Source organism: Mizuhopecten yessoensis, unplaced genomic scaffold, assembly GCF_002113885.1.
Source record: "Mizuhopecten yessoensis strain PY_sf001 unplaced genomic scaffold, ASM211388v2 scaffold11173, whole genome shotgun sequence".
Classification (NCBI taxonomy): Eukaryota; Metazoa; Mollusca; class Bivalvia; order Pectinida; family Pectinidae; genus Mizuhopecten; species Mizuhopecten yessoensis.
This window is the reverse complement of record NW_018408916.1, coordinates 1,741,838-1,886,016: the sequence shown is the minus strand read 5'-3', so window position 1 is coordinate 1,886,016 and position 144,179 is coordinate 1,741,838. Positions and strand designations below refer to the sequence as shown.

Genomic DNA, 144,179 nt, shown 5'->3' with positions numbered 1-144,179 from the left:
TTCACGACCTTCAGGTATTTTCTCGTGGTACAAACTGCGTTATGTTCACGTAATCGTTTCAGTATATGTTATACAATTGCTACGTTTAAGGGAAGGCAGTTTCTTTGTCAACAGATTAAAAAGAGGCTTTTAAAACGTTCTATGACAGTTTCTTGGTATTTAAAAAAAATGATGAAAAAGATGGCTTTCAAAATGTTGAAATATACAATACTTATAACTTTGCATGTAAGCGTAACATGGTTTTTGATGGAGAATGCTTCGAAGATGAAGCCAATTTAAATTTTTCTTACAAATACTCAGTGTTTCAAAATTCATCTACTGCCTTTCCCGTATCTCGTATTACTTTCACTGATATATCTGGGAGTATGAGGGATATCAGGTGTTTGATATTTATGGCTATTTTCACAGCTTTCCCTCTAGTTGTTGTCACTGATGAATTGTGTTAACTTCAAATATTGTTTCCAGGTCAACATCACAAAAGGGAGGTTGTATGGTGATTAATATTGTAAGGGTGAAAAATGATTTAAAGTGGATTTAAACCGATTTGATCTAAATTTCAGTTCCGTTTTCCAATTTAACGTTTAAAGGGAACTATTTGGGAAAGATGATTATTTTCAGGGAGAGAAAAAGAGAGAAAGAGAAAGAGGAGAGCTTTATAAGTATGGGTAGAAATGATATTGCATGTCGTGTTAAGTACTTGCGCATGGTCGAACACAAATATATATGTAATTAGTCCATGGTATTTATAGCATATATACACACATATATATATATATTGTAATCTTGCAGGATATTGATACATAAATTACCTTATGTATTCATCCGGTAGCTAGTACACCCTGTAATGGTTTCATATGAAGTCAAATAAAGTCTGTTTCAGTGATATATTATTAACATATACTCTCAAATTGCTTAAATATTGGTCTACATATTGAGGACATATTTTTAATAGCAATAATTGCAAACCAAATCTCGGTAGACTGGCACATTGCACAAGAATATGAACGTTATTTCGCTGTATTCAACATCTCACAAATGATAGAAGAAACAAGTTTACGGTAAATATGTTTCATGAATTGTGTTTAGTGAAATGACCAGGACCCTTCATGAACAAACATCTAGCTTTGACCAATTAGTTGTACGCTAACTAAAATCTTGACTTGCCCTACGTGTTCCTCCATATCTTCTCACCTTTTGTGATGCTGACTTGACCGACAATTTGTATTTCATTTTACAGTTGTTTTATATGTAGAATTATATTGAAACATACATTTAAATTGTTTTAATTTGCAATAAATGTACATTTTGGAAACATTATAGAAGTATTAGTCAAGCTCTAACAGACATAGCATAGCCATGCTTTAGTTTTTACTAATACAAGCTGTTTGAGTAATGCTTCATTGCTACATTTTACAGAACTTAACATACTTGTAATCCTTCTCGCTGTAAATACGATACTAATATATCAATTTCAATTTCAAAATATGTATTTTATACCACAATTTACGGTAATTATAAAAAAAAAATCATTAATATTAAATTTCTGACTAATTTAAACATGCAATTTCAATGTAACGTGTACAAAATCAAGTATATAATATTCAATTTAGTCATATTGACACAATATCATGCATATTCTTGTATCACTTTCTCTGGTAACGGAACAAAATGTGGAATGTCAATGTTTGGTTTGTTTTATTTATCAGTAATGGTTGAAACCTGTTATCCTTTCCGCCTGTAAACTTACTAATTTATTTTATTATTTTAATTTCAAATTATACAGAACTACTTCCGCGATCCCTGGAATGTATTCGACTTTGTGACGGTCATAGGAAGTATCATTGACGTGCTTGTCAGTGAATTTGGGGTAAGTATCTTGAACGTCAGTATTTGTCAATGTAGTAGAAATGATCGAGAACCACTTTATTGGGAAATGTATTTCTTCTATATAGCATAAACTTCAAGCATATAATTTACTTAAATGAAAGATCCGTTCTGAAAGAAAGATATTGATTTCCTTTCAAATGAAAACTAAATTTTGTGTTATCGAATTAAAACCACCTGTCGTTCAATGATTGTATGTCTAAAACAACTTGGAAATGTGTAGAACCAAGTTTAATCTAGATTTATTTCGGAAGAAAAGGTCACTTAAATCATTGTTGATAATTATTTAGACAATAAATTATGCTAATATCAAACCTACCTGCGTATGAAATACGCAGTTATTGTATTTTTGTAATCTACAGAGTTATTTAGAAATAACCATGTTTCTTAATTGTAGTATTACTTTCAGGAATCGTATCTGATTGTTGAATTATCTGGTACATGTTATGCATACTGTGTCCTTTTTAAAACATAGGATAAGTTTCTTCAAAAGTATATCATGATGTTTTTGTATGTTCATCAGGAATTTTTAGTGTGCATAAAAAACCTATTAATTGTATGACAGAAACGACTTGTATATTTGTGCTGCTTATGCTATTTGTATATGGGTATCACTAGCACGGTGGAGGCATTGTATTACAGACACTCTGTCATTATCATCTACAGACTTCTTAAATATGTATGCTAGTAATCGTAGGAGTTCACATAGAGATGCATTAATCTTTGTCTGATTTGCTGGGTGATATTCTTGAAGCTTTGGGTATTATCTCTTTATTATTGGTGCATTTTACATGCTATTGTCCCTATTTTTCTACTAACTACTAATGTCTACTTACGGAATATAGTCTCTACCGTGCAGACTGTGAAACATTGATTTTTTAACAGCAGTTGACACAGTAATAAAATAAGATGTCAAAACCCACAACTGATAAGCTAGATAAACCAATTAAAGAAAAGAAATTCAAGTGAAAAGAAAATGCATTCTGAGGATTTATATACCTGATAAGTAGTCGTATAAACAAAGTAGATATTTCTTTAACATGCAACTTTATAGATATATACTTAAATGAACATATATAGTGCAAAAAGAAATGAGAAAAAATGAAGAATATTGAAAACATGTCCAGTGTTTATTTGTGAACCAGGGTAATCAGGTGCTATTTTCTGAGTTGGAGGCGATAAACACCGAGGTTAGTAAAGCACATGTAAATACCCGTTAGTAGAAACCTGTTTGTAATCGTGATAATTTATTATAAAAAACGCACTTTCTATCAAAGGTAACGGATCGACAACGAATAACATTAAATGTTCAAATCGAAATAAATAAAGTTTCAATATTTGTATTCTTCAGAGAATGTTAACTGTTAATATTAAATAATCTTATGATTTTCCACTTGTAACATCATTACAAAATAATGTTGCTATGCTTATTTCAAGAAACACACGGATTTTTGTAAAAATCACAAAATAAGCTTTGAGCATAGTCTAAGCTTTGTACTGAACACAGAATGTGTGTTGGTTAGCAGTGGTTTTAAATAGTGCTTTGCCGTTCTGTATTTGAGGTGGTAGACCCAAAGGTTTGTAAGCACACGACCCAGTAATAATCATCGGTCTTGTAGACAAAAAGCACCTGTTTGTAACATCATGTGGTAATTTAAATAAAAGCACGTGTCATCCAAAATTTAGTGATACTTTAGCCCCAAATCACCTCTGACCAATATATGCAATTGTTGTAGTCTAAAAGCACAAATTGTTAAATATTTACTAGAAAAATGACCATAAACGCACCTAGAATCGACAGTTAGCGGTACTGTACCTTATAAACGGTATTTTACCATTAAAAGCACATGTGATCAACAGTTAGCAGCATTTTACAATTAAGCACTTGTGTGTCAACGTTTAGAGGTAGTATACTATAAAATGCACTTGTTGTTAGGTTATTTACGGTAATAACATAAACAGGTTTGTGTTATTTGATTACCGTAAAATAAAAGATTAGACGCCTACTTTAATGGCTTTCTGTTGTTCTGACTTGGAGACGATAATGGCGCAGTTTAGCGCACCAACTCCGGGCTCTGAAAATGAGGTTTGTTTCCAAGTACTACAAATATTAACTCTGTGTAGATCTGGCACCGTGTAACTACCGCAAACCACGTGGAAGCTTTCATCCAGTTTTCACAATTTTTAAAGATTATATTGTCATTTTTTTAATTTAAAGAATTATCTACTTTAGAAGATTATATATTTATATATTAACTATGTGGTGCTTACGCTTATACGTATTTTTTTCTTGTAAATTTGATCTTTGTAAAGTTATTAAAATACAATCACTTTTTTTTTAAATATTTTATTTAAATCAACGTCAAATATTTCACTGAATGAAAGTTTTTCATTCAAATTGCACTCTAGAACCAATATGTATTAATTCACATTTTCTTCTCAGCAAGATTGTAAGATAAAAGATTGTTATCTGCATCTTTCTATTGTATTATCAATATCCAAAAATGCCTATTATATGTGAGAATATATATATATATAAAGATAAACATTTGCCATTAATCCAACATTGGGATGGATGGAAGCTACTCACTGTTCTAGATCCGTAGATGACTATGGAATGAATATTTTTGTTATGTACAGATCCTGTAATTCGCCCAATTGGCAATTTATTACAACCTGTCTGGAAATGGTTTAAAGCGCCTGAATTCAAGCATATTGAATTCAATTAAGCGTGAAGCTTTTATTGTTAGTGTACATGCAATTTAGACGGATTCCAAATAAATATTCGACTTTCTCGTATTCAAATTTGACCTCGAGTCATTTTATGAATTTCTTTGTCTGAAGAACTGTTTGGTAATCAAGACATCTTTAACGGGTTTTGCTGTCCCATTTTTTTGTTTCTTTTCAAGTTATCTATTGCGGTTATCAATTGTACCTTATAGCCTTCACGTCCAAATGAAACTATCGAAATGTTATATATGTATAGTGCTTAAGTGTGATTTTTAATTTGTATTGTATGTGAAAGGTTCTTAAGTGATGTTTGAAAGTTTTGAAGGTAGTAAGCAAGAGAAATTGGAACCACAAAGACCGACTGATTTTCATTATGTTTTTCTAACTTAGATGATTTGTCAATTTGGAAAGGAAAACAAGCTTTGGCGAGTTTTTCTTTTGAATTATGAAAAATAACACATGCAATATATATAAAGACGACAAACAACGATCAAGATATGTGGAATGCCTGTCTACGTACCACAGATTTTACTCTCGAGGGATCGGCATCGTTGTTACAAATCGGTTCGGTTGAGCAGGAATCTGAGGTTTTTCTAATTTTAATAAATTCGCAAAATTTCACATACACAAAATTATGGACTGATTTATTTGATACATTCTGATTTTAAATAATTATGAGTATTGGTAAAACCAACGTCTTGTTAGGTTTATGCATCGTGCTTTACACTACATCGCGGGTAAATGTTCGACAATGTATGCCAATCGTCAAACCACCACCTCATTAGGTCATAAATGTAACCAATTGAAGCGACGGAAGGTGTAAATCAGTTAACGTTTAACCAACACCTATGCTGTTTAAAGAGTGCCCTGGCAATTGCCAAGCAGGACAAATTATGGTAGAAATAATATTATTGAATAGTTCATAATTCACATAACCAGACTGAAATGAAGCAAAAGAAATAGAAATTGCGTAGATCGTTTCGTTTATCATTTAGAACCGGTTGGTCATTTTCAATAATAATACTTTTGAATAAGGCTAAAAAAAAGCGATGATTCATCAGAAAAACCTGACAAAGAAGAACCCATTTATTTGTATAGTAGTTAGAGTAAGATTATGTGGGGGAAAAAACTCCCGATTAGTAGTTTGTGAACTTTGGGTAAATATTCAGGTTATTAATTTCTCACGCCAATTTTTTTTTTTTTTTTTTTTTTTTTTTTTTATAACTTTTTGTCAGCAACGAAACGCAGATATTTCAAATTGAAATTTTAATTAGAATATGTGTGTTGTTGCCCACACAAAATCATAAAATGATGGGAGTTTAAAACCTGTATTATTTAGAACTGAATGTAACAAGACTATACACAATTATTATCAATATTTTAACGGAATCCGTCTAAGTTTCGAGGAAAAGTTTTCTCATATCCTTTAGAATTCAAGGCGAACCATTTCGAACAGGATAAACTGTTGGAAAAGCCCCGTTATTGTAAAACTATTATAATAATAATAAACATTACATACCTTGTATTTGTTTTAGCACAAAGTGCTACAAAGGTATTCAATCCAATATTTGAGAAAACAAATGAAAATGCTAATCCAGTGTTCTGAATAGTCAAACAAATCTTGAAACACAAACTGTAGGGCTAACCAAACCATATTGGGCTTTTTGCAGGATTTTTTATTTCAATAAATGCCAAAATTGACTCAACATGCATTACTTTTTGCCTTTCAATCTGAATGTATAAAGTCACATTTTTCCTTCATACACCGTCACTTTGGTTTGTGCTCTCTAGTGCAATCTGCATGGGTATTGACAAGTTCTACTTTGATTAGGAACTGACAACTTAGTTTATTATTTTGTTTTATTTATTTGATCTAATCTATACATAGACTTTAGAAATGTTCAAAACGTATTTCAATGAATCTGTTTGTCAACAAAATCTACTAGCTGTCTGAATTAAAAGGAATGAAGAATCCTAAATTCCACAGTAGCACTGTGAAGCATGAACATGTATTATACGATCAGATTTTATGGCTTTTCTTGAGATGTCAGGTAAATTGTTTGCGTCAGTTTTGGCAAAGCAGAGAAAAAAAGAGGAAAAAAAGAAGTAAAAAGCATGTTAAGCAGATAACTCACACATAATAACTTTTGTAGCAGGAATATGACACTTTTGTGGATCTCCACTTTTGTATTTTGACATTTCTATTTATGAAAAGAAAATTGATCATAATTTCATTTGGATGGTTTGCTAGAGGAACAAAAATGTACGGGGATTTCCCGGTTCAATTTGTTGATGATCTATGTACAGTTAGGAGACTAGCACTGTTTAGCATAATGCTTCACCCATCCTGCTTTCGCTGTCCTAATTTCATCCATTTTCACATTTAACTATAGTTCCACACATTATTTGAGTTGTATGAATGTCCCTCGGCAGTTATCAACACTCACTTTTTCATTTTGATAATTCCTGCTTCTTACACTTAGTCTCAGCATGCCATAGACAGTTGAAATATCCACATACTTAGCTTGTAGATCTTTTAAAGCGTGGTTGTGATTTTGGGAGGAGCGGAAGGGCTAACATGTTCATTCCATCATGTTATATAATGTTGTGAAGTGCATATAGACAGAAACAAATTCTATCTATAATTCTATTTAGATCATCAGGAAATAATGCGAGATTGATAGCCTTATTACCGTTGCTACTAGCATGCTAGAATAAAGGTTTCAAACAAAATGTTTCAATGTCGATATGAGCAGTCCGATGCTACGTGCTTTACTGCGATAATCTGTGTTTAAATACAGAATGTGATTTAACTAAGAGTATGCGTTCTTAATATATCTATAGTAATAGAACAAATATGCCAAATGTGTATTAACATGAATTAAGCTGGAAAAAAACCTCTTACAGAAGTCTGCACCAGTGAGGACGAATTTCCGTTGAGTTGCCAAACGTCATACGGTGTCCATGCACTGTACTATCGCGCCACACATTTCCGTAAACGCGTAGCACTGTGAATGAATCTTCACTTTGTAGTTTCACACACAAATAGATCTTATCACAATGTTACCATACCTTAGCTGAAGAGAAAAAGAGAATGATAGTTGTATGGTGATATAAAAAGATCACAACTGATTCCTCTATAGAATTGTTGTAACATGATGAGGTATTTGCCTAAAACCTACCTTTTCCCAAAACCGCATGTCACTGTTTCCTAGGCTTTCTATGTGACTTAACCGATTATCTATTTTCTTCGGCATGGTAAATTCAATATTGAAGCAGGCTACTTGTCTTTTCCACACACCTAGAAAACCAGTTTGCCTTGTTAGAAACTAGGTCATTTTTCCTGGAACTGTTGTTTGAATTTTTCCCTTCATACTTATAGTTATGTATTTTTAATGTTTGAATTTTACACTATTTTGTTATTTTTCGTAATAACAAATGTAATCGGTTAATAGATCTAACGATAGCTCTTCACAGCATCATTGCAATTTATCGTAATTTCAAACCAATGTATGTGTATATGCAGCAAGAAAGTTTTGGTAGACTACACAAACAGGTTACCAGTGCCAACTGATAGTGTACATATATCCATCCAATGGGTTCTGTTGTAGGGTCCTTAGCATTCTTGCTGTTTATACAACGATATTTCAATTAAACTGTTTTGATAGATCATAATAATTTTCATTTATTTACTGACAATTAGTAATGCAACCAAATATTATCACCTCATTTTCATACTTGCTGCATAAACGTTTTGATTATTAGGAAATCTTAACAAATTAATGGCGTATCATCAAGGCTTTGCTCTTGTTACTGACTCATCACAAAACATTGACCAAGTTTTATCATCCATTCGTAGAAAACTTAGCATTGAAGAAAATATAAAGAATTGGTTTGAACAAAATAGCTTACAAAAGTGTAAAATGGAACTGAGTATTTGGATAAAATTTGTAATGGTTTTGTATTGCAGTCTTCCTTTAGAAAAAAAATTCAAAGTCTCATTTGTCTTAACATGTGTTTATTATGTGTTGATGTTATGTCTGGTATTCATTGTTGAAAGCAAACTAGCGGCGACCCTTACAGACATCCGTTAGTTCTCATTGTTATGGACAGGAATAAACACTGGAAACTCGAAAATAACCCATTTCTTTAAAGAGTGATTCAAATTAATCGTGTTGTGGAAAAATGAAATACGACACATTGTATTGTGGTATCAATTACATTCAAACGAACTGAAAAGGGTTAAGTTATATTACTTATTGGCGAGCAAAAAGAGTATTAGTTATCTGATCAAATCTGGAAAGAGTTGTCCAGTTTTTACACCTATTTTCATTATTCATGTGAATATGCTCTGTGCAAATGTATCCCTCGCTCTGCTGTGCAGATGATGATGTATAAAATGGAAAGGTCATTGTCAATACACCATTAAAACCATAAGATCAATCAATCGATTTCACTATTACAAGATCAAAGTGTATTGAAATGACATTTGAGGACATTGAACTGTAATTCACGTTAATTGAATAATGAACTTTAAGAGTAATCAGTTTGCATCTATCAATATACGATATAATTCCATTTCGAATACATTAATTGAATAAACAATCTTCGCCATACATCATCTTAGACACAGTGAACATACCTTGACATGCGTTTATAGTGCCAAAGTCAGTTTCAATCTGCATTGCTACTCATGTAAACCTGAAACTGTAAATACAATGTCTATGTATTGTTACATATTTCCTGCTGTTTCCTCTTAATTCCACATATCCTTTTCATATACTTTCTCGCTTTTGCTTACTTCCTCTTTCTGTTTCCTTACCCTGTTCTTACCAGACATGGTGTTTGATACAATCTAAACTTATACCCGCGTCGAACTTTGCAAGTACGCGATCGCAACCGCGTCATTTGCGATGAAAAGACCAACTCGAAAGTATTTTAGTAATGACATTACTTATAGACCATAACTTCAGGTGAACGTTCTACCATGTAGTGCCATTCAAGACTTGCAATTTTGTACCTCCATTTGAACAATTGGTTAATGGTCGAATGCTAAGAAATACCATTCTTTTTGTTATAGCCCAATTAACACATTTGTAATAACGTCATAAAAATATTGCACCAGTATTATATTTCTCACTTTCCTGTTTCAATTTTTCATTATTCTATATATGTCACGAGCAATTAACCTGCACATACAATATCATCGTTAAGGTCTTTTCCACTCCCTACTCTGACTTTATTCCTTCCCGCTTATCACTGGCCTATCCAGCTGCTGCAACATCTACCCTAGGTACTGGTCTCTCACAACTGTTCATTCTGATAGATCTGTATTTAGTCGATCTAATTTCATAAATGTCATTTACTGATCAGCACACAAGTGGATATACTGGGTGTTAACATCGATTGAAATATATTTGCATCATCACCGCCGCGCCAACTAAGCGAGATTATATACTCCTAACGTTCAGTCTTAATGTGCAATTTTATGATGGGGGTGATTTGTTTTGCCGTGAGAACAAAAACAAATATATCTTTCGATCCTCTTATGAAGAATTAGATGATGTGTTGAATTGATTTTAATGTGATGATGCAAACATTATTCATGAAATACTATAATAATTCAGTTATTCAGTTACTGATCATGCGCATAGTCCGTTGATATAGGTTTTTTTTTAATCTGGAGAAAGTATACAGTAGAACTTTGTTAAAAGTTCATATGATTAGATGATTGATTTTAGAATGTAATTTTGTCGGAGTTATATGAACAAAGAAGAATTGCATTAACAGCTTTCACATGTGAGGTGTCATCTTTGATTCCATTCAAGGTAACGATGTTGAATGATTTACAGACTTCCTATCACCGCCATTTATCATGCTATGCATTAATGCTCTTAGATTTGTCTGTACATTCATGTAGATATTCTGTGTTAATAAGCTCTTAGATATGTATGAGGCTTTGGTAATGCATTAGTCACTGCTTTGTTCAAAACCGACATGGCAACAATTAGCATTTTGTTCATAATCGCTATGGTGTCCAAAGACTCGTTTTTTTTTTAAATTAGTAAAATTACGTTAAAATAGTTGTTGTATTTGGAGGATGTTTTTACAACATTAAGTCAGTCGGTTTTGAATGCATCACGTGGCTGATGACGTAGAAATATCAGCATCATTGGAAGGGTTCTGAAAAAATATAGTACAATTTATAAAGACTGGTTGTTTGTTTTTATTCTAGGAGTCGTACGTAGGATTCAACGTGGGAGTGTTTCGACTGTTCCGAGCGGCTCGATTGATCAAGTTATTGAGACAGGGATATACAATACGTCTGCTCTTGTGGACTTTCCTTCAGTCCTTCAAGGTAAATCCTATTCACATTCCAGTAAATTAACGGATGTGCTTGTTTTGTTTGAATAGTTAGCAGTATTGGTGTGTCGATCAATTTTATTATACTGTTTTTTAAATAAGGTAAACCTGCTTTTGTCTGTATTGCAATGATGCATGATAAAATGATTGACACTTCATGTTTAAATTCATGTGGGTGTGTTTTTTTTTTTATAAAATAGAGAGGAATTATGAATAATGTAACACATTTATTTTTATTCTAGGCGTTGCCTTATGTGTGTCTACTGATCCTGATGCTGTTCTTCATCTATGCCATTATTGGAATGCAGGTAAGTAATGACCAATGATTTTTAAACTACGAAATAGTGGCCGAAAGTGTCGCCAAAAAAAAGATGGCATCCACTTGAAACGCCACAAGATGACGTCACGATGCAGTTTCATGAATTGTAGTTTTCGGAGTCATCCGTGATAGCAATTTTGCCGACAGGATTTTACATGTAGTAATTACAGTATTATAAAGACGTACATGTACAACTGTGTGAAGTTTTCACCATCGTGTTTCCGTTCATTTAGTATGTGAACTATTTTTTTTAAAACAAAACCCCAATCTAGACGTGCGGTTGTTTACTTAATCCTGTTACGCTGATAAATGTAACGTCAACATAACACTCTTAATCATTTTCAGGACAAAGAATGTCGTTCTGTTTCATCGTAAAACATGTACATATTTTCAGCTTTATAATCGGTCATGTTTAGGTCACTTATTACAATGTACCTAATCACCTTCCTTAAGATAATTACTTAAAATTAGAACATTCATTTTAGAAGACACAATGAAATTATCCTTTCACTATTTCAGGTTTTTGGGAACATCAAATTAGACTCCAAAACATCTATAACAAGACATAACAACTTCCGTAATTTTGCTCAAGGCCTCATGCTATTGTTCAGGTAAGTTGTGATTTTTACAGTTCCTTTGACAGTTCTGGAAATAAATCTTCATCGATCAATTCTTAACATGCAATACACGCTTTTGAAGTTATTCAATGTACAATTCAACATTGAATTGTTTTGAAAAATATAATGTGAAACATTCAAGAGTGTATGTATATATTTGTTAAAGTAAAATACCATATTGTCAATACTTGCGGCCAAAATTGAAACTCGAAGCTATGGGTTAGTTGAGTGTAGCAAGACATCGTGCGTACGATATGTGCGACCTTGCTGCATTTTCAAAGAATTATACAAACGCCTGTGGAATTTATTTTCAGATGTGCCACTGGGGAAAGTTGGCAGCAGATAATGCTGTCGTGTTTGAGTGGTCAAACATGTGATCCCGAGTCCGGCAGTAAAAAGAAGACGTGTGGCCTGGACTTCGCATACATCTACTTCGTGTCATTCATTTTCTTTTGTTCATTTCTAGTGAGTAAAATCATTTAACTAAATCGTTTAATTTAACCATATTTTGTTTTTCGCGATTTGTCTTTTAATTAGATATTTGCGAGGAGTCTTTTCCCGGCAGGTTTATGAACATCATTTGAGTCTCAATAAATATTTACAACACACACAAAAAATATGCATATGAAATGGAGTATTTGTTTGTTTTGCGAGTTAGGAAGAAAAAATGTGTCTTGCAAAAATACAATATATAAAATACTGGTATATGTTTATGGTATTTTGAATTAAACCATTCAGTATAATACGGTTTTAAAAGTATAATTCATTTAGCCATTTCAAACCTACAAAGTTTCTAGTTTAATTGTGACTTTTAAATATAAAACCAATAGGAGGATTCAGTTTTTGAAATTTGTCAATGGTGTAACTCTCTAACAACGTGCTTCATAACGTTAACGGGTATATTTAGACTTTTCATTCGTTTGTGATTTATGCCTGATCAATTGTAATAAGCTCGTTTAAGAATCCTTGTTTTCCCTCTGCATATAACAATGCTAACCTAGTAAGTTTATAGGTGACAGTCAAATGTTCAGCATTAGTTTAATTGCCCCTCCATCATCTCACCATTAATCAGATCGATTCAAAATGGATCTAAATGGTTTTGATAAACTGTCATTGTTCATATTTTGTAGTGTTTACTGACCATGTTCATTTCAAATACTGTTCAATCGATTGCATCCTTCTTGAAAGTTAGTTGCTTTCAATGTTCGTTGCACGCTATCCTATCTTTGTTTGTAGATGTTAAACTTGTTTGTGGCCGTCATCATGGACAATTTTGACTACCTAACTAGGGACAGCTCCATATTGGGGCCACATCATTTAGACGAGTACTCCCGGGTGTGGGCTGACTACGATCCGGCAGCTACGTACGTATGCCTGTCACGTGGCACGTCGTTTATCTGTTTCTTGATGATTCACAAAATGGACAACCGAATTGTTTGCATGTACTTTTCTCTCAGTCGAAATCAGTTTTTATTTGTCAAACATTGCCTGGGATATTAATACCTTTGCACAAACAAACAAAATAAAAAATAAAAACAAACGAATTCAACCATGAAATACAAAACCATTGCAACGTTTTTTGTTTATATATATATATAAAAAGAGGTTTTACCTCAAAAAGCAGCAGATTATTTTCAAAAGATAAACATAAAGTATTTATGCACCCATGCATAGTGCTTATTATGCCTTAATGTTACTGCATAGGTGAAACAATTGTATGCATTTGGGGTTCGAGTATTATTGAAAGAGTTTATTACGAGGTTTACCTCATATTCCATGTTTTTGTCTTTACCACGTTTATCAACCAAAACGAGATTGAAGTGAAAACGCCAAGAACTGGAACCGGAGATCACATCATGTAACAAGGAAAAATTAACATCTTCTACATAAGCGATTATGCCACAAATGACAAAAATACGAAAAATACATGTATGTATACGAGTCTGATATGATTTCCATTGGGCATATGTGTCAGATTCCCATATATGGTATAATGAAAATCATATTAGAATCTTATTCCCTTTCATATGTGGCATAATTGGTAGTGCATCTATCCATGTTTCGTTTGTTTTAACAGAGGTAGAATACACTATACGGACATGTATGAGATGTTGAAGAACATGGAACCGCCGGTCGGGTTCGGTAAAAAATGTCCAAACAAGTTTGCGTATCGGAAATTGATACGAATGAACATGCCAGTTGCCCAGGACGGAAAGGTCAACTTCACGACGACCCTTTTTGCCCTTATAAGGGAATCTCTTGGGATAAAAATGGCACCAGGTAAAAAGGGAATAAAGTACCTAACGCATAGCCAAATTATTAGAAATAAATAGAAACGATTAGTTTTATATAATGAAGGTAAAAAACCCGGTAGTAAATGTTTGATTTTGTGATAAACTAAATTTTTACCACTGCACGTTTCAAAGGTCCTGCAAATTCAACACGTTGCTTATTCTCGAAATTATCTTTTTATATCATAATTATAAAGGACTACACATTTTACATGGCCTGTTTAATAGTATTGTTTATTTTTGTTTAATAATTATCAAAATACGTTATTTTGTAAAAATTGCACAGGCAAATTCGAAAAATGAGAAAACTACTCATACAGAAAGTGATGGGGGGGGGGGGGGGGACACAAATGACTTAAAAAACATCGATGGTGTGGTGACGATATATTAGAAAGTTTATCGAAAATATTCATGTAGCACAACCAAAAGATGTGTATCTGTGACGTTTCATGTTTTGTTATTTCAACATGTCGTCAATGGTAAAACGGCTAACGTTTTAATTGCTTGGTATTGTAAACAAAATATTGTTAGCAAAGCCGCTAAGTTTGCGCAGGGCGGGATTTCTTTTGTTTTTGGGCGAAACATTTATGTTACGTTGGAGGTATTCTAAATTTCAAGCTCTTACTCAGTAATCATACTATTGAAGAGGCCATGTTGAACTTAAGCAATAATAGAAATTTATACATTCTAATTCGGAACTTTACTTTTTATACTTTTGATCTAATTTAGCATGTTGATTTCTTTAAATATTGAGCACTATTTTGTTACAAATGGGCACTAGGTCGTTTGCACATGAGTTGCGCTCCGATATTTCAGTTGAGCTAATGGACAAGAAGGACGAAGAGATGAGAGACATCGTAAGAAGGTTATGGCCGGTCCAAGCCCGTAAAATGGTCAATCGTCTCGTTCCAGGCAACAATGGTGCGTGCTCCTACGGGCTCATATCAAACACAAATTCGTATGTTGTTAACTGTACAATGGAAAAGTGCCATTTTTTGCTTTATCAGTACAACAATATGTGCGTACATGTATATTGACATTCAAAATGTGCCCTCCAGAAAAGAGTTTGAGTAATGAAAGCATGATAATCAACGCAAAAAACAAATCCGGTTATAGATAATTTTGTAACACATTGTACTTGACCCAAAAATATTGTGTCGGTATTTCGTATTTTTTATTTTTTATTTTGATAAGTATAGTTTATATGACTTTTTTGTATAAATTCATTGGTAGTTAAGTCCCCCTAATGAAGTTGTTTTACAGCGGGTTTTTTTTCTATTCTTTCTTGTTATTTTTCTTCCAAATGGTTTCCAGAGTTTTTCTCTCAGAATGTAACGGCCGGATACTTATGAAATACTTATGAAGCTCAACATGAGCATTGGTGGGCATGTGTAGATGTGTGTAACGTGGTATTATTTTTGATAGGTCATCAAACATGGCCCTGTGCTCTCTGATTGTTTGACACATTTAGGGGTGTGCGCCAAGGTGATACCGACGGTACCTCGTATTATCTTAATTTTGCGCAAACACTGTATGCAAGTTTATTATGTCATAGGGGCAGTTGGGGGACTATGAATATTCCCGTTACAATTAAAATTGTCTCGTTTAATTTTATGACGTTGTTTTTCTTTTCAGATCTAACCTATGGAAAGTTAACAGTCGGGAAAATCTATGTAGGCCTTTTGATATTAGATAATTGGAGGGCTTACAAATCAAGTCAGACCAAGTTTGACAGTATGAAAATGGTAAGTAGGTAAAAGGCACATGATAACATTAAAAATGTTAAAAGGTTGAATTCGGAGAGGAAACGTATTTTGAAAACGACATACACAACAATAATGGTGTTTTATGTTGAACAATCTACTTTTGGTAAAGGCACTTTATTCTGCTTGTCTACTCTACCATAATTCGTTATCAATTTATTAAAAATGCTGTCTTATGGTGGGTTGTTCCTGTTTTTCATCGTGTATTGTACCTTCATCATAACATATCCATCAAGAAATATGATTGACTAGCTCAGTCATAAAAATAATTGAGAGAAATTCTTTGGAACGGCCACAATGGTTGTTTTATTTGAAACGAATAATTGTTAAACATGAATATTATTATATTTATGATGTAGATCTATGAGCCTTTTCACTTGATTTCTCGACTATTGATATTGTAAACGATATGTCAAACATAGTTTTACTAATTTTACATCAATGTACCGACGAATCGTCCCGGGAAAAACCCCGAGACATGTTCCTTTAACTTGAAAATGAAAACATTTCTCTTTTTGCGTCACCTAACGAAAACTTTTCGTTACTTGAGTTTTCTTGTATATTATGATTGTTGAATATGTACGCATAAATTTGACAGCAATAGACTGATGGTTTATTTTTCAAATCCCATTTTCATTCGATGTATTTGTTTTTTCTATGGGACTGTTCGGCGAATTACGCAAAAAAATAAAAATTGTTAGGATGCATCGTCAAACCATAAAACAACTTGAGAAACCAAAATGTGTAAAGTAGATTGAAGGAACTTTGTAAAATTATAGCTCTGATGTAGCAGATGTCATTGGTTAAGCATGCTTTGAAGGTATAATTTGAATATACTTTCATTATGGTCTAAAAATAGCAAGCAAATATTATAATAATAACACCAGTGGTTGGATCATTTCATAGCTGGAGATTTCTCCGAATAGGGAATATTTTGGAGAATAAATATATTCTTACGACATTTCGCATGCTGATGATAGAGGTGTCTTAAATCACAGAAAATGTTCCACTACTCTTCTATACTGTTATACTTAATACAGCTTTTGATTGGTTTTGCTTATATCCGTAAGTCCTGAACATTTCATATGATAAGCATCCTCTCTAGATGACTATTTTGAGATGTGGGTTTGTCCTGGTAAAACGCCTATTATGATGTGTGGGTGTAACCTTTTGAGATGTTGGTTTGACCTTTCTGATTGCAGGAGGATAGTAAGGAAGAGGTTAGTAGCAGTCGTCTCCGACGCAGTCTTCGCTGTGGCAACCACATAGCCAAACTTGACCCAAAAATTGCAGAAACTACTTGCTAATGACTGCACACTTTCCACTTGTCTAGCATGACTTCACTGCACAATTAGTTATGAGTGGCCCCCTATCGTACCATTAACACAGGGAGTTGCTAACGTGCATATCAATATACTATGCATAAAATATGAAATAGCGAAATTATACATACCGTAAGAAAAAACGTAATCAAACAAATCTGAATCTGTTTTCACCGATGTTAAGAACGAGATTATCATTTCCATTTCTTTTAATGGAGCTGCAAGATTTAAAATTACTTAACTCTAATTACTTTTATTTTCAATGACTTACTCTTAAAATATGAGATATTGACATCAAATTGTTCTATTAATTTCAAATAATGGATCATTGATATTCAACACTAGTCACAATCTGCGAATGAAGTATTGATATGCATACTAACTTTATATTATATCATATTCATTAGATATGTTTTTAGTTGCTCCTCTATTTTTCCTTTACGTAAGGTGTTGTGACATTCCATACCGTGAACAAATTAAAGCAATTTTAAAACAGAAGTTGCAATTACATCACATACATCACATCAATACTTACAAATTAAACAAATATTATCGCATCGCTCATTTTTTCAGTATTATAATATTCTGGGGATTTTTTACATGTAAAAAGTACATTTTAATTCAACTTCAACTGACGTTTCTTATTGGTTCGGTTTTGTTGTGATGTCAGTATGATTTAGTTTTATAATGCCTCGCTATTTTCCTATATTTCGGTGTTATTATTTCATTAGATCGTGTGTTTTAGATTTAGATATTTTTAAGCAAAGTGCTACATTTCATTATTACAACAGCTCTTTAAAATGGACAAGATCGGTTTAACAGAAATATTTGCTGCTTGTGAAATTGTAACGTTAAGTAAGACCGTTATGCTTGCTCAATTATTTAATTTTCGTAGTATGGACAATCAACTATTGTCCCAGCGCTACCAGATTTGATATTAAGTTGGTGTTAGAATGAGGAAAAATCATAGTATCGACTTATAACAATTGTATTTTAATCTTTAAGCGACTTATTTCGACAATCATTCCTAGTATACACCAAGTGTAAAGTACCGGCATAATTTGTTTAAAATATTACAGCTTTTCCTTTAATATTAATCCAATGCTTGGCATTATATTGCTCAAGATTGTCCTCAACTTAAAGATATTTTACAAAACAGGGGCCATTTTCACCATAATCCTATATGTTAAAGCAGCTATCATTCCTTACATGTTAAACTTCGCATCGTAATGTTTGTCGCCTCTTCGTATTAAATATTTGTCTGCATGCAACAGCCATTCATATTGAAATATAATTTGATTTATGTATTGATAGTGATACATTATTTTCGTTATCGTATGCATACTCTAGCTGTTCCTGTTTCCGTGGTCTGAACAATCCGATAAAACCATTACTAAAAATATGAAATCTCACTTTGAATTTAAAAACATGCGAAGAAAGGATTTATTTTTATGAAAATATCTTTGTTTAGTCCACGGAACTTGTTGTTTGTAAAGTACTTTAAAGGGAATTTAACCTCATAATCTATTTTTTATTTTCATGTACAAAGGACTTTCCTTTAAATGATGTTTTTAGAAAACATCTATTTTAAACTTAAAATATCTCTTAAGTTTCAATTGAAATGTTTGTATAAGAAATTGCATTAATGTCGTGATCATGGTGCAATATACAAGTTTTGAAAAAGAAAAGGTAAATTCCCTTATAAGTTATCAATATTTGTAATGTGTAATAGTGTGTTCCTCTTAGATTCCTTCTCTACTTTCTTGTCCCTCTCTCTAGTGAAGATCTTCTCCAAATAGTTTTTTTCCTATGTATTTGTTTCTCTTTATTCATCTTTTATTTTTTTTATCATTGCCATGGAAACATCTTATCAACAGTTTGCAGCATCGCAAATTAACTCATTATGAATGTTTGAATTGTTAAATTCAGGATGCATTTTACCAGAACACTCTTGGTGTAGGTGATTTAGGAATGACTTAACGTTAACACTTTATATTAACTTCCTATTCAACCATTATTTGCATAACATGGGTTTGACTTGGGTTGGAATGTTAACTTTTTGCTCACTAATAAGTTAAAAAACTAACATTGGGTCAAAGTAAATGGCTAAATGTCGCGCCTCCGAGACAATACTACCGGACCTATGAGAACCACTATAAGGTACTTATGTTAAATTTGCATTATGTTTTGTTTTCAATTATATTGTTTTATGTATTCATTGTTTCATTCGGGATTACTTATTCTGTTTATGCATTACAAGTGAAACACTCACATGCATGGGGAAAGTTGGTTTTAATATTTACATAATTTGATATTGATTTAAGGAGTATTATAGCGAATTATGTTTAAAACAACAAATTAGCTTGCAAATATGATAGAGAAATAAGTTTTTTTCATTTAGAGCTGTTAATAAGTGTTATAAAAATTTACTTAATTTGAATTTGGTTGCAAATGTAAACTTACTTTATATTTGGTTGCAAATGCAAACAGCCGATTACAAAATCATTATCCGGAATCAAAGGGTTTGATGACATTTGTGTTAAATGACATAGAAAGATGGCTTTGATTTCTAGAGTAGTTCAATTGGTCAGAATGTTCCATAAAGACATGTTTGGTAGAACATGATGGTGATGGTAAGATGATGGGACGGAAAGTAATTGTTATACATATAACAATCCAACACCCACCGACAGCTTTGCTAGACAATAATGTATACAAGATGCTTGATAAAACCGAATTGTCCAACTAATCATTCGGAAGAACCTCTGTGGAAGTAATATAAAGGTTATTTAGTGTAAATGCATATTGAGCAGTGAATTAATTCAGCAAAACTCTGATATCACGCCGTACAGGAAAGTAGATGAAGATCGAGTCCTATCTCTCTTCTCCTTCCTCCTATGTCCTTTCCTGTGGCTGCCTCCGCATCTTTGTGCTTCTTGGTGGAGTAATGTGCCCCTGACGTTGTGTACCGGAGCTAGTCGCTATACGACGACCAACGGTATCTGTATTCGCTTCTTTCTTTATTATCAGTAGCTAGGCCAACCTCGCGTCGCACACCCCCGGTTAATTTATGTCCCTCGTTTTCCAGCGTCACCCGTGCTTTTTCCAGAGACTGATGGGGGTGCTGAGGACGCCGTCGGCTCGGTCAAGCCAAAGTCTGGACCAGGACTCCGACCATTCACCGGACGATGACATGGACGGAGGTCACAGGTAATTACAAGAGTCTGAGGTCAAGGTTCATAGAGGGTGGCCGACTCATCAAGTGTGGTCTTGCGTGAAGAAAAAGAAAGAGTTACTACTACTGACACTGCTACCCTACTACAGCTAATATGATATCAGGTGACATAATTACTGTGCTTTAATTTCCCAAGTTTGGTGTGAAGAAGATCATAATCGAATCATTTTCTACTGATAACTTTTTTACTAGTAATGAAAACAAATAGGTTTTGTTTTATGAATATATTCTCTGATTCATTAATAAAATAAATAATAAATTAATGCTACTAAGCCAAACTGTCAAATTAAAGCATATTTATATTAGTCCTAGCATGTTGTAGTTCCAGTAGACCACACATTTTATCATTTTTCATATTTTTTTTAACTGTTCATGAAATCTACATTTGAATTAGATCACATTGCATGATATGAACCAACATGCATCAAAGCTGAACATAGTTACGCTTGATAAATGTGACACCTAGCATAGAAAATCGGAATGGGAAATGTTAGAAAAACTCTACCCGTTCTTTTAGAAATTAAATCTACACACATTGCAGCCTTGGTATATGAATATCCTAGAACCGACATATATTCCTATCGCTTTGAGGTTAAACACGTACCCCAGGCATGACCCTTTAACCGTCACCTTATCCACATACCCTTTCCAACGTATGCAGGGAATTAGGGATTTCAATGGAATGGGGCTTAAATTTTCATATTCTATCTGCAATTGGTGGCATGGATTTATTGCTACTTTAATGGTAGTTGTATGTCAAATGAAAACTTATGTCTCTGTTAACGGTTGAAATCCATATGAATTTGAGAGGATATCAATTATGCTATTGAATATGAATTAATCACAAAATAACCCCGTATGTTAGTATTATATTAAAAGATATTTAATGGGAAAACATTTCAACACTTTTTGTCGTTTCACACATCAAAGATACGATGCATCCATGATGACAAGGTGCATTTAGGTCAGTTATTTGTAAATGATGAAGCTGTATTATCAGATACAGTTTGTAGCACCTTTATTAATAACAATCATATAGTAATAACCGTCCAAATTCATACATCGGTGACAGGTTTGTTTTATCTATAAAATATTCCGAGTTTTTTTACATATTAAAATATTTCTCTTAAGACCTCACGGTTTCCTCCTTTTCATCTTGTAATGAACATTTAATACAAAACAATAATTTCAACTTTATTCTGTAAGATGTCCACCTTTAATTTTCTCGCATGACCAAGTTTTTATTCTATTCTTCCGTTTATCTTCCTCTCTATCTTTAAATCTATCGAAATTTTTCACAATTCTATCTTTCATGCTGTTTATAGAAATGCAATAGAATATTTTCAAGAAATTGTACTATATATATGAGAATAATATTTTTGTATGAAAAAATATATTCTATTTGATATATAAGTTAATTGCATTTATATACAATACAATAGTATATGAAACAAAACATTTAAAAATGTATCACAAATATGTTTTCACATTGTAAATCACTTTCTTTTCGTAAATAATTGCTTTACCAGCTGTAATTAAGCGACCTGTTCGTAAGTTATTGGATTCGAAACTTAAAACGAACAATAATTAATGTATATTCCTTATTTACTTGTGTATGAATGGATATTGACGATATAATCTAATTCACACTCCTCCTCGAAAATAACTAAATAAAACAAGTGATCTACAGTGAAAATTTAATTCGTTTATTTCACACTATAACTTGATCTAGTAAGTGTAACCGTCTACCAGTATCTAAAGATATATTACATGATATTTGAAATGTCGATTTAAAATGAAAATCGTCACAAGCGTCATCAATCTTGTATGAAATGGAAAGGAATTATATATCATTTCCATCACATGATAATGAAAATTGCGGAAGCATTCTCTCCATTTTATTAGCTAATTTTGTCATAAGGGCATCATTATATTACCTTGAAGTCTGTTTATTATAATTCATGACGTCACATTTTTCATTTCGTTTTTCAATTATACAGAAAATATTTATGACGTGATTGTATTCAGTATATGACACGGTAATCATGTGATATATTATATTTTAATTGTTCTGTAATACATCCGTTACAAGGAGTAATTTTCTGATTGTGAAATTATACATTTATTTATTGATCATCAGGTAAGTAAAATTGTAGCTGTAGAATGTTGAATCTTGTTCCCCCAGCTCTGAATACTATTGATAATCGCAGTGAAAATGTATAAAAAATATTTACTTAATATTTTTAGGTAGAAAACGAGAACTGTGTATAACATATAACACAATTTGAACGTTTTGCAAAGGTTTCTCAATTTGTGTAACTCTCCTTGATGTATATTTTTTAGAAGTCACTTGTAAAAGCATGTTATTTTTCAAAATGTCGTATATATATATTTCTATGTGTCATAAAAGTAGTCTGTGAAGAAACGCGTATTATGTGATGTTTGTAAATTATTGATATATCCACAAAAATTGGATTTATTTGTGAATCATTCATCTGTTCTGATTAGTGGAGAGAACAAATGTTTGTATCCATATGCCCTGTTGGAAGAACGATTATTAGTTCAACAAATTCTAAAAAGCCAGTGCATAATAAACTGGTTAGTAGAAAAGGAGAGAAAAGTACTTGGCATTGGGTAGCAAGCAAAGCCTTTAGTATTTACCGGTATGGGATAGTTAGTTTCAAAGTAAGCAACAGAAGAAACGTGCGACAAAAACGTCTTTAGATGCATTTCAACAAATTAGTCTATCCACTGAATCACGCATTAAGGGGAGATGAAACCCTTGTTTCTGAACAAGTGTTAAGGCAGCCTTGTCTGTAGTGGTGTGTGTCTGGAGATTAAATGATCACCTGTTGATTACCGATCATCTCGCTGTTCACTGTTTCCATTTCTACTTACAGTATTGACAAACACCCTTGGCAACGATCTCTGAGTTTTTTGCGGCGTGGTAGTAAACGGAAAAAAGACCACCAGCAAGGTGATGCGTGCAGTTTGCGGGTAAGATATCAGAGAATATATTCCAGTTGACTGTTTGAATTCCAACTGAACACCTTTTTTCTATAATGACCTGAAATTTAAATATAACATATTCCAGATATTGGCAAACTCCTTTCAAATTAACACTTTATTTACAAATATTATGTAATTAACTACGATGAAAACATATTTTCATCTTCATGAGCTTTTGCACTGTTTAAATGTTTATATAATGTTGTACCTGACCTACTATCCTGGCAGGGCCAAGGGTACCGTCCCGAATACGGTGGGTACGTAAACTCCTCATTCTCGTGCGAGGAGGAAGACGAAAAACTTTCCTCTGTTTCATCGCCTGCTAATGTTAGGGTAGTCATCCCTCACAAGAGAGTTGTATACCTCCGACAGGTACATATTGTTAGGTTTTAGCAAGCTTTTGGTGACGGAACTGCTGGTCAATTGACATTACCGTGAAGAGAATTTGCTTGGTATAAAGTTAACAGCGTAAAGCTTTCAAAATTGATCCTTTAAGCTGTGGTGAACGAATGGTTTGTACATATTGTGCTTATTATTTTTAAATGTTTCATCTATATTTTGGAACTTATTTATTTTGAATTCGTAGAGGTTTGGGACAAAAACTTAATAAATTCAACTTACGGTCTCGGTTTCTGGTTTTTCTCTTCTTTTTTTTGTTACTCTACTGCCTCTTCCTTTTCTGTATCTTCAATATTTATATTCATGATTCAAATTTACCATTGAATGTTGGATCGGCAGCATGGGCATTTTACTATGTGATTGTTGTCACGGTGCTGGTAATACGTTTTTATTTTAAATTAAAAAATATCTCATTAAAAGAAAAATAATTTTGAAGATTTGAAATACTTCGTATATTATAAAACCCGATTTCTGTCCATATAATCATTATTTTGCAGTTCTATGGTGTTGGTATAAACAATAACTATATAAATATTGCGAAGTTATAATGTTGATTTATAACAAAACGATATAAATTGTATTGATTTAGAGGAACACTGTGACAACTTACAGACACAAAGATAACTTACTGGATCACAACTTTATTAAAATGCGTTTTTTAGTGGTACATGTATTTCATTGACATTACCCTTGATAAATATGCATACATGTAGTATGTGATTGGATAAAATTATGCAAATATGATAATATAGTACAACGTATAGCTTGTTGTTTCCTTACAATTTGTCTGTCATTTTTGCCAGTCTATGGAGCGCCAAGACTTTTCCCGAGGTCTGAAGCCTGAACACGCAGGTCACGTATCCATGTCCAGAACGAACTCGGACCAGTCCATCAGGGGCGGGAGTAAATCGCCCTCCCTACCAGGTACACCGGTGTCCCCAAGGTCCCCATTGATGCCACACCGTAGTCCATTTGGATCCCCAGTCGGTAGTCCGTACATGGGTCGCCGATCACCATCGCCTCGAAGAGTGGATTTGGGATTTGCTTCAGCGGTAACGAACATCTGTGAACAAGCTCATAGCATAGCGGAACAGGATCGCAGATCAAAACATTACAGAAATAGGGATTATGAAGGTACATATAAGTTATGATAAATGCTGTTGAATACCTGTTTTAAACATTTTAGTCACCCCTAGGGGAACCCCAGCGGGGACGATTAATTTCGGTTTCAGTCCCAGATTTTGACATCTGTTACTTTTCGCTAAAAATGCTTTCGTGTGTTTGCTTCTGCCGGAATGTACCTGGCGCTAATTGCAAGCTTTTGGATAACTCAACTATCGATTTCCTTTTTAAACAGGATTGGCATAAAATCTAAAGTCGTTCCAAGTTTCACATGGGAATTACATATAACCCAGAGATGTTCCGAGTATGAATCAGGCACCTTTGAGATTCCCGAAGGCTAGACTGTTATATAATAAACTGCTATTGATTGGTTTAGATATTTTATGTCTGACCAACGACTACCGTTGTTGTTCGCGTATAGGGCGCACTTTATTAAGAGGAAAAATGAAGTGCCAAGAAATGTACACGATACTCAAGAACAATCCAGAGCCAGTCCTTGGTCGCGACCATTTATCGTAAATGTTTCGAAGATTTTCGGAAATGTTTTGAAATATGCTCGCAGCAATAAACTACAAAATTTCGTTGAATAACCCCTGATTGCATTGCCAATTTAACTATTACGAAAAGACGCAAGTTTAAGTCATATTATCGATAGAATCGGATAAATAAACTCGAGTAAAGTAGGCCGAACTTTTCAGGACGTGAATTGATAAATACCACGTATGGGGAAACATAACGAAGAATTGCATCGTAATTAGCACTCTGGGGTTAAAATGTCGTTCTTGGTTAATCATGCTGAACTATTCAATCTTGACAGTAGGAATGTGTCAAAACGACATGGGGAAAGTTGCGAAGTTCGCAAGTTGATGTACCGCAAAGAGTCAAGGTCGCGTATTACTATTAACCGGCAGGAATTCACAAGGTTGATATTCATGCGAATTGAACCGATAATGATAAAAGTTAGAGTTTGAAAAATAAATATTAACGTTCTCAAAACAGCCAAATACATACCGATATTTTCTTTTGAAGGGAGAATTGCTGAAATCACAATTGTTTGGTGTTTTGCATGTCTCGCGAATTTGGCTGTTGGCGGTCCTCGTCGGACCTGTTTGAGTGACTGCTTTTAAGCGTCCACACTCTGCCGATATCGATGTCCGATTCAGTCGGATTTGCAGACGATCAGAAAACTACTTGGAAAAGTCTATTTGATAACAACAAAAATGTAGAAGATTTATCCGTATATAAGATTGAATCTTTTCTGAAACTTTTTGTTGTGAAAACATCATCGTTATATTCCAATAACCTGTTTTGTCCATGCCAGGTGACAGTGTCAGCAGATGTCCCCGTACTCGAGGTGACAGTCAACGCTAACGTTATAGTTGCCACATGCTTTCTTATTAATTCCATGTGTTAGCATGGCTTCCTTAACAGCGTGTATGTTCTTACACCTAGTCATTGTTAGACCATTTTGATTGACAGGTGGAAATATATTACGTGTAGCTTGGTCAATGATTTATCTGAAAATGATCATACAGGAGATGGGGTGACTTTCATGTCATTTTGACATATTTCTAGTTAATTATTGCAATAATTGTGCGATTAAGTTGATTATTGCATGGTAGAAATGAATATTATAAAAATCTTTAATTAAAGAAAATACCTGAAATGATAATGATCGTCAACAGTACCCAACGGATTCAAAACCAAAAAATGAAAAGTATATCCTCTGTTCGTTTTGGTTAACAGGTATCCTTTTGGACGAGACCCTTAGTTTGCCGAACTCGCCACAAATGAGGGGGAGAAGTAAAACCCGTCCTCCTCTTACCATGCAGTCAAATGTGATTGGTTCACCAGCACCAAGTCCACAGCCACTACGGAAACGGGATACGACTTTTTACAGATCAACATCGTTAGAAACCAGGTCTAGAAGTCCATCCCCTACTACCACCCCTTCCCAGACTCCTCAGCAGGAGTACTACGGGACTGCCAATTTGACGGACCGGTCCCGTAGTCCAAGTCCTGCTGTCACATCACCACCAAAGAAACCAGGCCGGAAACTTCCATCAATTCCACCCAAGCCTTCTTCTTTGAATCTTGCTCAACCAAAATTAAAAGACAACATGCCACGAGTCATGCCATCGCCCACTATCCCCCAGCCCCCAAAATCCCCTGGAAGCATAAACTTTCCAAAACTTAATAAGTCCCCCACACATGTGCCGAAACAAAATGTCCCCCTGACTTCACGCCCAATTGTTCCGCCTGGACGTATGGGAAGGCCGGAACCTACCAGTCCCACGGAGAGAAATAATTTGAATAAAATCAGTGGTCACTCACGAACTTTGCCATCCCACAGTGGTAGGACTAGTAGTCATGACCCCCATATGGGACACGACCGATCACATGACAGGTCACATGACAGGTCACATGAACGATTACATGACCGATCACATGATCGATCTCATGATCATCGTTACCGAACCAGTAGTCACTCGCCGGATATTAGCCGGAATAGTAATAATGAACAAACCAAATTTTTAGCAAGCCATTTTGACGAGCAGGCCTCACAAAATATAGGTCATGAACATGGCGGCCGCGGAAGACCTAGAAATGCGTCAACATTACCCAACGGATTCAAACCCAAAGGACATAAAAAGAAACCAGAAAAACTAGAAATGAGAAGCGACAGTAATATTCCGCTACGCAATGACTCGGATGATGAGTCAGATTGGTGTTAGCATTCTGTGAAGAATTTTTCTTCTGTCTTTTTTTTTTTGTCTCTCATTATAATAATATATCCACTGCAATGCTCTGAAATAATCCATTCTTAGTCTGTTTTGTTATTGATTGTGATATTGTGATGTTTTTAAAGTTATCAAGATAACTACTGTTATTGGTATCATTGAGCACACGTTTTCATTTTTAGATTTGTTCTAATATATATACTCAGGAATCGTTTTGTTTTCTCTCATTATCAAAAGGTAGTTATCGTAAGATAGAATTTAGTTATACCTTATTTCTATAAAAGAGTTGGCATGTCATTTAAGACCTGCTAAGACAGTTTCAGCCAGATGAGGATGGTAAATAGGCATTTTCTGTCCACCTGTGTTAATTGTTTTAAATTATACATACACTAGATCCTCCTTGTATGTACGACAATCTTATCGTCAAGCAATTTGAAATCTTTTAGTTCCAATCATTTTCATATCTATAGTAATATGTTTGGAATTTTGAATTCGAGTTATGAGTGCGGATTTGTAGTAAGTTTTATTTTAAAATATCATTTGTGTTAAACACTGTATTGTGGTATATTTCAGAGGGTAACGGTGGCATATATTTTGTCTTTTCTTGCCTTACCACGTAGCTTGATTTTCCTTCAGGATCTAGATATATAACTGAAAACTGCGCGATATAACGGATGATAGATTAAAGGTGTATGCTACCTAAATGAGAAATGCATTTCCTTTCCAAAGAGTCCCTTTCTGAGATATTCGTTTAATATCACTTATGAATGGTAATTTATTGATATGTTTTTAAAACATTAAAGAGGTTTATTTGAGACAGCTGTGACCTACAAAAAATCAAATGTTTAATGTGTAAGGTAGCAGAAATTATTCAGCGTACATAGTGTGTTGATCTCCATGTGTTGCCGATAACATTGGCGAACCTATTTAAAATTATTGTTATCTATCTTCATATGATTTATTGTTCAGATGTGATTAATTTGTGGTTTACACTAAATACGTGAAAATGTGATGACTATGTTATCAATATAATATACACTATATACTGGTTTTCTTACCCATAGTGTGAACTCTCCAACACCTTGAATTGGGAGAGTCTAAATACTGTAGTGTGTACGGGCAGGGTGAAAGCCGTCTGTTTTGCTCATCACGTGTTTGAACATATTAGGAATATATATATATATATATATATATATACGTGTCCATAATGTGTAAATATAACCCATTCCTTTAAAATTCAAAGTTTGCATGACCTAGAACATCTATTGTTTTCCTGGAGATTCTTCTTAATGATAAGATTAAATATTCCTTTTATATATAAATAGCATACTTTATTTACATACAGAATATGTTTTGTATGATTGTTATTAATCATTTATGACTCATGATATGAGCTTGATTAATATGTGTGTTTAATGATTGAAAATCGTAACGTTGTGTGCGTTAGAACTTACTGTTTGAACAATGACCGGTTACTTCAGTTATTCCTGATATGCATTTTTACCTCTTCAATCGTAAGTTGGAACGAATGACAGGTGCAAGCGTGTGCTGCTGGTTAGATGGAAGCATGGATGACCGGATGTTCCACCTGTACCCGCACAAATATGTGATGGGTCAATTTATATTGTTATATTTGTAATTCAGTTTGTGCATCCACAAACAATGGGAGTTGAGGAGAGAAAAATCATTCCAATAGTATTGTCATTGTTCACAATCTTGTATCAATGTGTGAAAATATTCAGAGATAACTTCTCTTGATCATATCTATTCTGATTGGTTAAAAACTGTAATGTGATCATCTCAGATTGAGGCTAATTCAAACAAGTGTTTAGTCATGTCGACGAAGTCGATTATTCTTGATCTAAAATTACCCTAACTGGTTTCTATAATGTCTTGAGTACTTACAGAATACTGGAATAAATATATTAAGGTAATTCTTTGGAAATGTTTGTTATAACATATTGATGATATTAAGTTATTTTGTTCATAACAATTCAAATTTCTAAATATATAACTGTTATTAAATGTTGATATTATTTGTTATTGTTTAGAGGTTTAATTGTTCATCATTTCCTCGAATGTTAGCTGATTACCATATTACTTTGGTATTCACAAACAGAACGCTGTTATTGAATATTCATGAGCACAGATAATAACAAAGATACACTTATTATCAATTTTCTGTTTAGATGTGTAAATACTCACTGTTGCTTTGTTCCTGGATCCATCCTTGTGATATAGGACCCCGTATCAATTCAATTTTACGAGTCCTTGTATCCTTGTCATTGATACGGTTCCCTGTATTCATGCTGATGATACGGTTCCCTGTATTCAGGCTGATGATACGGTTCCCTGTATTCAGGCTGATGATACGGTTCCCTGTATTCATGCTAATGATACGGTTCCCTGTATTCATGCTGATGATACGGTTCCCTGTATTCATGCTGATGATACGGATCCCTGTATTCATGCTGATGATACGGTTCCCTGCGTTCATTGTATTTATCATGGAACTTGATGCTACATGTATTCAAATATTTGTTCTCGTTTTGTCTGAGGTGAAATTTGTATAAAATACACCAAATAAATAGGTAGACTGTAGTTAGGCACTTTTAATATAAAACCTGTGAGAGGCTTACCCGACTATAAGTGGTGATTTTGCCTTCAACCGTACCATTGATGAGAAAGACTACCAACCCTTAGCCTTAATAGGCTTGTGGGCACTGTTCTATTATAAGGTGTTGACCCAGTTACCAGTAAGCATTTATGCTACACCATGTAAATAAATCTTGTCGAAGTGCCTGAGGATATCGTTGAGATCAACAAACTCCATCAATGGTCATTTTATTTATGATAGTAACCATCTTTTTACTGTGGAGCTAGGTTATGAATTAGGCAATAGAGAGACTACGGTACGATGCTGTAGTGGTATTGAAACGTTTAGGTATGGTCATTCTCTCCATCCCATTCCTTCATTTAAGTGTACCAGGGACCAAGCGGGGATTATTGCCTAATTCTTATTAAAAATACATTTTTCATATTTTTCTACCAGTCTCATAATGCAGAAACTTTAATGTACGGTAGTTGTAATTGTAGATCCTATTCAGATATCAATATATATATATACATGTGCATTTCTCATCCGTTTTGCTTTATATTTCCTCTCTATGTTCACCTTATTATGTCATGACAAAAAATCTAATTGTAATCATTATTGGTCAAACAGCAAAACATAATGCGATGTTATTGAAGCACTGTGTTCTATAAGTTTTTTTTTATTGATATTTCTATCAGTGTTATGCGTGTTTTTCCCTCAATTATCTCGATAGAACTTTCAGTTTACTAATAGTAGATGTAAAGATTTTACAAGGAACCCGTTTTAGCAAGTTCGTTAAGAAAGAACACATTCCTTTAGATATGTAAACAAGTGAAATAAAATTATGTTTCCTGTCAGAAAAGAAAGGCTTGATATAAGTTTAAACGTCACATAAAACAAAGTTGAAATCTTACGTATTTTTTTCTTTATTATGAAAAAAAATACTAATTCCTCTTTGTGCAGTTGAACAGCCTAAATTCAATCCATTATTTTTACGCTTATTTTCTCTTGTTTTTTCTTCTTCAAAATTTCTATGCAAACATCCGTTTTCATTGGATATTGTGTTTGCCATGTGTAACGTTGTGTTGTTTGGAGGATGACTGGAATGACGTTTTTACAGGTAGAATTGTATATAAAGAATATGACTGGAAGCTAGTAAAATGTGTATCTACATGTGTTGAATTGAATAAGAATACCATAGCACAGGTTGATTTGATGGATGGTTTGTATATTAATTTCTGAGCTATATATATATATATATATGGTGAAAACTGAGTTGTTTGGGGTGTATTAAATGCAAGTGTGTAAATGTCAATGACGTCATCATGCTGTCGCCATCACTACTATAACATACTAGTTTGAAATATCTTATATAAATCATAATTTTCAAATACAGTTTTGATATTTTAGTCAACCACATTTCTATCGCTAGTTATTGAATCCACCATTTTTAAATATCTTTATTTGTTTTTTAGTTTATTGTTCAAAAAATATTTAGAAGGACTAAAAAGTATCAAATTAAAGTCCTGTCATTTGCATTTGAAATGTTTTCTGTACAGTGTCACGTACTTGCATCATTTCACCCGGATAATTTGTTTTATTATAAGTAATTCTCGCTTCCCTTTTTCTTATTCTATTTCCGAATTTAAAGTATACTTGTAAAATCAAGATTATTAGAAAGTTTTCCAACTTCACAATTAAACGCTTTGTCATGGTATGCGATAGGTGGGGACATTATTAAAATCATTATTGGAACTTATATGGAAAGCCCAGATTTAAATTTTACGAAAATATTTTTCGTTTTTATATTTTAATTAATGTACCTTTTTTCTGTGATAAGAGGTGAACTCGGTCATATTTTTTTTATATATTATCAGAAATTATAAGCTGTAGTGTTAAATGCCAAAGATTAAGTAATGCTCAATAGTAGGTGTCCTGTGAAAGATAACTTGAAAATGATACTACCCTCGTTTTAAATTCTTATTATCTACGATAAAATGCCATTGCTATTTAGATTAGAAATAGCTCTGTATAGTATGAATGTTCTGAGTAAGACAAAGACTAAACAACCGATGTAAGATATGTATTAGGTAAAGAATTTTGGTCTCGCATCAGTCGTTTCGAAAGCATCAGTCAAACACCGATTATGGTAAGAACTTGATAGGTTGACACGAAGATTCAAATATTATCTATGGAAGAAATTACTTAACAGTGGTGATTTTCAAGTAGCCCCGTGAATATTGTTATGAAGTAAATAAATTTCAGAAACTAAACGAATACTACTAATAATAGTAAAAATATTAACAATATACAACATTTATATTGCGCCCTATATAATTTGTGAAATTATTCTAAAACGCTTTACAACATATGAATAATAGTATTAGTTATAATTGTGAAACAAAAACAAAGGCTTACAATCACTTTTATACATTTTAAGCAAGCAGATAATCAATACCATGGTACCATATTCTGTTACCATGGTAATAATCAACAATCGTTAAATGATCAAAAATATATTGAAGCTCAAAATTAAGAGACTATCACTTATCTTACATTTTCCAAGCAAGAATGGTTGTATTTAATAAAACAGTGCTCCCCAAATTAGTTCAACGTGGTGCTGTCGAATCGTCAAGAACCAGACTGTAGGAACAAGAGATGATAAGTACCTTATGCCCTTATATGAACTTACATATGTCCCCTACCACCAATTAGCCCTCCATTTTATAAATTTTTAATATTATTATTTTACCTTCCAGCTAATGCCTCCCGTTGCGATGAGAGTGTCGCTAGCACATAAGAAGTAGTACTGCTGCTATTTGTATTATTATGTCATTATATAGCTGTACAACTGGTTTGCTTCATTCTTCCAAAAAGCTGTGATTTGTTTGAGAGTATTTGTGAAACATACGATGTTACCGTAGATATCCTTGAATGTTGATAATCTTAATTATTAATCGGTTCTGATTTTTAAGCGTGATGGACATTTCATTTTAAGGCAATTTTTCGATGATTATCCAAAAGTCAAAGTATTCGATTATTGATGGAAAATATGTATTAAGGTTTTGGAATAATTTATCCATTTCAAAATTCAGGGATATCTGCCATTTATGATATGAAAGCGCCGTTATGATAGTCTACCACATGTGGTCAAGATCAAATAATAATTTACCATATATGGTAATGTGTTATATAAATATATATATATATATATTAATTGGCTGTAGATGTTGTTATGGCAGTAAAAAAATACCATGACTTATATTTGTCCTTTATGATTGTTTTCACGTCATGTTATGTTCAATGTTACCATATATGGTAATATAAACATCGCGGTATATGATAACATTTATTCAAACATTGCCATATATGGTAAAAACGTTGATTCCAGTACTGCTAAATACTGTGGTTATTGAAGTGAACGTTACCGTAATAGCAGTGGTCGCACCATGGTAATCAATCAAATGATTATTTCTATTATTAATATTCAAGATGTTTAGTTGATCTGTTACCTGTAAATAAACATAACTTTTAAAAAAAATCCATGTACAACATTTTTAAATAACTTGTTTTTATTTTTTATTTGATTGCTTCAAACATTCAATTAAAACTTTAAAAAAAATAAAAATAAAAATATACAATATTAAGTAATCCTTGTGTTATTCATTCTATGCTGCGATTGTTTGCAGATTTCTAGTAGTTGATATTTTACCAGCGGTTAAAGAGAGCATGCTGAAATATTTCACATTAAGATCCCCGTTACATTTGTCCATGTTACCTGCACAAAACCTGTTTCACTAATACTAGCATGTCGGTGCTGGTATTCCTTACTGTGTAAAATACACATCTCCGGTTATATAACACTTCCAGTAGGGGGAGTGGGCAATAAGTATATATAATAGGTGTCAAAGTAGTACTTGTCTGTCTCCCACCATCGAGTTGCTACACCCCTTGTACAGTGACGATATGTAATCGGAACTAATTCCACTCATCTCTAATTGATGACCATAGCAGAGACCCAGACTGTTAGACTGTACAATATGTACCATGTACCAGATATATTGGCACAATCAAATTTTGGTTACACTCTTTAACACAACTGTCTTTAGGAATAGTTCTAAGTGTGTAAAATATATGTTTAAAAATGTCTAAAATACAGTTTGTGTTATCAATCTATTCCTTAAACATCAGAGATAAAAGTTTTGGGTTGGAAAGTATACGAAGATTTTGATATTTTAAAAATTTCTTTTATAAAATAAGTACTATTTTAAAAAAAATACAAGCATGTAGCATACTTCCATACTTCTTTTCATTACAAAATATACTTCAAACGTAAGTATGTTTGCTTTTTTTACATGCAGTAACTTAATCATTAAATGAGAACTTTAAAAGACAGCAATACAGTCATTGCAATCAATCTGATTGTGTGAGTGAATATGCAAAGATATTTAAAAGTGCCTGCACATTGTTCAATGTTTACGCTAGTTGATGTTTCTACGTATATATCAAAGTAGATAAATCTGATTTACTGAAAACTGATAGTTATAACATGGATACGCCATAACACAAAATTTCAGTGGAAAAGAAATCAAAGAAAACCTGCAATTATTACTCAGCTTTTTATTTTATTCATATGACACAAGAATTAATACAAGTATGTTTACATGACTGACCATCACATACACTTACAATAAATCATTCACTTTAGCAAATTGCACGCTTTCAACCTCCTATATTCTAACATTAAAAACCTCTAACAAAAAATATCAATTTCATATTTATTTCTTTGCGTTTTCACTCTTCAATTCATTCATTCAATCATTCTTTCTTTTCCACATGTAGCTTGCCGAACCTTCAGTGATGTGGGCTTATGCTGTAGGGTAGCGCCTGTCCATCAACTGTTCCAATTAGCCTATAGATAATAGTCTAGAATGACTGACAGGATTTTGACAAAACTTGGCATGAAGCATTCCTAGCCAAAGTCAAATCAAATTCTTAATTTAAACAATTTTAAAAAAAATTGTTAACAGGTCCAACACAAATTACCCCCGACCTCAGGGGTTGATCATGTACTTACAAGCACACAGGTGCTCAAACACTCCAGACCACTCTTCATTCATTGCAAACCTACACAGTCACTATTTCCCATATGACCAATTAGCTCTGTGCTTTTTTTATTTATACTGACATCACAATAAGTATTTAGACATGTCTTTTGTTGATTTACACATTTGTGGTCATTGACTACCAAAGATTTTGAATAGCATAACAAAATACTGAACAGAAGTTCAGGTCATATGACAGATCAGGGTCTGGTCAGTGACCCAAAATAAGTATATAGGCCTTAGCTTTGCTTTGGTCCATTACACCTTGTTTTGGTGATCGTCCAGTTCATAAAACATCCCAAGGCCATTTGCTCTGTGAGTTATTTGTTATCTATATGATCAAGTTTTCTATATATATTTGTACAATGTGTGTGAGATATTAAATGTACATCAGATATCAAGGCATCCGGTTTGTTCAGTGATAACAAATGAATGACATTTGTGAGCAGGTACATGTACCTGCCAACAAATGTCATTCATTTTTTAATCATTGAACAAACCTAATGCCTTGATATCTGATGTACATTTAATATCTCGCACACATTACAGTGTCAGCTCTTGATATAAAATCTATTGTTCAACAAGATGCCTGGGTGTTAGCAATGACAGAGCGGTCAGTATTCATACAGCACAGGCCTGCTGGCTGAGGTCACTCATGCCCACTCTGATTCTCAAGGTCACGTGTACAACGTAAGCAATTCTTTAACTTATTTAATATCATACAGTTAACCTTGCACGTTACTATAGAATCTAAGGCAGACTTAGCGACAGATCTCCAAGATGTGAAAATCAGCTGACTTGTCAGTTGTACCTGATCAATTTCAGTATCTTCTCATTTGTTTCTTGAATTTTTCAAAGTAAAAATCATCTGTGGCTTTTTCAGCGGTTTTTGACTTGCCATCAGCACCTGTATACAACAAAAAAGTTGACTGGTACAAATTTATTGAAATACATTTATACTGATACAGAATGGTAAGTAAAGTACACTTCTAGTGTGATCTATTTTTAGACAGATTGGATAAATCCAAAATCGAATGAAGGAGGACCATTTTCTTTATATCACTAGCTACCAGACTACTGCTTTCATTTTTTTGAAACTAAAAAAAAAAAAAACATGAAAAAAGTGTGGATTTAATATTTCTTAGATGTTCTGAATGCATGTCATAATAATTTTTAACACAACTTCAACTGATTTATGTAGAAAGTGAAAATTCCTTGTTTATGCATAATATTACTCAAATAATTCTAGAATAAAACCCAAATAAAAATTCTGACTTTTCAATATAACTTAAGAGTTTCACAAAACAAAAAGATGAACGACCCACATGACACAATAACAAATATTGACAGCGTAAAAGCTGCAATAAACAAACCTATTGGAGTCTGTAGCCGCTCCACATCACCGACTCTGACAGGCTCAGGGCGAGGCGCCTCTTCTTTCTTCAGTAGTGGTTTGGTATCCTCTATTTTGACTGAAAACATACACAAACATCACAATAGGTAACAAATATTAGTATTGTGACATCATCAATTTTTGTATAAAAAGGTGCTGTTGGTATGATGTCCTGAATATTTGATGCATTGTAAAAGTGTGACATCATCAGTTTGTGTGTGTGCTATTGTTATGACATCATCAGTTTGTGTGTGTGCTATTGCTATGACATCATCAGTTTGTGTGTGTGCTATTGTTGTGACATCATCAGTTTGTGTGTGTGCTATTGTTATGACATCATCAGTTGCTGGTATCGATCTGTAATGATGCTAATGTCTTACGTGTATGATATCATAAATAGTATATGTCAAGTATTCCTCTGAATAGGCCTGGAGAAGCAAACACACCAGAGGATTGTAATACTCATACATGTTTTTGTTTATTTTATCAACCACTACAAGGACAATTTGAACCTTTTCACTTATATACAGCATGTACAAAACTGTACTAAAACAAGAGTGTTTGCTAGTATTTTCATCAGTATTCAGTGGTATTCTGTTGATATAGACTTCTGTTCTATGAAGTATATCAAGTTTTGCAATATCAAGTTTAGCAATCAAATATATATCATTAAGATCAAATGCATCATTGCCAGAAAAAAATCAAGTTATAAAAAACCCACTTTTTTTTCAATGCTAGAATATACAACATGTAAACAACAAGAAACTTTGACTCCATTAAATGTTGCCAATATATGCTTCCAATTGTTCTATAAAACGAAATTTTTAATTCTACACTTAATAAGCAACATCACATGTACATATCTAAATTTGAGAATGAAGAAATCTTCAAGTATTTTAATATGAATGAGTTTTGCTCTTAATTAGTACAGGAAAAAACAAGGATCTCACTACAAATGTAATTGACTTCATGATAGATCCTAAATCAAGTTAATTAAGAATACTGTGGTAAAACATTGTGATTCCCTCTTCTCCTTTCTTTGTATTCTGAATCTAGCTGATATAGTTCAAATTAGGATCCCTTTTTATTTCTGATTCCTGAGAATCATGATATCACATATTCAAAAACATGGCTCTGTGAAGTAAAATTAAAAAGAAAAGTGATATGTTTTTTTAAATCACTATTACTTGTAGCTGAATACAATGTAATTGAGATATGATTTCATCTGGAAGTAATTTAATATAGCAGTTTTTGTAGTCAAAACAAAATTACCAACTCGCCATTGTACTCGATTATCACAATAGTTTATGTATTATGAAATATGATACAAGCTTATCTAACTGGAAAACTAGAGGCTATCTTTTTCAACAATGACGATACGTACATCTGTTGTGCTGAACAAAGTTGGCAGCCATATTTGTAGGGACAAAATCTGATATCTCCTTTTCTCTCTTCCTCATTCTCTCCGTCAGCAGTTTCTGTTTGGCCTCCTCTGTCGCCTCAATGTTGCTGATCTTGGCCCTGCAAAACAAACAATAAGGAAATTTAAGGCAACTTAAACTATCATCAGAGTAAGAGCCACGGTTTGGATATTATTAAATCATTTAAAATTCATTTTCTACAATGAAAGATTTTTTTTCTATTTCCAGCTAGTAATGATTAATCATTTTAGTTAATTATACATGTACTTTGATAATCGTAGTCTAAGTAAATCATTATTCACATTATTTCATCCCAAAGTTGTGCCTGAAGAATATATCTACACTGACATTACTTCAATATTAATTCATATGTATATATACACACAAACGTGCGATACATTTTCAATGAAACTTATTTTACTAATGCCGAGTTCAATTATTTATATAATGATAGAAGGCGTCTCAGACTCATACATGGAGTGAAAGCTATATTTTAATTGACATTTAGGAGTTATGAAAAACTATTTCAGTTTTCAAATCATTGGCATGTAAAAGAAAAGAACAACTTACAAAATGTATAATGAATATTCAATAGATTGTTTATTTAATACTGGTTTTCCCCCACAATTCTCTAAAAACTGCTATCCATTGCCTATAACTAATATTAATACCAGTATGTTTTTATAGAAAACATGATAAAAATGTGTGTATACTGTGTGTATCACATCAAGCCTAAATTATTTTACTGCCCAACCAACAGTCGAAGCCAAAATATTTTAACATCATCACCCAATCATTTCACAGTAAAATTTGCTATGCAAATTCTTGTGGGATTACTTTTATTGTGGTATCAAAAGAGAACTAGGACAAATCTGTAAAATTTGATTTTTTGATATGAAAACAAAAACAAATTAATCCTATAAGGATTAACACTAATAGACTACAATATCTCATTGATAGACCTGTGAATTGATACTTACTCTATACCCAGGTCCACCTCTGGTATACCTGACAACATCTGGTTGGACAACATGTCTTCTGTCCTTTTCCGACTAGATTCCACTTTCAGATTATCTGGTAGAGCAAACAGTTTATTTTCCGGCTTTTTGGACCTAAAAATTGTTAAAAAAAATGACTTTAGCTGTTAAAAATAGGTTAAACAAAAAAAGAGGCACAATGGGCCTGCATCGCTCACCTGGTATTAATCTCACACTTGTAATCTTAAAAGTGGACTAAAATACAGCTACAGGCAAAATATCAGTGTTTCATTCATAAGAACCTATTAAAAGATTTAAACATATGACACCTGTGACCTTGAATGTCGAACAAGGACATTATAACATTAGGTTGAACAGAGTTTATAGTCTTCCAACCCAGCATGCTTCTGCAAAAATATCATTACCCTGGACCGTTTGGTTATACAGAACAAATCATTTTAAGATTTAAACATATATTGACCACTGTGACCTTGAATATGGGCAAAGGTCATTCACTTGGTAGTCCTTCAACCCAGCATGTTAATGGCCAAATATCATCACCCTTGGCCTTTTGCATATTAAGAAAAAGTCATTCAATGGTTTTAAACATATTTGCGACCCCTGTGACCTTAAAATATATATGTCAAGGTCATTCATTTGAACTTGGTAGTCCTTCGTCCCAGCATGTTACTGGCATTATCCTAGGCCTCTTGGTTATTCAGAAGAAGTTGTTTAAAGGTAGAGAACATATTTGACCCTGTGACCTTGAAAAAAGATGAAGGTCATTCATTTGAACAAACTTTATAGCCCTTCATCCCAGCATGCTACTAGCCAAATATCATCACCCTAGGCCTATTGGTTATTCAGAAGAAGTTGTTTAAATGTTTAAAACATGTTTGCCCTCTGTGACCTTGAATATAACGTGTCAAGGTCATTTATTTGAACAAACTTGGTAGCCCTTTATCCCAGCATATTACTGCCCAAATATCATCACCCTAGGCCTCTTGGTTATTCAGAAAAAGTTGTTTAAAAGTTTTAAACATATTTGACCCCTGTGACCTTGAAAGTGGGTCAAGGTCCTTTATTTGAACAAACTTAGTAGCCCTTCATCCCAGCATGTTACTTGCCTACTATCATCACCCTAGACCTCTTGGTTATTCAGAAGAAATTGTTTACATGTTTTTAACATATTTGACCCCTGTGACCTTGAATATAAGTCAAGCTCAATTATTTGAAAAATCCTGGCAGCCCTTCATCCCAGCATGTAAGTGGCTAAATATTATCACCCTAGGCCTCTTGGTTTTTCAGAAGAAGTTGTTTAAATGTTTTTAACATATTTGGCCCCTGTGACCTTGGATATACATGTAGGTCAAGGTCATTTATTTGAACAAACTTGGTAGCCCTTCATGCCAGCATGTTACTGGCCAAATATCATCACCCTAGACCTTTTGGTTATTCAGAGGAAGTTGTTTAAAAGATTTTAACATATTTGATCCCTGTGACCTTGAATATAAGGCAAGGTCATTTATTTGAACAAACTTGGAAGCCCTTCATCCAAGCATGTTACTGGCCAAATATCATCATCCTAGGCCTCTTGGTTATTTAGAAGAAAATGTTTAAAGATTTTAACATATTTGACCCCTGTGACCTTGAAAATTGATGAAGGTCATTTATTTGAACACACTTGGTAGCCCTTCATCCAAGCATGCTTCTGACCATATATCATCACCCTAGGCCTTTTGGTTACTGAGAAGAAGTTGATGAAAGTAAAAAGTTGACGTTGGACGCCAGACGGAGGCCGGACACCGCACCATGCCATAAGCTCACTTGGCCCTTCGGGCCAGGTGAGCTTATAAAACCAAAGCAAACATAATTTACTAAAATACATCACAAAATTTTATAAATTTGACCAAGACTTCATAAAATTTTCAGAAAAAATGCATTTTTAAATCAGCATGAAGAAATTGATCAGCAATTTTATTGCCATGTATGTCTCAACACACTAGTAGTGTCATCATCAGCACAAACGTTTACAATGAATTACACATCTGCCTGAAAAAAACACCCCATGTTATATATATGGTAACACCCAGGATAGTTTACCAGAGACTGATCTCCTCGCTAGTGTGTACATGTATGTACAGTTTGGTAAACTTCTGATTACCTTACAATGTCTACAGTAGTAGCTTCTGTCTGATGATGAGTGAATCAACCTGAATGTGTTAAATTATTCTGAAATGGAGTAACAAACGATCCTTATATATAAAAGCCTTATCATATATAAGTTATAGAATATGAGTAATCCGTTATAGTAATAAAAGTAAACCCAAAATCCAGCTAGAAACAAAACAGGATACTAATACTACCGGTAATTGTTTTTGTACATTTTGGAACAAAGCTTTCTCTTTTTCTATAAAAGTTAAATGGAAATTTCAGTCATCCAAAAGCCTCAAAATCAAGCCACTTTCGTAAAAATTATTGATACATTTTTTGTATCACAGCTGTAGAATTCTCCACCCTTACAGTCGGACTGATATCACAGCTGTAGAATTCTCCACCCTTACAGTCGGACTGATATCACAGCTGTAGAATTCTCCACCCTCACAGTCAGACTGATATCACAGCTGTAGAATTCACCCTTACAGTCGGACTGATATCACAGCTGTAGAATTCTCCATCCTAACAGTCGGACTGATACCACAGCTGTAGAATTCTCCCCCCTTACAGTCGGACTGATACCACAGCTGTAGAATTCTCCTCCCTCACAGTCGGACTGATATCACAGCTGTAGAATTCTCCACCCTTACAGTCGGACTGATATCACAGCTGTAGAATTCTCCACCCTTACAGTCGGACTGATATCATAGCTGCTGTATCTGTAAACTTACTTGTCAGTGATCTCCTCCTTGTGGTGACCTTTCCTCTTGGACAACTCATCCTCTACATACTTCAACCTAAACAAGAACAATGATACCATATGTTATATTATTTCATAATGTATATTATTGTTTATCCATTTAAAAAATCTTCCACATTTTGTTTTCAATTTATAACTTACCTGTAGCTTAACTATTAAAAACTTCATGAATATCTTGAATACCAGTTGGTCCCCTTTGGTCCCCTTTTTAATGAATACCATAAATACCCTTTGGTCCCCTTTTGAAAGAACACCTTAAATACCCTTTGGTCCCCTTTTGCATTGCAACTACAAAATATTCAATATTCTTTTTATTGTGATATTTTTCACATTCCCCAGACATCATAGATGTCTACATATACCACTCTTGTATTTATTAACCAAATAACATAACCAAGTTTTATCCTATATGTAACAGTATGTTAATATATCATCAAGGGAGCAATGTTAAGGTTGTTTTGAACACAAACAGTAATTGAAAACTTACTTTGCAAGCTTTCGAAAACGTCTGTTTCCTTTGTCAAGCAAAAAGAGTGCAAATGATCGGTGTCTCGACTCCAAGTTGCTGAAAACAACTCACTTAGCGACAATGTGCCAAATCAGTAACGTCAGCTGTCAGAAAATATCGAGATATTTCGCCAAAAAGCACTCTAATACTACAGGCAGTCAGAGGGATGGGTAATATATTTACCTATTCTGTCCCTTTGTGGATGTTAAAACTGTTTGTGTTCATAGCAAACTTAGCATTAATTAGTTATACCAAACAAATGAATATCATCAAGTAACAAAATTTCAAGAAATGAACACTAACATCTCTGTGTCTTCGTCTCGTCGGTTCGTTTCAGCAGCGAACGCAGTACCTATAGATTCACTATCTTCCACTTGTACTGGTCTGTAAGAAAAATACGGGAACATTATTAACACTGTACAAAGAAGTAATTAATTTATCAAATTCTTTAAGAGGAGAGAACTGAAGTGTTAAAGAATGGAACAGATTCTCTTTCCCATCTATTCAATTCATATGAAGTTTAATAACTCATGCTGCTTATACTTAATCTAATATGGTACTAGTATATGTTTTCTTTTCTTACAATTATTTTTCTTTTTGTCTCATGTGGTCACCTATTATTTGAATTACAAATGTTTGCTACTGAGAGGCCCTGTCTTACCTTATTGTTCTGAAGGGCTGTTACATGCTAGATTTATCAAACATATGTAAACAAATGATCATGATATGTCAGAATTTCTTTCTTTTTTGTGGGAGAAGGGGGGAGAATATTATATAAGGTTCTGATACTTTCAAAAAATCTGTCCTTTTTTTAAAATAAAAAGTTACCGCCTAGCTAACATATTGATACAGAGGATACTTGACCTTTCTTCTTGATGAATATACTTATATTCCATGGAAAACTTTAATAAACCTAACTGAAAAATATGTTAAGCATTCATTTCAGGATTTATCAAAGAAATTCCTTTTACAGAAATGTATTACATTTGCCAAGGACACTAGCTGATTATAGCATGTACTGATGTGTCAAAACATTTTGTCAAAGGGGCATCAAATGACTTTGTGTTGAGGGATTCATTAAGGGTGCCACAATCTAAATCAATGAGATATGTTCTTTTTAATTATAATTATTGCCAACATTTTCAAGTGAACAGCTCTGAGAAGTCAGTTTACTGTGAAATTTCTGAAAACTTACTTTTCACGCTAGAAAAAAATCACTTTATTTTAACCGTGAATCTTTTCATTTCGCAGTTTAAAATGTAATGACTACAATAATATATACATGTTTATTGGTGTAGATCTATGTTTGAACATTTAGCAGTAAAACCATGTGTCATCCTCTCAGACTTACTTATATTTTAAAGCCTTCATATCTACAAATCCTCCAGTAGCCATTTTGTATGGGTCATTCTGTAACAGGAAAAAGATAAGAATGATTAACAATATTATAATAAAACACAATCAAAATAACAGGAAACAAAAAATGCAATTGCAAGTACCAATCAAAAGATATCATGATACAGGTGTTTTCCCAGATAAACATAGTTTACAGACAAATAACATTGTCATAGCCATCAAAAGTACATCCAGTATCTAAGTTAACCCTTTCACTCCTATGTAACTTTAGTAGACTCTACCATGCATTCATATGGAGGGGTCCATTATGGTCTACAGTGGCGAAAGGGTTAAGGTATAAGCACATAATAGGTTAAACCTAACGAACATTGTACACAAAGATCCTAGGAGGGCTGAACCTCAACAATAAACACAGATATAACACTTGTGACGTACACAATGCTGGATAATGTATATAGTTGTTTTTAAATTACTTGAGGCTTCAATTTTGGGGTTGTACCCAATCAGAATTACTTCGCAGGGATTAAATTTGGTGCAACATTGCCAGGAAAAAATATTGCAGTTGCGATGGTACTTGGTGTTTATCTTATATGTACATTTTGCACTGCAACCAATTATATGAACATTAATTACCAGCAGAAATGAATTTCATTTGAGTATGAAAGCAAAACCTCTCCAGATGTAAACATGTGATTTACTTTTGACATCATGGATTAACCTTGTTCAATAGAGAGTCTTGTCACTTCGCTTCGGATAACATGGAGAATGCCCCTAGGTCAAACACTTAAGGTGGCTCCACACTTTCGCAATTAACCAGCAAAATTCGTTGAAACTTTCATATAATGGTTATGCAACTATGTAGAGGTAATTTTATGAAAATCTAAACATTCCGATAGTTTGAGGAATTTTTTGGAAAAAATACCAAAAAATTGAATTTTCGCCACTTTTAATATTTTCCGGTTTTTTTTGTGTGTGGCATTGTTCGGAACAATAAAAACAATAAAAAAATGAAAAGAAGCATTTATAATTAATCCTACAAATATTTTATTTATCGCAAAATATGTAACACATGTTACACAAAGTGTTTTTTATTGAATTTGAACGGATAAAAGTGATTATCTACAAGCTAAAAGCAAACAGGACACACAGATCTATACATATAGAGTGGGAAATTGAACAAAATATACACAATGGCTTTATAATTAATTTATTTTACATTTTACAATCACTTTGATCCGGGTGAGAGTTATCTTCCTTGAAAAAAATCGGAACTTTTTGCAGAGGGATGACATTTACACAATGACAGTTGTCTCTGTTTACATATAACAAATGATGGAAATAAATCAAAAATATGATATCAAAATTATCAATTTATTGTTCTTTAATGGAACCAAATTACCCTCAGTCATGTACACTTTGGACATCATTCCACAGTCCGCTAACTCACGGTATATTTATAATTACATGTCAGGTACATATGTGACCAGAGGCTATCGCATGGTATGCCGTTCTCACGTGCCCTCACACATGCATTTCATAGGTATCTTGATATTTTACAAAACATTATTTTCACAGAGTAAGTAGACTACATTTGTAAACACGATTTAATCGACAGAGCGAAACTCCCTCAGCTTATGAACTCGTGTAAGCACGTGATATGCACATATGAGGTTGGTACGTCCGCATTCCATGTGTTTCCTATATGACCTTCTTGAGGTCGTCTGGTCTCATGTCACTGTCTTCCCGTGAGTCTGTTTATGTCAATGAATTGGAAAGCTTTATTCCTGAAGTACGTGTGATTATACATTTCCCGGTAAAATCTCGATATCGGGTGTTGACATATCATCGGCACGCACGTGTACTATTGTTTACCAGGGGCCTGTTCGTTTATGCGGAACAACCGGTTTGACCGTTTATAAATGTAACAATTCCGGGTATAAATCCTGGCGGACCTACAAATGTGTATGCAAGACTTGCAAGGCTTTCTCAATGCTCGCCCGAAAGCAGCATCAGATAGCTAGGTCCTACCTTATTTAATAAACGAACAACAGTGGTCCGATCGGTTTGACCGTTTAAACGCAAACGGCCCAGGTGTTATTATTATTTGCACTACGATATTGAATACCCGATACGCAAAACGGAAATGACGACACGGTGTACATGCACATTTCGATCAAGATAATTGAGTCCGAGCTGTACTTTTTCCAGAAGTACGTCACGAAAATGGACGCTGATGACGATGTGTCGAGCCACCTTAAATGACTACAATTAATTATTGGCGTCAATTTAATTTAACCCTTTCACCCCTATGTAACTTTAGTAGACTCTCTACCATGCATTGATATGGATGAGTCCATTATGGTTTACAGTGGTGAAAGGGTTCCGCCAATGTCGTTGAAAGGACGGCCCATAAATAAAACGCAGTAAATAAATAAATTATTTAAGAACAAATAGATAAAACTAAACAATTGTTCTATAGTAAAAATGTAAAAATATGGATTGAAGGGCATTTTTTAATTTTCATGTCGGTATGAACGCAAATCAGTTGTAACCGATTTGCGTTCATACCAGCATGAAAATTTTAAAAAACACCGTTCAATCCATATATGGAATTTATTCTTAACATGTTTTATCAAAATAAAGTAAAATATGATAAAGAAGATTGTAAATCATGGTATTAATAATCACTTGGTATTTATTTTCATGCTATATATATTCGGTAACTGGGAATACAGATGTATAGCGAAATTAAATACCTGCAAATATTATCAACTATACGTATACAACTTACACATTATTCACAGAAAGATGCTCCAAATAACACAAATGTGTATACATAAAATTCAGATAAATGGTCTCCTGAAATCAGTCAATCAAGCAAATGCACTTCACACATATGAGATGTGAATTACTACCACATTACTATGTAGGTGTACATTGTAGACGATTGCAAGAATTCTGGTTAAATGGTCTAAAATATATATAAAAAAAAACTTCAAAGTAATAATCAGGCTTTTGAATCTGAAGTTTTCACTTGAAGTCAGTATTTTTGTAAAAATACAGCAAAGGATCATCCTTCAGTGGTGATCAAGACTTTGAAATGATTTTGAAATCATTCTTAGAGGCTGCAGAAAAATGAGTTGCCAACACACTAGAAATGAATTTGTTGAAAGACAAACTTGATAAGACAATGTGACAGATGTAAATTTCTGAAAGCTTTAGATAATGTCACCTACATCTTTAGGGGTTTGTTTGGTGGCGAGTTCCTTTCCCACTAACAGTGTTTCTGCGCTCACACCATTAGGCCTTGTTCTCATCTTCTGTATCTCCTTTAAATCTTGCATTTTTAACCTGCAATATTTAGAAAGGAATATCAAGGAACAATATCATTTACTGAAAGCAGCACAGACTGATATTTATGGTTGCCGGTTCGGGCCACATTATAAATATCATTTTCTCGCTGCCTCATCTAAAGTCAACACCGTCATATTCTTGTTTCACGTCGTCTTGGTTTCGTGCTATTACTCCCTCGTTGCTATACTGTTCTCGCATAAGGAAGTTAGTCTGCACATGCGTGATGAAGATTGTATGATGATAGGCCAGGTGTTGATACCCCAGCATTTAACCCCAGAAAAAACAACATACATAATACATCAATTACATCTGTAATTGTTCAGTTATTAATATCATTTTGGTTTGTGACAAAGGACTTGTTTTGAAACCAACCAAGTGCAAGTGGGAAGCTAGTTTAAGTGGACTACAATAACTAGTACATTTCAATAACCCAGCTGTATTATGTATACACATTTATGTTATTTGGAGGATCTGTCTGTGACGAAATTGAATTAAACCCCATTAACAACCCATACCTTGACATGTTGACAAGACTTTACAGAGATAGAAGTGATATCATTTACTATTTAATATCAGTAAGTTGAATACTCGGATAGTCATGCATGAAGGATCTTGTGTGTGACTGTCTATGCGTGTACATGTATGTGAATGTGGAGAAACAGCGGAGGGGGTACTAATATTGGATATCACTACACTTAGCTGGGTACTTTATCTAGATGTTATATCATTCTTCCTATTTGTAGTCTATCGACACATGGACATATTTACCCGACATCATCTTCGTTGTTAGAATCGTCGTCGCCACTTGATGAATGTCGACGTTTTCTAATTGTCTTAGCTCGAACTTTTTTGAACTCCGCCATACTTGTTTATGTTCTGAAATCGGGATCAGTTCTGTCCTTTATTGAACGCCATTTCAACAAAGCGTCTAAGCTACGCTGAACGAAATATATATAAGGGGGAGATAACCGCGTTATCCTTGCATCTAAACCGGGAATTGTTGATTATGAATTAAAAAACAACTTTACACTAATAAAACAAGAACTTTAAATATACTTCATTTCGATTACAAAAATATCACACTTCTCAAGTTATATATTAAAATGTCTGTATTTAGAGATGCTACCGTTTTTTTGTTTTCACTTTCAATTATTTTCTATTTTATTGGAGAAAAAAAGAGAGGTTTGATCCATTGTTTGATTTCCTATAAGATGCTGACTGACCTTCACGGGAACAGTTGAGTACTTCGTATTCTCCTTATCACCGTGGAATTAATTATATCTTTATGATGAACCGATTAAAAATTAAATTCGTTTATCTTAATTAATGCTTAACCCTTAAGCTTTCACCACTGTACTCTGTAGACTATAATATGGAGATCATCCCAATAAATGCATGGAAGTTTAAGAGTCCACTAAAGTTACCTAGGGGTGAAAGGGTTAATATTTAGATGAATGAAAAACTTATGTGTGGTCCTCCGATACGTGTTCAATTAACAGTATTTAGTTTTCTATTTATGTATTTGTGTTAGTGGTAAACTTATATCAAAATCATTACCCTTACAAATCATCCCGGTCATAAACATTTGTCAACAAAAGTCTCTTACAAACATATGACTCTGAAGATACAAAGCCATGGAAATAGCTTTATCCAGACGTATATCAGCTGTGCACCAAGCGTTGTGCGTCATTTGTTATATTAAAACCTATAAAGACACAAGGACTAAAAAAATGACAATTAAGAAATTGTAACTATTTCAAATGTGTAGTCAAGAAATCATTTGTTTCTGAATGGACGAGAAGTTGGAGCCAGATTATATATCACTATGGACTCGACAATTCAGATGAACATATATGTAGCTAAGATAAAGTTTGGGAGACTTATTTTTATACCACGATTTTTGTTTATGTTTTTTTTCCATGCGTAGATTGCAATTGGTATGGATTTTTTTGGCCACAGCGGTCTCTGATTGTTCGAAATTAAGATATTGCGTGGTTTTGCTCAGTCAGCGTTTGAACTGTATAGCAAATATTATGCGAAACAAATACCATTTATACAGTTCATGTACAACCTCTGATTTGGGAGAGAGAGAGAGAGAAAAAAGTATACAATTATAGCCTTTGACTGAGGTCGATACCTGGATTTGTCAACCCGAGAAAAGATATATTAACCGAGGACGCAGTCCGAGATCAATATATTTCGACCGAAGTTAAAGGCTACACTTGTTTTATTATTTTTAAAAACAGTAATGTAAGCAATCTGAAAAAAAACACAACAAAAAGGTACGGAAGTGGGACGAAGCGTTCGTTTTGAGACAAGTCATAATTCTATTTTTAGAAACACACAGTCCTTCAACAAAAATTACGCACTCCAAGTCAAAATCGGTTTATTAAATATCATATGTAACAAATAGACAAATCAGAATGAGAAGAGACATGCTTCTATACGTGCATGCAGTTGCTTGTATGGCAGCCACACCTCTGTAATGCGGCAACAAAATGTCAACACAAGCACGTGCACAGTAGCCGTCACGGATTACTGGTGATGACACCGTCAGTACGATCACGACGTCTTTGTTACAGTGAATGCCACCGTTACGGTGATGACATCGCTATAGAATGACATGGCAGTATTTCATTTCAGTTAATTTATTTCATACAATAATTGATACCAACACAGTACTTTGACTCGACAGAGTTGTTCAAAATGATATTATTGATTTACATGTAAAAAGTATCACAAGATGAATCAAATTGTATGCGGAGAAGTGGGGAGATAACCAACCAACATTACCCCTTTTCTGATAAAGAAGGAATATGGATTTGTTTTTTTATCATCATCATTTTTTAACTCGATTTTTCCGAACCATAAACACCAGCATTTAATTTTTTAACAGCCTCAGATAAAAGTCATTCTCTTACTCCCCTCGACAGTAAAGATTAAGTACTTGATTGAATGTGCGTCTATCCGCTCGAAGAAAATTTCTACTATGTAGCCTTCCCGAGCCCCACCGTCAACCCATCTTTGTCATACCGAATAGCATTGCATCACTCTTACGGCTGCTTGTATCACGGTTTGAATAAAACCACTTTAGCAATTAGAATTGATTTTACTACATGACCATAAAAATAGAAAAACAACTATAAAAGATGGAAAATGGAAAACTGAACAGGATGTTTCTGGTAATCCTTTGCTAATTATTGCCACAATAATCAATATGATCGTACATACCTATCAACTTTATTGCTTTTTTATGTACACATATAAAAAAAGACAAACTTTGATAATTGCATTTGAGTCATCGTTTAAGGCCTGGTTTTCAACTATGTGTCGTTAGTAGGGCATACTCCCGACGATTTAGTCACTGTATGTATCGGAAGGAGACACCATGACATCAATAGCAGAGTGAGTTTTTTAAGTCATTGCATGTACATTTTGTAGTTGTTTCAGGGTGTACATGTATTACTAAATTTGGTTTGTTTGTGCATTTAGTATTTGTACCGGACTGGACTTGAAAGCTTGCCAGTCACATACTCTCCAATTGATACATATATAAAACTCGCGAATAAAATGTTATTTGTTACTGTACACGTTTTACATTTCATTATATTACAGTGAGGACTCGTATAAGTTGTAGAAAACTGATTTCCTAATGCCTTGTTATTATTATATCAATGAATAGCATCATGACGCCGATACCTCGATTGTTATACTGTTACAAGTATTCCGTGTCATAAATCATTTTATTATACCTTCTGTTAAAATCTCGTAATCTGATTGGTTGAGAAAGATGTGAACATTTTCAATGTTACTTGCTCGTTTTACAAAGATAAAGAAGACAGGGTGACATTCCAAAAAATATCACATGCGCCAAACGTATGCGTGCACGGTTCGTCCAAGTGCCAGGGTGGTATTCCAAAAATTGTTACATGCGCCGAATGTTTGCGCCCCTGGTTCATCCCAGTGAAAACTTTTCTGAAACGTTTGTCGACTTTTAAAAACGGAGAAGTGGTGAAACACCTAAACATGACACTCGGTATAATAAAATAAAAAAAAAAATCACATTCATGGTTCGCCGAGGTCAACAATGCTTTCCGAGGGGTGAAAATATGCAATATCGCCCTCTCATGAATGTGATATTTATATAATACCAGGGGTTAGTAGGTGGTACTGGAAAGGACAGACAGACAGACAGACAGACATTGTTCTTTTATGTCCCAAATTAAAACATTACACAAAGGGTATTAAAGTCTTATTCTAGAATGGAAGGACATGTTAGATGACTCAAGTCTATTGTTTGGGAGATTATAAAGGTAAGAGTTTCTTGAATTGTGTTGGGAGATGTTCTGATACATCAGGAGGGATTAGAGTGTTGAGATAATTAGGAGTAAGCTAAAGGTTGTTATGAATCTTATAGAATAGTTTTCGACGGGATCTCCGCTGAGATAAAGATTCCTATCCTGTTTCGGAAAGTATAGCTTGTGTGCTAGTGTAGGAAGGTAAACCAGTGACAATACGTCCAGCCTCCAGTTGTAACTTTATGTAGTGTTAATCGGTTACGATTATATTTTAATTTACGGAGGATACCCAAATGTTTACAAGCTTTTTACATATACTTTCAATATGACCCTTATAAAGTATAAACAACAACGGAATTGAAGCCGAGTTTGTCATTAGGTCTAACTATTGTTTGTCACGTATACATGCAATATCCTTTGAAGCTGCAGCAGTTATCTTGTTACAATGTATCAGGAAGCCTGCTACCGCGATGGTGGCGTATGTATGAGGTTTCTGAATTTGAAGGTTATACCGTGATAACCATATCAACCTTCAGTGTGGGAACCGCCAATCAGAACACAGCTAGCAGCATCCTATCAGCGGTAGCATACACAATTATACCATGAACGATTCCCCAATTAGAAGTAACTTTCAAAGAAAGCAACTGAAGTTAAAACTGTTGTGTTGGTAAACTTCTCAACCTAATGCCAATGTTACGAGAGCTTTGATTAAACTTCAGTGTTTGGTACCATTTCTGTGAGTTCAGGTTAAAACAGCATTATATACCAAATAACATCGATTATGTCGATGATGTTTCTAAAACATAATTATATTATGATATTACCTGTATTATTTACTCTGTATCTGGGTTTCAATTAAAAACCAAGTACATATTAATGTAATTAGAAAAATTAGAAACTGATTACACAATAAACAATGAAGTAATCTATTAAAAAAAAAAATAAAAAAAAAAAAGTTTCACTCTAGCGTTCCTACATGGGAGGTCACTCTTGAGATGTGTCTCCATTTGTCAGGAAGTAAAAATACTGTTAATTCTTTCTCATTGACTCCCCAGAAATACATAGCTACCACAGGGAGACTGCAGCTTGTTCCGAGACCTTCCCCCGAGATCATGTAGCTATCACATGGAGGAATACCGTGATTTTAATTTCCCTATAATATGTAACTATAACAATGGGTTGTAGGATCGATTCTGATCGCCCCTATCAAACTAAAGAACGGCACTGAAAGATAACACGGAAATTTCATTACACACATATTCATTCGATGCAGAATTAACCTAGAAACATTCAAGAGCCGTTTACGTGTAGTTTTCTAACTAAGCAGCTTAATCGGGGATATTTTAATGAGTAACGTCCGAAACGGACCACATTGAGGAGAAAAAATAGGATTGTCGTATATGGCTTTGGGAATCAATCTCTCGGCTTTACACAGAGCTAAAATAATTTCTAACAGAAAATGTTTGCCGTTTCTACGACAGTTTGAATTTGAAAATGTATATTTTCGTTCCTGGAGGAGCTACCTGGATACCCGTAGCAAGACTGAAAAATGCAACTTTGCACTGGAAAGTTGTTTAACCTTGCAGGGCTATAGCGTTGAAAATAATTTCTGAAAAGAAAAGTATACATTGAGGAAATTTTACGAAAATATGATAAAGATAATCTAACTTGTGACAATGCAACGGGACCAGGCCGGGACCACCCTGGAGCCTCGCTCATCACGCTGACCTCTAACCAACATAGCTACCCTGTCAACAGGCGCGTAGCTACCATGTAAGCCAATAAGCCCGGGCTTGCACATGCTTTTGACAAGTATAGGTTTCCATGACGTTATTTTTTCTTGCTGATACTATAGAGTGGAGTTTAAGTTTTGAATATATAGTATACATATGTAATTCCTCAGATATGATACAGTGTTGATACTGTGCCTTTGCGCCAGGCGTGAGTTTCTCAATTTACTCAATCGAGCAGTTTAAGCCGCCTGGAACTGTCCATTAATTCAATGGACATTTCTAAACTTCATACATTTTTGTACTAACTATCAGGGGCGTAGCTACCATGTAAGCCAATAAGACCGGGCTTGCACATGCTTTTGCCAAGTATAGGTTTCCATGACGTTATTTTTTCTTGCTGATACTATAAAGTGGAGGTTAAGTTTTGAATATATAGTATACATATGTAATTCCTCAGATATGTTACAGTGTTGATAGTTATTACAAAAATGTATGAAGTTTAGAAATGTCCATTGCATTGATGGACAGTTACAGGCAGAACTAAACTGCTCGATTGAGTAAATTGAGAAACTCACGCCTGGCACAAAGGCACAGTGGACACAGACAATCAATGGTTTTTTTTTATGAAAATATCAATTTGGGGCACGTTCGGCCCCTTTTGCCGGGGCACATTCGGCCACCCCGAATGCAACTGTTATTGTGCCAAGTGACGTCACTATTGATAACGTCACCCAATTGACCACAAAAATAATATTTTTACGTCGCAAAAATTAAGTATTTTTTTATTTGTATTCACTGATTTGTTCTGGACTTATTTTCCAACAGAATTGAATGAAATTCCATACACTTATTAGTAAATTGTCTTCTCTATCCTTCATGCCATACTTGCGCTGGTAGGGGCCGGATTTACCTCAGGGCGGGGCTCGTCCGGTCCCCAACGCTCTCGATCTAAAAAGTCCAATAATTCCCAAAATATGGTCTTGTTTACGATTTGGTTATTAGTTTATGAAAGACAATACATTTCTTTTCTAAATGACATATATAATTATGCGTTTCAACAGTACAGTACATGCCTTCCATAACGTCTTGAAAAAAGAAAAGGGTCCGTGTTTGCCCCGGTCCCCCTACACATGTGTGTAGGGGAGACCGGGGCAAGTCCGGCCCCTTTTTTAAAACTAGGTTTACAACATATCATTATCTCAGACATCAGGACGTGGGAAATTGCTCCTGAGACGTTCTAGAAAACAAAATCTTCATGGGGGAGACCCCCAGACCCCCCTTACGGGAGGTGGAAGCCCCACTCCCGTACCCTCCCCCTGCTCGCGCTACGCGCTTCGGGGGGGGGGGGGGGGGGGGGCTGCCTTCGGCAACCCCATGTCGGGGCTTACACATGGTAAAGGGGCTAGCTACGCGCCTGGTCCATGGTAGTATCGTGGATCAGTCGTGCTACAAACCAGGAACACCCTGGACCTTCGCTCACCACACTGGCCTCTAACCAACATATACCGGACCCTCGCTCACCACACTGGCATCTAACCAACATACATGTAGCTACCCTGTCGATGGTAGTATCGTGGATCAATCGTGCTACAAACCAGGACCACCCTGGACCCTCGCTCATCACACTGGTCTCTAACCAACATACATGTAGCTACCCTGTCAATGGTAGTATCGTGGATCAATCGTGCTACAAACCAGGACCACCCTGGACCCTCGCTCATCACACTGGCCTCTAACCAACATAGCTGCCCTGTCAATGGTAGTATCGTGGATCAGTCGTGCTACAAACCAGGACCACCCTGGACCCTCTCTCATCACACTGACCTCTAACCAACATATACCGGACCCACGCTCACCACACTGGTCTCTTACCAACATAGCTACCCTGTCAATGGTAGTATCGTGGATCAATCGTGCTACAACATTACTCAAAGTTAAGGGGTGATGTCTGTATGTGCGTTAAAATACAGTGGAACTCTCTTGTGTTTTACCTCCAGTGGGACAGGGATACTTAAGTGCATTGATTTTTTTTTATTCTTTTTTTTTGGCGATAGGTTCCTCGCTTACTACATTTCCGGAATACGTATCACACGCTCACTTTCCCACAAACTTTAAACTAATCCAGCATCTGTAGCCTATTGAGTGTCACAACAATCCGTCATTCTGTCAGTCGGACCATAAAACAACCGCGGAGGGGTAGTGTTAACTAGATTCCACACCTGCAGGTATTCTCTTTCTACTTCCAGCTCGCGACTCCTTGCATCATTTTGTTACTCAACATTCCAAATATTTTTTCTAGATTAACTGATATATTAGCAGTAACAGAGTGTGTTAATTTCAAAATGCTATTTTCTTTTATATCACATTATATTAAGATTAACTTCTGACACATCATCAAAAACACATAATTTTTCCCATAGTGATTTATGTCTGATATTCGACGCTAATATAATATATTTTTTATACAACATTATTAAGTAGTTAGATTACAAGGTATGCATCAATGAAATAAAGCCTTTTCGAATATATTTTCATACATTCATTCGATTTCTGCCTAATCAAAAATTCTGCTGTGTCATTGTTTAGGTAAAATACACGTTGTGTGATTGGTTGTTAGAATACACGTTGTGTGATTGGTTGTTAGAATACACGTTGCGTGATTGGTTGGTACAATACACGTTGTGTGATTGGTTGGTAAAATACACGTTGTGTGATTGGTTGGTACAATACACGCTGTGTGATTGGTTGGTAAAATACACGTTGTGTGATTGGTTGTTTAAATACACGTTGTGTCATTGATTGGTAAAATACACATTGTGTGATTGGTTGTTAAAATACACGTTATGTGATTGGTTGGTAAAATACACTTTATGTGATTGGTTGGTAAAATACACGTTGTGTGATTGGTTGGTACAATACACGTTATGTGATTGGTTGGTAAAATACACATTGTTCGATTGGTTGGTACAATACAGGTTGTGTGATTGGTTGGTACAATACACGTTATGTGATTAGTTGGTAAAATACACGTTGTGTCATTGGTTATTAAAATACACGTTATGTGATTGGTTGGTAAAATACACGTTGTGTGATTGTTTGGTACAATACACGTTGTGTGATTGGTTGGTACAATACACGTTGTTTGATTGGTTGTTAGAATACACGTTGTGTGATTGGTTGTTAGAATACACGTTGCGTGATTGGTTGGTACAATACACGCTGTGTGATTGGTTGGTACAATACACGTTGTGTGATTGGTTGGTAAAATACACGTTGTGTGATTGGTTGGTACAATACACGGTGTGTGATTGGTTGTTACAATGCACGTTGTGTGATTGGTTGGTACAATACACGGTGTGCGATTGGTTGTTACAATACACGTTGTGTGATTGGTTGGTAAAATAAACGTTGTTTGATTGGTTGGTAAAATACACGTTGTGTGATTGGTTGGTGCAATACACGTTGTTTGATTGGTTGGTAAAATACACGTTGTGTGATTGGTTGGGACAATACACGTTGTTTGATTGGTTGTTAGAATACACGTTGTGTGATTGGGTGTTAGAATACACGTTGCGTGATTGGTTGGTACAATACACATTATGTGATTGGTTGGGAAAATTACACGTTGTGTGATAGGTTGGTACAATACACGTTGTGTGATTGGCTGGTACAATACACGTTGTGTGATTGGTTAGGTAAATTAGTTGTTAGAATACACGTTGCGTGATTGGTTGGTACAATACACATTATGTGATTGGTTAGGTAAATTACACGTTGTGTGATAGGTTGGTACAATACACGTTGTGTGATTGGCTGGTACAATACACGTTGTGTGATTGGTTAGGTAAATTACACGTTAGGTGATTGGTTGGTACAATACATGTTGTGTGATTGGTTGGTACAATACACGTTGTGTCATTGGTTGGTACAATACACGTTGTGTGATTGGTTAGGTAAATTACACGTTAGGTGATTGTTTGGTACAATACACGTTGTGTGATTGGTTGTTACAATACACGTTGTGGGATTGGTTGGTACAATACACGTTGTGGGATTGGTTGGTACAATACACGTTGTGGGATTGGTTGGTACAATACACGTTGTGTGATTGGTTGATACAATACACGGTGTGTGATTGGTTGGTACAATACACGTTGTGTGTTTGGTTGGTACAATACACGTTGTTTGATTGGTTGGTACAATACACGTTGTTTGATTGGTTGGTACAATACACGTTGTTTGATTGGTTGGTACAATACACGTTGTGTGATTGGTTGTTACAATACACGTTGTGGGATTGGTTGGTACAATACACGTTGTGTGATTGGTTTGTACAATACACGTTGTGTGATTGGTTGGTACAAAACACGTTGTGTGATTGGTTGGTACAATACACGTTATGTGATAAAATACACGTTGTGTCATTGGTTATTAAAATACACGTTATGTGATTGGTTGGTAAAATACACTTTATGCGATTGGTTGGTAAAATACACGTTGTGTGATTGGTTGGGACAATACACGTTGTGTGATTGGTTAGGTAAATTACACGTTAGGTGATTGGTTGGTACAATACACGTTGTGCGATTGGTTGGTACAATACACGTTGTGTGATTGGTTGATACAATACACGGTGTGTGATTGGTTGGTACAATACACGTTGTGTCATTGGTTGGTACAATACACGTTGTGCCATTAGTTGTTAAAATACACGTTTTGTCATTGGTTGGTAAAATACACATTATGTGATTGGTTGTTAAAATACACGTTATAATACACGGTGTGTGATTGGTTGTTACAATGCACGTTGTGTGATTGGTTGGTACAATACACGTTATGTGATTGGTTGGTAAAATACACGCTGTGTGATTGTTTGGTACAATACACGTTGTGTGATTGGTTGTTACAATACACGTTGTGTGATTGGTTGGTACAATACACGTTGTGGGATTGGTTGGTACAATACACGTTGTGTGATTGGTTGTTACAATACACATATAATGATTGGTTGGTACAATACACATTATGTGATTGGTTGGTAAAATACACGTTGTGTGATTGGTTGGTGCAATACACGGTGTGTGATTGGTTGGTACAATACACGTTGTGTGTTTGGTTGGTACAATACACGTTGTTTGATTGGTTGGTACAATACACGTTGTGTGATTGGTTGTGAAAATACACGTTGTGTGATTGGTTGGTACAATACACGTTATGTGATTGGTTGGTACAATACACATTATGTGATTGGTTAGTTAAATTACACGTTGTGTGATAGGTTGGTACAATACAAGTTGTGTGATTGGTTGGTACAATACACGTTGTGTCATTGGTTGGTACAATACACGTTGTGTCATTAGTTGTTAAAATACACGTTTTGTCATTGGTTGGTAAAATACACATTATGTGATTGGTTGTTAAAAATACACATTATGTGATTGGTTGTTAAAAATACACGCTGTGTGATTGGTTGGTACAATACACGTTATGTGATTGGTTGTTAAAATACATGTTGTGTGATTGGTTGATACAATACACATTTTGTGATTGGTTGTTAAAATACACATTATGTGATTGGTTAGGTAAAATAAACGTTATTTGATTAGTTGGTAAAATACACGTATTGACATTGGTTGTTAAAATACACATTATGTGATTGGTTGTTAAAATACACGTTATGTGATTGGGTGGTAAACTACACATTATGTCATTGGTTGGTAAATTACACGTTGTGTGATTGGTTGGTACAATACACGTTGTGTGATTGGTTAGGTAAATTACACGTTAGGTGATTGGTTGGTACAATACACGTTGTGTGATTGGTTGTTACAATACACGTTGTGTGATTGGTTGGTAAAATACACGTTGTGGGATTGGTTGGTAAAATACACGTTGTGTGATTGGTTTGTACAATACACGTTGTGTCATTAGTTGTTAAAATACACGTTTTGTCATTGGTTGGTAAAATACACATTATGTGAGTGGTTGTTAAAATACACGTTATGTGATTGGTTGGGAAAATACACGTTGTGTGATAGGTTGTTAAAATACACTTTATGTGATTGGTTGGTAAAATACACGTTGTGGGATTGGTTGGTAAAATACACGTTGTGTGATTGGTTTGTACAATACACGTTGTGTCATTAGTTGTTAAAATACACGTTTTGTCATTGGTTGGTAAAATACACATTATGTGAGTGGTTGTTAAAATACACGTTATGTGATTGGTTGGGAAAATACACGTTGTGTGATAGGTTGTTAAAATACACGTTATGCGATTGGTTGGTAAAATACACGTTGTGTGATAGGTTGGTACAATACACGTTGTGTGATTGGTTGTTACAATACACATTATGTGATTGGTTGGTACAATACACGTGGTGTGATTGGTTGGTACAATACACATTATGTGATTGGTCGGTACAATACATGTTGTGTGATTGGTTGGTACAATACACATTGTGTGATTGGTTGGTACCATACACGTTGTGTGATTGGTTGGTACAATACCCGTTGTGTGATTGGTTGGTACAATACAAGTTATGGGATTGGTTTGTACAATACACGTTGTGTGATTGGTTAGGTAAATTACACGTTAGGTGATTGGTTGGTACAAGACACGTTGTGTGATTGGTTGTTACAATACACGTTGTGTGATTGGTTGGTAAAATACACGTTGTGTGATTGGTTGGTAAAATACACGTTGTGTGATAGGTTGGTACAATACACGTTGTGTGATTGGTTTGTACAATACACGTTGTGTCATTGGTTGGTAGAATACACATTATGTGATTGGTTGTTAAAAATACACATTATGTGATTGGTTGTTAAAATACACGTTATGTGATTGGTTGGTAAAATACACGTTGTGTGATAGGTTGTTAAAATACACGTTATGTGATTGGTTGGTAAAATACACATAATGTGATTGGTTGGTAAAATACACGTTATGTGATTGGTTAGGTAAAATACACGTAATTTGATTTGTTTGGTGAAGCAACGTTATGCGACTGGTCTAGTAAAGTACGCATTTGATAATAATGGTACCGTTAGGCGTTTTATGATTGGTTAAGTTTGAAAAATTACATCTGTTTTGTAAATATCCTTATATTAACTTTTTTTATTTGCTAGTTTTGGTGTCGTCCATCAGAATTCTTTATTTCATGTGGCTGTGTGGTAGAAAAAGACAACAAACAAAAATATCCTGTAGAAATCTTTTACATTACAAATAATATATCATTGTTATATACAACATGTATGGTATGCATATTCAGTCTAACTTTGTACATCAATACAACACAAAAAGCTAGTTTTAAAATATAGTACAAGTAATTTAATGGAATGTCTACTAACTACACACTACTATGGGGTTGGTCAGACATTTTGACCATATGTACATCGGGATAAAATCTCCACTCCCCCTCCAAAAAATCAAGAAAGTGAAAAAAACCCACCTACAATAGTCGATATAACAACAACATTAATATAAAACTTATTCCATCACTTTTCGACTGCTGCCTGTTTTTTTTTTTTAATTTTTACTATTGAACAGTTTTAAAAATATTATTCGTAATTTGAATTATTTATTGGTCGGTAGCTTTGAAAATGATACACGTATGACCAATTCTGTATTACTTTTGAGCAGCATCCATTTTACATGGATTTAAAAAAAAGCAGTATAACATCATTGTACAGTCATTATTTTGCTAAGTAATCTACAGACTTTTCTATATTTCATTTAAAGGTATTTCGCTGTTATGAAATAAAAAGCGTAAACATGTCAATAAACCTAATTACTGGGCCCGTATTCATGAAGCCGTTCTCATGCTCAAGCATGGATTTTGTGCTCAATCCTAATTTCTTGTTCTGGTTATAACTCAATGAATAAATCTTACTTTGTCAATGATTTGGAAACATTTTGAAGAGACTTAAAGCCAAATACTTTTTTCAATGTTTACATTTGACTTTTTGATCGTTTGAGATGATCTAAGCGAGTTACCAGAAAGTTGGTTTGAGCACAGATTCCATGCTTGAGCATGAGAACGGTTTCATGAATACGGGCCCCGGTGTCTATATGTGTAAGCGGAGCCGAGTAGAACCTTGCATAAGATTTCTACAATCAATACGTAGTGACGGAAACGGAATATTCCGGATACTTGAAACAGAAATTTGACACATCACTATCATTCAGTTCCTGATAATGATCTTCCATTTATAGTGGAAGGTCCGGTATATCGAAATACGGACCACAGGTAACGAAGCCGTCCAAACTGTGTTTGTACTTCGATCTAATTCAAGCTTGTTTACAATAGCTAACTGATCACAGTCAAAACAAAACGGACATTAAAAAATCTAAAAACAGCAGAACAAATGATAAAACGATATATTTTCCCTCACAACTAAATAAACATCCAATTCCATTCGATCGGATTAAAAGAAAAACAAAACAGAAAATAACAAACGCACAATAAATAATGTTAACACTTAAAAATCTAATGCAAACAAGAATGTTAACACAATGAAATCTATACAGAAAACTATGACTTTATATAAAAGTACTGTACAACATTGCTATTTGTATATATAACTGCTGTATTGCATGTCGTTGGTATGACTAACTTTCGTGTAGTACGGTGTCTATGGTATGTACAAGTTGCGCGAGGTATGCCACACTGCATGTTCAATACATGAGCCTATGCATGTATCATTACAGGTCCACGCTTCCTCGTGTGTTTTTATATTCGGCATTGTATGTACATTTTTCACCTGCCATTATTTTGAGAGTATGGGCGGGGTAAGTATCATAGACATGGTTATTTATGAAATAACGTAAAAAGCTGTATGTTATGTACACAGTTTACCTACAAGGAAATAGGTTCAAGCAAATTTTGTTCTGCTGAATGCTATATATAAACAGATATACTATTAAACACTGTCGTTGGTATATGTATTAGTTATTTACAAATTAGTAAGAATATCAAATGCAGACTTTCCTTTGCAATTGAAAAAAATGTATATTAACTGTACAACTTCGATGAAATAGCGTATCTAGCATCGCATTGGCTTTGACAATTAATGAAACATGTCTTTACCGAATCTTTTGGTTTGATTTTTGTTGATGTCATGGTAAAAAACAGAAAAAGCCAGTAAAAGATAATGTTACAAAATTCAGGATGTCAAGGTGTGGGTAAAATCAGTCCAAGTCCAAGACGGAAAAATCTAGTTAATTACGGGGGGCTTGAAATAATGTCAAATATTACAGAATGACTTTCAGGTCAGGTGTCGGTAAAGGCAGGTTTCAATAAAATGCCATATACAGACGTACGTATATACATATGATTTACATGTACGACAAGAGTATAAAACGCGGTAAAGTGACACATAATTATGCAAATGAAGTCTTATTGTAAGATTTAAAATATGTGATATCCTTACACTTAACGTTCAGTTTTGTAAAATGCCCCCAAATATCCCCTGCTCATTTACTACATTCATTTACGCCAATTTGTCAACATTTACACTAGTATTTCCCTGTTATTTTTTTTATTGAAATCCATTGCCTTTTAAAACCAGGTATGCAAATGATACGAAACAATAATAAATAAAACATATAAAGGGGACCATGACGTTATATTTATGCTGCCGTTAGTTTCTTCCATTCGTCTACACTTGGAAAGATAATTGACAACTTCTGGATATTTTATGCGTATTTTATACATAAGCAGTTCTCCTAGATCCCCTTGTAAACACACATGTTCTCGGCTTTCTTCGACAGTTTCCGTACATCTGTCGGAACATTGACGGTCACGTGATCCATTAATATTGCTGCATAGACTTAACACATTTCCCACAATGCGTCTAGTATCTGGATTTTTTGAACTTAGAAATGTTTTCCATGGACAGTCATTGACAACTCCGCCAAACTGAGGTAGATATCGCTTGCATTTTTCTACTGTTTTCCAAGTCGTACAATATGGCATCGGGATATTTTGTCTAGGATAATAAGTCATAAAACCGAAGCACATCTCGTCGGTAGTCCCGTCGCCGAAATAAACCGTCCTTTGTTTGTCAATGGATGAATATGTGCAAGTAGTTCGGATCTCATCCCCTGGACGCACCTCGATTGGTGGGTCGTACCTGTTATGTTAAACAAAGAGTAAAACAATACATACTTGCACAGAAATTGACTCGATTTTGCAGAGATTTGTTAGAAATAAATGCGTTTTATTGGCTAGATTTTGCGAAGACTTGTTAGAAATGTGTGCGTTTCATGCATTTTTTTAATAGAGTATCTCTTAAAATAAAGAATGGCTGTGTTAGCAAAAATATATAATTTGAAAGTTTGAGACATTTCGAAGCATATTTGAAATTTGAATTTGGTTAATTCACAAACGGAATTTTTAATTTATGTGGGTCCGTGGTTAGTTTAACCATGTGAAAAAGCGGATAGTCAGCCTACTTGTAGAATGCTGGGCTATCGTATCTGTACGGATTATCAAAGGTGATGTCCCTGATCTTGGTTCCATTCCTGTGCAATGTGATTCTCTGTTTTATACCTGAAAGTAAAGGAACAAAATGTAATACTGCAAATTGTGAAGTTTTCGCCGATAGTAATTTTCGCAGTTATACTGTGCGAGGAACTGAATTCACAATAGGGACAACGCATTATTTAAGCATTGAACTGTTTTTGTATGGTATTTATGATCTATTTGAATGACACAGCTTTGCAAGCAAACAACATAATGCGCGCTTGTCATTCAAATAGATCATAAAAACCATACAAAAACAGTTCAATACTTATATTTACGTTTTCTCTTCCTTTTATGTTTTTTTAACTTATGATTTATACTTAAAATAAAAAATGCCCGCCTTATCGACAGTCCACACAATTTCGTTCAATAATTTGAACAGCGTATTGTCGCGTGCTGATTGGCAAACAAAGTAGTACTTTGACATTTTAACAAACACTTCAATTTTATTCCACAATTCAGTATCAATACAATTGCGTATGATATGTCTATAGGGTGATTTAAGTTTATCAATAGAAATCTGAGCTGAAAGTTAGATTTAAATTGTTCCGATTTTTCCCCGGAACAAATTTCGCGCATGGATAAATACAGTGAACACCGTGAATCCGACCTTGACCTCCACGAGGGAGTTATTTTTGGAAGTTTCTCTTTACTCATTTTGTGAAGATTGTATGGGAATCTGACTACAGTCGGTAGATTCTATAACAGCCTCGTTATTTGACATGTCGTGATCAGAAACTGAGGAATGCGACGGAGCACAGGGGTTCATTACAAATGTCTGAATGTTTTTTGGGGGGTAATAAACAACCCAAGCTCGACGTTATTAAAACGTCGAGCTTGGGTTGTTTATTTACCCTCAAATACCCCTCGGTTTCAATGGAGCCTCCATGGACGTCGAATGTGGTGTTGGTGCGTAAGAAGGATGGGTCTCCTCGACTATGTGTAGACTACCGCCAACTCAATCAACGGACAGTAAAGAATGCGTATGTACTTCCTAGAGTTGACGAGATCATGGATTCCTTAGCTGGGAACAGATTCTTTTCCGTGGTGGATATGAAGTCTGGTTACCACTAAGTGGAATTATTTGATCAGCATAAGGAACGGACAGCATTCACCGTGGGACCGCTAGGGTTTTATGAATACACCAGGATGCCGTTTGGACTTGCCAACGCGCCTGCCACGTACCAGCGTCTCATGGAAGAGTGTCTGTCTGATCTACATACCAGGATAAAGCTACGTCTATATCGACGATATTATAGTTTTCTCTCGGACATATGAGGAGCATTTAGAACGCTTGGACAAAGTTTTCCAGAGATTGAAGGATCATGGAATGAAGCTCTCTCCTCAGAAATGCAACTTGTTCAAGAGAAAGGTTAAGTATGTTGGGCACATTGTTTCGGAGGACGGTATAGAACCAGACCCAGCAAAGATTGAGAAGGTGGTGAATTGACCGCGCCCACAGACTCCGGAGAACGTAAGACGGTTCTTGGGATTCGTGGGATATTATCGCCGATTCATTAAGGATTTCTCACGCATTGCCCGTCCTTTATCAATGTTGATGCCTACCACCAGGAAACCTAAGACGGGAGCTAAAGAAGTGAAAGCGGAAGGTCGCCAATGGGTCTGGGGAGAGGAGCAGGGAGCTGCATTTGAGTATTTGAAGAAATGTCTAACAGAACCTCCTGTCCTCGGTTATCCAGATTTCGACCAACCATTTTGTCTTCACACAGATGCGTCACTACTAGGACTTGGTGCTGTGCTCTACCAAGAAGACAGCGGTGTGAAGAAAGTAATCGCTTATGCCAGTAGAGGATTGTCCAAGTCCGAACAGCGATATCCTGCGCATAAACTTGAGTTCCTGGCGCTCAAATGGGCAGTCACGGACAAGTTTAAGGATTACCTGTTTGGCCAGAGGTTTACTGCAGTGACGGACAACAATCCTTTGACTTACGTTTTATCATCGGCGAAACTTGATGCCACATCACAGAGATGGGTAGCGGCTCTTGCGGCGTATGACTTTGACATCATCTATCGACCAGGTAGCCATAACGCGGATGCTGACGGGATGTCACGCCACCCTTCATTGAAGAAGCCAGAAGAGCAAATTATTCCCAGTGATGTCATAAAGGCTCTCAACTTTCGAGTGCAAACACCATGTGTTGAGAGTGTTTCGATGTCCGCCGATGTTTTACAACCATTGGAAGATGAACCGATCATGACAGACATCCAAATGGTTGCTGAGGAGCAGCAGAATGACCCAGATCTTTCCTTTTGGATACTGTGGGTAAGGGAAGGGAAGACACCACGGAAGGATGATATTCCATTTTCCAGGATTCATTCAGCTTTGAGAAGTAATTTTGAGAAGCTGAAGCTGGAAGGTGATGTACTCTACAGATGCAGATCAGTAGAAGGAGAGGAAAGGAAACAGCTGTTATTACCTCGTTCCCAGATTCCAACAGTGCTGTCGTTGGTTCATGACAAGATGGGTCACCTTGGACGAGGCAAGACATTATCCTTACTTCAAGATAGGTTTTTCTGGATTGGAATGATGCGTGATACGGAGGACTGATTAAAGTTTGTCGACGCTGTGTGCTAGGAAAATCTCCAACCAACAGTTGTGCTCCGCTTGTAAACATCAGTTCATACCAACCATTGGAACTTGTCTGTATGGATTTCCTTTGTCTTGAAACATCTAAGGGAGGATACAACGATGTGCTCGTGATCACAGACCACTTCACGAAATACGCTTTGGCCATTCCCACGAAGAATACCACTGCTAAGACGACAGCAGATACCTTTTTCAATCATTTCGTCGTCCACTATGGGTTACCCAAGAGGATTCATTCCGACAGAGGACCCAATTTCGAGAGCCAGTTGCTTAAGTTGTGCAAGGTTACTGGTGTTGCGAAGTCTCACACTACGCCCTACCACCCCATGGGAAATGGACTTTGTGAACGGTTTAACCGTACCTTGATCAGCATGCTCAGGACGCTCGAACAAGATCAGAAGAAGGATTGGAAGGCACACATTTCATCGCTTGTCCATGCATATAACTGCACCCGACACGAGTCAACAGGCCAGTCTCCTTATTTTTTGATGTTCGGAAGGAACCCGCGGTTACCTGTGGATCTTGCTTTCGGGCTTGATTTCGGCCATAAGGAGACATCTATGACTGCCTACGTCGGAGATCTACGACAGCGTTTGAAGAAAGCGTATGAACTAGCTTCAGCCAATATATCTAAGGTCCAGTCAAAACAGAAAAAGAACTATGACACTAAAGTTCGAGGAACTACTATCGCTATCGGAGATCGTGTGCTGGTGAAGGTTGTTGCCTTCGATGGCAGGCATAAGTTGGCCAACAAGTGGGAGGAAGAACCCTACATTGTGACTGGACAACCCAACGCTGAGGTACCAGCATACACAGTGAAGAAGGAGAATGGCGAGGGAAAAGTGCGAACTTTACACCGGAACCTACTTCTTCCGATCAGTTACATTTCCGGGTTTGATCAGCTTGTATCACCTCCCCGACGGACGAAACCCCCAGGGACACGCTCACGAAAGGCTGCTAAGGACGATTCGTCTGATAGCAGTTCTTCCTGTTCGTCGTCGTCATTTGATGATGAGGTACTCTTAGTGGCTGTTGACCATCCCACAGATGTCGCAGCCGGCGCCACCGATGGAGATACCTCAGGGGATAGAGAAGTGTCGGAAACAGGGTCGGAAAAGGATGGGGACGCCCAAGGAAGTGATTCCACCCTGGATGAAGATGCAGCGCCTGATCAGGAAAATCCACACGCCTCTTCACCACCAGTTGTGACTCGTCAGTCGCAAAGGACGAGGGTTAAACCTCAGTGGATGCGAGAAGGGGAATTTGTATTTTCTCACCAACAAGTCAAAGAACCAGATTGGAAAGAAAGAGCCAGATTTCTAGGAGAACTAGCTGCAAGTGGCATGTTTGATGGCCAGGAAGACAGTGTGAAGACGACACTTTTGCAGATAGTTTCTGGGACGACAAAATGACATGTACATATTTTGAAAACATTGATATTGATGTAAAACGGATGTAACAGGATTTTATAATAGGAAAAATGTAGGTAGGATTGAATTGTATTCTATGTTCATATCGAGGACGATATTCTTTGGTCAGGAGGAGCATGTGGCAGGATTGAATTTTATCAAATTTAGTTTAATGTTGTATAATAATTGTTGTATAATAATATGTCCGGTATAGAGGTCAGTAGTGTGACGTCAGTATACATCTATTATCTGATTGGCTATTGGGTTGGCGCGCGATACCTTTGTATGACTAGGTAGACGAGAGAGCGACGACAACGACAACTGACAAGAATATAAGTGAGGTATAAACTCGATTTCTCGATTTACAAACTAACCTGTCGATCTTTTCTATTTGTCCTTTCTCCTGTCCGGCGTGCGGTATTTCCCGCGAGCAGTATCTGATATTATTTATACGGTATTTTATATTATTTTAAATAAAACATGTATGTGTGCGTACGCTGGGTTTACCTGAGTGACCGCCATTACACCGGCCGGTACGATTGTGTTTATATTCCATATCTTATTATTTGTATCGTTTATGTTTCCAGACTTGAATATGTGTACAGACTAATACATGAGCTGGACATATTGTAAAGCCTTCTGCCACACAGAGGTGATTATTTCATTATAAGTCATAAGAATCCCAATATATATATATCCTTTTGAATGTCCCGTCATAGTGTACGTCCGTGAATAGTTTTCACCATTTATGAGTAACGTCAACAGTAAATGCCAAAAGTCCATACACTTATAATATAATATATGTGTAAAGGTAAATTGTAATCCATATTGTAACTAATAGATAAGGAAATAGTATATGCCCTATTTCCAATTCTTTATTTGTTATTATATAATCCCCGGTTAAACGTACGTATTTTACAGCTAAGTGTTAATTGTCAGATTGTACTCGTTTCTGTAATATCTGTATATATGTTATGTGTATGTGTAGTAAAGTATTGTATGTTTGTATCGTTGCAGGGTAAGATTTACCTTCAATAAAACCACTGGTTCGTTATTAAAACGTCGAGCTTGGGTTGTTTATTTACCCCCAAATACCCCTCGGTTTCATTTATGTGTGCTGTGACACATATCAGTAGGTTTGTAACATATGTGTCAGTAGGTCTATATAATGTGTGTATTTCAGACATTTATAACGAACCCCTGTTGATCAGTGCAGTGTAACAGACGATATTTCTGATCAATTGCATGAGTGTTAAAATTTCAACCGATGTGCATTTTGTACGATATGGTTGCAATAAAAGTGCTTTTTATTAAAAGAATATCTTTTGCACATAAATTTACAATGACATTGTCGATTCTCACAATGCCCAGCGATATTTCAGCAGCCGTCATGTTTATTTACATTGGATATTGTAGTTCCGGTCAGTGTTGTATTAATACGCAACGAATTGTGTCTCGTGCTGCATGGTAATTAAAGTCCCATCAACGACACAGCTTTCAAAGAGGCTATATAGTGACAATGCCATGCAAATGTATATATATATATGTGTGTCCGAAAACATATTCAAGATTTATTCGAATTTGTAACCGTCACTTATTGGAAATGCACATGTATATAATCAAATAGATTCATTGGGCAAAACGTAAGTTCTTGTAGGTAGGAGGAATGTTAAAACCCTCTTCACTACAATACTATTCTCCTAAAGTAAAAGAAAAACAATTAAAAAAAACACTTCATGAATAATAAATACAGGCAGCAGTCTTGTTTACGAATATATTATTTTTATATATATATGATATACGTATGGCTTCAAAAGGCTAGTTTAAGCATAAGTACTAGATATGTGAAACATGACTAGCTATGCAATAATGAAATTTGAATAAACAAATACTTTTTTGGTTCAAAATGAAGGATCAAAATAATAACTTGAAAAGTAACAAGTTTTGAAATACAAGAATATTTTGTTTGTTTTTGAGTGACAAAAAAACCCACCAATACAACTTAGCTATTTTTGCATTTTATAATTTTACAATATAAAACTAAAAAAGCTTACGAAACGTTGTTAAATCAGAACATTTATGTTTAATTTTTCTTTAAAAAATACCTACCCATATAGTGCATGTGGTTGACCGCCCTGGTGATGTATATCGGGGTGGGGAACATGGCGCCCGTACAGTCTCTAGAACAAGAGGAATGAAAGTCAACTTCCGGTTGGCGTGGTGGAATCTCGATGAATTCCTGCCCAACGGCAAACATGGCGGCGTCGTATTTTCGGCGTCTGTCCGTGAAGTAGAGAACCATGCCGGAACTGTCCGAGTGGCCATCTTGTCGCCTCCGATTATTCCAGTGAATCTACAACGAAATGACGACACGATATTGAAACAAATCGTACTGGAAACAGATAAGAATAATAGTCTTGACTGACTCAAATATTTATAAAAGGACAAATGCACAACAGCTTTCAAGGACAGGAAAGATTTGGCATTTTAATTGCCATTCTTATATTAAATTAGTCCATCACACATTGTCTTTTAACATTTTTGCCAAAATGTAACAGATTTTGTTTTTCATTTAAAACGTCAGCTAAAAAAATCTAGGCATGCATGTTAACATGAATTACCTGCATCGCTGCCCTTCGGAACCCCCTCCTACCGATTCGGAAGCCGGTATTTGCGTGAAGACAGTCCCCGGAACTCCCTACAGTCCAGGTCCCTATGATGTTAATACACTTCGGGTGGGCCAACATACCACACTTGAAAGCATTAGAAGTGGCTGGTACCTCTTCCTCTGAAGACACAAAATAAGACACACCGGTAAACTTCTCTGTTTAAGAAACAGATTTTTGGCAAAAAAAGAACCCCTCCTCTAAGGAAATAAAACGCAACAAAGAACATACCTCGAAGAACTAAAACAAGTAAAACAAAAATGATAACCCGTCAAAATGTATGAGGTATCTTCATACATTCCAAAATCATATCTAGGGATTTCATATACCAGCACCCACTTACACGTGAGATTATTATTTTCTGTTTTTATTTCACATTACGGTCAACCACCGTCGTGGGTTTCTACTCAAAACTACAAATCCTAATGATTTTACATCTTCAGACATATCTTTCTTGATTATCAACAGGACATGGACAGCTTTTATCTGTATTTGCGTTACATGGGCACTATATACACCACAAAGATGAATATGCCTTTACGCCAACACATGGCACGGAAGTGACGTCACGTGATTCGATTATGTCGCCATTCTCATATTTGTCAATATGATGCCTCGTGGTCTGTTTTAAACAACACTGTAAATTCTTTGAACCATGTCACTTACTGCAACGTTATATAATTATTGTTAAAATTCGTTTTGCTTTCAGTGGTATACTAACGCATGCAGTTCTATGAATCTGCAAAGGCATTGATCTAACACTGGGCATGACGTTTTCATTGGATTGCAATGCACTTCACGAGCTAGACAAACGTTTGATTGATTAAGAAAGCCACGCATAGATCTAATGTACGTTTGTGACAGTCGATTCTCTGTCGGTGAAACTGACAAGTTTTAGGAGTGTGTTGCATGTCTAGCAAAATACCAAGGTCTCATATGAGTTTACATTAACCAGAACGTCAGTTTCAAGGATACCCTTTGTTAAACCTACTGCTGATTATAAAACGATGTGGTTTATAGTTTGTACAGTCTGTACCTTCACAAGTTCCATAAACCTACAAGCATCATAGCATACTGGGTGACGCCAGAACCTTAACTACGAAAGCATTACATAATACCCTTTATACATTTCATTCAACACTTCCTAGAGTTTTCAACTTTAAAAATATATGGTCTCTTTACAGAATAGCAGTTATATAACTGATATTTTTTGTATTTTTGATATGTATATGTTTCATAATACATTTTAAATGACGGTCTAATGGATGTTACAACGGTATGTAACGGTCTGTATGCTACAGACAATTGGTTCCAGCTATGTCCGTTTGTTGTAATATAAGCAGTGTGCAAAAACGCGATACCTCGATTCGTCAGACATCCCTATGAATGTCGTCACTTATAATCAGGAAGTCGGATATAGCAGGTATATTTTTCGTCAATCTTGTATTCACCTATTAACACTAAATATTATATACTATAAGCAACTTTACCAGATGGGTTAACGCTTACTAGGAATCCATGTTAAGCTATGAAAGAGTGTTGGACCAGAGATGATACCGATAAGGCCTCGACTTGTTGAGTGTTTCTTCATCCATTTAAGTATAACCGGAAATATAATACTGTTACTACATATTGCACAGCTTACTGATAATCACAACATGTCAGTCTTCGCGAAGGATGACGTGTCGATGTATCTTTCAAACATGCAGACATGTTTGCATGTAATTTGTAAATAGGACTTAAATTGAAAAAGTGCAGATATTTTCAAAAGCGTGCTGACAGTTTGTTGTTGCTCGGTGAAATTAAATTAATCAATCCCTTCGCCGCGTTTCATTTTGCAGACACGAATCTCACAGAACAGGAGTGTTCATTGCATATTGTTTACACTATGAGTTACAGACACGTGTGTATATACGCTGATCTCTGTGGCGGAAAAGGTTACGTAAGTAAAATAGATTAAGAGGTTCTTAGCTCTGCTTCATGCCCTGTGGTTTATCAGTAGTGATTCTGTTTTCTTTTTTCTGTATAAAATGCTTTAATTATATTTATTCGTAAATAAAGCCGAGCATCAAATGAACAAGACGCTACAGTGATGGTCCTCTCGTAGCTGTCCCTACCACCACCATCAACGTAACCACGAGAATAGCCTGACGGAATATAGAGGTTCCTCAACGACTGATGGCTGGTTATCATGTTTAACTTACTCGAGTAAGTTAATTGTATAAAGACACGAGGTTTACCGAGTGTCGTTAACAATTTGAAAATTAACTCATACAAGAGTAAGAAAAAAAAAATGATAACCAACCATCACGAGTTTGGGGACATTTTTCTTTCGCAACGTTCAGATACTATATATTATATCTAGAAAACCATATGTTTTTCTTGGGAATGGATACTTTATTTTTTGCCGGTCGGGGAAACAGTTGACATGAACTACGACGTCACAATTGCAGATGACGTCGTAAAGCATTGTTTCTCGACCTCATAATTAGAAGATTGACCAATGAAATAAAGCCCAGAGTGTTACATGTACCCACTAGTGGGTAACCAGAAAGTTTACCGACTTCCTTGCAGGTTTATCCAATGAGTCGCGAGTGAAGAAACCTATAGCGGTTGTGAGATAATATCATATACATGTATTTTTACCGCCTAACAACAAAGCTTATATATGAAGAAATGTCATATATTTTATTTTTTTGCAAATGATGATACGAATCTCGAATAGAATCCCTTGATGAAATACCAAACCTGTATTTTATACAACCGTTTCCGAGAGATATTTAAATTTGCCAAAGAAAAGCATAGTATAGGTATTGAACACAATTCTTATTCTAGTATATACATTTGCAGTTTATTTCTGCCTTAGTCATGTTCGCCTTGCTTACCTCTAGGAACTGCAAGAACTTTTCTCACATAGGTTCTTATAGTGATTGTTATCATCCATAAATACTGTACATGGAACGACAGATACTGAAAACATACTGTCGCTAAAGTTCTGTATCTTTAAGTCGGACTTAAATATCGATCGATTTTGTTTATCGAGAAGAGCAAGGAGCAAGTATCCTTGTTTACATAGCGGCTATCGTGCATAAACCCTTGTCTGTGAAATAGAAAGAAACGCGCGAGAAAAGTATAGTTTGGTCAGTCATTCGAGTGGAAGGATGATTCGGGATTATAATATTACTAGGAAATGTCTTAGAATACGCTTGAAACTCTGCTTCAGATAACATGTTATATGAGGTTGAACCAATCACTCGAAGGACTAATGTTTTTAATGTGCTGTTATATCAATATTGTTTTAATGACGGTTTTACAGAAAAGAACACAACCGATTTCTTCATCTTTGGTAGCTAAGTGTTCGCTTCGTATACACTCCACTTGTTAGTGGAATGTTACGAAGCGAACACTTGGCTAGCGAAGATGGATTTCTTAGACTTAAAAACATTGATCATGTTCCGAGATTAAAATCTTTCTCTAAAATCTTTGTATCATAGTGTTATCCTATCTTTATGGCGTGCTTTGATGACACATTCGTAAAACAGTGTAATTTGAGTATGTGACTGAAACACAGTGATTAACCCAGATACCCTTACCTCGCTCGTCACACCCAAATAGGAGGATATGGTGAGTAAGTTCCTGGTTGTCGATGATGGGGCGGGTCCCTACCAGGTGAAAGTCACCGTCAGGTAGGTCAAATATCTGACAGTAGTAGTTGGTCACGTGGGATGGGACGTCTGTCCTTGGAAACTTCAGTGTCACGTTCTGCATCCCTAAGTAAATAAGACGAATGTATCTTAATTATTTACTTGACTGACAGTTGTCATACTTTTGATATTTCTATCCTAATGTGCAGAATGTGACAAATTTCAACTTACTTCATTATATTCACTTTACCATCAGATATATATCCAACCCATGCATGAACAGCGCTACGCTTAGCAAGAGCGGTAAACGGCATTAAACATGGTTGTCTGCCACATTCATAATAATTACGTTCCAGAGTTTCAATTAAAACTGGAGCCTTTTCTAGGTAATAAGGCAAGGCCTATTTTTGTTTTTGTCTAAATGAGTTCAGAAGACACTTCCCAAAGTGAAACAATGTACGCATGATTATAAATTACCTGGCTCTTCAAACGCCGGACAGTTTCCGTTTCCGGTAGCTGAACAGTCCAACCACGTGTTTTTCTCCCGACACAGTTCACTGTTGAGTGGCTCACACACACCTGTAAATTACACAAATAAAGGATATCATTATCGTTGTCTATCTAGCCCCCGTCAGTTGCCGTGAGGGCTAAGGCGTTGGACAGAGTTTAAACTCCAGTGTGCTGGTACGTACGGGTTCGACTCCAGGCGCCGGAGGCAAATTGTGTCCGACCTCTATAGGTTCGAAACAAGTTATTTTTATGTCTTTATATATGAAATAAAATACATTAAAGAGCATGCAGAAAAAAGCCGTTGGTAAGTAGCTATGTTCTTTAAAAAACACACCAAAAAACCCCATCAACTATGATTTGGAAAAGCAAATGCCATGCACTCTAATCGTATTGTTATCAGGGATTTGTATCTATGGTGTTTAGTGAGGAAGAGACCCGCAAAAACGTTGGTTACAGCACAACCGTGAGCATAACTATTTGCACAAATTTAATGAATAACAGCAATGTATACAAAATACGAGGATAATTTTATAAACCTCTCAAACAAGATAGCATCTGGTCTATAGTGTTTTTCTAAATATTTTCGTCTCTAATCTACATTCTATCCATGTTTACACATTCTCCCTCATCACATTTTATATACAATTTTCGTAATAATGAAGTATGGATAAATATATAGGGTCACTTTTACAGTTTTGTTTGATTGGGTATAACTATTTGGTAACAGAAACATCTTTCCGGATGTTGGCCTACGTGACCAGTGTCTTGTTTTAGACACACTTTTCTGAATTACATCAACATATGCGCTGTGTTTAATCCAGCCTGTCTGGTGGAGGTGTTTCGTGGCCCCTATAATGGCAGATGAGATGTGCTGTTCTTAGGGGATTTACAACCATCAATAACAAAATGCTATATCTGTCACTATTTGGCCAGCTGCTCGGGCTAAAATCGATGGTTCGTGCAATATTGCACAATGTATTATTTAAAGCATACCAAAACAGGTATATAGCAGGCGTAACCGGTGTTTCAACAGCTGTTGAATAAAATGTAGTTTTATATAAAATGTGATACATCAAAGAATCACCGAGTTGTCTTATCAGCCTTAGACCTGTATCATCTATTGGTACTCGGCTGTGTGTATTCTCCTCTGGTGATTATATAACCTGTTACGAGCAGGCCTACTAGTGTACTCCCGACTGTGTGTATTCTCCACTAGTAATTATATAACCTGTTACGAGCAGGCCTACAAGTGTACTCCCGACTGTGTGTATTCTCCTCTTGTGATTATATAACCTGTTACGAGCAGGCCTACTAGTGTACTCCCGACTGTGTGTATTCTCCTCTTGTGATTATATACCCTGTTACGAGCAGGCCTACTAGTGTCCTCCCGACTGTGTGTATTCTCCTCTAGTGATTATATAGCCTGTTACGAGCAGGCCTACTAGTGTCCTCCCGACTGTGTGTATTCTCCTCTAGTGATTATATACCCTGTTACGAGCAGGCCTACTAGTGTCCTCCCGACTGTGTGTATTCTCCTCTAGTGATTATATACCCTGTTACGAGCAGGCCTACTAGTGTCCTCCCGACTGTGTGTATTCTCCTCTAGTGATTATATAACCCGTTACGAGCAGGCCTACTAGTGTACTCCCGACTGTGTGTATTCTCCCCTAGTAATTATATAACCTGTTACGAGCAGGCCTACAAGTGTACTCCCGACTGGGTGTATTCTCCTCTTGTGATTATATAACCTGTTACTAGCAGGCCTACTAGTGTACTCCCGACTGTGTGTATTCTCCACTAGTAATTATATAACCTGTTACGAGCAGGCCTACTAGTGTGCTCCCGACTGTGTGTATTCTCCTCTAGTGATTATATATCCTGTTACGAGCAGGCCTACTAGTGTACTCCCGACTGTGTGTGTTCTCCTCTAGTGCTTATATAACCTGTTACGAGCAGGCCTACTAGTGTGCTCCCGACTGTGTGTATTCTCCTCTAGTGATTATATAACCTGTTACGAGCAGGCTTACTAGTGTTCTCCCGATGGTTCTGAACTTGACATGTCACTCTATAATGCAACACATTTCGCCTAGAAAAATGTCCCTCTGTGTCTTAACCTGCATTGCTGTGACGTTTACGTCTGCAAAAACAAATCTTTGATCTCCATTGTCGGCTAACATTACTGTATATGCAATGTTCCCCAACAGAAGCGCATGCTGATTGTTGATGTTTTGACTGGTATATAATGACAGTGTACACATGTTACGTGGGTATCTTGTAAACACTACGTTTACACAGTGTGCGAACCCTCTCATATGTCAAATTGGATAAAACTGACTAACAGCTTCATTTATCATCCCGGTGAAACTGTACTTCATCATTCTGAATGACACCATATCGGTGTAGCTAGTAGGATAAGAAGACAATTTTACATAGAGAGCATAAACATAAAAATATAATCGGAACTCGAAGTCTATTGTCTCAACGACAACCACACAACCAATCGAATAGGTACGAACACAATAAAACAGTGAATAGCGCTGTCCAGAAGAAACATGAATTACAAAGAAGTTTGGGAATATTTCTAATTAAGTAATGTAATACACAGCAATGGTTACAGAAAATGTAAAGACGACCTAAACAAGTGCACTGTCCAGCGAGGGCAATCACAACGAGTTTGTAATGTACAATGCTTTCATTCAGGACAGCCAACGTTAGAATTGGACCTCATAATTATGTAATGATCAGTGTCTTTGTGCAAATCATTCTAAACATACTGACATGTTAAGCTTATATAGTAGTGTTTATTTCGTCTCGTGATTAAAACTAACATGTGCGATACTAGCTTCAGATTAAAAGATCGTCTTTTGTAGCTTTGTTCGTTAAACATCACAATTTAAATTAATTGCTTTAGTTTAAAAGAATTTTTTTAGTGTAAGCAAAGGAACATTAATGAAACCACGCCTCGAAGCTGTGTGAGAAGCAATAGGGTTTCTTATCGTAAGAGTGCCTGCATAATTAGACATTTTGTTTCGTGTCTTGTAAGAGATAACGAATACACCAAACATGAACTGATGTCCACTTGAGATTCCGAGGACCTTTTCTAATCTTCAATCGAGGTTAAATAAACAAACAAATATTTCCGTAATACTATGTACATCAAATGAACGAGATTTCTATTAACTAGCCCTGTTTTTGTTACATTACATCTGCCAGGATATGGGTGTATCACCGTTCTAATTGCTGTAAAATAAAACACCTCGTTGGATAAGATACTTAGCTTAAAATGCCTGAAATGGTAGCTCTTTTCAAGGTAACATCTCCAGCACGCGCTCAGCGGGCCACAATAAGACTGATGAAGAATACTAAGATAAGGCATTCGACGTACGTACGACTATTCGCATGATTAATATGGTTTATTACACGTGATAAACTTGCCTTTGCTTAAGCTTCCATGGAAGAGGGATAAGCACTTTGTATCAGGCACGTGTTGACGAGACTTCGGCACATTCATAGCGCGAATGATTAGCAAGACACATAAAAAATACAAACCTTACCGTCAGATCTTTTAATGCAGTTCGCTAATTAAATGTCTTTCAATGATGATTAACACATATACATCAGTGATAAAACAACATTGGGGAAAACACCAGCAGTTTTTCAGTCGTAATTTTGACAATTATATTATTTTCTTTAAATCTATATTTTTCTTAAAGCTCGCGTACTGAGTTGTCGCTGTTGTTTAATGAACACACTGTAAACGAGGCTATAGATAGACAAGTAAAACTATTTGATTATTATCTTGGCTGTAAGTGCATTCCAGAAAGACGCCAAAACAGACCTTCTGCCTCCGGTAACGGCTTTGTGTATACTACATTCTTTTGAAAAAAAATCTCTTTGAACCGACGAAACAAAATTAAAGTGAACATAACGTAGTAAATTTCAGTAGGATATTGGATTAACTACATCCGTAGGATATGGGATAAAATGCAGAGGTAGGATATGGGTTAAAACACACAGGTACTGTATATATATGATATTGATTTAAATGTACGGACAGGATATGTAACCAAATAAAATACCAAGATATGGGATCAGATACACACAGTAAGATGATATGAGATCATAATTATAATGAAACGAATATTACATGGATTTTTTTGCAATGACGTGCATGGCATTTTTATACTGGTTGCAAGTTGGCTTTTTGTCATTTTGACCATAAAAGTCAATTTGCTGTCAAATGCGTGTTGTATCTTGTGACTAAACAAAAAGAACAAAGAAAGAGATGGTATGTACCGGTAAGTATTACCAAGGCAACGGAGACACCTACAACACAAGGTTGTCATTTTCAATAAAACGTTTGTGTGAACGCGATTAGATTAAGTGACTTAGATCTAACAATATTCTTGTCATGCATAAACGCTGTCGTGACATTTGGCCATCTCTTCGAACCATCAAAACACATTTCCGCTGTAGAAGTTCCATTATCGGAGCTACGTAATTCACCAATATGCTTGTCAGGATGTCAGGAGCTGTCTGGGGCTTCACACGTCACATTTAGCAAGATAAAAGTCACACTGAGCCGTTAATCTTAAACTGTAGTCAAGGTGACGGTCACACGTCAAATACGCCGCAGAAACAATCGATGTGTATGTCACAAAGAACCGTCACCAGGCGCGTAGCTGCCTATAGGCAGAATAGGCAACTGCCTACACATAAATTTCATAAATACACTTTTTTTTACTGGTCCTTGTTTTTGTCGATTACATGTATAATTTTGCTTTTTGACTGTCTTCGGATAAAGTTTTTTTCCCGTTCCCGAGCCGTCATTAACGAGCCGTTCCATTGCCGTCCAGTTTTCTTTTGTAAGCCTATGTTTTTAAACTCGGCGATTTCAATTTGTCTGAACTCTGTCTGACCTTTGAAATCGTTCAGTAACTTGTATACTGACTTTGGATAACGCTTAAAACATTTATTCACATAAATCACTGATGTTGCCCATCATAAAGTATGCATATTCGACAAAATGTGTGATATAATATGGAATGAAATATATTTCCCGATATTTTCTCACAAAAAAAATGAGCTTTATTTTCATTAATTAAACTATTGAAATTGCCAGCGGAACACGGGAGATTGCTCCTAAGGCCTTCTATTATTCCAAATTTTCCTGGGGGAGGCCCCCCAGACCCCCACCAAAGGGAGGGGGAAATCCCCTTCCATACCCTCCCTCTCTCGCGCTTCGCGCTCGGGTGCTGCCTGCGGCAACACATTGTCGTGGAAAGACCACCTCCCGTTCCCTCCCCCTCTCGCGCTTCGCGCTAACATTCTGCCCACATACCATATTCAACCCAGCTACGCCCCTGGTCACCCATAGTTACGTAGTCATTGTTAAGGTCATAGCTCACTTATAGCCGGTCACAATAAAGCGTCAAACGTCGCTTATAAACAAGTTGATACTGACGTATTACACCCCTACATTGTATTACTTTTAACAAGTAGATAGTGACGTATTACACCCATATTACTTTTAACAAGCTGATAGTGACGTATTACATCCATATCACTTTAAACAAGCTGATAGTGACGTATTACACCCATATTACTTTTAACAAGTTAATAGTGACGTATTACACCCATATTACCTTTAACAAGTTAATAGTGACGTATTACACCCCTACATTGTATTAATTTTAACAAGTTGATAGTCACGTATTACACCCATATTTACTTTAACAAGCTGATAGTGACGTATTACACCCCTACATTGTATTACTTTTAACAAGTTGATAGTGACGTATTACAACCATATTACTTTTAACAAGCTGATAGTGACGTATTATATCCCTACATTGTATTACTTTTAAGAAGTTGATAGGGACGTATTACACTCATATCAATTTTAAGAAGTTAATAGTGACATATTACACCCATATTACTTTTAACAAGTTGATAGTGACGTATTACACCCATATTACTTTTAACAAGCTGATAGTGACGTATTGCACCCCTACATTGTATTACTTTTAACAAGTTGATAGGGACGTATTACACCCATATTACTTTTAACAAGCTGATAGTGACGTATTACACCCATATTACTTTCAACAAGCTGATAGTGACGTATTACACCCATATTACTTTTAACAAGCTGATAGTGACGTATTACACCCATATTACTTTTAACAAGCTGATAGTGACGTATTACACCCATATTACTTTTAACAAGCTGATAGTGACGTATTACACCCATATTACTTTTAACAAGCTGATAGTGACGTATTACACCCATATTACTTTTAACAAGCTGATAGTGACGTATTACACCCATATTACTTTTAACAAGCTGATAGTGACGTATTACACCCATATTACTTTTAACAAGCTGATAGTGACGTATTACACCCATATTACTTTTAACAAGCTGATAGTGACGTATTACACCCATATTACTTTTAACAAGCTGATAGTGACGTATTGCACCCCTACATTGTATTACTTTTAACAAGTTGATAGGGACGTATTACACCCATATTACTTTTAACAAGCTGATAGTGACGTATTACACCCATATTACTTTCAACAAGCTGATAGTGACGTATTACACCCATATTACTTTTAACAAGCTGATAGTGACGTATTACACCCATATTACTTTTAACAAGCTGATAGTGACGTATTACACCCATATTACTTTTAACAAGCTGATAGTGACGTATTACACCCATATTACTTTTAACAAGCTGATAGTGACGTATTACACCCATATTACTTTTAACAAGCTGATAGTGACGTATTACACCCATATTACTTTTAACAAGCTGATAGTGACGTATTACACCCATATTACTTTTAACAAGCTGATAGTGACGTATTACACCCATATTACTTTTAACAAGCTGATAGTGACGTATTACACCCATATTACTTTTAACAAGCTGATAGTGACGTATTACACCCATATTACTTTTAACAAGCTGATAGTGACGTATTACACCCATATTACTTTTAACAAGCTGATAGTGACGTATTACACCCATATTACTTTTAACAAGCTGATAGTGACGTATTACACCCATATTACTTTTAACAAGCTGATAGTGACGTATTACACCCATATTACTTTTAACAAGCTGATAGTGACGTATTACACCCATATTACTTTTAACAAGCTGATAGTGACGTATTACACCCATATTACTTTTAACAAGCTGATAGTGACGTATTGCACCCCTACATTGTATTACTTTTAACAAGTTGATAGGGACGTATTACACCCATATTACTTTTAACAAGCTGATAGTGACGTATTACACCCATATTACTTTCAACAAGCTGATAGTGACGTATTACACCCATATTACTTTTAACAAGCTGATAGTGACGTATTACACCCATATTACTTTTAACAAGCTGATAGTGACGTATTACACCCATATTACTTTTAACAAGCTGATAGTGACGTATTACACCCATATTACTTTTAACAAGCTGATAGTGACGTATTACACCCATATTACTTTTAACAAGCTGATAGTGACGTATTACACCCATATTACTTTTAACAAGCTGATAGTGACGTATTACACCCATACTACTTTTAACAAGCTGATAGTGACGTATTACACCCATATTACTTTTAACAAGCTGATAGTGACGTATTACACCCATATTACTTTTAACAAGCTGATAGTGACGTATTACACCCATATTACTTTTAACAAGCTGATAGTGACGTATTACACCCATATTACTTTTAACAAGCTGATAGTGACGTATTACACCCATATTACTTTTAACAAGCTGATAGTGACGTATTACACCCATATTACTTTTAACAAGCTGATAGTGACGTATTACACCCATATTACTTTTAACAAGCTGATAGTGACGTATTACACCCATATTACTTTTAACAAGCTGATAGTGACGTATTACACCCATATTACTTTTAACAAGCTGATAGTGACGTATTACACCCATATTACTTTTAACAAGCTGATAGTGACGTATTGCACCCCTACATTGTATTACTTTTAACAAGTTGATAGGGACGTATTACACCCATATTACTTTTAACAAGCTGATAGTGACGTATTACACCCATATTACTTTCAACAAGCTGATAGTGACGTATTACACCCATATTACTTTTAACAAGCTGATAGTGACGTATTACACCCATATTACTTTTAACAAGCTGATAGTGACGTATTACACCCATATTACTTTTAACAAGCTGATAGTGACGTATTACACCCATATTACTTTTAACAAGCTGATAGTGACGTATTACACCCATATTACTTTTAACAAGCTGATAGTGACGTATTACACCCATATTACTTTTAACAAGCTGATAGTGACGTATTACACCCATACTACTTTTAACAAGCTGATAGTGACGTATTACACCCATATTACTTTTAACAAGCTGATAGTGACGTATTACACCCATATTACTTTTAACAAGCTGATAGTGACGTATTACACCCATATTACTTTTAACAAGCTGATAGTGACGTATTACACCCATACCACTTTAAACAACCTGATAGTGACGTATTACACCCATATTACTTTTAACAAGTTAATAGTGACGTATTACACCCATATTACTTTTAACAAGTTGAAGAGCTAAATGCATTAATCAATTTCAGATTACAAAAAAGCCCAGTTTACTTAATTCTCTGACCCCTTACAATATATGTTAGTTCACCATTTTAAAGTTGTAGCTGTATGCGTTCTTTTAGCTTCATTGCTGGAGCCTCCAAAGGAAAATAATTAATCTGTGTTTGATACGTCCCGATGTTTAACTTGATAAATTCAATTTGCACGTTACATTCCACAAGGACCTCTTAATCTTAAAACACTGACGTTCGCGAGTGTAAACTAATGTGTTCAGAACGCAGATATTTGACAGATAGCTTTTCCAGTCCATGTTTTTAAAGGTGTCTGAATTACCACCAAAGCAGATTCACGTCATCATTAAAAGAAAGAATTGTGTTAATTATATCCCAGAGTGTTCGCAGAAGAAAATCTGTCTTCACTTTCCATGACAGTTTATAGTTTACCACCGTCTGACGATTTTAACATTCAATCAATGTGAACTATATTTTGCTCGTTTTCTATTTCCATTCAAATTATTTGTCATTGATATAAATCAGTTTTGGAGATGATGTGCTTAATGAAATATGCAGACGTTTCCTGAAAATCGATATAATTTCAAAAAAACAATGTATCGATTATCACTATCAATTCTTGTCCATGGTTTGCTTCTTTTTTTAGTCAGTTTGGTTAATGGACAAGTAAGGGAGGAGTTCGTTCTCACACACCGTTCCTGTGATTGATGATCGGTGTAAGAAAGGATAAAAAAATTACAATATAAATGAGAGCGTTATGTTGACTTTTGGAGTTCTAAACTACATAACGATGGATCACTGAACCGAATTTAAGTGATGTAGATGAATGATTGCGGGTGCTAACGTTTGTGTATATCCACAGACCCCCCCCCCCCCCAATTACAAAATGGGTAAAAGATAGGTATGAAAATAGGTACATATCAAAAGAAAGATCTGTGTAGAAACTGGACATATAAAATCAATAATGGAAATCGTGCACTAGATTAATTTGAGGTTTAAAAACGTTTTTTGTTTGTCCACACTTGCAATGCGACAATATTTCCCTTTACCTGGGTGAGACAGTCCTGTGGTCTTGGCGGGAGTATTTCCTGGTGTCCAAGTACAGGCTGGGTCACCCAACTCTTCACCATTGGTCATTCCATCCCCATCCGAGTCCATCTCGCAAAGGGCACGGGTCCATGTCTGAAACGACGATGATTATACAAACTGTACAACAGATCAGATTTGAATGCGGCTAAATATGTCGAGGACTTATAGTGGATGTCCAATTACTAATTCTTTCAACTACAGTCACATATGTTATTTCAACTGAGGTCACCGTTTGGAAGTAACACCACAACATGCAGTTAAGTGCACCCCATTGTGAGTACCTTATACAAAACTTGCCCTAAAAACCAGCAACAAATGACTAGCTGTTCTTCACATCTATAGACTATATCACTGGTTTAGTAAAAATAAAGCACACATAAATTCATTTAACGTTTGATTACCGCAGACATCCTGTATTACTAAGTATTTATTTACCCCCATTTCTTATTATAATGCATTTAAAACGGATAAAATGGAAGTAAACTGTGATATATGTTATTTGCAAAACACGTATGGATTATACTTCTGATGTCGACATTTCAGAAGGTGCTTAGAATACACATCTAGAACACTGACAGATTTTATATCATTAAACATATATCAAACGATTTTCTTGCAAAATCTACAAGGCAGAAGTGATCACGTTTGTATGTGATTTTTTTTTTTTGGTACAGACCACTGTTCCTGAATTCATGTTCTTTCGACCCTATATTGCACCGAGAGAGACCTAAAGTCTCTTTCAATATATACATCTTTTACAAGACTCCACGCCACTTTGAACATCTCTAAGCCCTTTGCTGGTTCCATTGAATGGAACCCTTTGAAGCTTCCTGGCAATTTGTGTTACCCTATTTCCGTTTTTTTTCTACACATTAAATACGGATGTATCTACATCATCGGTTCACGGTCCTCTCGTTCAAATCTGTGAATGTCCTCGTTCTTTGAAGGGTTCTATAGAGCTGTGTTTTATGAACACGTGCTGAAATCACCGGAAAGCTGTATAATTTGTTAGTAATTAGAGACCAGAAAAAAATACTGACACATCCGTAATTGCTACATCCTAGTTATGCTCTCCCTTGCGAGGAACTCTCCTGTAGAAGATGTTGGCTGATAATTTGACATTTACGAGAAACGAGACCGACCGACTAATCGGATCTGTAACCTCGGCACCTATCTTGGCGGCCCAGCTGAATCGTCTTCGAATCATATGGGAAAGATTTACTCAAAGATAATTTCTTGATTTTATTTAGTTTATTCAGCTTGTGTCTATTGCACGTTTTGTTCCTGACATCAATTACGGTATTCAGTGATTTGCTAATGTTTGATGTATTGACATTGACGGTTGCCCTTTTCTATACACTTATTATAATCCTGCTCCATTAAAATGTCAAGAAAATTATTTATCAAATATAAAAAAATGAAAACATAAAAGACCACACAGAAACAATTCGCTCCAACTCCCAAAAGAGCTGTTTCTGTTTTTTGATACAGTAAAAAATGCATTAAAGATCCCTGTCCCTCTGCACTGGTTTTTCGTAAATACAATCACCTACATATAACCTCCGTTTCGATATAACTGTAGCATAGTTGGATCAGGACACTTTCGTTGACAATGTAGCTCAATTAGATAGAGAGATAGTATAACAACTTGATGTCATAGGTTCGAATCCTGGTTAAGCCTCGCTGATTTTTGTCCATTCCGAAACTGTTGTTGATATTATTTTGTTTATTCCATCTTGATTATTTTCAATAAAAGTCCTGCAAGATATTCTGTCTTTAAAGAAATAAGTCAACAAGCTAAACTCATGCCAGAACACATAGTTACAGTTTTTGACAGTGATACGGGGATCCTTAAGATAAAGTATATACATTTTTTCAAATTTTTCAATATGAAAGAAAGTCTAGAATACTATACATGTACATAAAAAGCGATCATGTATATACTCAAGCTGACATATTTTATGCAACATTCAATGAAACAACGATGGTTTGTATTTATACGAAATAACAGGAAACAGGAAAATCAAAACAAAGGCAAACCTGTGTTTATACATATAAAGTGCCACGGTAAATCGTTAGAGCGGAAGTGGCTGATATATCTACGCCTGCTTTATTGCTTTGATAAGCTATCTTTCCAATCTTAACGTATTTCGTCTCACAAATAGTTGGTAGAAGAATTGTTTGTTTCTAAATCTTAATTGGATTTCATGTTTATAACCACGGCTGTTTTTCTGCATTCATATGAAAACGAAAATTATAGGTGTTTAACAGAAACTACATGGTTACGGTATATTCTGCATTTTTTTTATCGAACCTATTTTCACAAACATGATACATTGTACTCATTTCTCTTCCGCAGGCATTGCTACATATCACATGAAGTAATTCACGAATGTATTTGAAGTTCAAGAGAGTGCCGTCTTTTACGTACATTTCCACCAATCTGAATCAAAGGATACGCCAATACTATGACTCGAAGCCAATTCAGGAGTATGCTCTGGTTCATAACATTCCATTTGGTTCCCGTCTGAACTATCTATAGTGTATTTTGTTCGGTACATATTCCATGCGAGGACAACTTGTAACCATTAGTATATAATGCTCGTGGATTTTGCCTTGTCAAAACATGCATGTAAGTATCACTATCGACAGAGTGCCTATTGACACGATGATGACATGCTCGTAATCGATGTTCGTTCTCACGCATGACCGATTCCGTTATCAGCATCGGATGGGCTCAGTCGCGCCGAAAGATATTCAATATTTTATTTTCGTAAATGGCCAATTGTCGACAGAGCGGAAAACTTTGGCTCTTGGATATGTTGACAGAAATCGTCCACGTTGAAATGATAGTAATACAGTAACCAACTGTATGGCTTTTCTCCACAACAACGTGTTTGTTTCTGACTCAGTGGTTAATTAACCACTAATACAGTATCTTACAATAGGCGGATAGGTCGTATGCTTTGAAGCGTGAGTAAGAAGGAGAATGTACGAAGGAGGATGAGCAAAGGAGTTTCTGTATGAGGTCATCAAATGACTACTACGGAGGGTTTGCCAAGAGGTCTAGTTTTGAACGCTGAGGTCATCAGTCGACCACATAGAGAGCTAGCAGAGAGTCAGGTTACTGGACGTCTACTGATTCTATTAAACGTTAACGTGTCTGTGTTGTTTCATAAAACGTATACGAACATTATTCAGTATAAAACACACTTGGGAACAGAAGTACATCGAGTGTAAATATTATGGTGGCAACAGTTGTCACAAGAATGGTTAATCAATGTAGAGGTCTATTTTTCCACGTTGACTATTTTTGTTTCATGTTACCTTACACAATGATATAACAGTGCCACGTGGATTCAAAATAAATATGCACAAATGAATTATACAGATTGCTTTGTATGTTATTTTTGTTTATCTTTCTAAATATGTTTTTGATTTTAGATATTTGTCGTATGTCTATATCTAAATGAAGCTGCTTTATTGAGTGTCATAACATTTGTCTTTTCTCTCCGTACATGATTATTTCATTTACTTTACATGTGAAATGCTTGATTGATGTTCGTGTAGAAGCAAAATGAATCAATGAAAACAATTCATAAAGTCTATAAATACGCTTGTAAATAATATAATCACATGTTTAAATTATCATTTTAAAGCAGAAATATTTGGTTACATATTGACTTTGTTTAATTGATATAATGATAATAATTCGAGATTTTTATATACCGCTTTATCACAACCTCGTTCATAGGGATGTCTCAAAGCGGTTCTCAAATTATTTTCCGTGGTAAAAGGGCATTTGCAACCAGCCAATATATTTCTCAACTCCTACGGGAGCATACGGCCGGTGCTGCCATTTCGGCGCTCACAGCTAGCACTCTATAGTTCTAGCACTACCCAACCACGTACTCATTTACAGCTGAGTAGACTGGAACAAAATACAGTGACAAAAAGATTTAATTTTTGTTCAAAAACAGGAATATGTCAAATCATTTGACGAAAATGTTTGAAGTAGATGTTTAAGTGCATATCAATGCATTAATTATACAGTCAGATGACACACATGCAATCAAGACAGAAATACGTTACCATGTAGATTATTTCTTAGTCAAAATATCTTTGAGTACGTAACACCTAAACATTGCTTCCACATTTGCTTATTTCCATCTGAAATTGAGACTTTGTTTATTCTTAAAACAATCCTCAGAAAATGTTAGAACAGCAAATGATCGGTATGCACCGTTACAAATACCAGACGACGCGCGCCATGTTGGATCTTGGAGGGCGGTCAGGTATGTATACGATAGGCGTCAGTGTCAGGGTGTCAGTAACATGGTCTTGTTTTGTGTCAGGTAGTACAATAACACACATATCACGCACATATGTTTATATTTGTGTATAATTAACAATAATTGATCGTCTCTAAGACTTGCCTGATGTGAATCATATAGCCTTACCCAATGTTACTGCAAGTGCTACAAGTTCTTATTAAAACTATTGAAGAGAATGTTTTGAGTTGTTTTGTCTAATGAACTATTGAATCATGTCATTCATATTAACGTGTTTTTTTCTCACATTATGTAAGTTGCCATTCACACACTCATGTTAACGAAAACATGAACTGCTATATGATATATGAGTAGATATATCTCAAAAAAGCTACATTTCAGTAATTCGCTTGGGTGGTTTACTTTTCAATCTCCTATCCTAAGTCATGAAACAGAACCGTCACAACAATTACAATATCATATACATAAGATTGATATAAATCGCATTCTCTAATGTTTATATCAGCATGTATAGCTACTTAATTTACGTGCTTTAACAATTTAAAATGCATTTGCACCGTATGTCTTTTCTTTGGCGTATTCAATTGCGCCAAGTACAATGTTGTGATTGTGGCTGTATGCCTTTTCTTATACAAAATGGCGTACTCTATTCAGATTACCAAAAGAAATTGTAGTGGTTTTCCTTTAAAGTACTCATTTCAGAGGCATAATAAGTGTCATTTAATGACTTATTTTTGATTACCATGCGATATTAATGCTTTACGTAATTAAAGAGTGCAATTAACATGAATTATAGTGAGAAACAACGGCATTATAAATAATATTCAATCACACATTGCCGTCTTTAGAATTGTCATCTTAAGGGAATCAGATTCATTTTTTATGCCACGTATCACTTTTTTTAAAATTATTTATCTACTGGGTTGGGTGTATGCCTGAAAACTACTTGAAACTGAAGATTTTTAAAAGCGGTTCGGAAATATTTGTAATGAAGCAAACAAGAACGGATAAAAGTGCACGAGATACCTTTGTCTTTTCAACATTTTCCCCCGGTATCCCCATTTTGTGTGCTTATCAAATCTAAATGCTGTTTTGACGTTTTTCAGCAAGTGGTGTCGATCGCGTCTATCTTCTGATCAAGTACATTCGACCTAACAGAAATACATAATATATTTGACAGAAATCGCTTGATAAGATTCCAACTTGAAGTAGTTTATGTGATAGACAAGTTGATAATTTACAGTTATCAACAAAACCACACAATCTTCGCTTTGATGTGTCTAGAATATGCGAATGTGTCAAATGTTTGCTGTTGACTATAGTTCGCGTATGTGTGCCTCATCTCAAGAGGTTGCGAACTCAACACGAGTGTTTATTCACCTCTGTCTGCAATGGCTTAAAACACAACTAAAGTGACACAGGGCTATCGTGTGTTTATTATTCTCTGTCAAAGATGTACTCTACTTAGAAAAAAAGGTTAGCTGTACTTCTTAAACCAACTTGATAACACCGACTACGAACGATTCGTGAGGAAAAATCAGAAGCACCGATAGCATGTATATAAATGTTCGAGTATGCTTTTGGTACAGCTTTCTTTGGTAGAGCTGAACAGAAAGTCAGCCATACGGAGTTGGCAATATTTCTCAGTTGATATGCCATAAAGTTTTATTTATAAGATATGCACAGAAACACGGATCAGATTATGCAAAATGCTTACGAAATCAACAAAAACAATGAGTTATTGTGCTTTAACTAGACATGTTTTTCACACCGCAGAAATGTTGCGGTCATATCGAATAACATCCACTAACTGTAGTTTGGAAATATAAATGATTATATAATGAAATGGACTGGAATAATGCTGTGAAATATGTGTACATGTATATACAATTACGAAAGGCATTACGAGGAAACCAGCACACAAAACTTACCGTTGATATAGTCATATCTTTTAAGAGTAAATCTGATAATAGAAGTTACAGTAATATAGGAAAGGGGTCTTGCATGTCATCCTAACAGGTATTTATTACAAGACAAGTTGCCCTATGACATCACAAATAACTTTAACCAGATCATTTTAACCAGACACTGAAATATGACGTTTTGAATGTAAATAATAGAGACTTCTAGACGTTATCGCTGTGTGGTTTATATAACATTTGCCCACAGTCATGCGAACTATCTGCCAACTATTACACTTGATACCAACACGCATAAAGTGATTTGAAAAATGATAACAATTTACTTCAATCATCAGTTGCATTCATTTAAGGGCGGAAACATTTTTTTCAAATTAACTTAATGACGTCATCTATGTATCATATTTGTTTACATTACTTAGTTTAACATCACCCATGGGGAAAGCCGTGTATGACAGTCCTTAAACCGTATTAGGGGTAAAGTTATTTCAATTTGTGTTATGCTGTCTGAATCAGATAAAAGACGGCCTTGTATGGTTTCAAATTAAATGTCTACGTCATCTTCGGTGATCTAGAACAACCAATTATATGTGTCATACTAGTACCTCTACTTCTAACAAAGATACACAACATGGTCAGATTTATTGGCGACTACCGTAGCTGAACTACACCAACATCATACATAGCGTTCAAAATAAGTCGATGTAAGGTTGTTATCGTACCGTAATTTTATTATTCAAACATAGAACTGATTTGGGGCACACATGAAAATTATGAAATTTTGATGAAGCAGAAGAACTCACCTTGTACTTTTTTTTGTAAGTGTGTTTGAGCAAATATTTCCATTGTTAATATTCTGTCCTAGTTTCTGCGATTTGAGTATTAAAGATGCGGGCTTGCTTTTTCGGAATCAACCTTTGATTTCTTCTTTGCATAGATTACACTCTCTTGATAATATCGGCAAAATTATATTTTCTGTGTTTAAATCTGTTTTAATCAAAATACGAGATATATTTATGTGCTTCTTCGAAAGGACAATTTACATACGACTATTTGCTTAAAGAATATGATAAGTGTGTATTGATTAAAATTATAAACTTGACAATAAAAAAATGATATTTGTCAATCACATATAACCAACGATTTTGCTTTTGTCCCTGAAATATAAAGACAAATATAACTTCAGTTGCACACAAACTTAAAACTGGCCGTTGACAATGAAACATATGTGTGCAGTATTTTTATTTTTTTGATGATGAAAGTCAACTCTCGTTATATTAATCCCGATATTGATAATATTTGGTCACATGATCATTTATGCCTGTATGTCTAAATGCTGATAAATCACCCATTACATGTATTTAAGTCCCTTTGGTTGATAATGCCTAAGGTGTAGCTTTCTACCATTAACCCAAATGCTGTCCTTCTGTAAACAAGCATTTCAGATAAAGAGTCATCGATTACAGGCCAACTAAGTGAGTAGGAACGTTTTGAAAATATTCTTATTAATATTGCAGAAAAGTGTGATAAATATTTTGAAAGGTAGAACAGTTGATACATTCTCAAGAGGTCCGGTGATCGGATGTCAATCACAGAGAAGTTTTTTTGTGAAATACAAAAAAATAGAATAGATGTACCTATTTGGTAAACAACTCTTTACTTTAATAAACAGGAAGACAATACTAGAACGACAAAAATCGAACGGCATGAACTCTTCTTTGTTGTGGATACAATGCAGAACGCTGGGACTTAATTTGTGTATCTAAATGATATTATGAGTGGAATAGAGGACGGTCCGCTGACGTGGACAACGTGTCGATTTCTCATGTCAATCACTGACCTCATTAAAACAGACAAGATATGATTAGCTCTTCTAATGTTCTGACAGCATGACCAAATTGCCCGGCAATATGACTTTTTTTCTTATGAGAGCACAACATCTGTCCTGGCGTTCCAAGCAATCTCGTTTTATTGTTATGAGGCCACAGGACACTGAGACTGACCCATCCAAATTAGACGTTTGGTAATCTTGTAATGACAAATTGTCATTATTGTCCCATGCGAGGTGATAATTAAGCTCTGGACACTGTTACAAGGAGTTTGGGCTGAACTCCATGGTAACAACGGCGCAAGTGGGCGTTTATTTCGGCCACGTGGTCAATGCAAGCTGATTTTTATTGTTAAATAACCCATTTCAGCATTTAAGGACATTATCCATTGTCCATTTGTATAACACAGCGACAATAAGGCGCTAGGTTTTAGTGTCCCCTGTTTAGCCACTTACTTTTGGTCGTGTGACAGGGTATCAACATTCAACACACATCAGACGTCACACGATACCGTGTTAACAAATCTAGGTCGGTTCATGTCCAATTAAAGAATTCATGTATCCGAATGTTATCAAGTCCTCGTTTCTAGATGGAAAAGATAGAGAACAATGGAGAAATGAGTTATAATCATGTAGTTTCAAGTCTATGTTTTTAAATTGTGTATAACCTGTCAATATAAATCATCCTTATAATATGCAGTCAATTCTTAGCTGACTTGTTACATACTCTAAATTATGATAAAAAATAGCTCTTATTTAGTGTAACAATATTCTAACATACATTTGTTATTTGAAATGAAGCATAACACTAAATGTGACCTCATTTTAAAACATTGCATTGACAATATTTTAAAACAATCCAATAAATCTGCTATGAAAATCGTTTCCATCCGAACTCATTTTCGTCCGATTTGCTGACGCTCCTCTTATCGATCTCGTACATGTAGGAGATGAGATTTCGTTATATTACAGATCCATATCCGGTATATCTTGTTATCGGAACACCTCCTGGTTATTCCTATTACCGTGTATTTTAAATTACCGTGTATATAGCCCATTCTTTCACCAGGATCAGCAGTTGTTCTGGCGTGTCGCTCCTTAATTTCATTTTGCCCCTCTTTAAAATAACCCACATGACATTCAGAAAACCTATGTTTCTGTAGTCCTTGCTGTCATTGACATGGTTCTATTTGTTAAACTCAATCTGGAGCGCGCTTACTTTATTTTTGGGCAACATGATACAAATGGCATTGTGTGGTCCGAATAGCTATACCAGAGACGATTACCATAAAATATACGTCGCTAGTTGAAAGGCTTGCCACTTTATGTGTTATGACGATCGGCAAGCAATTATAACTGCAGTTGTCGACAGATCTTGTAAATATGTTAAACAGGCTAAGATGAATTTGAATTAAAACTGCTGCACCTGTTAAAAAAGGAGCCATACATGTACAAATAATTTATATTACATACATGTCATCGTGAACATTTATACTGTTCTATGCAGTAGGTAGCGACGTTTAAATTAAGTAAAGATTGCCGGCAGTTAAAATAAAAACCGTCAACGCTAAGTGGGATCTGAAATTAAATTTGGATTGCTGACAATTAAGATGAAAAACTATTTACTATGTCTGTTTTTTAGCATTAAGATTTTAAGCCTCGGGATTTTCATCAATCAGATCCGCGTCGATGGAAATCTTGACATCAATAGTACTCATTACATTGCAGACGTGTATTAGACAAACGTTTATCACACCGTGGCATTTTAACACATTCCAAACNAAAAAAAAAAAAAAAAAAAAAAAAAAAAAAAAAAAAAATACTATTAAAAATATGAAGTTTTATATAGACGTGTTATTTTCATAAGAAGTTAAAAACTGGACATCATGAGTGAATAACATAAAAAAACAACGCACAAAAAAGAGACCATTCTTAAATAAACGATTTCTATAGAGCAAAGACCCAAAAATATTATACAAATGCAACCATTAGTAACACTTACGTTAAAACATTATCCTCTGATGTATATTCAGTTAAGATATTTCAAATTAACAAAAATTGTAAAATCAACCGGATTCCTGTAGTTCCAAAGGTTTCAAAAATCGATTTGTAGAGTTTGTAAATGTTCTACTCTATGAAGATGAACAAATCATCACTTAGGCACCCAGGCAAAATCAAAAAGGAATCTGCCTAAACATTTAACAGGTAAAGCTCTTACTTCGGCAATAGGCTTATACATGTTAGTGAGGAAAAGTATCGCATATACATAATACAGATAACATTAAATGATGTAATATTATGTAACATCTCAAAGAGTACAGCTGATCAGGGACAGCATGCAGAGACACTCGTTGAAATGCATAACTTGAAACTCTTCCTTATCTTCAAAGACGTACGTCTACCTGGACTCGGTAGAGTTTAAGCGCCATTACGGTAACGACACTTTCAGTAATATGTTAGAAAATTCTGTTCCTTTACAAACAACTTTTAAGCTGTACAGCGCTGGTACCTCTTATGAAATATAAAGCCAAAAATATCGTTTATTTCCCAAAACATTTTATTGAGCACGCTCTATTCGGTTAACAGGAATATTTTCGTCCCGTCAGTATAAGTGATACATATTTCACTCGACACAATCAACGGTCTATTTGAACAAGTATATCGGGGTTTTAAGGGAGTTTTCTATTCCATTTTCTTTGATTTTTTTGTCTCCTCATTCCTATTTGGAACCTTTTTGCACCGTTTTTTAGTTGAGAGTTTGTCTTTGTGTGTTTTGAACAGTGACTACACAAAAACCCTAATTAAACATAACACACATTTTAACATATAAAGGAGTTGATCAACTCAACAATTACATCACTGTCTAGAAACGACGATGATTAACCTAATGTGTAAAGCATATAAGAAGAATCGATGTTTATGAACATTTTGCAACTCGCAGCATATCGTGATGTGAAAATCATATGTTACGTTTGCTGTTAACATTAGCGGTAATATCAACTGCCTTTGTCAAGGAGCCAGACTTCCGTATGTTAAGAGGGGAAAGAACTTTTGTTTCATTAAGTCGTATTAGATTATAATTTCCCGATGAAGCTATTTCCTTAATAAAGACTGATTCAGTCTGGTATGGCTTGAATTAACTTCACCATCGAGGAACGTCAGAAATAACTGTATTGATCAAAATCAATTTAGCGAAGGACCATCATGCGAATTTAAATACCCTTTGGTGAAGGGAAATTAAATTATAAGTTGCACAATGATACATTAATGTTTGAAAATTGCAAAAATCTTTCTATGGAGAAATTGAAAGGCATATGAAGTAATAAAGATGCAGCACGCAAGCGTAGGCGATTAAAATTGCAAGTTAATTTCATTTGTTATAGATGCATATTTAATAAAGAAAATCAATGTTTGATGGATATTATGAGCCATGCTCTAAATGCAGGATTTAGATATTATCAGAGAAAAGTCTAGAAATAGATTTAAAGATCATTATATGTCTTCACCAAACACATTTCCAGTATCTTTTAGATGCATCTTTAACGAAACACAATATTTAACAATATTGAAACAACACCATCCATTCTGACTTTCCGTTTTCTTCTTTGAGGACAGACCTTTACCTAGGAATGAGACATACCTATATAGGTAACATAACTTGGATTGACGAATACTTTATACTAATTAGTTCAATATATCGTATATACATGTATAAAAAAGGTTAAAAATGTTTAAAATGTATGTACAATTACGGTTATAAGCGATAAGAGCCGATCAAAAGTAGAAATATTTTTCAAATATCACGATTGTAGATTTATCCATTTAAACAAAAGATAACTCGATCTGCACTTATTTCTTGCTACGAATTAAAATCGGCGTGATCTTATTTGTATTTGGAAGCTCAGTCGAAAAGGTACATACTCGCAATGTATTTAAATTTTTCACGGTATTGGTGCTGACTGTTATCTGATATGGATTATGCATGCTTGACGTATTGTTTTTAAGTCCCTTGGTTGATGTTGTCCTTGATTCGTTTCGAGTTCCGATCCAATACTTATGTTGTATAAACGGCAATGAAACTGAAGTAGATCAATAAACTGCGCATTAATATTGAAAGCCACGACTCACAACTATAGTTTAGTCCCTATATGTTTACAAGTAATTATATTGAATATTGTCCAAAAACACTTCCAAAAGTAAAACATATCTTTGCTGTTGTTGCTTAAATATTTCAGGAAATTTCAAGTAAATTTCAGATTGAATTTAACATATTTCTTAAAAAACTGTTCCCCCAAACATTTATTTGTTTCAAATTTTCAAATACTTGTATGTGTTGTTTTTTGTGGTATTTTTTGCGATGACTTGGCGAGCGTAGTACAAGTTACATGTACATAATAATTGTGAAAATGAGTTGAACATATATAATCAATTAATCAATCAATCAATCAATCAATCAGTAAAACGCCAGTAAATGAGAAATTGCGTTTCACTAAATAATATATGAGATCGATAGATAATTAATGTCATTTGCCCGTTAATACAGTAACTTCAAACAGGACAAAACGTTGAGCATAGACAACTTCTTATCACATGGCTAATGTGTTATGCAATAAGTGTACTCACTGCATATTGTAAATGTTTTGAATGATAAATGTTCTGAGGGGGAAATCAATTTAAACAAACTATTTAGATTTCGACCTTCGTAATTATTATTTTTCCCAAATCATTTCACCTTATTTGGTATTCAACCATAATGCAGGCACATAAGTTGATTTTTTTTCCAATAATCTTTTGGAGGAACCTACCCACATCATTCGCTTAAATATGAAAACTACGGGTGCAAAAATCCGCATTCTGTCAATGACACGTACTTCATCATCAGCAAGGAGACATAGATAAAAATATGTCCGATATATGCTTACTGACGCGACGGACATAAAGTAACGAAATAAAAAGTTACCTTTGTACATAAATAAAACTTTTTGCCACCAGGATAAATTAAGCAGATCAGCGTTATCATAACGTGAGCTGACATATATTACGGCAATAAATGTAGATATGTCCCGGGTAACTGCCCAAACAATTCCGAACGGATATTTAGTGCCGTTCCGCAACCTGTTTCAGATTAGTATACGTCCAGTTCCCGGCATGAAAAACAACCTTAATTACCAAACCCGCTGCCACATGAAAGTGTAACTATGCTTATGAATTAGTCCCGTGTTAACAACTGTTAAATCAACCTTCAACTAGTATCTAAATTATTTGTGTAAAGAGAAAACCGCTACAGAAATCTACATTTTCCAGCTCTTCTCACAGCTTGAAGTTCATTCCCCATATCATTCAGCATATAAATTACATCAAATTGAATACAAAGATTTTTGTTGTTTTTCTTTGCAGGCAGCGAATAGAATTTTATCAAGCCATGCATGTTACCATCGTCATTTACCGAAACTAATAAATAATTAAATTTGCAATTGCAGGTCAAATAGAAAGCATCGTCATGTAAACAAAGGAGATACAAAGTGTACAGGTTTGTGAGGAAAGACCACAACAGGAACCAAAAACACTCCAAACAAGAAGGGAAATCACCATACATCCTTCAAAACGGAGACTGAACCAACTACTAAGGACCACTTCGATAACAATCCCAAGGTTGAGGGAAAAAATATCAAGAATCGAAACAATTGATTGTATCCTGCATCAGATGTGGCGCCATTCGATTTCTGATTACATTTTCAATTTATGTATTATTTAATAACTGTGAAGATACATTTGGTTTTAAATGTTTCAAATGACTTTCAGTTTTGCGAATTCGGAATCATTGCAATTCGCAAAACGAACAATAACATACTTTAGACACATGTCTAAAACTATTTGCGATATCGTGACGACATAATTCCTCAACCACAGCGTCTCTGTAAATGTGAGTAATTTGATATCCACACATAATCCACGCAGATGAATCAATGTAAGATATCAATAAAATGGCCTCTACACATCATATATCTAATTTCATTTGAGTTAATCTTAATTGAGCTGAATTTAGTCTAATTGCATTTGAATAATGAAATAATCAATTCAAAACTTGTATTGAAATTAAGTATAATCCTCAATCGACATTGAACAAGGTGTAATCTTTTTAAAATGAAATGTAAGTTTGACATTTCAATTGTGTCTTGATCCTCGGTTAGATAAACTCTTTTATATAATGGGGTCGGTTGGATGAAACTGAAGAAAACTCAAAATCTTCACCCTTCAATATCGGTTTTACTTCTGAAGTGGATTAAATACCGACTTAAACAATTTCCATAGGATTTTGCACTTTTTTTGAAAAATAACAGGCCTCTGCCTTTCTTCAGTCTCAATTAGGATACTGTTTTATACCGACTTCGGATTTCTTAAAAATCATACAATATACATAAACACTTAATGATATTGGAACATGTTAAGGCCGCTAAGCCGGTGGGTCGATGCCTGTCACAACATCTCTAGAGCTAATCTACCAGGTCGTCACCGGTAATTTGTTACCAATCACCCAGACAGCTGGATCTCCACTTGCTAAGCACTGGTGTGATTTTTCAATTACAGATTGCCTAGGTTGTCTTTATTGTTCCTGGCTGATATTAATCAGATTCCGCTGACGTTTCTGATTTCTGATGCCTTCAAGTTTTAATATAGAATCATTGAGTTATCCAATGGAAGATGCAATATATCTATCTTAATTCTGTAAGACCTAACGCCTTAGTCTTCGTTTGATGACATTCAAAAGGGTTGGTGTGACATAGAGTGTGTTGTAGGCCAGCTGATATGACCATTCACCATATGTGTCATGTCAAGAACAATGAAGGTTGGAACTTAACATGACGAGAAGATACACAGATACACAGAACGTACATAGATGAATCTGTTCTATACTTTGATACTCGCTGTTTCATTTTACAGATTCATTTTTTTATATTTTGATGCTCTATAAATACATTTGTACTTAGATGATTCTTCATTATATAGATATACTCAATTTCTTTATTCATAGGTTTGTATGTATATTATATTTTATACTTTTTTTTATGATTTGATGTTTTATCTTCGTTAATTGAAAGAAAATGACTCAAATATTTAAAAAAAAATAAAAATATATATATGATTAAATTGATCTAACTGATCTTTATGTAAACCATCAATGAAAATGACGAAATCAGAGTGGTATAATAATTATAATGCCTTGAAGAACAATATTTCATTTGATGTAACATACATTTTTGAACTGAAAATGTTTAATTTGCGTTTTGATGCTTGATATACTGTATATCTATTATTGGGATATGGTGAGGTGATACAGAGACTCCATGAACACTAATTTGTATTGTCAGGTTGCATTTTGTGAAGCCTTTGACATCTAAACATTATTATTCAGAATTAACAACTTTAAAACAAAAATCAATCAAAACTCATACATCAAATTTGACACGAAGTTAATAATTTCTATGCTTCAGTATGGAAGATGGGAAAATGAGAGAGCTTGACACGACACATGCTACGATGAAGTGACAGTAAGATGCCTTCCAGAGCAAACCTTACAAACCAGTTTGACATTTGATTACATAACCTCTAATTACACGTGGTTTGCTTGACGTAATGTCACAGGCTGTTTATAACATCACGCGTGAGTGTGTGGTCTTACATGACTTACATGCGATCTTAAATTTGCCCGGTTTTGTCATTGGTTTTGCTCTGTTCGCCGAGACAGGGCCTTAAAGAGGTACCACATTACAACTGCTTGTCAGCATTTGCATATAAGTGTTATGCCATATTGGAATTCAACATGGATGTATGTGTGTGTTCCGTCCCTTAGGCAGTCAAGACTTCGAGTTCTCTCCATAATTGTTCCCTTTCAAAACCTTCCTTCTACACTTGTCGTTTTTCCTATTTCTTCCCCTTCACCTTCCATCCAATGAAATTTTAAATAAACCCCTCTATGAAATAGTCAATAATTAGATAAGCGTCAGTCCCAAAACTGACCTTGTTCCACAAGTTCAGATATCATTATCAATAATCATAAGATGATTAAAAACGTTTGCGGTGTGGTATGTGTTGTTGACTTCAGGAAATGAAACTTCGATCGAATTTCGAGAATAAAAGACATGTTAAGCTGACGGTCACAAACAATGTGGGTTTCGGTATTCATAGTACACATTCTTTTGTTACTGATTAAATTCCTACAAGTACTAGTCGTACGGGAACTAAAATGTGGGGAGGCTTGGCTCCATTGTTATTCCCCTGACGTGGGTTTTCTTATCGAATTTGCTTCCGTACTATCATTGAAATAGACTGTGTAAGGCATGGTGGTAGGGAAGGATTCCATACGGAACAAATTTAAGCAAAATGTCAAGGTGAACACGAAAACTGTATTCTGTCCGATGAGGGTGTACAAGGTTGACACTGAAGCAGGTCTATTCAGAGAAACAACACTACTAGAACCATGATGAAAATGCCATGCAAACACCAAATGTATTGTTCGCATTGGTTTATATTCAATAATATAACGGTTTTGACCTATGATCAATAAGTGATATCAAAATTGCTTTCTGAAATTCAGTTTTGTAAATGCTCTTTTCAAAATGGAACACCTTGATTTCAACAGATATCACTGTTGTCACTTTCCTGAGCAGCATGGTTCACAATGACAAACTTACCTTTCCGTGTCTCAGGAAGTCCAACCCAAATGGGTTCCGGTCGTCACCGCCATCCGAACTTTTGTGTCCTACACCCTTCCAAATTTCCATTGGATTACATGGACTAGGGACTTGCCCGCCGTTCGGAATGCGTTCCTTGAAGTACGGAAATCCTAGGGACCCTTTGTGCGCCAGGACAAGGAAGGCTAACAATAGCAAATACCTGCAATATACAAACGGGTAAACTAATAAGAATTCTGTATCTATACAACAGACAGTAGTGTCAAAACGAGCAATCAGTTTCATATGAAATATCCAAAGGTATTTTCTTATGTGTTTTAAAGTTGTTCAGATAAAATCGTGGATACCCTACATAAAATAAGAAACCCAGAGGGCCTTTGTCGCTCATTTGGATATTTGAGCAATCATGTCAAAACATTTCAATGTATCATGTCAAAACAGTTCAATGTATTATTCAACATTTACGTTTTTTTTTTTTTTTTAATTTTGTATTTACTATAATTATGTTCCGTCTCTCTGGTCTCAAGCAAATTTAGTTTAAAGATGTAAGCAAGTACATATGATTATAGGGTTTTGAACTCAATTAAGGTAATATGATTGTGTCACCGTTTCTCAGTAGAATTTCTTCAAATTTTGTAGTTACATGTATATTGCTTCGAAAAAAATATAGGTTGTCAGATTTTTAAGGATTTTAAATGGAAATTTATGTAAAAAGGAGTGATTTTTTTGCAAAATAATGTCAATAAAAATGATACTGACATAGATAAGTATCGCATTAATGTATATCAATTTAATAAATGCTGAAATTGTGTAAAATTAATTCTCTATAAACGATTAAAAATTGACATTTTATAATAAAATCATATACATATAGTAATTGCATGCAAGAGTTATCGTTCTTGAAAAACTTCACAGTAGTGAAATAGGTAGTCGGTTTCCTGAAGTACAGAAAAATAGACAGATGTGACTCATTGATAAAAAAAAACCTGAATTAATGCCTGGATTGCTTTGAAATATTTTAATATTGAGAGAACACACTGTTCTGTCAATAATAAACATATAATATTCATCAGTTTAATATTAAACATTAGAATATGTGTAATTTGTGATACTGTCTCCCTACATTCGATTTTCAACTAGGAATGTACTTCCTATTTCCGTTTATCAATACACTCCTATGACCTTAACATAACTGTGTAACGTTTGTAATATAGCGTCGTTGCTATTGTAACACATCGTTCTGAACTCAATGCTATAACCGCAAAATTGAGATGAAATAACTACATCATTATATTGTGAAACACATGTATACTCTCTGTCAATTAGTGCTCTGTTTGTTTCATTAAAACTCCATCATAGATGAGATTCTTCTTCAATATTCTAATATGTACCTGATGACTTGAAAAACAAACCCAAACTATTTTGTGCAAAATATCTTTTCACATCAATATGTGTGGCTATAGATATATGTAGCAGAATAGCAGACTGTTTCACTCATCGAAAGCAGTAAGTACAACAACACAAGTTTAAAAAATACTGAAGGTTAGGGTATGGAAGTTTATCTTATGTTTTGACATGTATGTATGCATTGTTTGGTTTTGTTACAATATATCTACAGCGTGTTACTCCACAAACCACTATACAAAGGGTCTTCTGTGATGCTTTCCCTCCATCGGTGTACATTACGATTACATCTGTTTTTCTCAATAACGTGTACCACCGGGATGATTTCCATACGATGCCTGTTTCCATTGGACATGCAACATTATTGAGCGGATAATTAAATCACCTGAAAGTTGTTTCTCTTGAAATCGCAAGTGTTGATCATTTGCCTGAGATTTTAACATCGTTGGAACGTTGAGGTCATATAGATTATATGACGACTAGAATAAGGCTAGGCATCATAAAAATGGATCGCAAAAGTGTAAAGAAAGCATAAGAACACAGAAAGAATATTGTTACATATTAGAGGAAGGACAAAATATGTAAAGACGACCCAGATTCTGAACAGGAACTAAAGTTAGTCGCCTCATATGATCACGTTGTGGTACAAAGCAATCAAGTTCTCTTACTTATCTCGGGCTCACTTTTATTTAAAAGAATAAGATCGACAAAGTAAATACTAATGTTTTTTTTAAAAAAAATGGAATTTATATCAAATCTTTCATAGTAATATGTTATTTATTTTTAGAAAATCTCCAAACCAAACTCCTAAAAGATTAAATCATAGTATGCCATACTGAAATATTCGTGTAACGTGCATATTGCATATCTGTCCGTGGTTTAAAGAGCAATTTGGGATTTGTTTTACCAGGAACAGTTTTGATCGTTAAAGAGTGCTATCCAGTGCGCTTCAAGTATTAATTTCCCATCCTTGGACAGTGGAGTGTCTCATCTTTATTGCCGAGACAGGGCTGTGTTGTTGGATCGTGGCTCCTCTCCTTACTTCTAAACTCTTTTATTATAGCCCAGACATTTTAAAATCCCCACATTTCATTTCTCAACACCAACTGCATAATTAAAACATGTGCATTTGGCCACTTATCTATTATTTATAAAAAGCAATTTGTTTGTATTTTTATATATGAAACGAACATAAAACGATTCTTACCAGTAATTATCTTACAAAGTATATACATTACACAATAATATAGCTACTCTCTAATGCTGCTTGGTGATTAATTAAGTTCGTCATGTCAAAAACGTTATTTGAAACCTTTCAAATATAAGTAAATTTTGTTCTTGGATTTACAGGTTTTGAAGCAAGCGTTCCATCTTGTGGTTCTCTAAGTGGAACACTTCATCTACATAGGATATGCTATGCATTGCAACTTATGATAAGTCTTTTGAATTTTTTTTTTACATAAATGCTAATCACAGTGCACACTACAGAAGAGGTATAATTCTACGGAAGGTTACTAGTGTATTGCGTCTGTGTACCATTTAAAGGACATGTGTAATTATCGTTAAGTGAAATAGATCGGTACGTCAATTAGCATCAAGACTTCATCCCTACTCTTGAACGCCTGAAGTGGTATTTTCCCAACATTATTACTTTCAATTTCGATGCGTAATAAATGGTAAACATTCCATCCGTTCCTTTGACTTCATTCCAGCAAGAAGATTATGATATTTTTATTCATTCCAAATGTTCCAACTATTTATAAGGGCGTGTCCTGATCCTATGTCCCCGTAATCTGGAGTATATGAGCGTGTCACAGATATCGTCTACGACCTATGATAAGATAGGTGATCTTGGTTGGCTTGCTTCATGTCAGACATACCATACATCTTCGATTAAATTCCAGGTAGGTTGTTAAGTATGGATGTTTTTTCAAAATAAACATAACTAGCAATGTACTGAAAAAGTGTTTATATTAGCGCACTAATAATTCAAGGGAACGTCCTTTCTATTAAAAGAATAATATATCAGCGCACCGTTTCTACATACGCAGATTTTCTTCTGAACATTTGTACCTATGTACGTTTACTCTTAGCACTTTAACGAAGAAGCCGAAATAAAGATACCGCTAAAAGAAGTACTTTTACAGTAAGCTGTAATCTCTCAATCTAACTGATCATTCTTTCTACAATACATTGCTTGCGAAAGGTTCATGTAAAACTTATACTTGTTTCTTTTCTTGTCTGTGGTAGAAGTTTCATTAGAAGTAGAAAGTCTGCCCAGACGCCATAACATTTTAAGAATTGAATTTCTGTCAAGACGTTTATACAATTCTTTCTATACCTGACGATTCGTTTTACGTTAAGGTTGAAGAAAATGAAACGGAGACCAATAATTGGCAGAGACGTACTGTTAAACAGATAACGTGAAAGTGGCTTAGGCTGTATTAGAGATACACAAGGGTGCAGACAATCAATCACTTTGAGAGGCTTGAGAGGCGTGTGATGCGACAGCAGACCCAGGATTACACAACCAAAGCTACGGTCACGTCTAGACATAAATGGTTGTCAAGCAACCCAACTTCCAAAATGGCTTTGCCTCTTTCTACAAAGATTGAGGTGATGTATAACTACATTTGATATAAAGCAATTTGTATTAAATGTAGTAATCAATAGCTGTGAGTGCTATACACATGTATAAGCTTATGTTTAGAATCAACGTCAAAGTTGTATATAATATGTTAAGAGCCCAGAGGAGGGGAGGGGGCTTTGACACTGGAATTAATTTTGGGTGTTGCCCAAATTTTTGAACTCAGAAAAAGACAGATTTTTGCAAACAAAAAATTAAATTAATTAAATAATAAATTAGAATTGTCATGTCGGTTATACATGTATACTACTTTCTGGCACCAACAAATAAATAGAACTTTATTATTTCTGAGATTGTGACAATTAGTCCGAGCAAGCGAGCCGATTTTTTTTTCTGAAGATGTAATGCTAAACTATTTCAAGCACTGTCGTGCGTAGAAAGCAAGAATTTATGGGACATTATTTCCATTGACAAACAGATCGAGTGAGGCATAGAATAGTTTTCTGAGTTTGCGGCATTATTCCAGGTTATATTTTATAACATAGAGTATGAATATTTTATGATGGCCGAAACTCTCTTGAACAATGGTAAAAATGTAGGTTTTTGGTTAAAATGTTGATGTTTGTGTCATGCCCTTCATGTGCATGTAGTTTAGGCGAGCATTTTGGCAATTGAATATTGATTTATTTTGTCATAATTATGAATTATGATTTAACTGTTTGTCTTTTATTGTGTTCGCATACATATGTACATGGGCAACACCTTATGAACAGGATAAACATGCCAGGCTTTTATGCTAACATTGATTATTATGCACCTGGTAAAATTGATGCTAAGGAGGGTGCTTTAATGTCTTTGAAATTTTTGAAATTTATATTTTTTAACTGGTATGATAAATCACTCGTGGTCACCTGTCTGCCCGATATTGCTTATTTAAAAGCTGCAATTATACATAATTTACACGATCAGTTTATTCAATCCTGGTTTAATAAAATTGACACCTCATCCAGAGGACGATTGTACTCTACATTTAAATATCGCTTTGGTTAAGAAGACTATGTGATAAGATTAAACGCAAAAGATAGGAAAACTATCTGCAAATTTAGAACTTCAAATATTAAGCTTCCAGTAGAAACAGGAAGGTGGGTGGGAATTCAAAGACAGGACAGAATATGCCCACTTTGTAATACTGGTATTGGGGACGAGTTTCATTATTTATATACTTGTAATAACGACACTTTAGTCAAAATACGGGAAAAACATATTCCGGCCTATTTTTACACAAGTCCAAACCAACATAAAAGGAAAGGAATGTTCACAATTTTTATTATGAAATTGTTAAAAGGTAGCGTCAATACGCCAGATGTAACATTGGTAGTGCCACATTGGCCTACTCAATCATGGTTTTCAAAACTAACAAAACACCTTGTTGATTGTATTTTGTTTTACCCAGGGATCATCGGATATTGTCTCATCCGTCGAAGAAAATCACAGATCTTCCCAGGACCCGTCTACTGGCCTGTCGGCTTTCCGCAAATCGATTCAAAGCTACCAACTTTCGGCAGCGACTGAAGACATCATCATGTCGTCATGGCGAAGTACAACTAAAAGACAATATGATGTATACATTGCCAAATGGATGGACTACGCAGGTGGACGGAGTATCGATCCCTTTTCACCCCCTGTGGGAACTTTTTTAGACTTTATGACAGAAGCATATCACAAAGGGGCAGGGTACAGCACACTTAATACTGTGAGGTGTGCACTGTCATCCTTCATTTCTATAAATGGACAACCATGCGGTAAATTACCGATTATTAAAAGATTTGTGAAGGGTGTGTTTCAACTAAGACCACCAAGACCAGCATTACGAAAAAAACAGGTGATTTGGGATCCTCAGATTGTATTGGAACATATAAAAAGTATAATTGTTAAGGATGCTACACTGAAAATGCTGTCTATGAAAACAGTGGTGTTGTTGGCATTGCTTTCAGCACAGAGGACACAGGCATTGCATTTAGTGGTAAACGAAATGTGACATTAACTAGAGACAGTGTTAAAATCCGATTCGGGGATGTATTAAAACAAACCAGACCTGGTTTTCACCAGGCAGAGCTACTTTTGCCAGCCTTTGCGGAACAGGAGCTGTGTATAGTCCACACACTTTCTATTTACATAGAAAGAACCAGGACGATACGCAAAGACACTACTAAACTTTTCATAAGTTACTAGGAACCACATCGAGCAGTGTGGATCAGATGTGTCCTTGGTAGTGCAGGGGTTGATATGACTATCTTCACCCCACACAGCACTCGTGCTGCAGCCACCTCAGCAGCATCAAGGGGTCATGTCCCCATTCCAACTATTCTGAAAACAGCAGGATGGATTCCACTAGTGTTTTTGGATGTTTTTATAACAAACCATTGGTACAACACGCAGGACTGTTACCAAGTGAGAGTGTCCCTGCCCCATAGATATTGCTCAGTGACAGTACTGCAAGGAACAGTTTAATGTAATGTATATAGTGTATATACCTTATTATCGTGTGAAAACTGTAATAACTCTATCCTAGACCTAAAACATTTAATATGGACACTGCATGGTATACATTTACTTGTGTTTCATTCATTATGGAGCGACAAGAACTGTTTACAACTTTATGCGACTGTGCAGTCGATATCTCGTTTGTTTAACATACATGTAGATGTATTATGTGTTGACTTTATTACACAGGTTAAATTGGTTTTCTGTGTTTTTGTCGTTTTTCTGTTTTTCTGGTTCTATCTTACCCGTTCGGAAACACTCTCTTTGAACATCTCATGTGACCCCTAGTACCGACAGAGTAGAGAACAGAATTGTTAAATTAAATGAGACTTACCTGTAGGTTGAAATTTGATGTCAATTCTGTTCTCTCCTCTGCAGGTACATAGGGGTTACACCCCACCCTTTTTATTACCCTCCCTTTGTCTTTAGTTTATATATGTTGTGGGGGTTTTAACTCTGGGACGTTTGGGTGAAAAATCTCTTGATCTTTTTAGTTATTGCCAGAGTCTGGTACACTGGTTTTAACCAGTGCACATTAAGTAGGTGTAAGCTTATTTGTTCAAAAATTAACAAAAGTACTTTAGTGTCTCTATTCTAAAAGTTTTTCTTTGGTTTGCTAGTGACATTTTATATAAGTTGAACACTGACTTATTTGTATGCAACTACACGTATATATATAATTATGTACCATGCAATGATATAGAATGTTTGCCTGTCATGCACTCAAACTATGTTATATATACATGACCTCTTGTTACACATATTATGTGTGTCTGAGTGAAATAAAAATCTTGAAATCTTGAATCTTGGTGATCATGTGTAAATGAAACCACAGGTGAAAATACAGGTTTAGTTTGGTATAGTCCTCTCTCAACGGACAGGGTGATCACCACACCGTGCCATTAGAACACTAAGATTAGGTAGAGTCAGTTCGGTGAGCCTTGACCACTGACCTGACTGGAGACCCTACTAATATATAGACAATAGAGGATTAATCCCCTATTGTTAAGAGTATAAGTAGCGGACTCCTTGTTTTGGCAACATCCTTAGGCATATATAGACATTCAAACTGCTGGCAAGGGGAAGACATAGAACAACATAGTTCAAGGGATGGTTGATATTAGAAAGAAGTCCCATTTGAAATAGAGGAAAATCTTCAAAAACCTTGGTCTAGATTATTTTTGGACACAGAAAAAAGGGTTATGCCTGGGTAACTAGGGCAACACCCCTGGGTCGTCCGCCACTGTAACCAATAACAACATTTCCAAACGTTTAAGTATTCTTAACTTACAATATCAGCGTTACATTTAACATACATCCATCCCCTCGACTTTAAACAAATATGCTCAATTAAAGAAATATAATTTGAACACGTAGTACAGGCGTTCATTTGTTTGTTGCCTCCCACACGCTCCAAAACCTTGGAAAAGCCTGCAAACCAGAACTATCTTAAGACTATACACAACGAAATGATAGTTTACAAGAAGAAGATTTGATATAATACTAAGATACGACAAAATACATTCGTACACTGTATTTTATTACCGATAAGGTGAGATAATTTATGAAGCTTTAAGAATGAAATTATCTTTACAGGTGTAACAAAGTACGATGTGTATATGCATCTGGTAAGCTTCAATTATTCAAGGGCAATTCACGCAGATTGACCAATGAAAACTGTCATAACCCCATGCTAGAGATGATAAAGTTACATTTTCACGCTATTGAGTAAAAACATCAGCACAATTTTTTGTGTGTGAATATAGTCGGTCAGTAGATAGCCTAACTATGAATCACGATTCTAAGAACTTTATCTGCCATTAACACAGATACTCTGTTGTTCCCCGTGGACGGGTTTAGGGAAAGAACACAAGATATATTAAGCATGAAGGCTATTATTTCAGGTTCCCAGGAGATACATAATAAAACAATTTAATAAGATAATAAGTGTCAGATGGTCATTGTTTTAAGAAATGGGGTGATAGCATTGTGTAAAGGGTGTAGTGGGTTAACCGGACGTTTACAACTCTGATAGCTGGAAGTGCTGACGGTACAGGCGCGTTCGGTGAGGTAAATTGTAGTATCAGTCGCCCCATAACGATATCCAGATAGCGGGTGTCAGAATTACAGAGAACGTATCTGATAACTTGACTATAAAATCAATAAGACAACAAAGCTACCCTCAAACGTGTTAACCCGCGAAAGGAGAATTGATAAAAAGAAAACAACTAGCCCCTTTGTTGTAAAAATTTCTTCGTGGCACATAACCAAATAATTTGCACTCTCACGGGTCAGTGTTATCGTTCAAGGCAAGTGAGGGAAACCCTAAAGGCAACATTATTGAGTTAACATTGACTGAGATTTGTGAATGTAGCGTCCGATATCAAGTACAATCAATGCTAGTAATATTGATATTTTGGAATATTTGTTATATGTCTTATTTGTCTTTAAACATGTGGGTTTTTTTAAACTTTACTAAGTATTTTATATAAAAGAAACATTTCTTTGTAACTTGCTGCTTACAGGTTTTGTATAAAATAATGTCTGAATACTTTATCAAGCTTTGCATTTGACTAAAATGTTGCTCAATGGTTTTTTTTCATATATTAATTGTCATAAATAACAACAGGGATGTATTAATGTTTATAAACTCATCAAAGCAAAAATAGCACAATACATGAAAATATTACACATTCAGATAGTCTATATGGAATAATAGTTTATGCGTTAAATCATAAAAGAGTCAAAAGGTGAAAGATTGACCTAGGGGAACCGATATGATTCCCTTAGAGACTGTTGGATAGATGAAAATATACATGTATTATCCTCATCGGGGAGCGGAAATACATCTATTGATATTTTGATAATTTATTTTTTTAGAATATTTTCAATCAAAACAAAGAAAATATATTGCGGTTGTTACACCTTATGTTCACAAAAAATACAGGACTTTCAACAATAACAATTTTTAAAAAGTCTGCATTTGTGTGTTACATCATTTACAGATAAAACGAGTTCATACTGCTTTTCATACGTAGTTAAACAAAATTTAATACTCCATCAAATTTACTTTGGAGTATCAGAGTGATGTTTTCGAGTAATAAACCGTTTCCGTTACTTTATTGACATTTTTGCCAGTATGAATTGTATAGCATACTTATAATTTAATGATATTTTACTCCCTATTTAATTATCGAAACCGTAGAACCTAATATTAGCATAATCGGAACCCTTTGAGATTTAAAGGTTACCATGAAGTATGGCTTAAGATGACATATAGAATCAATTTGGTCAAGTATAGAAGGTGTTTTATGACGAATTTATGAGAGTTAAAATTCATAATCCATAAAATTCGAATATCTAGATTGTGCTTATAGTACAACGGTATTTGGTTACTGTTAAGTGTGTGGTGCTACAAAGTAAATAGTAACTCAGTTCCTAATTTTTTACGACTAAATAAATACAAATACTTACGAAACTAAATAGGAACCACCGACGTTTGTAGGAGATCATATGCTCCATAAATCTAGATAGATATCTCCTACAAATTGCAGACATTGCTGATCGTCGCTGTTCTTTATGGCCAGGGCGATAGAATATCACTTAATGTAGACCATGAGCCAGGTTTCTGAGCGAATTGCAGCCAGGCGTTTTGAACTCCCTGTAGAGATATCGTTTCTAACTGTAGTTGATTATATGGTTGAAAGCTTGGGTAATTCATCAACATATCATTTATGTGTACTGTATTGTAGCTGTCGAAAGTGATAGAAAAAACTTAAGGCACGCACATGAATGCACCTGTATTACCTGTGATTCATAGGTAACCGAAGGGCAGTACCTTTATGTTTACCTGTAATTAACGGGTAAACAAAGGGCAAACTATGAGTGATTACCTGTAATTTATAGGTAAACAAAGGGCAATATATCAGTGATGACCTGAAATTTATAGGTAAACAAAGGGCAATATATCAGTGATTACATGTGATTTGCAGGTACACCAAGGGAAATATCAGCGATGACCTGTAATTCACGAAACTTGGGAATATATACAGTATGTCAAACATGAAATACGCTGCACCATCAAGCAATTGCGTCCTTCTAGGACTCACGGGTTAAAAGTGGAAATCAAAATGGGTCTAAACTACTGTTGCAACATAAGGGGGTGTAATAATATCCCTTGATTACACGAACTTCAAAAATTGGAAGAGTATTGATTAATTTTAAATAAATATCGAGTATATTGTAAATATTATGAAGCATGCCATTACTAAGAAGAGCTAACTGTAGCTATCAACGTCACTCAAACCTCGAGTACTAAGTAACCAACAATCAGACTCTACCACCATACTGTATATCTTTGACGAGGAACGATTAAGATTAAAGAATGCTGATAATTAGATATGCAATAACTATAAAGACTGTAAAATGTGAATACATTCATAGTGGTATGAACCAAAGTCGGTTTCGTACATATTACACGAAGCCCTTGGCAAAAAGAATGCCGTTCAACCCCCTCAAAAAGCTACGTCAGACACATAGCGGGGATATCGACGTCGTGCCTCCTACACGGTGTGCAGTGATACCACTCTATCTTGTTATCCTGGTATGTTGTCTCATTCCAAACTGATCTACTTATGTCAAGTGGTTTGATTCAAGACATAGGACCTCAATACCACTCTGATGATGGCCTAACACCAATTACTAAGCGTGTGTACGTGCAGGGCACGTGTGAATCAACTCTGCGGTCTACATCGCTGTAGTACCATTTCAATGACAAACGATTTCAAACACTTGAAAAGCATGTCTGAAATTCAAGTGTTGGTTTTGACTTCGTAATCACATATCATGAGAAATCACGTATTTATAATTGGCAGTGCCATTCATTACCACCGCCCCCGGCGTGTTATAGCGCCGTGTAATTTACCGATCGCACGTTATCAAGATCTCATCATGAAGATCTACTTCACATGTGCAACTATGCAATCCTATTTTATAAGTTTTTGACTTCCGGAACAATTTCATATCACATTTTCTTGTATGAGTGTTTATACTGCCAATAATGATTAACTTAATCGAAACAAATATTTACATTATCATCTATTGCCTTCCTGGTGGGTTTTTTCTTCAATAAAGAACACATTTTTCCTTATGGTTAGACATGAATAGCGAAAGAGTTTAGATTAACAAGACCTTAATATATATCGATGGCAGGTGCTATGTCGGATTTTAAACTAGAAGTTTGGCAAAATACAAGGAATAGAGAGCCTCTGTTACATTATTAAACATCTTCGGCTTAAAATAAAGTTCACGTATCTCGACATTTATTGTTATGTCGACGTGCTGAAGCAAAGAAATACGCTATCAGTATTCATGATATATGTGGCTTGATCACGTCATAAAATATCAATTTTACTTTCATTAATTATGATAAAGATATTTTACAAAAAAATATTTATAAAGTCAAAATAGAAAGTAATCGCCCTAGTTCTTATTGCGGAGTACGATCACAACAATAAAATTGGTTTGCACTTAACTAGATTAAACATTGCATGATAAACATCTAGGTTTATCAAACTAAGAACTGAACTTTCGTGGAAAGGTTCGGCGCCTTCGACACGAATACCTGATAAATAAGAAAATGATCGGGGCTAGCTGTAACGGACATAATGGACCAAATCTCTTATTTATTGTCTGGAATTGGGATCAGGGCGACCATCTTGGGAGTCTGTAGTCCTGCCGTGTCACGACCGACTGGCTGTGTGTTTGGCTACACTAGACTCTACAACACCCCCGAGACGACGGGTCGGGTCAAAGAGGCATTATTCCACTTCTTAACGACAGTTTTTTTACCACATCGGGAAAGCTTTAAAATATATCTCCCATTCTGCTGTACTCTGTTGTAAGGTCCGTAAGGAGGAATAGACCATGATTCTACTTATACCACATTAAGGTTTAAACTGTTTCAGCCATTTGAGGGTAGAGTGTACTTCGGATAAATAGGGAGCTCGCGAGCATGTTAATACAACTGGTAAACCGCTACCCGTCTGTACTCACAAATGGCCGCATCTTATATGCTACACAGACAAAATAGTCAAAGCCTCGCTCTGTAATTATCTTTCATTTTTTTCGGGAAATCTGATAAATGATCAACGACTTAAATATTTACGACCTCAATACTGATTTGTAAAATTCTTGACAATCAATTTTAGGTACATAACCATAAACAAAATTCAATTTGACTTCGCCAGTTTTTATCTACGTTTACTGAATGCTGTCCGTGGATCTAGTTGTTAAAGCCTGGTCGACTTGACGCCTCTTTAAAATATCAAAATATTATATTTTTTGAAATAAATATTTGTCAATTAACAAATGTTTTTTGCTTCTTTTCTCGAAGAAAAGTGATGGGGTAGTGGGCGTGGAGTCTTGTATCGTTCTCTATAGTGAACGTGTGCGATTTTTCTTTACATGTATTAGTTAAAAACAATGAAGCTAACTATGCTGTTTAGAAATGAACATCGATGCTTGACTGCATTGTTTGTATACATATACATTTAATTCTGTAAATCATTATTTTGTAAAGTCATTGTGATTAACAGTATACAACTAACCATAATTCTAAAAAAGCAGATACATATCTAGATTCGTTTCCAAATCACTGAATGGCTTTAGATTGACATTTTGTTTCATGTTCTTCAGCATGAAAAGTTGTCCCAACGGCATTTTTATGTCAGCCTGCCATATATCGAATGTCGATACCACTCGGAACGCTACTAAAGTTATGGACCAAGGCACAGTACCGTCAAGGGAACTAGTACGCTCATGATGTAAAATCTAAGTTACGAAACAGGATTAAATTCCAGAACTCAGAGCTTAGAGTATTTTATAGTGCAAAGGATACCAAGGTCGATACCAAATGGCTGCACTGTGCTTGACAGCCTCATTCAGCAGATAGGAGCGGCCAGGCATTGAGCTGACTTACGTAACGACATATCCATACAATGTCGGTAAATGTTATCAAAAAAATACAAATACAGGTCTCGACATTTTAACATTGTTTACTGCTCCCAACAAGAGCCTTAATACTTTGGTGTGGCTAGTGTGGGAAGTTACAACTGAAACAATAAACGTCAAGATTGCAATCCAATCGCTATACGAAGCAATATTCACCGTGCATTGTGTTCTGTGCACGACAAACAACTAGTAACCCCTGTTCTGTTCCAAATCCGTCTGTTCGTAATCCTCATTAAAACAGTACCAAAATTTAAACAGACTCCAATATCCAAACTCATTATCCATTTTTACCCAACTGCTATGCATGCCGTTGATGGACCAAATGCTAGCTTCGGGCAACATGTGTATTTTTTTATGCAGTTCTGTGCAGGAAAATATCAAGTCAGGACTTTGAACTCACCTCCAATCAAAACGTTCAACATGAAAGTTGCAACGCTGTCTCAATCAAAGAGTAACTATGGCGTGATGCATTTAATATTTATTAAAGTGTGCCTGAAATCTGAAGAAGCAACAGCACGGCCCCTTTAATGTTAACGACAGTTTTATCTCGACATTCTTGTGCACGCGCGAACCTCGTAATAGCAATTAATGTTGCACCGAGATGACAGGACTGTGGTCTGTGATCACCCGCTAGGAGGCAGGCCTCCCGGGCACGTGATTCATTCGGATCGCACAGGCGCTTGTCGGAGCCATCATGTACCTTGAAGGACATTGGGAGGAGAATCTTTGATAAGTAGTCACCTACAGGGAACCCTTGTGTAGGAGATAATGATGATACTAGTCGTATATTATCGCATCTCTGTTGCATCCACGCCCACAGCCATGTTGTTACGTAACGCGAGACAATCTCCATTGAAAATGCGAATACCTTATAATCATGGGCTATCGTAGTCGATGTGTTTCAATTTCTAAAAATACAGGAGTGATATCAGATGCATACGTTTATCACTAACATATCCTCTATTACAAGGAATCAATTGTAAACATGAGTGATTTTAATTACAGCCAGTGTGTTATTCTTGCTTCTTTTAAGTTTAATCACCGGCACCAGTAGTAGGAACGATATGGGACCTAACGATTGAAACAGGAAAAGAATAAGAGGAAGTATTGAGATACCATTAAAAGATGAAAAGACATTATGAACCTCCTCCGTTTACCGGAAGTGAAACATGGTGTTCCGGTCAATTATATATATGTAAATTTGATACAGTGTATGAACCTTCCTTTTCTAATTTTACACGCGCATATTTTTACGCGAAACAACGCAAATCTAGGAAAGCCATGACATTGAGTTATGATATGACCTCCATATATATAATTGACATTATAAACCACGCATGCACTTCTTGGAAACGTGTCCATCGTCGTTTCGACTAAATATGAAGGTGAACGGCCTATGTTTACACTAGTAAGACATAGTTGTATTGCATGCATTTTTTTACAATTGGCAGTTTAGATTCATTTGCGATGACATGCTCTTGAACTTTTCCCAAAGGAGTACTTGCTAGTGATTTATCAAAGTCTGCGAGTCCTGATGCCAACGAGTACAGTACTGTTGAATCACGTGCACGTGTGTACGTGTGGGGTAGCAGGACGCCAGCGACCGGGTCGTCTGCAAAACTGTTTCGATATTGAACGATGGCAATAACTCCCTTCAGACTGAACTGTGATAGTATTGACCCCCTGTTGTACACAGCGGGTCAGGATTGATAGACAAAGCTCACGCAATACATGCGGGAAAACTACATCATTTTATACACGAGCGTTCTAATGAGGATTGCGGTATTGTTTCTTTGATTCCACACTTAAATAGGCGAACTATATTGTGCATTACCACAATCGTTTTAAAAGCTACCAATGTGTTTTCCCCATTGCTTGTCGTTTCTGAACACGCCGATTAGTATCCGATAACAATGGCGTCTAATATCTTTGCCACAGTATTTAGTCCTAAAACTACTGAAGGATGTCAGTTTGTAGATATTTATTTCATTGTTTATTTCGTCGTTCCCAAAAAATCAATGGCAAGAAACATGACCTTTTAGCACCAGATCGATATTACATAACATGAAATTCGCGGGTAAACGACTCGTTTTACCGACGCAGATTTCCAAATCGGGTGATATAGATACGAACTTCAATTACTTTAGCGTTCGGATGTAACCAGGACACTGTGTCAAGTGTACATACAACTTAAAAGTTTCAGGTTATATATAGTATAATGTATATAGGATAGTGTTAATAAATGATTAACAGATACGTCCATTAAGTAGACATTTAACAAAACTCCAAACGATGTCCCGAAGTTGAACATGTTTTCCAACGACCGATGAAACGGTAATTGCTCTATATATAGCGGGTGTGGGGTAATCTGATTCGAGAACATCAACTATAGCCGACGGATAAACAGTTGCCTCCTCTAAGTATCGTACGCCAAACCAGGATTGGCTTCCTGAAGTCCCTAATACACACGACTGTTCTTGGTGACTTCCTAATATGCGTTAACACTAACTCATTTGTATTGGCGATTGGTTGCTTGTTTGTATGACTGTTCGGATTAGTACGTTGATCCGCACTCCTGTTGTTATGCATGGCGATTCTTGTCCCCATGTATATTAGAAACGTTTGACAAGAAAGGACAAGAAAGTGAACGTAGACATTTCGTTATAAGTTCGGCCTGCAATCGGTTGTATAGGGTTTAATGTCCATTAAACAATTCAGTTCATTTAAGGACGTGCCTTCGTGTGTGTATGTGTGACGGAGGCATGACATGTTGGTGTGTTTGCCTCTTTGCGATAGCGCTGATCTGATGCCGCCTTTATAGTGCTATATCACTAAATTACCATGCCGAAGGAACCCAGCATAGCGTTCCAACCGGTCACATGATACTGACAACAGGTTACCGAAATGCTGAACGTTACAAAAAGTACATTTCATATAGCAAAAGCAGATTTTTTATCACAAAAGTATCAGTTTCCGATAATCAATGTCAACACTAAACGAAATGATATACGGTAGCAGCGACTGAATTGTCAAAGTGGATATTTGTGGACGAAGTTAGGATGGCAGAGTAGATGCTGATTTAATAATGTGTTGCAGATTTACATATTTACCATTATTGAGGTATCCATATGTATCTACCATTACTGATATGACGATTTCGTCATACAACTAACTGTTAACTTGTTTAGGAAAACGCCATGTCCTTACCTTAGTGTCTGATGCAAATCAAATTAATATGAAAATAGACCGTATATAAAACAGGTCCACAAACCATGCAGGGACATAATTAACAGATCGCAAAAACTGATATAAACAAATTCACCAAGTTCTACCTAGTACATGTATCGATACACAAAGTGCACGGTATCGATCAGATCATAAATTACGTGCTTCACCAACGACACGAAACCGCCCGTCATCTGACGAAGCTGAAATAATTGTGTTAATAGTACCTTGTCCCAGAGTAAGGCCACTCCACTGTGATCAAATCGATCCCAGTGCTGTCCTTGTAAATAATAGATTTTGCTATTTATCCTTCTGAAACGAAGGTAGTTACTGTGACCCATTTACGACAAGGGATAAACGTATTTCTCGTAAGTCACTTGTTTTAAAACAATAGACTCCACCTAGCAATTGACTATCATATAAAATGGCAACAACTATTTCAATTGCCAGACACTGGTCCTTTAATTACAGGAACATTCAAATTGAAATTGGTCGATAAAACACGCCAAGCGTTCAACCAAAAGTCCGTCAGTCAAAAGCTCGTCCGCGCGACACATAAATATTCAACTAGATGCCTGCCTATACGGTACATTCATATTCAACTAGATGCCTGCCTATACGGTACCTTCATATTCAACTAGATGCCTGTCTATACGGTACACTCATATTCAACTAGATGCCTGCCTATACGGTACATTCATATTCAACTAGATGCCTGCCTATACAGTACATTCCTATTCAACTAGATGCCTGCCTATACGGTACATTCGTATTCAACTAGATACCTGCCTATACGGTACATTCCTATTCAACTAGATACCTACCTATACGGTACATTCATATTCAACCAGAAGTATGTACTGCATAGAAGGGTAGACACTTCTCTATATACGGATACGGGAGTTTTGACGTATAGGCGAGTGTCGACATTTATTTAACTGTTATTACTATTTATCATATTTATCAATTATGGACTTTAGTCCAGGTGAATATGTGTTTATACATCGTATGAATCTGAAAAGAATATATTGACCGAGACGAAGTTAGATTCTTATAACCGCATATTCACCAAAATAAAAGTCCTTGATTATTATATAGGATATGAAATTATATTATTTTATATTCTTAAACAAGATGGAACGTAATAGAATCGTCAAGAGAAAGGTACTGATACTGAGAGAGAACATTGTGACGCTACAATATTGAAATGACGTCATTAGGAGTATATCAACCTGGTGTTTCTAAATATAGTAACTCCTAGTCATTGTCACAAATCACCGACATCTAAGTGATAAAATTTCAACCAATGAGAATGTAGGTAAAATGTTGGTCATCTAATAATCTTCAAGATGTTTGTATTCGTATACCGTCTTAAAATAGTGCGTTTTACCAGGGATAGGATGGTCTCACTGGAGGTTCAACGTGGTTGAATAACCGATAATAAGACAATGTTTAATAGCCTCTATGTTCATTTGCCTCACATTCGAACCAAATAATTGCAAGAACTCTAACTGCAATAAGACGTTCATTCGCGTCACAATACAAACACATACAGCATACATGGAACTTTATCGGTCTAAATCCCTTTGTACTTTTCACGGCAACTCAATAAGTAGATTAGAAAAGTGGTTCGGAATAAATCTAGAATTAAGGTAAATCGGTTTTCATACTAGTAAGAACATCCCGCATTGTCTCACGAGAATGTGGTAACGGCTGTCATAGGGATCACGTGGTCCATTGGAATGATCTACAGCCTTGAACACAATCCTGGCGTCTCCCTGAACAGATATAGTCGTTGATGTCTTCTTCGCGAGCGGGGTTACCTTACGCAACTAATCAGAGAACGGCTTAAGAGTATAATGAAATTTAGTGGCTGTACATGATCTATACGTTCGCGTGTAATGCATATCGTACCACTCTCCGTACTACAGTACAGTATTGCGGTGTTACTAATCACACGAAATACCCATTGGCAAGGAAGTGACATAAATAAATTATAGTATTAAGTAAACGTGCAGGAGGTCCTCATCAAGCTGTTTTATTTTGCGTGAGGAAATTTACCTCACACTTACCGCATACGTGTAGTTATGGCCCTTATAGACACGTTAATGAAGAAAGAAAAAATTGAAGTCGTGGCATTGTTAGATACGAAACTGAGGCAATGAAGATATTACCAGTTCTGTGTAATCGCTATAGCAATTGTTCAATTCTACCAAAATATACAAGTTTGTGTATTGTGTAACTTCAATCACTCAGATGATTGAGACAAAGGAACACCAATAAAGAAGACAGATCGATGAAATAAACAGATACATCCACAAATGTTACTCCCCAATCGGGCATGATCTTCCTTGTGTTGCACAGCTTCGTTTTAAGGAGAATACGATAACTGAAGTCTTTCTGTTAAACAATTTCATTTGTAGGCGTTGTTTTTTATTGATTCATTAACGGCTACATCAAGTCTGGTGATTGTTTTCATGACAGTGCTAATTTTGTGATTTTCGCGGAAGATTTAACCCGCGAATTTTAAGTGACAGTGAACTTATCAGGTCAAGTAACACTTCAGACATACAATGCTTGAACCACTTAACTCATTCACCCTTGAAGACACATTTGAACTCTTCCAATTCAAAGGTTGGAATAGTTCATTATGTTATTCAGAGGTGAATGATTTAATCACAGTGCGACCTTACAATTTCCATAAAGACGCGAAAATAACACTACGCGGAAACAAAGAAAGAGGAAGTTTTGTTTTCATTCTGAAGTGCCTATGTACTTTTCAAACCAGACTTCCACATTTGTCCGGAAATGATAAAACACTGCACTCCACTACCAGCTGGCACCAAGTCAACTGTATGCTTTTGGCTTACTAGTAATCTTCAGCCTAATCCTATGTCTATCAAAAAATTAAACTGAAATTCATTGAAATGTTTCCCTGCACCCATGATAATACTTAATAATGAACGGTCTTAATTATTAATCCCGAAGGACCTTATGCCACGACCTGTATGTTATATTTTCAGTTTAAATGTATTTTGATTATATTAACCATCATGCATTCAAACTTTTTCTTACAAGATATATGCTTCATCCATAACGTTTGACAGGTTTTTATTTCGATTATAAATTAGAGGCGTGTCATAGTAATGCATCAGATGTACTTACGTTTAGAACTCTTTTGGAAAGGAGGTTAATTCACAGTAAGGTGGCCTATATACTTAAGTTTGTAAATCTTGTGGAAAGCAGATCATGGTCATAGTAATTTAGCATATATATCAGATGTATCTTATATTTTGTAAAGCTTGAGAAAATTATGTTATATTCGTTACATTTTCTGTAGCTATTGTGTACAAAAATTGAATGTCAATCGTCTGTAGTCATAGTATAGAGATGTCAATGGCATTTTTTTATTTTTTTATTTTATAGTACCTAAACTTAACACAACTTCAAATGACGTAACCAAACCATCTGATGATGTTCCCTATTTATTATAGATAATTATAATTTAACATTTCTTTTAATATCTGTCATTACATAACCAGTACGTGCATTGCATGCAATTGTAGGAAACGCTGTGAGTTATACAAACTCTATCGAATAGGGCGAAATACCAATTTCACTTTGAAGAGTTTATAATGTCCCCCTGCACATTTCCATTTTTTAACTAGTTAGTTCATGTACGCCGATTTCTCGACTACAGTTTTGGTCATTTAATAGTTCAGTTCTATATACCTCGATTATATCAAAGACACTCTTTATTTCGAAGTTGAGCCCACGCGACTTCGGTATAGCGAGGTTTTGTATTGTGCGGTTAAACATGTGTAATCCGAAACTCAAGAAGATGCAACATACATGTATAGGTCAGATAAGGGAGATGTCGGAATACACAGATTGGTTTGGTATTTTTCATTATAAATGGAATTATATTATTATGTCGGATTAGACAGGAATCCGGAGTACTCGGGTTCGGATAAGACAGGTTGCACTGTGCATTGAAGTGGCTGATGTAACGAACAGTACACATTATGCGATTTCGGTAAAAGAAATAGGGAATGTAAAAACAGATAACATAACAAAATATAAAAAATTCATTTGAACTCCAATCATTGTACTTCAAAGTATGTATAAAAACACGATGAGATTCCACTACTAGTAAAAACTTTGAAAAATTAAAATATAGCAATTGAAACAAATTACATGAAATTGGAGTGGTTGCCCTACAATTAGATGAGGTCACACGGCACAGACCCTGTTTCGTTAGAGTAGACCCGCCACACTTAATCTCACATGCATCCCAGCCATGTACGAAATACGTTTGTAAAGCGCATACAAGATTGTTATCACAACTAAATTGACATATACACATATCCTCTGATATTATAAAGTTTTTTTCCGGCATGTTTTGCAGATTAAGCAATAATTTCAGTCATATGAGTAGACATTTATGATTTTTCTATGTGTGCTGAACATCATTCTCTATATGACTAAATAAAGTTCTATCAAATTACGCTTAGATCCTGACAAAATATTGATTATCTTGGGGCGTTCAAAGATGGCAAAATTAAAAATCGTTTCTATTCTCTTTACAAGCAAGGCTAAATAAAATAAAAACAAACAATTCATCAGCAATGTGTTATTTAAAAAGCCCTCGGTTTCTTTTGAAAAAAAAATCCCAAAAAACATTGGCAATTTTTTCAAATTGGCCAGATGAAAAGTATAAATGTTTAAAGCATTTCATAGCAACCTATTAGTAGATGTTCATTTCAAGATGATCTGAATCCCCGCCAGACAATGTGCGAAACACGTGTCAATAATGACCATAACACACATGCATGCAGACCGATCGGTTGTGATAACAATCAATTCTTACAGTGACGCCAACTTCCGGTTGCAGGTATCCGTCACAACGCTACCATACATGTACCAAGAAGTGCCGGTAACTATGTATGCTACAAACTTCAGGCAATGACTACCTTACTGTATCTATATACAAACTACAAGATAAGCCTACCTCATGGTTCCCCGTGACTGCAACAGTATAACATCCGAAATATATATATAACACTGTCGCTATTCTTGCTCCCGAAGATACAGCGTCTGTTGTTAGGGTTCCCCAGCGGCCCGATCCGTCTCCTCCTCTGCTCCCTGCCGATACAGTGGCTGAGAGTCTAGTCGTATCAACGCTAGACGCGATAACCTGGTCCGGAGGCTGAGCAAGTCTCTCCAATCGTAGCAACCGACTAGCTGATACTGTCACGTACACTGCAGTAACGGACTCTTTTAAACATTTTATCAGTCCGCGATAGCCACACATGTTGGAGAGAAAAAATATGTCCTATTTTGTAGCGGTTGGTAAATTTTGTGCCAGAGTGAGAACGGGCAAAATTTTACTGACAGTTGTATTAATTGTAAAAACATTCAGTTGACTGTATTAATTATAATTACTTAACCAAGATTGAAGATGACATCAAAACCGCCATGACTTTTTTCTCCGTTAATCGTATTGCCTTACATTTAACGACGTAAATCGTTAGTGTTCATAATTACCTCCCTTGAGACTAATTCAAAATCTGAGGTTACCAGCACGCCCAGTTATTAATAAAAATGTTCTCTGATAACTCCTCGTTAATGTTGAAATAAATTTTGTGTAGAGTTGGGGGCTGAGGGATGTTACATGTAACACACTTATCAAGAGAATTCCAGCATTGCAAAAATAATCAATAATCAATCAACATTCTGCAGACTTTTTCGCGTTCTGATCGTTCAAAGAATTCAACGAGTAGACATTTTGAGTTAAAGACTCCGTTGCTATATATACGTATACGTCAAATGTATTACGTATATTTCCGTTGTTTTGCTTCTCAGAAACTTGTTAACCAACTCAAACATATCGATATGAAAACATAACACCAAGAACTAAAGGAGAGTGTTTCATGATCAGAAACGCTCGGTTTTTTGTTTCTGTTATACTGTCTCATTAGCTAGGTGAAAATACATACAGAGACAAAAAATCAGCTTTAGAGTTTTTCAGTCCAAACATTTCCATTATCTCCGAAAAAATCTCGGACTCAAAATTATGACTGATTTTTAATCGGCATGGTCGGGCATCTTTGTAGAGATTTATGAGTCCAGGCCACGAAGTCAGAAAACAAAATAACAGTATGATCTATTGAAAAATCTCATCGATCGTCCTAAATATTTAACTTCATATATTGAGTATATTTTAATTTTTACTTTCTTCTAAGTAATTTTTTTTTGTCACATTTTATTTGGAAATTAAAATATTTTTGACCCTGTATATAATCCACAGTCATCTTTTTCGGACACTATTTTACACACAGAGCATATCGCCTTAACATTGTACCAATTCGGGTCCCAGTTAATCACTGTTATCAGACAGACCCCGTTCCCTTACATCTCCGTCAGCCTTTATGTCAGCATTTGTAGCCGTGTTTGATTGCTTACTGAACGTCTTTGATGAACAAACACTCGACTATTCCATTCCATAATGAAACCACAATCGCATTATCTAACAGGTTTCAAGGATCGGGCTGATAAGGGATGAATAACGTTTTTGAGATTTTTTTTATAATAAAATCGTTTTAAGTCGGTAATTAGCTGCTGTATAAGGTTCCATTTATTATTTAGGCTCGTCAGCTTAAGGTCGCCGTGTCTAAGTTTTGAAAAGTTAATCAGTCAGACCACGCCAGAGAAAGTCTGACAGCAAGTCAATTAGTCAAAGTCGGACGGTCGGAGGGAGAGAGATATGGAAAGGAACAGAGGAGTTGTCTGCAACAGCTAATGTCATGGACGTGCCTATACATGTGTGATGTAGGTGTGCATGTATGTTTGTGTGCTGGAGGCACGGTATGTTGGAGTATTGCCTTAGTTATAAGCGCTGATCTTATGCTGACTTTAGAGTGTTACCTCTGCAATCTTAGTCATTTTAAGATTTGCGTTTATAGTGGTGGTGTTATCAAAAGCAAGCTGCCAAACATCACTGTGATGAAAATAAAAGACTCAGAGGGCCTGTATCGCTCACCTGGATATTTGGATATGCCAGACCCCAAGGCCAATCCTTGTAGCATATCTGTATTAGATTTTTCATGCCCCGCACTTGTATGTATCGTTATGGGGTGGGGATCTCAACTGTTTCCAAGCTGTGACTCAGAAACTAGACCCCTAGGGTTGTGGCCAGACCCCAGGATCAATTATAATATCATGACTGCATTTGTCTCTGTTTGCCCAGCATTTGTATATATAGTTTTGGGGTGGGGATCTCAACCGTTTCAAAGTTATGACCCAGAAGTTAAGTCGGCAAGGGTGAGGCAGACCCTGGGGTCGATTCTAATACCATGACTGCATTCGTCTCTTTATGCCCAACAATTGTATATATAGTTTTGGGGTGGGGATCTTAACCATTTCGAAGTTATGACCCAGGGGTTAAGTCTCCAAGGGTGGGGCAGTCCCCAAGGCCATCCTGGAAGCATATGTGCATTCATCTCTTTATACTTAGCAATTGTATATATGGTTATAGGGTGAGGATCTCAACTGTTTCCAAGCTGTGACTAAGAAACTAGGTCCCTAGGGGTTCGGTCAGACCCCAGGGTCTATTCGAATATCATGGCTGCATTCGTCTCTTTATGCCCAGCATTTGTGTATATAGTTTTGGGGTGGGGATCTCAACTGTTTTAAAGTTATGGCCCAAGGACTATGTTTCCAAGGGTGGGCCAGACCCTAGTGTCATCCTGGAAGCAAATGTGCATTCTTCTCTTGATACTCAGCAAGCATATATATGGTTATATGGTGGGGATCTCAACCATTTCCAAGTAATAAACTTTTGTTGGCCCCACCCCTTAGCCCAGTGGGTCAGTCCCACCATTTGTACAATTTTAAATCCCTGCCTCTCATGAATGCTTCCAACCAATATGATCGATATACATGGCATAGTTCTACAGAAGAAGCCGTTTATACATGTAGCAATATAGCCAATATAGCCAATATAGCTTTTGGCCCCGCCCTCAGCCCCCTGGGGGTCAGCCCCACCATTTGTACAATTTTGAAGCCCCACCACCTAGGGATGCTTCCAGTTAAATATGGTTGATATCCATTCCTTAGATCCAGGGAAGAAGTCGCTTAAAGCAATATAGCCAAATAACCCTTTTTGGCCCCGCCCCTCAGCCCTCCTAGAGGGTCAGCCACACCATTTGTACAATTTTGAATCCCTGCCTACCATGAATGCTTTTGCTTAAATATGATTGATACCCAGTGCATAGTGCTACAGAAGAAGTCGTTTGTAGCAATATAGCCAAATTGCCCCATCGATATAGGGGTAGACATGTGAGCGAGTCATTATTCATATATATATAGATACACGTACCTGTGTATGTGTGTTACAACGTGTATGTGTGTTCCCACACCCATACATGTAGATAATGTATGGGTCACCACACCTACTAATGTCAACATTTGGTAAAGGTATACTGAAAGATAGCCTAAATGTAGATATCTCTTCTGATGCTTTGATTGACACATTCATTAAACGTAGTCAAAGGGAGATAACTCACAGGCAGATTCTGCGTGTACTAATAAATACTATACAGGGAAGGTAGATGGTTTTCAAATTGTAAACGATACTTAGTAAACCTCATGTCTTTATAAGATTTGAAGTTTAACTAACTCGAGTTAGATAAAAATGATAGCCGACCGTCACTCGTTCAGAAACTTCTATTTAACTTCAAAAAATGGTTAGAAATATATGGCATTCAGCTTCAGAAATCGTTGGGAAACCTTACTTACATCACCCATTAGTTGTACAGCACATATCACACAACACATCTACTGACCGCTTAAAACTGGTCTTAACTCACATGGAGGTGTTACACAATGCATACCGGTAAGATACACTACCTAGAATTTCGTCGTTAACATAAAGACATTTTCGTTTGTTATAAATATAATGTGTGAATTTGGACGACTGCATACATTAAAAAATCGCGTGGAAAATACTGTAGCTGTTGCCTACCCCTTTATACAGGTACTATCTAAACATTTGAACTAAGTTTGATTTGTCTTATTACTCCCTAAATCAGCTGTATTTTGCATCTTTCTTTTTCTTTGCTTCATTCCATGCACTTACTTGACAGCAATACAAAGTTAGAAATACGAGTTTTAAACCGATCAGAGAAAATTGCTCAAAGCGTCATTAACATTACATACGGTATAACACATTTCCTTCTTTTGACAGTTTATCATATTAAACTTCATCTTTTATTCTGATCGGATATGCGTATATCTTTCTGATATTTCACGTTCCTTTCTTGTTATTCTCATACTATAGAATCCATTCGTGTTATTAAACTCTCGCTAACGAACTTTGGGGGAACTTTGGGAGGGGAAAAGGGGCGTATATAGCAATCGCCCTCTCCGTTCGTCCTTGAACCTTGCAAGAGCAACTCCTCTTCAATCGTTTGTTGGTTTGTTTTGCAACTTGACACAGTGAAAGTAAATAATATGTATATACAACTTTTTTTTTTCTGGCGTTATGGCCCTTGAGACTTTTTTTTTTATCCAGATAGCATGTCAGCGAAACTGCTCCGCAACTGTTGGATTGTTTTGTAGCCTGGCACAGTGAAAGTGCTTGATTTATTTGATAAAACCAAAACGAATTGGACGCAAGTTATAACACATTAAAAGACACAGGATTTCAGAGATCTGTTAGAAATTATAAAACAGAAAACATATATACTTTATACTGAACAATCAAGTTCACAACGTTGTGCATTTTACTGAAACTTAGCTAACAGCACATGACAAAAGTTATCCGCATCTCGACGTACCTGGACATTTTCTGGCGTGTTTCATTGGCCCAATAGAATAGTGTGGGTATACGTATACGTTAGATATTACGTCTCTACCAAAGGAAGGTATGATTTAAAATTCCAACGATCGAATGTGTCTGATTTAATAGTTATTTCTGGCGTCAAATTTCGTTACATGTTCTTTAGGTCCCCTGATTAAGCAGTTACGCATGCGCAGTCACAAGACTCAAATCCATGTAACACTGTCGATTGAACTTGTCATAGGTCTGGCATACCCTATGAATCCTTCACGTAGAAATGAACCGCGGTTCATATTACCATTACCATCACATTACCATAACCATACGTATACTCCACGCACTCATACTAATACTAGCGGTACTGATATTTGTATATTTGTTAATGAAGCGAGAACGAAACAAGTAGGTACACCCCACCCGCAGCGATATGTTACGTACTTGTGAGTCACAGGGACATGCCACATGCTATATACCTGTTTTGTGTATATATATTTAAATAGGCATCACAGCATATACATTGTTGTATCATACACATGGACATTTAATCCTTTATTATCATTGTTGTATATACATATATATATATGAAGGTATAATAGTTAATATATATATAGTGTGACGCCCACTTCTATATATATTAATCAATGATATAGTGTAGGACTACATGGTAAGAAATTCACGATATATGTTGACGCTCAGTGCTGTTCCAAACTTTTGAACCAGATCATCGCCAAAGCCATCAATTTTCAGATTGTTTTAACCATCAGGGATCGAACTCTCGCAGGGCGTATCTGGCAGGTAAACACGTGGGTAGAGGTTTCAGAATACCACAAGTCGAGTGGAACAAATACATACTAAGAATGTCGGAAAATGTTTTTCTGTTTGTTCCAAATATCATAGGTAAGCATGATATCGTCTACTTCATTTTTGTATAATGTAAACCTTAGTTGTCTGGACTAAATTGATACAATTCATATAGATTATCATTGTCATACATGTTCACAGGCGAAACGATGAACACTTATTTTCAACTTTAATCCTTTATCTTGCACTCCATTTTGAGATGGTGTTAGTTAATTTACAAATGAGTCCTGATTGATGTAATCCGATTGATATATTTTGCATGTCAGTAAATGTTTTTGAGGCTACACACGTATGTGTATCGTTTTTACATAAATTATGTATCATTTTACATCACATTATATACATGTATGTGTGATATGTGTTGTTCCAGGATATATACGTAACATAATGAATGTATTATTCCAGGTTATGTACGTATAATATGTATTGTTCAGGTTATATAGTATAACATGTATTGTTCAGGTTATATAGTAAAATATGTATTGTTCCAGGTTATATACATATAATATGTATTGTTCAGGTTATATAGTATAATATGGGTTGTTCCAGGTTATATACATATGATATGTATTGTTCCAGGTTATATACATATAATATGTATTGTTCCAGGTTATATAGTATAATATGTATTGTTCAGGTTATATAGTATAATATGTATTGTTCCAGGTTATATACATATAATATGTATTGTTCCAGGTTATAAAATATACTATGTATTGTTCCAGGTTATATAGTATAATGTGTATTGTTCCAGGCCTCAGCCCTCCTAGAGGGTCAGCCACGGTTATATAGTATAATGTGTATTGTTCCAGGTTATAAAGTATAATATGTATTGTTCCAGGGTATATAGTATAATATGTATTGTTCCAGGTTATATTCATATACTATGTATTGTTCCAGGTTATATAGTATAATATGCATTGTTCCAGGTTATATACATATACTATGTATTGTTCCAGGTTATATAGTATAATATGTATTGTTCAGGTTATAAAGTATAATATGTATTGTTCCAGGTTATATAGTATAATATGTATTGTTCCAGGTTATATAGTATAATATGTACTGTTCCAGGTTATATAGCATAATATGTATTGTTCCAGGTTATAAAGTATAATATGTATTGTTCCAGGTTATGTACATACAATATGTATCGTTCCAGGTTATATACGTATAATATGCATCGCCGTAGCCTCCTTGAACATGGTGTCGAACCACTGGATTGCAGTGATTTTCTATATGATGGCGTCTTTACTTGATGGTTTGGACGGATTTACTGCAAGGAAACTAAATCAGTGTAAGTCATTTAGATAATGTATAACGCTTCTTTCAGGGTTTTTTATTTACTTTTTCTTCGTAGTATGCATTAGTAACAACTTAGTATTCCAGACTGTCATCGGTGGATGTATTCCTTTTTATCCTTTCAGCACTAGTTGATTAATAAAACAAATGTTCTTAGTTTGAAATTCTTTTCGAAACACCATGTATGTCGAAGTCAGGTTTTATTTATCTTTAAAGATGCCAGATATCATGACCTAACTTCATGATGGTCGCTGTATTGCACTCACTTATGTTAATGGGAGACAATAGGAATTACGATGAAGCAGTCTGATTCGTTTGGGGACTCATTGTTTTTTACTGCGTTTCTTCTTCTTCTTCTTCTTTGAAACTTCAAGACAGATTCCAATGAACGTTCGCAGTGTTTGGTACACGTCGCTAGATGTGCATGCTTTCTTTGATATTGCAGCTGTGCACCCAAGATGACCGCCGCGGCCTCTGCTTGGTTTTTCTCCTGGTACTCCGTGCTAAAACCCGACACGTTCTCAAATGACCATAGCTGTTAAAAGCACATAAAACACAGAAAACAATATGCCAGTACGAACAGGATAAAGACTTTAATTTGGTAAGCTTCATTTAGTCTACGGGGGTCGTGTATAGGGACTTCTGTGTTGGCCCTCGTACAACTAGAACAGGTGTACTGTTACATGTACATGTACAATATACCATTTCTATAGCTCGTAAGATTTTATCGCTAACGTTTTATTGTCCCCTCTATTCGGGTAGCAATTAACAAGATGCCATCAAAACGCCAATTTAAAGAGCAACAAATTAACTGGAGATAGGGATTTCAGCCTGTATACATAGTACTGGTAGTGCTGAAGTCAGAACTGTTCTAATTGTTATCTATATTGCATTCGTATGATGTTTGTATATCTTTTTTTATTTACGTACTACAACCTCGATGAATTGTGATATATCTTTTTGGAAATAATCAGTTCATTATTGAATTTTATTTTAATCATGATTTGACTGGTGTCGTGGTGGCAATTATTTTCTTGAATAGACAGGAGCTCGAGGTGGTATAGTTTTTATCGCTCTTTCACAATATTGAATATAATCACATGTAAAGATACAGTACATGATTATATCCTTATGATGTTTAATAAGTATATATAAACACTGTATTGATCGTGTAAATACGCATCTATCGTTAAGTGGTGAAATGTGTCCATGCTCAGGTCGAAAACAAATCTATCAGTTCAATGCACTTGACTTATTTTCAACTCAAATTGTTTTTGGTTACTCACTCATCGTTGAAAAAGATTCATTCGGAACTCCTCAGATTTAACCGGATATCCTAAATATGTTCCTTTTGTTATTATAATACGGGTATCCGGTTTTAGTGCATACAGACACTTATCAAAATAACGACAAAACTACGTAATTGAACTTAATTCAAAAAGAATTCATCGATTTTCCCCCACTGCATACAGCACGCTTTTAATTAGCGGGATGATAAGATATTTTGATATTTGCTTTAACGATTGTCTGATAATTGAGTCATGCATGTTAAAACGTGCAATTTTGTGTCTAATTTATATATGATGAAGATAGACATATTGACTTGTAGTCGACATTCGATTGTGTCTACTTTAGGGCGACGTCATCAAGTCGTTAAACAACAAAACATTCAGAGAAAAATACGTATGTAAACATGTGGTGAAATAAACATATAACAGTTACCGAACAAACGAATATCGCCAATAAAAACTACATAAAGTAACCCACTCAGTTAAGATATTTTAACTGACCTTTACCTCACTTATCACAAATAACACAAAGAACACAAAGCGCCTTGATGTTAGAGGAAACCGGAGTATCCGGTAAAAACCCACGTGATCGGGCAAGTGACCCCATACCTTTTCACTTCCGGTCGGGGAATCGAACCCCCGCCGCCTTGGTGAAAGGCAAGTGCGCTATCCACTGCACCACCCGACCAGCCTAAGTATTGGTGATGATGCAGCGTCCGTCCTTTAAACTTTAAGCATGTTCTTCTATAGAACTTTAAGGCCTAGAATCATAGTAGTTCTTTTCTGTAGATTCGCGAGGTAAATAACATCAACCAGCGTTCAATGTCATACATGTTCACACAATCTTTTCTCATCAACCATAAGGTATATGCAGAGGTGAACGACTATGCTATCAATGATTTACCAAATAAATGGCAAAACCCAATATGATTGGTATATATTTTTATTAACTGGAACTTTATTACCGTCGCAGTGTTAAACATTCATTCAAAGACCCTTTAATATATAACAGGTAAGAAGTAAAGGCGCCTTATCTAGAAGAGTCATCTTGCCGTTTTGGTCAACTGGATGGCAGTAGTAGGCATTCTATCCAAGATACTTATTTTCGCTAATAGGTTGACTATTAAAGGGTCATAATACTGCAACTAGTAAGAAAAAAATAGTCATGCCACCAATATGTATTGTTATATTAATTAAAGAATATTAATTATAAAAGTGAAATTTTATTTTGTTTGCAGGCAGCCGATTTGGCGCCCTCCTCGATATAATAACAGATATCTGTGTGTCCAACGTCTGTTTACTTAGCTGTCTCTGTCATCTCTACCCACAATACATGGTGTTGTTCCAACTGAGCATGGTCCTCGAAGTCTCCAGTCGGTGGCTTCTTACACAAAGGTATTAAGACAACAACAATAATGTCTGTTTTACGAATTAAATAACTCGATTTGTTTTCAAAGGACTATGTATGGTTTGGGCGCGTTTTTGAACTTTGAAATGACTGTTTCTTTTATTTTAAATACTTCCCAAACACTTTCATGAAAATATTTATTTGTATTTCTAATTATTGTTGCCATGGTAACAAGTTCAAATTTGCATAAATTTGAAAAAAATGAATATTCAGTGAATTTTGTCATATTTTGCATAGTTTTTATCCTGGAAACTGTAGAGCGAAAGCTTGAACAAATTCAAAATCAAAGGATAATGTGTAGGCACCTGTAATACATCTTTAGGAGAAATATAAAGTTTGTTCAAGAGTACGCTCTATGGTAACTAAGAGAAAAACTAGGCAAAAACCTGGCAAAATTTACTGAATATTCAAATTTCATCAATTTTTGCAAATACTAACTGGTTACCATGGCAGCCATAATTGAAAACCTAAATAAATATTCACATAATAGTACCAGGGAAGTATTCAAAATTTAAGAAACAGTCATTCGAAAGATCTATTGAAGATTTTTAATTTTGATGGATTTGGGGGCCAAAAAAGACCCAAACCATACATAGTCCTTTGCAATTTTAACAACATATCACAACGTCAGAACACAAAGAAAAAAGTATGAACTCGGAGTCGATAGTTAATAAGACCGCTAAACCAGAAGAAAATTTTATAAATACGAACCCCCACAAAAACAGTGAATGCACAAGGTGCTCCGGATGAGTTATCATTACAACGAAGAAAATATTTGAATGCCTGCAATTTCCGTATAATTGATTGTATGATTTATTTTAAAGGTTTCTTAAACATAACCAAGGATTCTTAAAATCATGTCGATAACTGTATGGCTTCATAACGTTACGGATAGAAAGTATGCCTTACAATTTAAAGTCATTAATCTAGCACCGCATACATCTCATTTGTCTGTTGGTCCGTGTATAGTAACGTTTCATTACCGTGTGATGTTTTAAAAACCCACCATAAATACTATATAAGTACTGAATTCGTACTTTGAAATCAGGTTTACCTAGATGTATGTATACACGGTGTTTGCTCCTATATCTCCCAGCTTATTGACTCGACTTCAAATTTGTACATTTTAGCACAGCCATGATCGGGATCAAAAACATCAAAGAAAGGGATTATACCAAAGAAAGCAGACTCATAGAATTATATTACAAAAACAAGGTTAGTACAAATAACAATTCGGTTTTCGTTTCAGGAACTGGAAGCGCTTGCACTTCCGGGACACCGGATTTCACTTCCTGTATAAGGGACTCTCGTTGTATCATAACTAAACCTATGTAATCCGTTTACCTATATATCCACGACGTTGACTGGTCAATTTGTGGATAGGTGTTTAAATGATTGTCTTCAGATGTATTTTTGATATTGTTTGATTGAAAATGTTATAGATATTCTAAGGCCTACATTTTCTATCTGTTAATTGGCTTTCTTTTCTGTTTTCGGTGTCCGTTTATTTTGAACACCTATTTTTTTCAGGTATTTCTAGGAGCTGTGTGTATCGGGAATGACCTGTTCTTCGCCATGCTCTATCTTACCTACTTCACAACTGGGCCTCACGGTAATACAACCTGTACATTTATTTATAAAACAGATTTACGCTTTTCCTTATGTTCCACATATTTATTTAATTCAATATTTGCACAGATATGTATAATTATGTAACAATTGTATTAAGATTGGGATGGTACAAAAATAACGCACGCCTGACCTCATTGCCAGGATGACCTTCAAATTAATGAGGTTACATAAGCGTACTGTAATAGATGGTTATACTTTTATTTAAATTCAAATCGGCAAAAGAATGTATGTTAAATGGATCATTTCACATTATAAAAACTATTAATCATGAAAAGTGTCCTAGATTATACTTTTCCATATTAATTGTGTTACTCCTGGTATCATAACTATACTTTTTTCTTGAATTCTTAACTGTCGTTCCTTTGCCCCTGACCAGGTTTTATAATTTTATGTTTTAGTAGATCCTCGTTTATGTATATCATGCTGTACCTGGCAGCCATTCATGTCTGATGATGTGTTGTATGTTCCAGTTGGCTCTCTCGGACTGTTTGAGTTGCTGATGTACCTGTCAGCCCCATTTTCTCTGGTTATGTTTGCCGTTGGGGTAGCCATACTTATCCTGGCGAGTAAAAGCATCGTCCGACTCGACATATCCGAACGCAACGTGTGCAAACATGACTAACTCGACGTAAATCCGTCATCTCATCGTCTGTATGTTTTATATTTCACTCTATTTATTAAATATTAATTCTCTCCCACATGCGTTTTCTTCTCGTGGTTAGACAACACGTGTGGGTATTGGCGGCGGTCCAGACTGCTTAGCGATTTTCTCACTTTTGATTCTAGTATCATCTTTTTATTGGCCATATTTCCATAACAACAGTATCGAAACTTGTACTATTCTAATAGTTTTTAAGAGTTTTTAAAGATGTATGTAGACGTGATGCAAACAGTAATCTCGACCCACGGGAAAACATTTTTGAAGATTAGCACTCGGTGAAGCCTTGCACTTAAACTCCAAGTGACTTACCTTCGGGTTTCGATTTCTCTGTCTACATGACAGATGGTTGTAAGATTCTATAAATAGACTCGAGACACAAGAACAAAAGGAACCTTCAGGTCAATCAGAAAGCGAAATCGCACTCTTGCTCTGGCATCATATCACGATATGCCTTAGAAGCAATCCCTTGTATTCTTGAAACTCCTTTTAGTCTGATTATAAGCGAGTCAAACCCGACTTTTTATTTGAATAAGATACATTTTTGTACTTCACTAAGTAGTTTTTTATTAAGTCAAACCTTTGAGATTTAGCAATGTGTATATACATCACATAACAACACTATTTTATCAGACTAAATTTCAAGATTTTTATTTAATATCTTTCCTTTTTTATGATTGATATTGACGGTGCATAATGATCATAAGAACAATGTTCTTGCAAATTTTAGTGTATGCTTGAGCATACAAGCTTACATATATGCTACGCCACTGCCGTCCATGAAATCAATTTGTTTTATTTCGCTTGTATAACCCCCTTCTAAGTGCCGTGTCAAGGTGTCCGGCTAGACGTGTCCTGTTTCTGTCCACAACGGGCAAAACTTAGTAAGGAATAACACCTGAGGTGTCTGAAATCTTCTTGTAATCAACCAGCTGTAGTTATCATATATCACCCTTAGTAAAACAAAAATCTGTGTATGAACGTGGCCACTTAGGGCATGGAGTGACGCAAAGTTTGTGAAAATCCTGACCTATATTCAAGATCACAGTATCACATTTAAAAAAAAAATCCAATGATTTTTTCTTTAACATAGTCAGTAGCCTGTTGTATATGCGTGCTACAAGAAAATGGGGTGTCCTTGGCATATATTCAAAGTTATAATGTTCCTCTTAAGACAAACAGCATTTTGGACCTGGATTCATAATATATATGACCGGTATATTGCCGACACGCAGTGCTACAAAGTCAAGGAAAGGAAATGACCTTGATTTAAAGTCAAGGTCAAAAGTCAAATATTTTAAAATATGGATGTGGCTCATTTTTAACAAACGGAAGTTCTTGATATTACCCTGCAACTTACTGTCATATTGAACTATACAACGTTCTACACAAAGAAATGACCTTGACCGAAATTTAAACTCAGGGGTCAAATAAGTTTTAACACTTAAACTGTATATTATGAGTTCCGTCTTCATGTTATAATAACAGATATCCTGGAATGATGCAAACAAAAGTAGTTAAGAAAAGAAAAGACCTTGACCTATATTTCAGGTCACAGGGTTGAAGCATGTTAAAACACTTGTGAAGTAAAATACACAGAGTTATGATACAATGTATATAGCTAGCAGCTTGCATACTTTTAATACTAAAGAGTTTGAGAACGCAAAAGACCTAAAAAAACACGAGGCCAAATGCTGTGGTTGACCACACCTTGACCTTTCAAATCTAAATAAAAAGTCGCAGATATCAACATCATTCAATTTTTATTCTGTTTGTTTAAATAAATATTATTAAATTAAATTACAGTCACATCATGTTCCGACTTTCCGGCACATTGTTTAAAACAGACTATGTTTCTGTATAATGTTCATGACTTGTTTTTCTTGATGTAATCAGTCAAATAAGGGCTCTACTGTGGCAGTCTGTCTGACGAAGCAGCACAGGAGATTTCTACGTATCCAGTCTCTCTTGTTGTGGGCCTTGGAAGAACTCTTCTTCTTTTCACCGACTGAGGTGTTGGTGCTGCCACCTGTTGGACATTTGAAATGAATGAGTCACATTATATAAACACCATAATAAGATATTTTATAAAAGAAGAAACAACAAAAATGGTTGATTCAGCTGTTAATTTTTTTTCGTTTCATTTTATAAAGTTTGATTCGTTACAGTAACATTAGACTAGGAATATTGAAGCAACTTAATCGCATAACCACACGAGCCTTTCCTACAACCACAGATAATGTCGAATAAGCAGTTTTTGAAAAGGCACCGGGGGGAAAAGGTCCGGTCCGGAACCTGATTTGCCTAAAAAACATTTTTCTTCTTTTTCCTAACGGATAAACTAAAGTGATTTGAAAACCACTCTGACCTTTTCAGTGTTCCTCTTTTTGTTCCTGTTGGAAAACTTATAGTGCTTTGACCATTGACTTTAATGAAGCGGAAAGGCTTGAGTATTTTTCTGATTCATTTTGAGTGTTTTTTTCCAAATGTATGATCTACTGAAAGACCAGATATAAACGAATGTTTCCGAGTGAATGATATTCTCACCAGCTGTAGCAGCATTAACTTCCTTGGCCTGTTTCTTGTCTCTCTGAAATAAAACGTTACATACATTATATCAAGCTAGTATGTACTTTCCATGGTGTAAAAATGTTCATGTATTACTTCATACAGTAAGCAGATTTGTTTTGATAATTTATTTTAAAGTAATTATTATATCAACCATTGACAAAATCGTTCAAAATCACTTGTTTCTCGTGTAATTGAACAACCCTTTCTGTGAAATTACATGCAGTGGTGATATTGTTTGATGTTTATCCTGAAATCATATACATTTTAGTTTTTAGTTTCTAAATGTTCATCGACAGAAGTCAGACAATAACCTTACCTTGAGAATTCTGTCAAAGAATCGTTCCAGTACATTCTTCATGTGAGAGCCCTTGCTGCTCACCTGCGCATCAGTGCCGGCCACGTGCCCTATCTTAAGTCCTGTCGGCTTGTCGTCTTTAAGAATTAAGACCGAAAAAAATACAATTCGAACATTTTACATTTGATTAAAAGGAGATAATATGTTTCTAATGATAGGAAAAACTCAATTTAAACGATTTCTAAATAACATTAATAATAAATGATTTTTTTTTTTTTTTTTGACAACGTCTTTTAAAATATGACATTCCTTCGTACTGAATGAAATACTTGAGTGCTTAAAGCTAAAAAGGTAAACAGCGCATGCATAAAATAGGAATATTTTGAGTTATAAATACCTTTGATGGGGTTAGAGGTGAAAATATGAGGCTTGTTATCGTTTCCTCCAACACTTGGCTTGATTTGCTCGTCTTCAATCTCAAGAGGCTTACTTCCTGTTGTTCTAGATGTTACTTCCGGTGTTGCAATAACCAAGGTTTTGTTGAGTCCAAGCATTACCTCCATCTTACTATCAGTTGGTGAACTTTGACCCTCGCGGATGGCGTTGATTGACCGTCCAATGGTCAGCCCTACAATGTCATCTACCCCCTGGTCAAGACCTCCGTCCATTTCCCCTGTTTTGGTTTTTATTTTATCAACAGCTTTCTCTATTGCATTTTTTACCAAAAGCTGTGCAATCTCTCGCAGTTGTTCGTCTTCCATTGTAAATTCTGAAACATTTGTGCGTGCCATTAAAAATATTTCAATTGTTTTAGTGATACCATAGTCAGTTAATAGCCTCTAAAAAGATGCATACATGTAGGTGTATTTGAACTAAGGATAATTGAGATATCTATCAATTAAAGAAATAAATCCATGTAGTCCATACGTTTCATGAGTTATCTAAAGTTCATGTAGAATTATCACTGTTAGAATTAGAAAGGTGACGAATCACTTATACGTAACGAGACCACTGCACTCGCTAGATTTTTTTTTATCTTATCGCGGTAGCGACTGCGCATGCGTTAGTCAGCCTCTCCTTCGGCAGGTAATAAGGGGACGTAACCGTGTATTTCAAGTCAGAAAGCTATATGCTTATAAAACAATATCAATATTTTATATAGTCCTTTTCATATGTGATATATCTGTTTCAGATAGCTTTATTACAATTACTGTAGAGATGTTTCCAATTGGCTCAAAGATATTTTTTATTTCTATTAGAGATATATCAATGAAACAGTTATGTTACGTCTAAGGTTGTCTATTATTTAAAGATATATATTTAATACTTTTGCGAATTTTGGTATTTAATATTAAGTTTTCCTGACCTGCAATATGTATACAATGTAACCTCGTTACTTCGATGGATAACAGAAAAACTCGGAAATATATCGGAACATTAGAGGCGTTCCGAGTGTTTGGAAATAAACAACTGTTACATAAACAACGACTGTGTTTGTTTGCTGTCTGTCTTAGATCGTGATTAGAAAGGCCAGGCCCCGTATTCATTCTCAAGCATGGATTTTGTACTCAAGCCGACTGTTTTGTAACTTGCTTAAATCTTGTAACACGGTAAAACGTTAACTGTTAACATTAGAAACAGTATTAGTTTTTTAGTCTCCCCAACATTCTTAACAAATTATCAACAGAATCTGAATTTTTATAAATTAGTCACAGGATCAAGAAATTTTACTTCAGCACAGAATCCGAGTGTGAGCACGAGAACGCTTTCACTGGCCCGTACGTATCAGTTAGGACAAAGGGCCTGTCAAAGATCCGACAATAAGATGAAGTTTATATTGAAACTTTTAATCCAATGACAATCCAATGTGGGACATCCATCCGCTCCTATTTAATCAGAGAATAGATCAAATGGACTACAAACTCAACCTGGAATATTCCCAATGGTGTATTTTGTTAAATTCAATCTTCCTTTTCCAGACGGACGAATTATTTTACAATATTAATCACAATATACTTAAAGATTCCGGAGAAAAGCAAACCGTTTTTCTCCAACCTGATGGTGTGATTCAAGGCGTTCATCTCGCTCTTGTGGTATTATGTATAAACATGGCGAGGACCATTAAGTCCAATAATGTTGTAAACGATTTTGATAAATTGTAACGTGCGAGTTTTTAAGAAAAAGCAATGGAAAGTGAAGTCAAATTCCATAAGCTCCCTTTATACGAGCATGATTGATGAATGAAGTAGTAACTCCGCTTTAGACAGGTACTATTGATGAGTTAGGCAGTTACTCCGCTTTAAACAGGTTTGATTGATAAGTTAAAATGTAACTCCACTTTAGACAGGTTCGATTGACGAGTGAAGCAATACATGCAACTCCACTTTAGACAAGTCCGATTAATGAGTACTCATTTGCTTTGTTTTGAATCAAAACAACTATATTCATGAAAAACAAATGAGAATACTGAAATCGTACGTACCTTAAAGAATGTTCTGTACCTGATTTGAATGCTATCTGAATAAGAGTAAAAATCTTCTTCGCACGTCTGCTTAAGCTGAAGCTTCCTTCGTCGCTAGCAACAGTGACAATGACGACAGGAAATCTCGCGTGACGATCGCCTATTGTGACGTCATAGAAAGAAGTATTAATACCGAGCGAACAATTTCTTTACGCGGAAACTTGTAATAGTGTTTTTTTGCTGGGAAAAGTGAAGCAGTTGATATAGTTTTTTTTGGAAAAAGGTTTCCAACTTCATACTTGCCTACTGTAGGCTGCATGCCAATGCGTGCGCGAAGGAGGGGGTATATCCCTTCCAACAGGAAAGTGGAAGTGGGGAAAGGGAGAAGGGTTCGTGAACCAGGGACAGTGGCGTAGCAAACATTTTTCGGGGTCTATGTTTACAGAGGGTCGAGCGTACGAGGCGCGTAGCGCCGGAGGAGGGTGAGGGGACGGGAGGTACTATAGATGGGGAATCTCCCGTGTTCTGGTACTCATTTTAGTCTTATTATTGACAAGCATTAAAAACCCAAATTTTATATTTATATTAATCAATTTTGATCTTCACTAAGTAGTTTTTGATTGACATAAACCTGTAAATTTGTATTGACATAGCATACAAACACTATTTTATCCGAATAAAATGTTCAAGAAGTTTTTTTCTCGATTTCATTCCTTTTTAAGATTGATACGGACGGTTCATATTAATCATCAAAATCAAAGTGGAGAAATTAATAAAAGCATGATTAAGAAAACAAAAATTCTTGAACATTTTATTGTATGCCTGAGCATACAAGCATACATGTATGCTACGCCTCTGGCGATAACGTCTAGATTGTGACCAGAAGAGGGATTCACTTTCTGTTCCTAAGTTATATATAAAACATGAGAAAGAGATAAACTCTCAATAGTACTGTTACCAAATTTTAAAATCTGGGGAAGAGAAATAGGCATATATCATCTAAATGGTGTATTGTTCGTAAAGTGTTAAAGAAAACATAATGTTATCAGAACATTTAAATTTGAAATTGATAGATTATAAAAAGTCATAAATACAATGTTCCGTTAGGAGTAACACTTTTAATCACAGAAATTATGTTTTATATTATATTGCTGATTTTAATTCGAAGAAATCTTCGAATCCACAAGAATGGTGCGTTTTTTCTAGTTATAGCAGACAAATAGGAGTTACCTCCCATGTTGCGTGCGCAAGGCATCTATACGTACAGCTCCAATTAGAAATTGATTACATGGAGCCACAAAAATTACGCTCCATGTGATTGTATTGGTTGTTTGAGGCATGTAATTTATGTTCATCATTTGCGACATGTGTGTGAAAGTGAAGATTTGTTTCTAAAATATCAGTTTGAAGTGCGACCCGGGCGCGGGTCGCTTACAATTTCCCGCATATTATAGAGGGCCGGATCCGGAGTTCTGACGTTAATCGACGACAAACCGATATAAAAAAGTCGATAAAACGTCAGAATAATTCGGACTTACTGTAATGAAACAATACGTTTGGTTTGGTTTAATTTTGTTTAACGTCCTATTAACAGCTAATTTAAGGTCATTTAAGGACGTGCTTCCATGTGTGTTTGCGTGTGGACAGATAATTTATGTATTTCTTTGGTATCAACAGCGCGTGTGTCTATGTATAGAGCTCATTAAAGTGAATCAGATTCACTTATAATTTTAAGCTGGTCGAGTACCCCAAAATGGAACACTTCATCATATGGGTCAGTTTATGACCCTACATATAGATTTGCAATATTGTATATGCTTACCTGTTACCTTTTATGCACTCAAATCAATTAAGTATAGGGTAAATATTTACATACAAAGCATTGCAGGCTCCCATAATCCCACGTAAGATGCAGTTCGTAGTTTTTATTCTTAACAATACGAAAATCGTTATACATGTAAAAATAGTCAAGTGTAATTGAGTCTGCGCGTGTCGATTCTAACAAACAAAAATATTTTTATTTTTAAACCCGGTGATAGTTTCTTGTTTGCGTTGAGTTTTATGGACACTGTATCCAATATTGTTTATTCAATAAATTACTAAAAAAACTTTGAAACGGATATAAACCCAAGGTTTACCAATGTTAATTTCAATTTCGACGTTGATTTTGGAACACTTGGTGTTCTTTTACAAGCGTCCTGTGTCATTAACTTTTTTATGAAGTTATATTCATCTCGATCAGAAATTGATCCATAAAACGTCACCACCAAATAAAAACAAAAAATCATCACTTAATTCTTTTGGTCTCGTGCATCGTCTCACGGGAACGTTAGGCGGTTTATCTCCTATCATCAGTAGATATATACATTTTAGTTAAATAAATAGACGTGATATTTTTTTCTAATGTGCATTCCATGTATGTACTATCAAAACACGATAAAATCGTCGTTCAAAGTGTTGATTCTTTTTTAGATCAATCCACTTTTCGTAATATTGCCATTAAAATGAAAGCAGAAAGTGCAACACTCAAAATAACAATATCTTATGCAAATTACTGGTATCGCATGACTGAACACTTCCATTAACAAATTGATTCAACTGTGAAAAGTTACATTTGCTGGATTAATAAAAAAAAAACATATTTGCCTCTCCTACCCTCGTTCATAGTTCACATGCTTTAAATATATACATTTTATCTATTTTACAACAATTTTGAAACAAGGTTTTTTTCAACTGATATAATCACTCTTGTTGGCCCGGATGTTAGCGCGCGGAGGGTTTTAGAGTAGGAGGGAACCAGAGTACCCAGAGAAAACCCACAATGTCGGTGGGGTGATCACTCAATCCCATAACTTTTCACGTCCGATCTGAGAATCGCTAACACTTTTGATAAAATCCCTTTTAGCACAAGAAGCAATCGGCTAATGAAGGTGTATTGATTTATTGAAATTATTCCGGGATATCAAAATATATATATGGAAAATTACAAGTTTTATCTCTATATGGGATTTCATAGGAAGACGCGTTTCATTTTATCCCCAATGTAACGAATAAAAAAGTGGATTTTTTATGATGGTTATACATGTAAAACGCACCTACACAATTTTAACCGGAATATTATGCGGAAGAGAAGCTAACTTGTCAATCTGACTTTGGTTGGGTATAATCAATTTACCTCTCATAGAAAAAGTACCTAAAAATCAATGTTTTTATTGAAGTAATTAAGCAGCGAACATTAATGCAAATGACATGCTTGTTTCGATTTGTGACATCGGATCAGTGATGTTAGAGGCTACAAAATCAATAGGACGACTCCCACCAAATAGGAATCCTACACGAGGAGTACCTGTATTACTGCAGGACTAAATATTGAAACTTCCTTCTTACCTTTTTTTACTTTTATCCGTAAATATTTATATTGATCCACGGGTTTCCTTGAATCTCTATATTATTCATTTTTTTTAATTTTTTTTTTCAATTTTCAAAGCTATAATTTTAATTCACTGTTATCTTGAAGAAGATAATTGAAATTTAAGGGTATGCCGGGTCTTACAATAATGATGCTAGTATATTATACATGGAAGCACTGCTTCGAAGGGAGGAAATGTTGTCGGACGCGTGTGACTTAAATCGATATATTCATAAGCAAAGAACAAATACCATGTACAATACAGACAGTAAATTGTTAAATTCCGAGGCAATTCTTTACTTTGTCTTAAAAATAAAAATAAAAATAAAAATAAAAAGCGCTGATAGCATGAAATCTATAGTTTGTATAAAGGCAAGGTAAAACCGATGCAGTCATCAA

At 35.4% G+C, this 144,179-nt stretch overlaps 5 protein-coding genes across 11 annotated transcripts in view; 2 read left to right on the top strand and 3 right to left on the bottom strand.

The window, feature by feature from the left end:
- LOC110467402 (voltage-dependent calcium channel type A subunit alpha-1-like) overlaps nucleotides 1-32,752 on the top strand; it is a 274,929-nt gene extending 242,177 nt beyond the window's left edge. For 4 of the 7 annotated variants that reach the window (XM_021524541.1, XM_021524542.1, XM_021524540.1 and 1 more), the window contains 16 exons: nucleotides 1,784-1,867; nucleotides 3,923-3,970; nucleotides 10,850-10,972; nucleotides 11,220-11,285; nucleotides 11,816-11,907; nucleotides 12,228-12,378; nucleotides 13,150-13,277; nucleotides 13,991-14,193; nucleotides 15,021-15,125; nucleotides 15,840-15,949; nucleotides 17,170-17,187; nucleotides 20,378-20,499; nucleotides 23,425-23,521; nucleotides 23,762-23,905; nucleotides 24,736-25,066; nucleotides 26,801-32,752. In XM_021524541.1, the coding sequence (XP_021380216.1) occupies nucleotides 1,784-1,867; nucleotides 3,923-3,970; nucleotides 10,850-10,972; nucleotides 11,220-11,285; nucleotides 11,816-11,907; nucleotides 12,228-12,378; nucleotides 13,150-13,277; nucleotides 13,991-14,193; nucleotides 15,021-15,125; nucleotides 15,840-15,949; nucleotides 17,170-17,187; nucleotides 20,378-20,499; nucleotides 23,425-23,521; nucleotides 23,762-23,905; nucleotides 24,736-25,066; nucleotides 26,801-27,789 (2,811 nt within the window). In that variant the 3' untranslated portion in view covers nucleotides 27,790-32,752. The remainder of the gene's footprint in view (nucleotides 1-1,783; nucleotides 1,868-3,922; nucleotides 3,971-10,849; nucleotides 10,973-11,219; nucleotides 11,286-11,815; nucleotides 11,908-12,227; nucleotides 12,379-13,149; nucleotides 13,278-13,990; nucleotides 14,194-15,020; nucleotides 15,126-15,839; nucleotides 15,950-17,169; nucleotides 17,188-20,377; nucleotides 20,500-23,424; nucleotides 23,522-23,761; nucleotides 23,906-24,735; nucleotides 25,067-26,800) is intronic. The other 3 variants (XM_021524547.1, XM_021524546.1, XM_021524543.1) reach the window with 1 other exon arrangement.
- Nucleotides 32,753-34,995: 2,243 nt separating this feature from the next.
- LOC110467404 (uncharacterized protein C9orf78 homolog) lies at nucleotides 34,996-48,331 on the bottom strand. The gene is made up of 9 exons (XM_021524549.1): nucleotides 48,191-48,331; nucleotides 47,305-47,419; nucleotides 44,064-44,122; nucleotides 43,016-43,096; nucleotides 42,176-42,241; nucleotides 39,291-39,422; nucleotides 38,274-38,410; nucleotides 36,870-36,968; nucleotides 34,996-36,403 (listed from the first exon to the last, which is right to left on the bottom strand). The coding sequence occupies exons 1-9, from the start codon at nucleotides 48,283-48,285 to the stop codon at nucleotides 36,318-36,320; spliced, it is 870 nt and encodes a 289-aa protein (XP_021380224.1). The 5' UTR covers nucleotides 48,286-48,331; the 3' UTR covers nucleotides 34,996-36,317.
- A 14,659-nt stretch (nucleotides 48,332-62,990) lies between these two features.
- On the bottom strand, nucleotides 62,991-123,294 carry LOC110467403. Its single transcript, XM_021524548.1, has 9 exons — nucleotides 123,065-123,294; nucleotides 101,283-101,484; nucleotides 84,511-84,643; nucleotides 74,787-74,888; nucleotides 74,259-74,435; nucleotides 70,621-70,787; nucleotides 70,109-70,352; nucleotides 63,913-64,009; nucleotides 62,991-63,590 (listed from the first exon to the last, which is right to left on the bottom strand). The coding sequence occupies exons 1-9, from the start codon at nucleotides 123,067-123,069 to the stop codon at nucleotides 63,017-63,019; spliced, it is 1,701 nt and encodes a 566-aa protein (XP_021380223.1). The 5' UTR covers nucleotides 123,070-123,294; the 3' UTR covers nucleotides 62,991-63,016.
- A 5,274-nt stretch (nucleotides 123,295-128,568) lies between these two features.
- LOC110467386 (CDP-diacylglycerol--inositol 3-phosphatidyltransferase-like) lies at nucleotides 128,569-135,075 on the top strand. Its single transcript, XM_021524510.1, has 6 exons — nucleotides 128,569-128,791; nucleotides 129,918-130,052; nucleotides 132,585-132,741; nucleotides 133,885-133,969; nucleotides 134,285-134,366; nucleotides 134,857-135,075. The coding sequence occupies exons 1-6, from the start codon at nucleotides 128,752-128,754 to the stop codon at nucleotides 135,006-135,008; spliced, it is 651 nt and encodes a 216-aa protein (XP_021380185.1). The 5' UTR covers nucleotides 128,569-128,751; the 3' UTR covers nucleotides 135,009-135,075.
- Nucleotides 135,076-136,849: 1,774 nt separating this feature from the next.
- On the bottom strand, nucleotides 136,850-140,493 carry LOC110467380. The gene is made up of 5 exons (XM_021524502.1): nucleotides 140,412-140,493; nucleotides 138,308-138,679; nucleotides 137,932-138,047; nucleotides 137,592-137,634; nucleotides 136,850-137,073 (listed from the first exon to the last, which is right to left on the bottom strand). The coding sequence occupies exons 2-5, from the start codon at nucleotides 138,669-138,671 to the stop codon at nucleotides 136,937-136,939; spliced, it is 660 nt and encodes a 219-aa protein (XP_021380177.1). The 5' UTR covers nucleotides 138,672-138,679; nucleotides 140,412-140,493; the 3' UTR covers nucleotides 136,850-136,936.
- Nucleotides 140,494-144,179: the final 3,686 nt, after the last annotated feature.

Bases quoted from the DNA above. Each gene is read 5' to 3' on its own strand.
- LOC110467380 (XM_021524502.1), bottom strand. From the start codon at position 138,671: ATGGAAGACGAACAACTGCGAGAGATTGCACAGCTTTTGGTAAAAAAT. The intron at 137,635-137,931 runs GTAAGGTTATTG...GTTTTATTTCAG, and splicing joins TCTTTGACAGAATTCTCAAG to AGAGACAAGAAACAGGCCAA. The intron at 137,074-137,591 runs GTGAGAATATCA...AATGTCCAACAG, and splicing joins AGTTAATGCTGCTACAGCTG to GTGGCAGCACCAACACCTCA.
- LOC110467404 (XM_021524549.1), bottom strand. From the start codon at position 48,285: ATGGCGGAGTTCAAAAAAGTTCGAGCTAAGACAATTAGAAAACGTCGA. The intron at 42,242-43,015 runs GTTAGTGTTCAT...GTTCTTGTTTAG, and splicing joins CGAGACGAAGACACAGAGAT to GTTGAAGTATGTAGAGGATG. The intron at 38,411-39,290 runs GTAAGTATCAAT...TTTGTTTTGCAG, and splicing joins GAGGTGGACCTGGGTATAGA to GGCCAAGATCAGCAACATTG.
- LOC110467386 (XM_021524510.1), top strand. From the start codon at position 128,752: ATGTCGGAAAATGTTTTTCTGTTTGTTCCAAATATCATAG. The intron at 132,742-133,884 runs GTATTAAGACAA...TGTACATTTTAG, and splicing joins CGGTGGCTTCTTACACAAAG to CACAGCCATGATCGGGATCA. The intron at 133,970-134,284 runs GTTAGTACAAAT...TATTTTTTTCAG, and splicing joins AATTATATTACAAAAACAAG to GTATTTCTAGGAGCTGTGTG.
- LOC110467403 (XM_021524548.1), bottom strand. The intron at 84,644-101,282 runs GTAAGTTTGTCA...TCGTCGTTTCAG, and splicing joins ACTTCCTGAGACACGGAAAG to ACATGGACCCGTGCCCTTTG. The intron at 70,353-70,620 runs GTAATTCATGTT...ATTTCGTTGTAG, and splicing joins TCCGAAGGGCAGCGATGCAG to ATTCACTGGAATAATCGGAG.